Source organism: Sciurus vulgaris, assembly GCF_902686455.1.
Source record: "Sciurus vulgaris genome assembly, chromosome: 16".
NCBI lineage: Eukaryota > Metazoa > Chordata > Mammalia > Rodentia > Sciuridae > Sciurus > Sciurus vulgaris.
The window spans coordinates 9,597,983-9,740,106 of NC_136477.1; the positions used below are offsets into that span (position 1 = coordinate 9,597,983).

Sequence of the window (142,124 nt, forward strand, 5' to 3'; positions counted from 1 at the left end):
TGTGGCTCTGTAGTTAAGCACTCCTGGGTACAATCCCTGGTACCAGGGAAAAAAGAATTATAGTACAGAAAACCCTACCAAGCTTATTTGATTAGTTGGGATGCCCAAAAATGCAACAAAAGAAGAGATTCTGAGTGCCTTTTGGACCACTGATATGCCTGTAAATAGGGTTGCATCTGAAGGGGTATGACACAGGTTATAGCTATGGCTGTGTCTACATGGAACTTTCACTCTTGGAAGATGCCACTGGATGCATGGAGGCCAACCAGGGAAATCTAATGATCCATGACAAAGAGGTCACCCTCAAGTATGTACCAAGCCTAGATTTTTGGCACTGAAAACAATGTAAGGCAAGCACTGGTGAGCAGTGATCATGTGCATTCTGCCAGTGCACAAGGGAAGAGACCAAGCAAGAATTAATAATCTACCCTCAGCCTCAGAAAACATTCACATTAGCACCATTGGAAAAACAACCCAACCAGCTCCCAAGACCAGCTGATAAGGATCCTGAATTCAGGAAATGAGAAAAAGGGACAATAATTATGCTTGGGACATCAAAGGAGAGAAACAGAAAGGTATCTGCCTCTTTCTCAAAGGGAAGGGTCACTTTCCAAAGAGACTAAGAGAAGGTGCCATGGTCTAGGGAGACACAACAGAAGGAAGAGAGCAAAACAATCCCACTAAAAACAACTATCAACCCAGTCCACCTGGAGTGATCACAGGAGTGCCAGGGCCCTACCTCTCCCTTACTACTGCCAATGGCCATGTATCATCAAGAACGGAGCTGTCCCAATGACTCTTCATGGTGTTACAGACTTCAACTCCTCTGCAGAAGCTCTTTATGTAATGAATTTAAAACCAAGGGGAGTCCCAAAGCTACATCTGAAATCCAATCTTCTCAAAAGTTAATTACAAACTTTTCACGTCCATCCTGTTAACACGAATTACAAATCACCCTCACCTAGTTCCCTGATGACAAACCGGGTCTTCATTTTCCCTGGCAGTTAATAATGTGATTTACTATGAGAAAAAATGAAAATGAGGAAAATATAAATGATAATTTTTTTAAAACATGTACAGTTTCTTCAGCTATGAGGATACAAATTGAACCTACTAATAGGATTATTGTAAGAAATTAAATAATTAAGTGCTTGGACCAGTCATTTCCATTACTGATTTGCCATTATAATTGCCTGTGGATCTTGTTAAATCAGAATTTCCACATTTGTGTCTACTGGTGATTCTAATATATAGCCAGGGTTGAGAACCATTATCTTAGAATATTACCAGGCACTTTAAAATGTTCCATTAATGTTACTTATTATTAATGTCACTAATATATACTTGTCATATTAAAAATATGAATGTTCAGTACTACTTGCTCCAGAATTTGCATTTTTAGAGCTCTTAAATATAAACAATAAAATTTCCATTTTCTGGCTATCCCTTGGTGATCCCACTCCCCTACACACCTGCCCCCACAAGCAACCAACTATCATGAACTTGGTGGAAATATCTTCCTGCCAGTGTTTCCATGGGTTAATATTGATTTTGTTCTCAGCATTCCTGAGAACTCAGCTGAAGAGTATGGTCCTATACATTGTCTCTGAAGTGTTCTCATTAAAACGTTGTTTTAAATACATACAATTACTTATCAATTGGTAACTTTCCAAGAAACAGAAAAATTTTTAAGTCTTTCTGTAATGTACAAACATCTAGTTCAAATGGTTTGGGTGATGCATAGTATTACTAGAAGATATTTCATTTTATTTTTCTATTCTATTATGACTTTGCTATGCAAATTCTTTTACCTGTCCATATCAGACTAAGTGAGAATATCTATAAGAAAGAGAGAGGCCGGGTATAGTGGTACATGCCTGTAATCCCAGTAGTTTGGGAGGCTGAGGCAGGAGGATTGAGAGTTCAAAGTCAGCCTCAGCAACTTGGCAAGGCTCTAAGCAACTCAGCAAGACCCTGTCTTTGAATAAAATGCCAAAAAAAAAAAAAAAAAATGAGGGGCTGGGGATGTGGCTCAGTGGTTAAGTGAAGTGCCCCTGGGTTCAATCCTGGTACCAAAAAGAGGGGTGAGGGCCATAGGTATATATAAAGTATAATCGATTGCACAATAAAAGCTAATACACAAGAAATTGTATTACGAGTTGCCAACATTTTTTCCCAACAAAAATCAGACACAAAAATCAGAACTACCTGTTCTTACAGACGAAATATAAAATCAGGAACATCCATAAAATCTGTGTCTAGTGATGCCCATTTCATATCTCACTTATACATTGAGATAGTATGTGGAAATTTCAGATTTCCAAAGTAGGCTGGAAAAAATTACTATTCATAGGAAACTCTACAAAATACAATATTGATCCCAGAAAGATCCCTATGATTCACTTTGCCTTTCCCTTAATTCAAAGTCAACTCCATGAAGTCACAAGAGAAGAAATCAATTATTCTGCCTCCATTTACTCATTTAAAACAAAGCAGTAAGCTTTTAAAAAAATATTCATTACATTCTAGTGGAAGGAATAGATCCTTGGGGTAAGAGTCAAGAGTCAAGGTCCTAGTTCCACATCTCTCACATACTTAAAGAGAATGTATATGAAGATGACATTCCCTGCCTAGAATTGGGAAAAATAATGGCCCCAGAAGGTTGGCAATATGGCAACCAGTAGATATTCAGTCATGATATATAAATCAGAATTGAATTACGATTGCAGTACCAGGTTTAAGTCTCAGGAAATATTTGATGTGCTTTATTTAATTATATGGCAGAGAAGTCAAAGCCTTTTTTTTTTAAGTCACACAGAACTTGAGCATGGAATGACTAGAATTCCTGCATGTGAAATTCAAAAAGATGTCCCAGGCTGGGGCTGTAGCTCAGTTTCAGAGTGCTTGTGTAGCACATGTGAGGCACTGGGTTTGATACTTAGCACCACATAAAAAGAAATAAAATAAAGGCATTCTGTCCATCTACAACTACAAAAAAAAATTTTTTTAAAGATGTCTCAGTCCGTTTTAAAACTGTTCAGTTTTAAAATACAGTGTTTTTTTTTAACCCTCTCTTTCTTGGTCCTTTAAAAGTTTCATTATTTAAAAACTGTTCAGTTTTAAAATACAGTGTTTTTCTTTTTAACCCTCTCTTTCTTGGTCCTTTAAAAGTTTAATTATTTAAAAATCTCTGCAATTTATTTAAAACTGAATTGAGGCTAAATTAGAGCATTTAATGAGAAAACTAATGGTTCATAAAAATCCCAAGCCACAGAAAGAGCAGCCCTCCTCGTCTCTAGGACATCCCTGACAGCAGTGAGACAAAAAACATTGCTCATGCTATGATCCTGAGAATTAGGATGGGCCCATTCAGCACTTAACAGACTTTGGTTTTGTCTTTTCGTTGCCTACTCTGTGCCAAGCATGATGCAGGCTCTGGGAAATCAGAAATGAATAAAACCAAATCATTTATCTCCAAACATTCATTGCCTACTTGTATAAGGTGAAAAAAACATAAAATGTTTTGTCAGGAATCTAAGGAAACTCATAACTTCAGGTCATAGGATGGTCTCATAAAATGGTATGAAACTACCCTGTTAGTAATAATTCCTAAGATTTATTTTGCTCTTTCTATATGCATCCATCATATATTTAATGGCCAAAGTAGTTTCCATTTTCTGTTTAATCCTTTTAACAATACAGTAGCATTAATTAGAGATCAACTCAGGTATCCAGGTTTAGAGATACTAAAAACTTGCTGCAGATCACACAAGATAAAAAATAAGACACAAATTTAACATATATGACTACATGACCAATGTGATCCTATAATATGTACAATAAGAAAAATGAGAAATTACACTCCATTTATGTATGATCAAAATATATAAATGCATTCTACTGTCATGTACAACTAATTAGAACAAATTAAAAATTTAATAAAAATGAAACAAATTTTAAAATTAACTTAAAAGTGTTGGTCTAGAAGTCTATGAACTAAACTTTTTTACTATTTCCCTACACCTTAGAAAGTTTAATACAAAGACACAGAGATCTTAACCAAAGATACATCTGAAATACATATTTTAACTGATTTCAGTTTTCTGACTAGGAATGGAACCCAACACCCTGATTTAATGTCTCCTTTTAGGAGCAAGAACCAGACAAAGCTGACCTGAACTACCATGTTCTGACCCTCCTGTGACCCCCTATCTTGATCCCAGTCCCCCATCATATCATCAGTGTAGCAAGGGGCACCCACTGGTCTCTTCTGGGGTCAACTAGAAGTTCCTCCCAAAGGGAAGAGCACAGTGAGCAGGTGTCTCTGCCTTGACTGACCTGAGAAGGGAAGGCTGGCTGGGATGTCAGAAGAGATGGAGCCTCGATTCAAAACTGCATTCACCCACATTTCATCCTATGACCTAGTACAAATTACATTTAAATGCCATGCTCCTTTCTTCATCTTTTTTAAAAAAAATATTTTGGTTTAGTTGTAGGTGCACACATTACCTTTATTTTATTTTTTCGTTTATGTGGTGCTAAGGATCAAACCCAGGCCTTATGCATGCTAGGCGAGTGCTCTACCACTGAGCCACAATCCCAGTCCCTTTCTTCATCTTTAAAATGATAATAATGTGCATTCCTCTTTCATGAGGGCAGGTAGGCAGTTACTATGCAGATGAAATGAAGCAAGCTACACAGACCTTTTAGCTCCAGCCTGGCACTGAGGAAGTCTTCAGTGGATGTTCGTTCATATTATGGTTACTGTTCTCATCCTCCTCCTTATCCTGATCATCACCATCATGATCATGTTGGAGTGCTTAAGGATGTTTAAAGGGAATTACCTCCTGCTGTCATGAGAAGACACCTACAGAAGCTAGACCAGTGTGGAAGGGAAACAAAACTCATGAAAGAGAGTTCTATCAGAACCAAGAACATAAAATTCATAGACCTCCAAGTTCGAACTTGCATTTGAGAATCCCTTCTTCCAACTACTCCAACTACCCATTTGTCCTGAGTTTGAAGAACCACTGTCCAACAGTCCCTGCTGCATTCAGCCTCTCCCACAGCACTCACTTGACAGGGCTGCCTCTATGCTGGGGCATGACCAAGGATGCTGATCCACTGCTTCTCTTCTGTTCAAAAAGCAAGGGAAGCCAAGGCTTTGTGCTCAGGAAGGCAGGAAAGCAATCTCAGGCTGGAGCTTCCTGATGAAAATTTTGAATTTTGGAGGAGCCACAGATATAGAACTCATAGGACTGGGACCAGCAGTCAGAGAGCAGAGACAGGTTGATGATCTACAGTTGTGCAGCCTTGAGAGCACAACGCACAGAGATCACTATTAGCCAAATTGGTCCATGTGCTCCATTCCCTGAAGACATCACAGTCTTGTGGAAACCACAGGAGAAAAGTCAGTGTCCTTGGACTAGCACAATGACTTCTGGGACCTATTCTTCCCAGAGGGGAAGTTGACTTGGCCTCCAGTGGTCACATGTTCAAAAGACTCTTCCCATAAAGATTAGACTGTTTCCAGCTTAGAATTCAATTTGGTTTTAAGTCACTGAAATTGCATTTATGATGAAATAATATCAGGAATATTGGCCTCTGTATTAACATTTCTTATTCTAGAACCTGAAAATATTTCCGTATTTTAACATGTTTCTATCTTCAAGAAAAGCGGCAGATTTTTAACATAAACCCTTCTCATTTCTTGTGGAATTTATCCCTTGACAATATTTATTGCCAACTTGAATGACATCATTGTTTTCATTTAAGCTAATTAATTTATACTGACATAAAAAGTTAAAATGCATATTTATGTCACCTACCACTGTTGTTTATTCTGAGAGATGGAAAGACCTCCCATGTTCATGAATAGGCAGAATTAATATTGTTAAAATGGTCACATTACCAAAAGTGATCTATGCAATTAAATTCAATGCAATCCTTTCAAAATACCAATGACATTCTCCATTGAACTAGAAAAAAGTTCTAAAATTCATGCATAAAAATAAAAGGCCAGAATAGTCAAAGCAATCCTTAGCAAAAAGAACAATACTAGAAGCATCACAATATCTGATTTTAAATCATACTATAGAACTATTATAACAAAAACATGTACTGGCATAAGAAAAGACATGAAGACAAATGAAATGGAACAGAATCAAACCAATATGTATACAATCATCTTATCCTTAACAAATGCACCAAAACACACATTTAAAGACAGCCTCTGGGGGACCAAATGAGAATCAAATAGATTGGCAGGATCCAACCAAAGAGGATGAATATTTAGCTGTTCAAATGTGAACCAACAATGTACAGGTATACAAGTTTTTAAAGTAGGGAATTTATCAAGCTGCTATTCCCCAGATTAAACTTGTCTGTAATGAAGCACCCACCCCCAGATGACTTTACAACCTGCTCTTCCCCAACCAGACTTCTACCTTGGATCCCTCAATTGACCTGATTTGAAAAGGGAACTCCAAACTGTTTGCCCCTCACTGCCCACTTTCAGCTTCAAAGCAGCCAGAACGATTGGCGCCCCCTTTCCTCACAGCAGTAAGGAGTTCCTAAATCAAAGGGGAGGGAATGAAGCCAGAATTGGTGACAGGCAGTTACTGTAATAAATAGGGGATCAGGTCAAATCAAGGAAATGAAGGCCATGAAAGCCATCTGCCTCTGGAAATTGGACTAGCTTTTGTTAAGGACCATGTAAGCACAGTCCAACTGATGGTGCTAAGGCAACAATACGAGAGAATACTGGCCCCAGAGGATGAATATGCATGATGCCCGAATGAGCATGATTCCTCATTACCAACAACTGAAGGGGGGAATGTTGAGAACAAGGTGACATCTGTGCAGCCATGTTGTATGAACAAGCCATTTTGGGAACTGGCCCGTAAACCACCCCCGCCCCCCAGGAAAGGGCACGCAGGTGCTACCCTCAAGAGCCAATACAGGACAAATAGGACGTACTGGGCCCCTGGGGTTCATCAAGGCTGTTAAGAGATATCTGTCCGAGAAATGGGCAGCTGCCTGGGAACCTTATCTATCAAGGACAAGGGGGCCTAGCCCCAACTCATCTCCTGCAAAGTTCACCCCTTCCCTCCTCCCTTCTTCCTCCAGGACCGTTCAGTTCTGGTGGGACCCAATGAGAATCAAATGGACTGGCGGGACCCAACCAAAGAGGACAAATGTTTAGCTGTTCAAATGTTAACCAATAATATACAGGTCTTTGTGTGTGAATGCTTGAAAATCTCTTAAATAGAGTGCTTTCTAACCCCTCAGAGCTGCTCCCCACTCAGCCATTGTAGTGGTCTGAGAGGCTGGTTGCGGTCCAAGCTCAAGCTTGCAATAAAACCTCGTTGTGTATCTTGGAAAAAAAAAACAAATAAAGACAGCCTCTTGGGGGCTGGGGATATAGCACAGTGGGTAGAGTACTTGCCTTGCAAGCATCAAGGCCCTGGGTTCAATCCCCAGCACCACAAAAAAAAAAAAAAAAAAAAAAAAAACCAGCATCTTTAAACAGAAAATGGGAAACCTGTATATCAATATGTAGAAGATTAAAACAAGATTTCCATCTCTCACCTTGCACAAAAGTCAACTCAAAATGGATCAATTACCTAAGAATTAGACCAGAAACTTTGAACCTGCCAGAAAAAAACATAGAGTCTACACTCCAACATATAGGAACAGGCAATGACTTTCACAATAGGACCCCTAAAACTCAGGAAATAATACTGAGAATTAATAAACAGGATGATATCAAATTAAAAAAAAAAAAACTTCTGTACAGCAAAGAAAACAAGAGCATGAAGAGGTAACCTACAGAATGGGATAAGATCTTTTCATGCTACTCTTCAGAGGATTAATATCCAGAATATGCAAAGAATTAAAAAAAAACACCAAAATAAAAAAATCAACCCAGTCAATAAATGGGCAAATAAACAGAAATTTCTCAAAAGAAGAAAAACAAATGGCCAACAAATAAATGAAAAAAAAAAAAAATGTTCAACATCCCTAGCAATTAGAGAAATGCAAATCAAAACTACATCAAGATTTCATCTCACTCCAGTTAGAATATCAGTCATCAAGAATACAAACTGTAGGGCTGGGGAGACAGCTCAGTCGGTAGAGTGCTTGCCTTGCAAGCCCAAGGCCCTGGGTTCGATCCCCAGCACCAAAAAAAAAAAAAAAAAAAAAATACAAACTATAATAAATGCTGGTGAGAATTTGGGGCAAAAGTAACACACACTGTTGGTGGGATTGTAAATTAGTACGACTATGAAGCTCAGTATGGAAATTCCTCAAAAGACTAGGACTAGAACCACCATAACCTAGCTATACCACTATTTGGTATTTATCCAAACGAATTAATGTTGGCATACCATACAAATACATGTAAACATTTTATGAGTATGCATGCAATGCTATGTGCAATTCAGAATAGTCAAGTTGGAGAACCAGCATAGGTATCCATCAACAGATGAATGGATAAAGAAAATTTGGTATGTGTGTGTGTGTATATATATTTGAAAGAGAAGAGAGAAATCTCCACTTGTGAATTCCTAGCACATGACAAATATTTAACAAATATTCACTATCATAAATTACTATTTAGAACTGTATTTTGAGTCAGAAATTGGCATTGAAGAACATCAATGTTTGCTTCTATGAAACACGAAAGATACCATTTCCATTAATTACTCTTTTGAGTAATCTCTGCTAGTATTGACTGCCTCCTCCCCACTCCCTATGCAACACAACTGCAAGAACTCAGAAGTTCTGACCCTAACCTCATTTTCTGGAGGAGCCTGGAAGATAGTCCTGTCAAATCAGAGTATTGTATTCCCCAGGCAACAGTAATTGGATTATGGTGGGCCAAAAGAGCCAATCAGACTAGATCCTGAAAATTATACTAAAAATATTCAGAAAAAGACAATCACTCTCTTTTGTCAATTTAACTTGAGAAGAGAACAGCCTGGAACTTCTGATACATACTATGAAGAGAGCCTCACTGGAAGAAAAGTTAGTGGAGGTGGATGCAGAGTCAAATCACACAGACAGAACTTATTCACCTATTTTTTAGCAAGAGAATCCAGACTGAAGCTTAATTACACCCAAGGACTTTTTAGTAATCAAACCAATAAATTCACTTTATAGCAAAAACATTAAGGGTGAAGAGACTAGACAAAGACTGGAAAAAGTTATCTGATATGCATACATATGTATTTTTACATATGTATACGTGGTGTGTATATACATATGGGTATGTGTATATATCTATAAGGATATGTATGTATCAAGATACAAAGATACATATAACACATACATAGAATAAAGACAAATACCCAGAAGGAAAGCCTTCAATTTTAAAAAAAGAGAAGACAATAAATGTGTGAATGGTTTCAAAAGGAGCCTTCATAAAGATATCCAAATAACCAATATGCACACAGAAAAGTACTCAAAATCATCACATACCAGGAAAATGCATATTAAAACAAACAAACAACATCACCACACACTCTGCTAAAAGGGTAAAGTTACAAAGTGTGGGCCAGGTATGTGGAACTGCCAAGACTTACACGCATTGCTTGGGATTATTGGTGGAATCAACATTTTAATTTTTTTTCACAGTTGTAGATGGACAGCATGCCTTTATTTTATTTGCTTATTTTTGTATGCAGTGCTAAGGATTGAACACAGTGCCTCACATGTGCAAGGCAAGCACCCTGCCACTGAGCCACAGCCACAGCCCCTGGAACAAATATTTCTCTTAATTTTTTTTAGTTGTAGATGGACACAATACATACATTCATTCATTCATTCATGATGCTGAGGATCAAACCCAGTGCTTCACACATAATAGGCAAGCACTCTACCACTGAGCTACAACCCCAGCACCCAGAACCAACATTTTTGAAAAACTAAAGTACTTAGCAAAACTACACTGAAGTCTACCCTATCATTCAGTAATTGCATTCCCCCACAGAGCATATATCAAGAGAAATAAGTGTGTAAGTCTACCAAAAGATCAACTAAATGGCAAAACAGAAATTATGTTGAGTGAAAGAAGCCAAACACATAACTGTACAAATTGTAGTTCAACATTTATTTGAAAAGCAAGAACAAACAAACCAAATCAAGTGTAATAAGAGCAAATTGGGTTTCCTCTGTGGATTAATTATTGAGAAAGGGGATGAATGAACCTCCTGGAATCCTGGAAATGTGCTCACCAGGATGAAATTTCATCAAACTGTACACAGATTGGCACTTCATGCATGTTAGCATATATATATACCTTGATAAAACAGTAAAAAGTGATTAAGGGAAATGGTATAGCTATGCTTTAGGAGATAAAATATGATTTTTTTAAAAGGGGGAGGAGAGTAGCAAAATGTGCCTGAAACAGCTCACAGCATTCCTCTTCTCACATGAAGGCAGTAAAATCTTCCCTGCCTGAAGGTATCAAATATAAATCCTCCTCTACCAAAACGGGATGACACCTCTCTGAAGCTTGCCTCAATGACAGCCAGCATAACTTCATCATCCACACCTCTTCTCACCTTTTTTGAGACCACAGTAGGCTTGCACAGACACCGATCCCCTTGAGCAGAGTCCAGCATGGGACTGGACTGTGTGCATGACGACAGTCCTGTGAACTGGGTCAACTCTAACAAGGCAGCGAAGGTGGCAGAGGGAGTGCAAAAGTGCCAGAACGGCAGTGCCAGAGCTTCCCAGAGAAAGCCAGCAGCTGTGCTTGGCCACGATGCGGGAGCTCACGGAGGTGTTTGTGGAGCTGCAGCTCCTGAGGAGACTGAGGTCAAGCGCTTCATGTTCAGTCTTGAGCAAGTGTGGATCAGTGTGTTCAATGCTCAGAAAAATGAGCTGAAAACCGGGTCCCTACTCATTGGTCTACCTGTCTGGTGGTCCTAATAAGTGGACAACAGTGGCTTCTTCCCTAAAGCCTTCCAAACCTCATGAAGACTCTTATCATAGACAACTCTAACCTAGAATTGGAAAAAATAAATGATCTGGGAAATGTAGTCCCCAGCCATATCCAAATTAATATAACACACTTTTATAACTTAAAAAATTGGATCGAAATCCTACCCATGAGTAAGGAACAAAGAACAAAATTTAAAAATCATATATCAGACAAGACCATCATCTTGCAATTCTTTTCTACATTTCTGAAATTACATGATACATGAAAAGTTTTTAATAATAAAAACTGATATCAAAAAAATCAGTTCTTTTAGTTAAAAAAAAAATGGGGGGACACAGGGGTAGAAGGAAATTACTAGGTAAGCAACTTCCAGGATCTATCAGGATAGACCAAAAAAAATTAACAAAACTGAAACTGTACATAACATAATGACTACTTACAGAACAACAGGCACTTAAATTGTTTAAAGACCACTCTCCTAAAAGTATATGAATATGAGAAAACATACTTAAAATATCCCATGGGTCCAAAAGATTTTATTATGAAAATAATATTTATATCTGAGCCAAAATGATTCACCTCCTTCAAAAAGTAAAAGGTTACTTCATCACCTTAGATCTTCCTCTTAGAAAACAATGGAAATCAATGAGCAGGCAATCCCCTTTAAGGATGAGACACTGATCTGCTTTTCTAGTATGAATAAGTGAAGTGATATCTAGGAAGGCTTTAACACATGGCTTACATATACACATGGTTTCTCTCAGGTGTCCTCAAATCTCTGAAATCAGAAGCAATGATCTCCTACTTTGTCTCACTCATAGGGAGTCTCCAGAGAATGAGATTTACAAGTTACCTAAGGTTTGAAGGAAGCCCTACAGACAGACATTCCTGTACTCTTTACATTCATGTTTTCTCTAGTGTGAATTTTACACATCTTCAAAAGAAGATTGAGCAAATAAAGTTCTCCCACTTTCCTTACCTCATAAAGTTTCTCTCCAGTGTGGCTTCTCACATGTCTTCAAAAGATGGAAAATGGAGACTCCTACATTCCAGACATTCAAAGGATTTTACTCCAGTGTGAATTCTTGCATGTATAATAGGAAGAACATCAAAATACTTGCCCACATCCTTTATATTTTAGTGTTTTCCCTATGTGTGAGTTCTGTGTGCAGTAAGATAAGAGGAACTAACAAAGGTTTTCCCACATTCTTTTCAGTGATAAGGTCTCTTTCTGCTATAAGTTCTTTCATGTTGGGTGAGGGATAAGAAAAAATTAAAGGCCTTCCCACAATCCTTACACATATACTGAGTCTTGAGGACTCATAGGCTTTCCCACACTCTTTATATTTATAAGGCTTCTCTCCAGTGTGAGTTCTTACATGTGTTACAGGGTGAGAGGAACAGGTAAAGGTCTTCCCACAGTCCTTACATTCATAGGGCTTATTTTCACTGTGAATCCTTCTGTATTCTGTGAGGTATGAAGAACTACTGAAGGTCTTCCCACATTCCTTACATTCATAGTTTGCCTTTTCACTGTGAATCTTCATGTGTGCCCTGAACAAGGAGGAGCAACTAAAGGCTTTCATACATTCCTTACATTCATACGGTTTCTCTTCAGTGGGAGTTTTCATATGCTTCTTAAAACAAGCAAGAAAATGGAGGCTTTCCCACATTCCTTACACTGATAGGGTTTGTTTCCAGCATGAGATCTGGTGTGATTCTCAAGGGATGAATGGGACAGGAAGGCCTTGCCACACTCATGGCATTCAAAGGATCTGACTTCAGTAGTTCTCTTGAGCATAAGATTTGGAATTTGTCCACGTTGATTTTCTTCATTGTATTCACAGATGTTCTCCATCATATGACTTTCAAAAGTAAAAGACAGGTTATTAGTAATAAAATTTACTAATTTCAGTAAATGTGTATGATTTCTGCCTCATCAACTTATAAACTGAAAGTATTCAAGAAGGGTCTCCCACAGCCAATATTGTCACTGAGTTTTTGACATACATGATTTTTCTGATAAATGTTTACAACCAATGTGTGTCAAACATTCAATATCTCAGTCTCATTTGTAGCAAAAATTATCCAGACAAAATTCTTAGTGAAAGCATAATTTTAGACATAGGTTAATGGTCAAAACATGTTTCCTAAATCTCAAAACATTTTAGGAATCTCTTCTGAGGAACTCCCTGTTCTTATACAAGACATTCACCTCAAACATGTCTCATGGCTCTTATTCCAATCATCAGTACCATGAAATTCCAAGGTTTCATGTAAAACAGAGGACCAGGAAACATTTCTTTTGAATCTCACCATTTTCTTTTCATTGGATATTTTATTCTCCATTGTTATAATGCGGAGCAACTAATTCAATAGAATTAAGTAAAGACTCAAAATCTGAAACAAAAAAGTGATAAAAGTAAAGGTACCTACAAGCAAAGGACTTTTAGCAGTGTGTCTGTTTCAGGACTTCATTATTAATAGGCACAAGGATCAAAATGGAAAGCAAATTCACTAAAAAATAGTTCTGTGAAGACTAATACTGATGGTACAATAAGTGGAACTAGCAGGAGAGCAAAACAATAAGTAATCGGATAAAATGCACATACCAAATGCTAACTTAAAAGGAGCAAATATGGAGGTCTTCACCAAGAACAAAGAGAATGTGAGAGGACTGATAAAGGGTCAAAATAGGCATCTGAGTTGTCTGTGGACAATCAGCTTCCTCAGACAAAACAAACTACTGTTTCTATTTTTTTCCCCTCCCAAGCTGGTTTCTCCCAGGAATTGTTGCCCTCCTGGTGCTGCTCTGTACAGACACACTGGATGTGCCCCCTCTTCACTGTCTGTAGGTCTTCCTCTTATTCCAGTGTGGAGTCAGAGGGGATGTACATAATGGGTATCCTACACAGGCAGAAGGTATATCATGAGGGGAAATGATGAAGAATCACAAACATTTCCATAGGCAGGACCAACAACTTTGCTCTTCTGATATTCTGAAAATAAACAAATGTAGTTTTACTGCAAGAAAAATGCCAAGTCTACGGAGAAGGAAAAGCAGAGGCAGAGAAATAAAAGTAGCCTCTAATGTCCAGCACTGACCCGAGTTTCACACCTGAGCCTCAATATTATTATAAACTGGTCAACAGAGCCATTTTATTCTCCTCAGGAATTCATGGGAGAATGCCAATCTGGACAAAAACTCTGAGATCATGGTAAAGCATAAGAAAATAAGTCTACTTCCTAATTCTAAGGACAGAAGGGGTATTTTTTTTAATTTTTTTTAATTGCCGATGGACCTTTATTTTACTTATCTGTATGTGGTGCTGAGGATTGAACTCAGTGCCTCACACATGCAAGGCAAGTGCTCTACCACTGAGCTACAACCCCAGCCCCAGAAGGGGTATTTTTAAAAGGCACTATGCCACTCACAGAATATTCAATACTATAATTGCCTCTGCTTTCAGTTCCCATACAATGTAGAGTGACCACCTATATACCAAGCTGAAAAAGATGCCCCCAAAATCTTTCTCCAATTATATCAATGGAACCAAACAGGCCAGAAACAGATCCACATAAATACAGCTGGCCTTCTGGATACATGGATTCAACCAACTATGGACAGAAAATACTAGGGGAAAAAGTTACATTTGTACTGACCACGTATAGGTTTCTTTTTTTCCTTCTCATTATTCCCTAATCAATACAGTATACCAAGTATTTAAAAAGCACTTACATTGTATTAGGCATTAAAAGTCATCTAGAAATCATTTAAAGTATATAGGACAGTATTCATAGAGTGCATGCAAATACTATGACATTTTCAAAAAGATATTAGAACATTCACAGATTTCAGTGTCTGAGAAGGTCTTCAAAACAATCATCTATACACATCAAGGAAAAATTGTACAGTTAACAGATCTTTGACAAAGAAACAAAGGCAATTCAATGGAAAAAAGATGGTCTTTCCCACAGATTTTTAACAACTGGACATTCACATGCAAAACCAAATGAATCTTCTTTCAATGGATCACAGATACAAATGCAAAATATAAAAGTAGACAATCCTTAGAAGACAGCAAGAAAATCTAGTTGATCTTGGGTTTGGTGATGACTTTTTAGATAACAAGATGAAAACGTATGATCCATGAAACAAAGAACTGATACATTAGATTTATTAAAATTTAAATGTCCCACTCTGTGAAAGACAATGTCAAAAGAATAAAAAGATGGCCTGCAGCCAATGCCGCTTCAGGATCCCAGCCCACAAGCGCCCCACACAAACTCCACACCCATGGTCCAACCTGTTTCGAAGCTAGTGCAGCCATCTTGGATTATCCCTGAAGCAGAAGCTGCCATCTTTAGGTGGGACAACTCCCATCCTGAGATGCCTGCTGGAGACTGGAAGATCATCGTCAGGTACCTCTCATGCACCAGGTTACCAAAGATAGGAGGTTTGAATATTATATGACCGTTACATTATAGTTTTTTTTCCTCTATATTTTTTTTAATTTTTTTCGCTCTTTTCCTTTTGTTTGTTCCTCAGAGTCTCTTTCTCCCCTTTCTCATGCTAACAATCAACTTCTTTTGATTCCACTTTCACTCTTCCTATGATCTAGTACGTCTATATACTCTCTTATTTCATTAACCATTACATCCTACACGCCTCCCATCCTTGTTGTCCACCATTAGAAATTATAGACTTCATTGCAAACATGTTGGTTATATTGCAGATAATAATCTAACTCATCCTCTTTGTTTATTATGACAATACTGTTAATGTCTTCATAGGGGCTATTTGATTTATGGTTGCATATTGTTTGTATTGGGTGCTGCTAATATTTATCTTCCCCTTACAAATGAGGTACTAGAAACCTGCAGGGACACTATAAGCCTATGGGGGGAAACTGCAATGCCTCAGACCTGCACTTCTATAGGGGAAGATACAGGAACAACATGAAAAAACAGGTGAAGAAAGCATCCCAAACAAACCAACCTGCTATTTTAATAGAATCCAATGACAGTATGGTAGAACTAATGTCAGAAAAGGAGTTCAGAATGTACTTAATTAAAATGATCCACAAAGCAAAGGATGAGATAAGTGAGCAAATGCAGCAATAAATGATCACTTCAATAAACACTTAAAGCAGCAAATGCAGGAAGCAAAAGATCATTGCAATAAAGAGACAGAGATTCTGAAAAAAAAATCCTTAAAATGAAGAAAACAATAAACCAAATTAAAAACTCAATAGAACGCCTCACCAACAGACTATATCACTTGGAAGCCAGAACCTCAGACAACAAAGACAAAATATTTAATCTTGAAAATAAACTTGACCAAACAGAGAAGATGGTAAGAAATCATGAATGAAACTCCAAAAATTATGGTAGATCATGAAAAGACCAAATTTAAGAATTATTGGGATTGAGGAAGGCAGAGAAATACAAAACAGAAGGAATGAACAATATATTCAATGAAATATGAGAAAATTTCCCAAAACTGAAGAATGAAATGGAAAATCAAATACAAGAGGCTCACAGAATACCAGATGTACAAAATTACAATAGATCCACACCAAGGCACATTATAATGAAAATGCCTAACATACAAAATAAACACAGAATTTTAAAAGTTGCAAGAGAAAAGCATCAGATTACTTATAGGGGGAAACCAATATGGATATCAACAGATTTCTCAGCCCAGACCCTAAAAGTTAAAAGGGCCTAGAACAACATATTTCAAGCTCTGAAAGAGTATGGATGACAACCAAGAATCTTATACCCAGCAAAACTAACGTTCAGATTTGAGGACAAAAAAAAATCCTTCCATGATAAACAAATGTTAAAAGAATTTACTAATAGAAAGCCTGCACTACAGAACATTCTCAGCAAAATATTGAGGAGGAAATGAAAAACAACAATGTAAGTCAGCAAAGGGAAGAACTACCCTAAAGGAAAAATCAATCAAAGAAGAAACCAAGTCAAGTTAAAAACTGAAAACAAGCCAAAATGACCAGGAATACAAACCATATTTCAATAATAACCCTGAATATTAATGACCTAAACTCATCAATCAGAAGACACAAACTCGCAGATTGAATTAAAAAGAAAGACCCAACAATATGCTGCCTTCAGGAGACTCATCTCATAGGAAAAGACATCCACAGACTAAAGGTAAAAGGATGGGGGAAAAACTACCATGCACATGGGCTCAGTAAAAAAAGTAGGGGTTTCCATCCTCATCTCAGATAATGCGGACTTCAAGCCAAAATTAGTTAGAAGGGATAAATAAAGACATTTTATAATGCTTAAGGGAAGCATAAATCAGCAAGACATAACAATTGTAAATATTCATGCCTCAAACAATGGCACATCCATGTATGTCAAACAAATACTTCTCAATTCCAGGAACCAAATAGACCACAGCACAATAATACTGGGTGACTTTAACACACTGCTCTCACCACTGGATAGATCTTCCAAACCAAAACTGAATAAAGAAATCAGAGAACTCAATAACACAATCAATAACTTAGACTTCACAGACATATATAGAATATTGCATCCATCAACAAGCAAATACACTTTCTTCTCAGCAGCATATGGATCCTTCTCTAAAATATACCACATGTTATGCCACAAACAGTCCTTAGTAAATACAAAAAAAAAAAAAAATAGAGATAATACCATATATTCTATCAGATCATGATGGAATGAAATTAGAAATCAATGATAAAATAAAACACAGAAACTACTCCAACACCTGGAGACAAAATAATAGGCTACTGAATGATGCATGGATAATAGAAGACATCAGAGAAAAGATAAAAAAAAAATTCTTAGAGGTAAACGAGAACAACGATATAACATATCAAAATCTCTGGGACAAAATGAAAGCAGTACTAAGAGGAAAAGTCAATGCATGGAGCACATTCAAGAAAAGAATAAAAAGTCAACAATTAAATGACCTAACATTATATCTCAAAGCCCTAGAAAAAAAAAAACAGATCAACACCAAAAGCAGTAGAAGACAGGAAATAATTAAAATCAGAGCTGAAATCAATGAAATTGAAACAAAAGAAACAATTCAAAAAATTTACAAAACAAAAAGTCAGTTCTTTGAAAAAGCAAACCAAATTGATAAACCCTTAGCCACACTAACAAAGAGAAGGAGAGAGAAAAGTCAAATTACAAAAATTCATGATGAAAAAGGGAGATATCACAACAGGCACCACTGAAATACAAAACATAATTAGAAGCTATTTTGAAAATCCATACTCCAACAAAATAGAAAATCTCAAAGACGTTGACAAATTTCTAGAGACATGTAATCCTCCCAAATTGAATCAGGAAGACATACACAATTTAAACAGATCAATTTCAAGCAATGAAATAGAAGAAGCCATCAAAAGCCTACCAACCAAGAAAAGTCCAGGACCAGATAGATTCTCAGCCGAGTTCTACGAGACCTTCAAAGAAGAGCTCATTCCAATACTCCTCAAAGTATTCCATGAAATAGAAAAGGAGGGAACCCAAACTTATTCTATGAAGTTAGTATCACTCTGATACCAAAACCAGACAAAGATGCATCAAAGAAAGAAAACTTTAGACCAATATCCCTGATGAAAACAGTCATAAAAATCCTTAACAAAATTCTGGCAAATCGCATACAAAAACGTATTTAAAAGATAGTGCACCATGATCAAGTGGGATTCATCCCACAGATGCAAGGTTGGTTCAATATCTGGAAATCAATAAACATAATTCATCTCATCAATAGACTTAAAAGTTAAGAATCATATCAACAGATGCTGAGAAAGTGTTTGATACAATACAGCACCCCTTCATGCTTAAAACACTAGAAATAATAGGGAGATTATGAACATACCTGAACGTTGTAAAGGCTATCTATGCTAAGCCCACAGACAACATCATTCTAAATGCAGAAAACCTGAAAACATTTCCTCTAAAAACTGGAACAAGACAGAGATGCTCTCTTTCACCACTTCTATTCAACATCGTCTTTAAAACACTAGCCAGAGCAATTAAACAGAACAAAGAAATTAAAGGGATTTGAATAGGAAAAGAAGAACTCAAGCTGTCACTATTTGCTGACAACATGATTCTATATTTAGAGGATCCAAAAAACTCCACCAGAAAACTTCTAGAACTATTAAATTAATTCAGCACAGTAGCATGATATAAAATCAACATGCATAAATATAATCATTTCTATTCATAAGTGATGAATCCTCTGAAAAAGAAATTAGGAAAACTACTCCATTCACAAGAGTCTCAAAAAATATATAAAATACTTGGGAATCAATCTAACAAAAAAGGCAAAAGACCTCTACAATGAAAACTACAGGACACTAAGGAAAGAAATTAAAGAAAACCTTAGAAGATGGAAAGATCTTCCATGTTCTTGGAGAGACAGAATTAATATTGTCAAAATGGTCATACTATCAAAGGGGCTATACAGATTCAATGTGATTCCAATTAAAATCTCAATGACGTCCCTCATAGAAATAGAGAAAGCAATGATTGTTCCGTCCAGCGGAACCAGCATGGAGAAAGGAGACACCACCAATCTTTAGTTGACAAGATTTATTGTGTCCTCCCTGTTTTCCTGCCTCCTTTGTTCTCCCACTATCTTCCTTCTTCTTCCTTCTCCCTCTCTCCTCCCCCAGGCTCCTAGCTTATCAGCCAATTATAGCAAAGCTTTTTCTCATGCAGGAGAGCATGCGAAGGAATGCCAGCATAACACTATATAAATCAAGAGCTGTCCATGTGTGGCATGATATTAGATAGCCAATCCTTGAGCCTGGTGTTAACATGTCATAAGTCTACAAGGAACTAGTAAGCAAGCAGCCTTTTTGGGTACTTCCTTATTTTGGTAGCCAGTGCCCTTTGGCTCACTGCCAGGTGCCATCTTGTCCAAGATGGCCCTCAACAGGCTCCCCCGTTTTATTATAAAAAGAAAAGGACAGTGACTGTGTCTGTCTTAGGTGCCAGAGTCAGACTTTATCCTTACCCATCATTGGGAGTCAAAGAGCTGTTGGCATGCTTTGATCCCTGTCTTAGGTTGGTATAAAGTCCACCCTGTGCTTATCCGTCTTTGACTACCAGCCCTGTAATTGGGAGAGCCAAATCTGCAGATCAGAGCCTTGGTCCATGGCCATAAGGGCTTGCCATACCACTAAGGCTTGCCGTCTTTGATGACTCCTTAGAGACAACAGAATCTGAGCAGCAATAATAACAGCAAGAACAACAATTCCATCATAGCAAAACTTCCCATCTATTGTTTACCAAATTGTAAAGCTGACTGTAAGAAACTAATGACTTCTGGCATACTTGGGACCTTGACCTGAGTACTATTTACCACAAATATAGAACTTATTAATAGTGTAGTCAAATTAGTAAATGTCCCTTTAGTCCATGTCCCATTAAGCATGCTTCCAAGCTGTTTGGACAGATTTGCAGCAGCAGTAATATTAGAATAGGGTATAGGGGTAACACATAGTGCTTGGGCATGCACTAGACAGCCCGTCTGTGCAGTAACAGTCAACATGTCCACTTGTTCTTATAGTAAGTTCACTCTTTGTTTTAGAATCAGGATTCCCATGGTGAGATGTGCATTGATGTTTTCCTGGGCTGTCAATGCTTCGGCAGTGGCTCGTGACAGGTTGTTGAGCGCGTGAGCAGTAGGAATAGCAGTTCCTAGGGCAAGTCCAGCAGCAGTGGCAGCAGCCACAGCAGCCGCCGCAGAAACAGTGATGGCTATAATGGCTGAGATACCAAAATCTCTTTCTGCTCTCACAGGTAGGAAATTCCACTCACTAAGATTTAAGGTCACTGGGACTGGAATAAGCTTAGGAATCCTGGCAATCACAGCCAGAGGAAATAATGAAGCATCCCAACAACTAGACACATAACACTCTTGGTTAATGCAGTTAAGGACCTCAGTATCATTATCATTGTTATTAGTAATGTTAATATTAAACTTAGAACTGTTAGGCAGAATGAACACAAACGGAGACGTGACACATACAGGAGTAGGGGGGAAAGATTGATTAAAGGAAGTGAAATTGGCCTCGCACCCTGCATAACTATAAACAGGTGTATTACTTCCCTCTACATAGGCTTGCTTTTGACTGCACCTTTATTGAATGAGAGAGAGATTACCTCCCTGTATCATGGCGGTTTCTGAGGTGTCTAACCAGAGGAAGCAAAGACTACCTCTTAACTTGAAGTTTAGACTAGTAATAAGTGGCTTTACAGTGGAACCAGCTGGTAGGTAAGGGATATCTAGAAGTTCTGTACTAGGAAATAATTGAGGGAAAACTTATATGCCATGAGTGATATATCCCCAAAAGTTTTAGGAAGAGCTAACAACAGCAGGCTTACCACCACCACCATCATTTTGTGTTTCGGTGCCATTTTCTTTCTTATGGATAGTTCTTACCAAGCGCTCCAGGACCCAGATAGGTTGTTGTTGGTCCTGAGGAAAAACACAAACAGATCCTCTCCCCCAAATTAATACTGAGTCAGGTCCTTTCCAGGACCCAGTCAAGATGTCTTTCCACATTGCTTGTGGATGACCATCAGACTTTCCACTAAAATGTCTATTAGCTGCAGTATGGCCCATAGCATCTAAATTTAAAAAATTGAGGGTGAATAAAGCAAAGTTAAGTCTGTTCTTGGGAGGGGATAATGCCCCTATTCCCCCTTTTTGTTTGGTTAAGCAGACTTTTAATGTTTGATTAGCCCTTTCCACGATAGCGTATCCTTGTGGATTGTAGGGCAATCCTGTAGAATGATAGATGTTAAATTTTGAGTGAAACTGTTCAAATGAAGACGTATACGCAGGCCCATTATCTGTTTTAACTGATTTTGGCTTTCCCATAGAAGCAAAGGCTTGAAGGCAATGACTGATTACATCTTTTGTCTTTTCCCCTGTATGGGCGGTAGCAAATATATATCCTGAGTAGGTATCTAAGTTACATGTACAAATCTTAAAGTACCAAATTCAGGGATATGGGTAACATCCATCTGCCATAGATGATTTGGAAGGAGTCCTCTAGGATTGACTCCAAAATGAGGAACAGATAAATGAGGCACACAGGCAGGACACTGTTTTACTATATTTCTGACTTGTTCTTTTGTAATGTTACATTTTATTTTGAGAGTAGTAGCACTGACATGAAAATCTTTATGGAAATTAATTGCTTCTTTTACAATATTAAATATATGAGGATCTCGAGTAGCTGAGTCTGCAGTAGAATTTCCTTGAGCTAAAGGCCCAGGTAAGCCTGAATGTGCTCTGATATGGCCTATATATAAAGGTTTTTTGCGAGCCCACAGAAGAGTTTGTACTTGATAAAAGCATTGTTGTAAGGTAGCTTGAGGACTAATGGGTCCAGCTGTCTCAAGCCATGGCACAAGATGGGCAATATAGAGACTATCAGTATAAATACTTAAAGGTTCCTCAGGAAATGTTTGTAATGCAGTTATTATTGCTTCTAGTTCAGGTTTTTGAGCAGACTTATGAGAATAATAGTCTGTACTTTATCAGAAACTACTGTAGCTGTACCAGAGGAGGAGCCATCTGTAAAGATTGTGTTTGCTGCTGTGATAGGTTGAGCCTTAACAACCTGAGGGAAAATAACAGGATGTCTTTTGGAGAAGCTGACAATAGCAAGCAGCCTTTTGGGTACTTCCTTATTTTGGTAGCCAGTGCCCTTTGGCTCACTGCCAGGCGCCATCTTGTCCAAGACGGCCCTCAACAAATCATAAAATTCATCTGGAAGAATAAGAGACTCAGAATAGCCAAAGCAATCCTGAGCAGGAAGAGTGATGCAGGAGGTATCACAATACCAGAAATTAAACTATACTACAGAGCAATAGTAACAAAAATAGAATGGTATTGGCACCAAAACAGACAGGTAGACCAATGGTACAAAATAGAAAACACAGAGACAAACCCATATAAATACAGTTATCTTATACTAGACAGGGTGCCAAAAAATACAATGGAGAAAAGATACCTCTTCAACAAATGGTGCTGAGAAAACTGGAAATCTGTATATAACAAAATGAAATTAAACCCCTATCTCTCACCCTAAACAAAAAACTCAACTCAAAATGGATCAAGGACCTAGGAATTAACCACAGGCCCTGCACCAAAGAGAAGAAACAGTAGGCCCAAGTCTTCATCACATCAGCTTAGGACCAGACTTCCTTAACAAGACTCCCAAAGTTCAAGAAATTAAAGCAAGAATCAATAAATGGGATGAATTAAAACTAAGAAGCTTTTTCTCAGCAAAGAAAACAATAATGTGAAAAGAGAGCCTACAGAGTGGGAGAAAATCTTCTCCACGTGTACTTCAGATAGAGCACTAATCTCCAAAATTTATAAAGAACTTAAAAAATTTTACACCCAAAATATAAAGAACCCAGTCAATAAATGGGCTAAGGAACTGGACAGACACTTTACAGAAGAAGATATACAGGTGATCAACAAATGTATGAAAAACTGTTCAATATCTCTAGTAATTAGAGAACTGCAAATCAAAACTACCCTGGGGGGCTGGGGAGATAGCTCAGTTGGTAGAGTGCTTACCTCCTAAGCACAAGGCCCTGGGTTCAATCCCCAGCACTGCAAAAAAAACAAAAACAAAACTACCCTAGGATTTCATCTTGCTCCAGTCAGAATGGCTATTATCAAGAACACAAGCAATAATAGGTGTTGGTATGGATGTGGGGAAAAAGGCACACTCACACATTGCTAGTGGAGTTGCAAATTGGTGTAGTCAGTCTGGAAGGCAATATGGAGATTCTTCAGAAAACCTGGAATGGACCTGCCATTTACCCATTTATCCCACTCCTCAGTTTATATCCAAAGGACTTAAAATCAGCATACTACAGTAACACAGCCGCATCATGTTTATAGCAGCTCAATTCACAATAGACAGATTGTGGAACCAACTAGACACCCTTCAATAGATGAATGGATAAAGAAACTGTGGTATGTATACACAATGGGATGTTACTCAATCATAAAAATTTTAAAAACTATGGCATTTGCAGGTAAATGGATGGAATTAGAGAATATCATGCTAAATGAAATAAGTCAATCCCAAAATACCAAAGGCCAAATGTTTTCTCTGATAAGTGGATGATGATACATCATGGGGGGAATGCAGGGGAGGTTAGAGAAGAATGGAGGAACTTTAGATTACACAGAGGGAAATGGGGTGGGAGAGGATGAGGGAAGGAAAGACAGTGGACTGAGACAGACATTATTACTCTATGTATATGTATGATTACACGAATGATGTGACTCAACATTGTGTACAACCATAGAAACAAAAGGTTGTACCTCATTTGTGTAAAATGAATCAAAATGCAGTCTGTAAAAATAAAATTTTAAAAAATTTTCTTAAATTGTTTTAAAAAGAGGCACTCCACCAAAAAAAAAAAAAAAGAATAAAGAAAACACTTGCAATAGACTTATGGGTTAAGTGAAGCTGTTTTCCAGAACACAAAAAGAACTCTTAAGGCTCAACAATATAAAATCAACCTGATAAGAAAACTAGGCCAAAATTCTAAACAAATACCTCACCAAAAACGATGTACAAATGGTAAATAAGCATATTAAGAGATGGTCCAGCACACTGGCACACACCCATAATCCTAGTGGCTCAGGAGGTTGAGGCAGGAAGATGCAAGTTCAAAGCCAGCCTCAGCAATTTAGTGAGACCCTAAGCAACTTAGCAACACCATGTCTCAAAATAAAAATAAAAAGAGCCCAGGATATAGCCTAGTGGTTAAGCAATCTTGGGTTTAAATGACATGTTACCCAGGAAATGCAAATTAAAACAACACACCACTACACACCTATTAGAATGACCAAAATTTAGAACATTGACAATGTCAAACACTGGAGACCATGTGGAGCAACAGGAACTCTCATTTATTGTTAGTGGAAATGCAAAATGATACAGCAATTTTGGAAGACAATTTGGTGGTTTCTTATAAAATTAAATATATTCTTCCATTTGATCTAGCAACAAATTATTACTTTTGCTATCCAAGCAAGGATTTGAAAACTTAGTCCACATTAAAAGTTACATACACGTTTATGATACATATACATTTATTCATAATTGCCAAAACATGGAAATCCCCAAGATGTCCCTCAATAGGTGAGATGATAAATAAATGATAGCACACCAGACTATAGAATGTAATTTAGCACTAAAAAGAAATGACCAAACTTTGGATTATGTAGAGGAAATGAGAGGGGCAGAGGGTGGGGGTAGGAAAGATAGTGGAATGAGACAGACATTATGTACATGAATGATTAAACAAATGGTGTGAATCTACATCATGTACAACCATAGAAACACAAAGTGGTACCCCGTTTGTGTACAATGTATTAAAATGCAGCCTGTAAGAATAAAAAATATAGAAGTTGCAGGATGGTGGACTAGAGGGAGGCTGCGTTCCTTGTGGCTCCGTAATGCCGGATTCAAGCAGAGGATATCTGTTTCTCAGTGGGGCAGTTTTTGCTGCTTATCGATCCCCTGGTGTTTACCCCATTTGTCTGCTGTGATGACCTGCAATCTGCCAGCATATCGATACCTTTTTTAAGAGCAGATTGCTCACTGTCAGGCGTCTATCATCCGCCATTTGCCTGCCTCTTGCCTCTTCATCGCCTACCTTACCCCTATCTATCACCCAACGCTCGAGGTTCACCTCCCAATCGTCCGACAGCTGCCAGCAGACTGACCGCTAACCGCCAGTGGAGCACCAGCTGCCTGCTGTTGCCTGGAAGTTCATTGTCACAGTACCTGCAGGATCCCACAACTACACCAAACACACTGGACCCCCAGGACCCCTGCCAGACCAACTGCATCCCGTCTCCAGGACCTCCAACTGACCACGTCCACCCCTGAGCTGCAACTCCCCATTTGACAACACATTTCGAAGCCACAGCAGCCATCTTGGATAATCCTGGAAGCCAGAACTCCGATCTCCGTGTGGGGCAAATCCCATCCTGAGACGCCTGCTGGAGGCTTGAAGCTCATTGTCAGGTACCTCTCATGCATCAGGCTACTGAACACTGGGAGGTTTCATTAGTATATGACTGTTATACAGTAAATTTTCTTTTTTCTCCTTTTTAAAAAAAATTTAAGTTTTTATATCTTTACTTTCTTCCTTTCTTTTCCTTTTGTTTACCTGTTATCTCAGAGTCTCTTTCTCCCTTTTTTGCATGCTAACATCCAATTTCTTTTGATAACACTCTCACCCTTTCTATTTTTTAGACCTTCTGTATATTCTTTTCTTATCCCATTAACAGCCATATTCCACATCCCTCTGCACCTTCTTTGTCCTCCATTAGAAACTGAAGACCTTATTGCAAACCTGTTTGTTTTACCGAAGATAACATTTGAACACATTTTGTTTATTATGACAATTTTGTTATTGTCCCCATAGGGGCTATTTGGTCTAGGATTGCATAATGTCTGATTTGGGCACTGCTAATACTGACCTCCCCTTAAAGAAAGGTTTTGGAAACCTATAGGGCCACTATAAGCCTATGGGGGAAATCTGCAATACACCAGATCTGCAGCGCTAGAGGGGAAGATACATGAACAACATGAAAAAACAAGGGAAGAAAATGATCCAAACAAATCTAGATTCTATAGTAATAGAATCCAATGACAGTATGTTAGAAGAAATGTCAGAAAAGGACTTCAGATTATACATGATTAAGATGATTCGCGAAGCAAAGGATGAGATATGAGAGCAAATGCAGGCAATGAATGATAATACCACTAAGCTGAAAGAGCACCTGTAGGAAGCAAAAGATCATTTCAACAAAGAGACGGAGATTCTCAAAAAAAAAAACAAATGGAAATCCTTGCAATGAAGGAGACAATAAACCAAATAAAAAACTCAATGGAAAGCATCACCAACAGACTAGACCACTTGAAAGACAGAACCTCAGAAAATGAAGACAAAATACTTAATCTTGAATATAAAGTCGCCCAACAGAGAAGATGGTAAGAAATCATAAACAGAATTTCCAAGAACTTTGGGACATCATGAAAAGACCAAATTTAAGAATTATTGGGATTGAGGAAGGCACAGAGATACAAACCAAAGGAATGAACAATCTATTCAATGAAATAATATCAGAAAATTTCCCAAACCTGAAGAATGAAATGGAAAATCAAATACAAGAGGCTTACAGAACACCAAATGCACAGAATCGCAACAGATCCAACCAAGGCACATTATAATGAAAATGCCTGACATTCAAAATAAAGATAGGATTTTGAAGGCTACAAGAGAAAAGCATCAGATTACATATAGGGGGAGACCAATATGGATAGCAGCCGACTTCTCAACCCAGACTCTAAAAGCTAGAAGGGCCTGGAACAACATATTTCAAGCTCTGAAAGAACATGGTTGCCAAGAATCCTATACCCAGCAAAACTAACCTTCAGATTTGAAGATGAAATAAAATCCTTCCATGACAAACAAAAGTTAAAAGAATTTACAAATAGAAAGCCTGCACTACAGAATGTTCTCAACAAAATATTCCATGAGGAGGAAATGAAAAACAACAAAGGAGGTCAGCAAAGGGAGGAACTACCTTAGAGAAAAAACACTCAAAGGAGAAACCAAGCCGACTTAAAAACCAAAAATAAGCCAAATGACTGGGAATACAAATCATTTCTCAATAATAACCCTGAACATTAATGGCCTAAACTCCTCAATCAAAAGACATAGACTGGCAGAATGGATTAAAAAGAAAGACCCAATAATATGCTGCCTGCAAGAGACTCATCTCATAGAAAAAGACATCCACAGACTAAAGGTGAAAGGATGGGAAAAAATCTACCACAAACATGGACTCAGTAAAAAAGCGGGGTTTCCATCCTTATATCAGATGAAGTGAACTTCAAGCCAAAGTTAGTCAGAAGGGATAAAGAAGGACATTTCATACTGCTTAAGGGAACCATAAATCAGGAAGACATAACGATAGTAAATATTTATGCCCCTAACAATGGTGCATCCCTGTACATCAAACAAATCCTTCTCAATTTCAAGAATCACATAGACCACAACACAATAAATCTGGGCGACTTTAATGCACCGCTGTCACCACTAGATATCTTCCAAACAAAATCCAACCAAAGAAACCATAGAACTCAATAATACAATCAATAACCTAGACTTAATAGACATATATAGAACATTCCATCCGTCAACGAGCGGATACACTTTCTTCTCAGCAGCACATAGAACCTTCTCGAAAATAGACCATGTGTTATGCCACAAAGCAGCCCTTAGGAAACACAAAAAAATAGAGATACTGCCTTGTGTTCTATCAGATCATAATGGACTGAGAGTAGAAATCAATGACAAAATAAAAAAAGAAAATTACTCCAAGACTTGGAGACTAAATAATATGCTACTGAATTAAACATGGATAACAAAAAACATCAGGGAGGAGATTAAAAAATTCTTAGAGGTCAATGAGAACAATGATACAACATATCAAAATTTCTGGGACACTTAGTACCACTAAAGCGGTACTAAGAGGAAAATTCATTGCATGGAGCGCATTCCAGAAAAGAATGAAGAGTCAGCAATTAAATGACCTAACATTACAGCTAAAGCCCTAGAAAAAGAAGAACAGAATAACAGCAAAGTAGTAGAAGACAGGAAATCATTAAAATCAGAGCTGAAATCAATGAAATTGAAACAAAAGAAACTATTCAAAAAATTGACATAACAAAAAGTTGGTTCTTTGAGAAAGTAAACAAAATAGATAAACCCTTAGCCACACTAGCAAAGAGAAGGAAAGAGAAGACACAAATTACTAAAATACATGATGCAAAAGGAAATATCATGACAGACACCACTGAGATACAGAACATAATGAGAAGCTACTTTGAAAATCTGTATTCTAACAAAATAGAAAGTACCAAAGACATTGACAAATTTCTAGAGACATATGCTCCACCCAAACTGAACCAGGAGGACAAACACGATTTAAACAGATCAATATCAAGCAATGAAATAGAAGAAGCCATTAAAAATCTACCATCCAAAAAAAGCCCAGGACCACACGGATTCTCAGCCCAGTTCTACAAGACCTTCAACAAAGAACTCTTTCCAATACTTCTCAAAGTATTCCAGGAAATAGAAAAGGAGGGTACCCTACCAAACTCATTCTATGAAGCTAATATCACTCTCATACCCAAACCAGGAAAAGACACATCAAGGAAAGAAAATTTTAGACCAATATCCTTGATGAATATAGATGCAAAGATCCTTAACAAAATATTGGCAAACCATATCCAAAAACATATTAAGAAAATTGTGCACCACGATCAAGTGGGGTTCATCCCTGGAATGCAAGGATGGTTCAACATTCGTAAATCAATAAACGTAATCCATCATGTCAATAGACTTAAGGATAAGATACATATAGTTGGGGTGGGAGGGGTGGGGGGAAGGGAAAAAATAACAGAATGAATCAAACAACATTGCTCTATGTAAATTTATGATTACACAAATGGTATGCCTTTACGCCATGTACAGAGAAACAACATGTATCCCATTTGTTTACAATAAAAAAAATAAATAAATAAATAAAAAATAAATCAAAAAAAAAAAAAAAAAAAAAGATACATATAGTTATTTCAATTGGTGCAGAAAAAGCATTTGACAAAATACAACACCCCTTCATGCTCAAAACGCTAGGAAAAATAGGGATAGTAGGAACATACCTAAACATTGTAAAGGCTATTTATGCTAAGCCCATGGTCAACATCATTCTTAATGGAGAAAAACTGAAACCATTCCCTTTAAAAATGGGAACAAGACAGGGATGTCCTCTTTCACCACTTCTATTCAACATTGTCCTTGAAACTCTAGCCAGAGCAATTAGGCAGACTAAAGAAATTAAAGGGATACAAATAGGAAAAAAGGAACTTAAGCTGTCACTATTTGCGGATGACATGATTCTATATTTAGAGGATCCAAAAACCTCCTCCAGAAAACTTCTAGACCTCATCAATCAATTCAGCAAAATAGCAGGCTATAAACTCAACACACATAAATCTACAGCATTTTTATACGCAAGCGACGAAACAGCTGAAAGGGAAATGAGGAAAACAACTCCATTTGCGATAGCCTCAAAAAAAATAAAATACTTGGGTATCAATCTAACCAAAGAGGTAAAAGATCTCTACAATGAAAACTACAAAACACTGAAGAAAGAAATTAAGGAAGACCTTAGAAGATTGAAAGATCTCCCATGTTCTTGGATAGGCAGAATTAATATTGTCAAAATGGCCATACTACCTAAAGTGCTATACAAATTCAATGCAATTCCAATTTAAATCCCAATGATGTACCTCACAGAAATAGAGCAAGCAATCATGAAATTCATCTGGAAGAATAAGAAACCCAGAATAGCTCAAGCAATCCTTAGCAGGAAGAATGAAACAGGGGCTATCGCAATACCAGAACTTCAACTATACTACAAAGCAATAGTAACAAAAACGGCATGGTATTGGCACCAAAAGAGATAGGTAGATCAATGTTACAGAACAGAGGACGCAGACACAAACCCAAATAAATACAATTTTCTCATACTAGACAAAGGTGGCAAAAATACGCAATGGAGAAAAGATAGCCTCTTCAACAAATAGTGCTGGGAAAACTGGAAATCCATATGCAACAGAATGAAACTAAACCCCTATCTCTCACCCTGCACAAAAATCAACTCACAATGGATCAAGGACCTTGAAATCAGACCAGAGACCCTGCATCTTATAGAAGAAAAAGTAGGTCCACATCTTCACCTTGTTGTCTTAGGATCAGACTTCTTTAACAGGACTCCCATAGCACAAGAAATAAAAGCAAGAATCAATAACTGGGATAGATTCAAACTAAATAGCTTTCTCTCAGCAAAGGAAACTGTCAGCAATGCGAAGTAAGAGCCTACAGAGTGGGAGAATATCTTTGCCACTCATACTTCAGATAGAACACTAATTTCCAGAATCTATAAAGAACTCAAAAAACTCTACACCAAGAATACAAATAACCCAATCAATAAATGGGCTAAGGAAATGAACAGACACTTCACAGAAGAAGATGTACAAGCAATCAACAGATATATGAAAAAATGTTCAACATCTTTAGTAATAAGAGAAACGCAAATCAAAACTACACTAAGATTCCATCTCACCCCAATTAGAATGGTGATTATCAAGAATACAAGCAACAATAGGTGTTGGAGAGATGTGGGGAAGAAGGTACACTCATACATTGCTGGTGGGACTGCAAATTAGTGCAGCCCCTCTGGAAAGCAGTGTGGAGATTCCTTAGAAAACTTGGAATGGACCTACCATTTGACCCAGCTATCCCACTCCTCGGCCTATACCCAAAGGACTTAAAATCAGCATACTACAGAGATACAGCCACATCAATGTTCACAGCGGTTCAATGCACAATAGCCACACTATGGAACCAACCTAGATGCCCTTCAATTGATGAATGGATAAAGAAACTGTGGTGTATATATACAATGGAATATTACTCAGCTATAAAGAATAATAAAATTATGGCATTTGCAGGCAAATGGATGAAATTGGAGAATATCATGTTAAGTGAGATAAGCCAATCTCAAAAATCCAAAAGAGGAATGATCCCACTGATAAGCAGATGATGACACTTAATGGGGGGGTGGGAGGGGGACAAGAATGGAGGAAGGAGGGACTGTATAGAGGGAAAAGAGAGGTGGGAGGGGTGGAGGGGAAGGAAAAAAATAATGGAATGAATCAAACATCATTACTCTATGTAAATATGTGAATATGCAAATGGTATGCTGTTACTCCATGTACAAACTGAAACAACATGTATCCCATTTGTTTACAATAAAATAAATTTTTAAAAAAGAATAAAAAATATAAATAAATAAATAAAAGTAAAATAATCTTCACAAAGGAATGACCAGGTGCAATGGCACATGCCTAAAATCCCAGCAGTTCAGGAGGCTAAGGCATGAGGATCAAAAGTTCAAAGCCAGCGTCAACAACTTAGTGAGGCCCTAAGCAATTTAGCAAGACCCTGACTCAAAATAAAAACAAAAAAGGCTGGGAGGTGGCTCAGTGGTTAAGTGCCCATAGGTTCAATCCCTGGTACCAAAAAAAAAAATCTAAATACAAAGCATGAATTTTCAGTGATGATGACATATCAACATAGGTTCATCTATTATTTTAAAAATTATCATTCTGGTGAGGCTATCCATGTTTGGGGACAGGGGTTATAAGAAAAATTTCTCTACCTTCCACTCAATTTTGCTATGAACTGAAACTTCATCTATAAACAGATTGACTAGTTTTTCAAAAAAATATCCACCCAGAATCTCAGAATGTTGCCTTACAGGAAAACAAAGTCTTCATCAATATAGTCAAGTTAAGATGAGGTTATTCTGGATTAAGGTGGACCCTGAATCCAATGACCGATGTCCCTATACAGAGAGAGATCAGAAACAAGTACACAGGGATGGCAGAGGCAGAGACTGAGTGATGCATCTATAAACCAAGAAACACCAAGAACTGCCAGCAACCACCAGAAGCTAGGAAGAGACAGGGAGGGACTTTTTCCTCAGAGCCTTTAGAAAGAACATAGGTCTGCTGACACCTTGATTTCACACTCCCACACACCAGAAATAAGAAAGAATAAATTTCTATGCTTTTTACCCACCAGTCTGTGGCACTTGTTCACACAAGGCCTAAGGAACTAATACAATCGACCCCACAGACTCATCTCCAAATCATCCAACCAAAGCACAAATCCTCCAATAGATTCTTTCTAATGCCCTCTTACTAAGATGCCCCACACTCCCCATGGGGTACATTCTCCCATGACACACTGCAAAATAAACCCACTTGTTTAACTTATGGGTGTGATCCTGGTGACCTCTGAGTAAAGGGCATTCACAGCAGTACGATCCTAAGGGTCTCACACCACAAACTCTCCCTGTGCCCCAGAGTGACCCTTCAGTGCCCACACTTAACACTTAATAAGCCTCAAGGCTTTCAACCACAAAAAGAAAAAGGAAAAACAATGTTCCTTCTCATGACGAAGCCTCCAGACTGTGAGCACCCTGCAGTCTGTGACCACGTCTGTCTTATTTACCAACACATGCCCATTCCTCAGTCCAAATCCTGGAACAAGGTCAACCAGTGAGATAAATTGTTTTCTAAACCACTATGTGAACTAATGTTGCCCATCTTACCTAGTGAGGCCAGGTTCTGGAAGGTTTCCAGCATCACATCTCTGTAGAGGCTCCTCTGAGCAAGATCCAGCAAAGCCCACTCCTGCTGGGTGAAGTTCACAGCCACATCCTCAAAGGTCACCAAGTCCTAAAAGATGCCACAAATTCTGTTCAGACAGGTACAACTCCTCCAGTGTGTGCAAGAGGATAGGTGAGGCTGACAGCACTGGGGACCTGAGAATCAATTCAGAGAAGTTCAGAAGACTCTGTGGTCTCCCAAAATTTATATTAGTACTCAGATAACAGATCTCTCTCCCTTCTGCATACTTTCTGGTTGAACAAATTCTGTCTGATAGAACTGAGCAATTATAAAAGAGTAAATTTATCTCTTCACAGTGTGATAATGAGGTCATACACAATCACTCTTAATCACCTAGTATAGCACAGAATACTTTTCTTTTTTAATTTTTTTTTTTAATTTTTACAGACCGCATTTTGGTTCATTGTACACAAATGGGGTATATTTTTTGTTTCCATGTGCACGATGTAGATTCATACCATTCAAGTGATACCAGATGTCAGGGGGATCCACACACACAAGCAGTTTGACAGATACCAACTGAGTATCCTATAATTCTACAAAACTATTTTACTATCTAGCTGGAAATAGCATCATTCCACAGGTTGAGGGCTCAGTCGCACAACACTTCCCCAAGTCCAGAAGCCAGTCACATATACCTCTGACCAACCGGCTACATCTTCCTTGAGTTCAATTAATTTGCTGGGACCACTCAAAGAAAGCAAGGAGATACTTTCCTATGTTTACTAGTTTCTTATAAAGAATATTATGAAGTACATAGATGAAGACAGATGAAAAGATAGATAGGGCACAGTATGGTGGAAAGAGGTGCAGAGCTTCCATGCCCAAGGACCTCAACATGTTCCACTATCCTAAAGTTCCCCAAACCCACACTTTTTGGGCTCTCACGGAGGCTTTACTTGTAGCCACTGGTTATCAACTTAAATTTCAGTCCCCCTCCCTCCCCCAGAGCTTGGTGTGTGGAAGTGTGAAAGTTCCAATCCTTTAATTATGCCTCAGTATTTCTGGACCAGCACCAATCCTGAGGGTATCTAGAGCCTACCAGTCACCAGTCATCTTATTAGCAAATAAAGATATTCTTATCACTCCAGATATTCCACATGTCTTAGAAACTCTGTGCTAGGACACTAGACCAAATAGAGACCACACAACATCACATAAGGTGACCAAGTCCAGTTCCATATTACTCCAGAACATTACTCCAGAAACAAGAGAAATACTCTTAAGAAAGAAATAATTTCCATAATGACACCATTAATTCCTCGTTACAGAAACAATTTCACCCACTGCTACCCTATTTACATCATAGCACTCTGCACAACATGAAACACAAGATTAAATCTCACTGTGCTTTTGTTTGTTTGTTCCTTCCCCACCTCCCTGGGGACTGAATCCAGGAACCTCTATCACTAAGGTACATCCCCAACCCTTTTCATATTTTAATTTGAGACAGTCTCTCTAAATTGCCTAAGATGCCCTTAAACTCAGGAACCTCTTGCCTCACTCTTCCAAGTAGCTGGCATTACAGGTATGTGACGAGATTTTAATGAATAAAAACACACTGAGGGAATGGGAACTTTTCCTTTCTTCTCCTCACAAACTTGAGAGACCTAGGAGCCTACACAGGCACATCTGTATGGCAGGCCCAGAAGTGGCCATATTTTCTTTATTCTAGGCCTGGGTTTGGCAAAATGGGCATATGAGCTAAATCAGGCCTCTATTTGTGTACACAGTTTGACTGGAAGACAACAAGACATTTGTTTATGAACTCTCTATTGGTGCTTTTGTACTAAAATGAGTTTCCTTGCAATAGAAACTCTCTGGCCTTCAAAGTCTAGAATATTTACTACATGATCCAATAAAGAAACAGATGGCCAACCTATGTTCTAAACCAGCTAGAAAATACCCATCACAAGAACCAGAATTCATTGTTTCCTCACTGCCTAGAATATAAAAACACTTGAATATCTGATGAATGAAAAACGCTAATGGAAGAATGGATGTATTATGTGAAGCCAAGTATGTAAAACTGGAATCTCTTCTGTGAAACCTTTGTAATCACATTTCAATTGAAAGCCACATCTTCCTTTTAATAAATACATAAAATAGCTAGAAAGTCAGACACTTTGGTAGGCACGGAAATCCCAGTTACTTGGGAGGGGAGGCAGGAGAATTACAATTACAAAATTGCTAAACCAAGGTATGGCAAATCTACTTGTCTTCAAACTCTAAATGCCTAATGAATGCATTTCTGAACGCATGCCTTGTAATTTAGTTGTTATAGAGCCCTTTTCCCCTAACATTACCAGAATTTAACCTAGAACACTGTTGGGCACTGTAGAATTAGATGAGAGACTTATTCAAATGTGCAAACACTAAGCTCCTTTTCCCGACTAAGCCATAGGCCTTTGGCAAGGTGTTTTCCTTAATACCCTCACTTCCCACTCCTTAATTTCATACTTAGGTAATATTTATGCTCACCCTACCACATGCAGTCATGGGGAATAAAGCACTGAATAAAATATAAAAATCCCAAGTTCCAGGGCCAGTGCTTGCACACCTGTAACCCCAGCCACTTGGAAGGATGAAGCAGGGGAATCACAAATTCCAGGCAAGCCTGGACAACTCAGCGAGAACCCAGTCTCAAATTTTAAAAATAAATACGTTTAAAAAGGCTGGGGATGTTGTGTGAGACTCTTGGTTCAATCACAAAAACAAACAAGAAAACTGAATCCCTGATTAGTAAAATTCGCAGCATTAACAGAGAAAGATTATTTGGCTCGTCCCCTTAGCCACAAAATGACAAATCGATTTCAATATACGTGCCCGGGCCATTTAATTTAGGCCGCCTGGAAGGAAAGGACCAGCGCAGAGGCCGCGGGAGGCTCGGGTCCCGGGACCCGACGCCAGCGAGGCTCTGCGTTCTGCGGGGAGAGGCCGCCGCCGCGCGGCTCTCGGGCTCCAGCATGCAGGAGACGCGGCAGCCGCCGGCGCAGCCCCGAGTCCCCGCTGCGGTCACCGGGACCAGCCCGGCACCGGCGGAGCCCACCGGGGCTCTGGGGCCGCGTGGCTGAGGGAGGCCCGGGGGCGGCGGGACGAGGCGGGGATGCGCCCCAGGCCGGTCCTCGCCTCCCCGGGCCGAGAGCTCAGGACAGGAGAAGTGGGAAACCGACTGAGGAAACGCCACGGAAACCAGACACCAGGCCGCAAGACGCCGGGCAGGAGCCACGTACCCGGAAGCCCCGAGGTGCCTATGCAGAGGCACACTTCCGCTTCCGGTGTCTGCACCGCCCACAAGCAAGGGGCGGGGCCCCGGGGCCTGGGGTTTGGGGTAGTACATCTCTGCAGGGAAGAGGCCTGTTGCTGACAAGTGGTGGGTTTTGCCAGGGTTGCGAATAAAGAAAGAAAAATCGGGCCGTTTGCAGAGGCCGAGCATGATGGCGACTTTCTTCTGGAGACTGAGGCTCACACATACCAAGTTGAATGGCTATACCCGCTCCCAACAACCTTCAGAAAAGCCGAGGATACCAAGCCTGGTGTGCACCCTTGTAAACCCAGTTATTCGGTAGGCTGAGACAGGAAATTCAAAGCCAGCCTGGGCAACTTAGCAAGACCCTATCTCAAGATAAAAATTTCTATTCGGGCGTGGGAGCGCCTGCCTGTAATCCCAACTGCTTGGGAGGCTGAGGCAGGAGGATTGCAAATTCAAAGCCAGCCTCAGCAACAGTGAGCAGCCAAGCAACTCAATGAGAGCCTGTCTGTAAATAAAAAAGACAAAATAGGGCTGGGGATGTGGCTTAGTAGTTAAGGGCCCCTGAATTAAATCCCCGGTACAAAAAAATTAAAAAGTGAAAATTTCCAAAAAGAACTGAAGATTTAGCTCAGTAGTAGAGCATTGTCCCAGCCCGGGTTCATCCCCCAGTAGGAAAGCAGTGGGGAGTTAAGAAACCTAGTTGAGAGATCATAGTGCCTGCTGTTAGTAGAACAGAAAGGGAAGATGGTGGAGAAAATACAAAAAAGAGTTGCCAGCATCATTCCTCCTCCATCTCTAAGCAGCTTAGCATGGAAAGATACTATCCACCTAGGTGATGGAGAGAGAAATAAATTTAGGCCTTAGATTTGAAACCCAGTACCAAGCCCATGTGAAACCTGATGCCATGCTGGCGAGTGGCACATGCCTGTAAGCCGTGTAATCCCAGCAACCTGGAAGGCTGAGGCATTAGGCTAGAGAGTTCAAAACCAGCCTCAGCAACTCAGTGAGACCCTGTCTCTAAATAAATACCAAAAAAGGCTGGGGATGTGACTCAGTGGTTAAGCATCCCTGGATTTAATACCTGGTACCAAAACAAAAAAAACCTGCTGCCATGCACATTCCAGCAACCTCTATGGTCCAGCCAGTACCAGTTGAGTGAGTTTGCCAGGGCACAGAAATTCTCCATAACTCCTCCCCCCACAGTGGGCAGCTGAGTGAGAGGCAAGGCTACATCTGCAGGAGAGCAGGTCACCAAAGCTAGTACAGGTCTTTGTCTCAGAGCCCAGTGACGGCCTGCAACTATGAGACCAAGCAGAGTAGAGAACAAGGCCCCTGTGTAGGCCAGAGCTCACAGAGGGAGCCTCTAGACCTGCATCAAGCAGACACCTGCAGGGCACGTAGGACAGACTACATCATTTAGCCTACATTGCCAGCCTTGGTGTGGGCCTGGCACACACACCATACGCTCCCCAAACTGTACCCGTCCTCTGGATGTGAGACTCACATGCAACCCAGCTGTCAGTCTTGGGATCTCTCTCTACCACCAGTGCCCCAGTCTTAGGCAGCACAGCTATTGTGAGGCCAGAGCTTACAGATGAGACTCTAGAACCTCCTCAGCATCAGAGACCTGTGCCCCACTGGGATAAACTAATTTTTCCACCTACATCACCACCAGCCTCAACCTTAAAACTGTGAGAATCAGATATGACCCAGTTTAACACCAGCCTGGGTGGACAAGGGGCTGCCATTGTTACTGGAGACAGGATCTTCTGGCTTGGAAACAGGAATGAGACCCAGTCAAATATTGTGGGCACACACAGGCAAGTCTTTAAGTGGGGCATCACCAAAGGGAGACATCACTGATTGAGGAGGGACTAGGCTGTTTCCCCAAAGTAAGATGTGTAAACGTTTATTGATTTTCTGGGGTGAGCCAAAGTCCAATAATTTTCCACTGATCAGGGGCATGATTCCAAAGATGTTTCTTCTTGCAAGAAACTAGAATACTGGGCCAACAAGAGTTTAAGAAGAATAAAACAAAGTGGAAAATGCAAGAAAAAAAAAAAGTGGGAAGCCAGGCATAGTGCCACACACCTGTAATTCCAGCAACTTGGGAGGAAAAGGAGAATTATAAGTTCAAGACCAGCCTGAGCAACTTAGCATGACCCTGTCTCAAAAGAAAAAGGGCTAGGGATGTACTTCAGTGGTAGAGTTCCCCTGGGTTCAATCCCCAGTACCGAACACAAGAACAAAAACAAGCAGAAAAAAAAAAAATCATACACATATATTATGATAATGTAAAACAAACATCAATATAAATACATTTTTTAAAGGCAGCATGTTGAATCTAGCAAAATAAAAAGGCTAATAGACCAATACGTACAAATTTAATATATTCCATTAATACATGTTGTTTTACCATCTGAAAATCAAGGATTGTATAGTTCATCATGTTAACAGAATTAAGAATTTTTTAAAACCCTGATACATGCAGAAAAGGCACTGGATAAAATCCAATATCCATTTGTGATTTTAAAAACATTTGACAATCCAGGAACAAAACAGAATTCCCTTAATTTGACAAAGGTTATTTATGAAAATTTACAAGTAGCATTATATTTAATGGTGAGATATTAAATATTCTTTTATAATTTCAGGAACAAGGAAAAGATGTTCATTTTCATGACCTCTATTCATTAAACAAAGCAAGCAAAATAAATAAAAGGCTTAGAAACCAGGTAAGATTGCAAACTACTTGAGTAAGTTATGTCACTAGCTACAAAGTTGATGTAAGAAAAAGATATTGCAAATCTCTGTACTAATCAAAAAATTGAAAATATTTACAAAGCAAAATATGGCACATACCTAGAAATAAATTAAACAAAGCCATTCAAAACTTCTACAATTAAAACTATAAAACACCTCTCAGAAAAGTTAAAGACAACCTAGGTAAATGAACAGTCGAATCATGTTCATCAATTGCAAGATGCAGTACTGTAAAGATGTCAGTTTTCCTTAGGTTATTCTATAAAATAGTCCCTGAATATTTATTTATAAAAAATTAATAAATTCTTTATTACTAGATTTCCAAATAATACCATGAAGTAACACAAATTAAGATAGTATGGTACTGCTGCAAGAAAAGCAGATAAACCCAGGGGCACATCGGCTACCTTAGCAGAGGGAAAACATGATCTAGTTGATAAATCTGTACACATACACCTTCATCCTACCTCACACCCTATCAAATAAAAAAATATTTGAGATGAACCACAGACCTGAATATAAGAAGTTAAACAATGAAGGATCTAGAAGAAAACAGAATAAATTCATTATCTTGATCTGGGCAAACAATTCATTAGAACTCAGATCTCTACTTATTTTTATCCTCAGTAAAGACTGAGAAGCAATTTTTAGCAATCTAAAAAACATTAACATATGGCATCTGACATTCCTAAAAGAGTTTCTAGGAACTAACAAACCCTGGTTAAGCTCCCAGACTTCATAGTTCCTGGAGTTAGCACAAGGTACAAGCTCACAATATTGCCCAGATTTGAGCTCCCACCTGCCGCCAGCTGCCTCCCAACACTCTACATATGCATCATAACTGCCAGGGCTCTATGACTTAGGGGTGCCAATTCTAACCTCAGTTTCTCAATGAGCCTGAGAGTTGGTCCTAAATAAATCAGATTATTACATTCCCCTGACCACAGTGGGCAAAGTAAGTCAATCAGATTCCATTCAGATACTTATACTGGAACTGTTCAAAAAGACAATCACTCTTCTCCCTGAAGCATTGGGAAGAATTCCCAATTCCCATTCCCTTGGGAAGAAGGGAGCTTAGAACCTGTGAAGCCTACTGTGAAGAGACACCCCCAACTGGAAGAAAAGATAATGCAGGAGGATGCTCGGCAAGACATGGAGACAGACAGATTCACATCTTTTAGCTCCAGGATCCAGACTGAAGCTTAGTTATATCCAAAGACGTTTTAACAGCAAAGAGACACTTCAAAAGAAAGGAGGAAATAAAAATGGGTGAAATGCTTCCAAAGGTAGCCTCATAAAGATATCCAAATAACCAATAAATACACAAAAAATTACTCAAAATCATTACATATCAGGAAAATCCATTATTAAAACAAAACAAAACAAAACAAAAAACAAAAAACAAAAAAAAAAAAACCAGCATCACCACATGCTTTGCTAAAAGGCTAAAGTTACAAAGTGTGGGCCCAGTAATGTGGAACTGCCAAGACTTAACATGCACTGTTGGGGATTACTGGTAGACCAACATTTTTGAAAAAGTAATTAGCAAAACTACACATGAAGTCTACCCTATCATTCAGTAATTGCATTCCCCCACAGAGCATATATCAAAAGAAATAAGTGTGTAAGTCTACCAAAAGACCAACTAAATGACAAAACAGACATTATGTTGAGTGAAAGAAGCCAAACACATAACTGTACATATTATAGTTCAACATTTATTTGAAAAGCAAGAACAAGCAAACCAAATCAAGTGTAGTAAGAGCCAAATTGGGTTTCCTCTGTGGATTAATTATTGAGAAAGGGGATGAATGAACCTCCTGGAATCCTGGAAATGTGCTCACCAGGATGAAATTTCATCAAACTGTACACAGATTGGCACTTCATGCATGTTAGCATATATATACCTTGATAAAACAGTAAAAAGTGATTAAGGGAAATGGTGTAGCTATGCTTTAGGAGATAAAATATGATTTTTTTAAAAGGGGGAAGAGAGTAGCAAAATGTGCCTGAAACAGCTCACAGCATTCCTCTTCTCATATGAAGGCAGTAAAATCTTCCCTGCCTGAAGGTATCAAATATAAATCCTCCTCTACCAAAACGGGATGACACCTCTCTGAAGCTTGCCTCAATGACAGCCAGCATAACTTCATCATCCACACCTCTTCTCACCTTTTTTGAGACCACAGTAGGCTTGCACAGACACCGATCCCCTTGAGCAGAGTCCAGCATGGGACTGGACTGTGTGCATGATGACAGTCCTGTGAACTGGGTCAACTCTAACAAGGCAGCGAAGGTGGCAGAGGGAGTGCAATGAGAGTCAAAAGTGCCAGAACGGCAGTGCCAGAGCTTCCCAGAGAAAGCCAGCAGCTGTGCTTGGCCACGATGCGGGAGCTTACGGAGGTGTTTGTGGAGCTGCAGCTCCTGAGGAGACTGAGGTCAAGCGCTTCATGTTCAGTCTTGAGCAAGTGTGGATCAGTGTGTTCAATGCTCAGAAAAATGAGCTGAAAACCGGGTCCCTACTCATTGGTCTACCTGTCTGGTGGTCCTAATAAGTGGACAACAGTGGCTTCTTCCCTAAAGCCTTCCAAACCTCATGAAGACTCTTAAAAGACAACTCTAACCTAGAATTGGAAAAAATAAATGATCTGGGAAATGTAGTCCCTAGCCATATCCAAATTAATATAACACACTTTTGTAATTTAAAACATTAGATCAAAATTCCACCATGAGCAAACATGAAAATACTGCATATCAGATGATGTTGGGAGAAATCCTAGTTCTTGTTTCACAGCAGTTAATGTCTCAAGTGTGAAACTTGCAGAGAGGAGCATTCCATTCTGACCACCTAGGAAGGTGAACAACTGTCCCCAAATTGACCTAGTGTTACCAAGGGAACCTGTATAGGGGCCTGGTGGTCTGATCCCCCGTGGCACATTGTGATTGGGCAAAAAGTCTATAAAATGTATGGGTATTCCTGCAATAAATGAGTTTGCAGGCTGCTCACCACAAGCCTGCTTCTACCCAACTCCTGGAGTCTGGGTCTTGACTCTGTGGCCCTTACCTGTGCCTGAGCTAGCCTGGCACCCCTACAAGATGAGACCATCCTCTTTCAAGGCCTTTGTGCTAATTAATTTCTACTAAAATTCTGTATTACACATGAAAAGTTTTGATAGTAAACACTGATATTCTCAAAAGCAGGAGGTGCTGTTAGTTTAAGGATGAGGGGGACATTATTGGGTAGACAAGTTTCAGTATCCAGACCCAAAAAAAGGAAAGAAAGAAAGAAAAGAAAGTGCCCATACTATGCGTACAAATTTAGAGAGCAATGGAATTAAGTAGGTGGGGAAGAGAAAAGAACACTCTCCTGCCTGCAACACCAACAACAACAAAATGTACTTCAATCAGACACAATGGTACATGCCTGCACTCCCAGATACTGAAGAGTCTAAGGCAGGAGTCCAGGAGTTCCAGGCCTGGACAACATAGCCAGACCCTGTCTCAGAGGGGAAGTACACATGTACGCACACACACACACACACACACACACACACACACATGCACACACATGCATGCACAATCTTCCAAGAGTCCAAAAGACTGTAATGGAAATAACATTTACATCTCAGCCAAAGAAAGTCACCTCATACTCAAAAGTATGTGATATGAGCTAAAACGGGAAATGTATCACCTTAAATCTTCCTATTAGAAAACACTGGAAATCAATGACCCTGTAGTAAAAGTCCCCTTTAATGAGACACTGCTCTTCTTTTCTAGTTTGAATTTTAACTTTTCTTATACACAATAAGTGATGTTCAAAATCTAAAGGCTTTATCATATAGTTTACAAACACAGTTTCTCTCTCCTCAGGTCTTCAAAATGATGACTGATAATCTCCTAATTTCTCAGATCCATAGAGTGTCTCCCAGTATGAGACGTCACAATTTGATTGGGTTCAGAAAAAGCCTTGCAGAGATTCCCATACTCCTTATTTTTATATGTTGTCCCTAGTGTGAATTTTCACATGTCTTCGAAAGTAGGCTGGACAAATAAAGGCTTTCCCACAGTCCTTACATTCATATGGTTTCTCTCCAGTGTGGCTTCTCACATGTCTTCGAAAGGATGAGGGACAGCTGAAGGCTTTTCCACACTCCAGACATTCAAAGGGTTTTTCTCCAGTGTGCATTCTTGCATGTACAGTAAGGTATGAAGAATGTCGAAATGCCTTCCCACATTCCTTACATTCATAGGGTTTTTCCCCCGTGTGGGTTCTCATGTGAATACTAAGGGCTGAGAAATAAATAAAGGCTTTTCCACATTTCTTACATTCATAAGGTTTCTCTCCAGTGTGAGTTCTTCTATGTACTGTAAGATGGGAGGAACTGATGAAGGCTTTCCCACATTCCTTACACTCATAAGGCTTCTCTCCACTGTGAGTTCTTAGGTGTTCAGTGAGGGATGAGGAACGACTAAAGGCCTTCCCACACTCCTTACATTCATATTGCACTTTACCAGCATGATCCCTCACATGTGCTTTAAAGGATGAGGGACAACTGAAGGCCTTCCCACATTCCTGACATTCATAGGGTTTCTCTCTACTTTGATTTTTCACATGCGTGTTCAGGGAAGTGGGAAGGTAGAAGGCTTTTCCACATTCCAGACATTCATAGGGTTTCTCTCCAGTGTGTTTTCTCATGTGGATGCTTAGGGAGGAGGGACAATTGTAGGCTTTCCCACATTCCTTACATTTATAGGGTTTCTCTCCAGTGTGTGTCCTCACATGTACAGTGAGTTTTGAGGATTCACTGAAGGCTTTCCCACACTCTTTACATTCATAAGGCTTCTCTCCAGTGTGAATTCTTAGATGTATTATAAGATGAGAGGAGGAGCTAAAGGCCTTCCCACATTCCTTACATTCATAGGGCTTATCTCCACTGTGAATTCTTTTGTGTTTGGAGAGTGATGAGGAACAACTAAAGGCCTTCCCACAGTCCTTACATTCATAGGGCTTTTCTCCACTGTGAATTCTTCTGTGTTCTGTGAGGTATGAAGAACTACTGAAGGTCTTTCCACATTCCTTACATTCATAGTTTGCCTTTTCACTGTGAATCTTCATGTGTGCCCTGAACAAGGAGGAGCAACTAAAGGCTTTCATACATTCCTTACATTCATACGGTTTCTCTTCAGTGGGAGTTTTCATATGCTTCTTAAAACAAGCAAGAAAATGGAAGGCTTTCCCACATTCCTTACACTGATAGGGTTTGTTTCCAGCATGAGATCTGGTGTGATTCTCAAGGGATGAATGGGACAGGAAGGCCTTGCCACACTCATGGCATTCAAAGGATCTGACTTCAGTAGTTCTCTTGAGCATAAGATTTGGAATTTGTCCACGTTGATTTTCTTCATTGTATTCACAGATGTTCTCCACCATATGACTTTTAAAAGTAAAAGACAGGTTATTAGTAATAAAATTTACCAATTTCAGTAAATGTGTATGATTTCTGCCCCATCGACTTGTAAGCTAAAATTTCTCAAGAAGGGTCTCCCACAGCCAATATTGTCACTGCATTTTTTATTCATATGATTTTTATTTTTTTAATACTTTATTTATTTTTATGTAGTGCTGAGGATCAAATCCAGGGCCTCACACATGCTAGGCAAGCACTCCACCACTGAGCTACAGCCCCATCCCCAAATTACATGATTTTTCTGATAAATCTCTGTCAATCCAATCTATGTGTCAAACATTCAACATCTCAGTCTCACTTGTAGGGAAAACTATCTAGACAAAATTCTTTGTAAAAGCACTATTGGCATCAGATCTGCTATTTTGCTGCCGCCATTTTTCTGTCTCCCCCACATCACTTTACAACCCAGATTGTTAGCCCATGAACTTGCTCATCTGTCATTGGTCCGTTGTTATTAGCCAGTGAAATTCCACTACTTAAGAACAGCTCCCCCACCATTTTCTCTCTCCCTCCTCCTCACTTTCACGCTCTCTCCTCCTCACTCTTGTGCACGCTCGCACTCTCTCTCTCTCTCACACCCTGCAGGGAGACACTCTGCCTGTCCACTTAATAAAATCTCTTGCATGAGTTCCTGCATCTGGAGTGGTTTCTGGGTGCTTTCAAGCACTTTTTTTGTTGTTGTTTTGAATTTGCATCCTTTTATTTCTTTTTTTTAATTTAATTTTATTTTTTCATTTGTACTTGTTCTAATTCGTTATACATAACAGTAGAATGCATTTTGACACACCATACACAAATGGAGTATAAATTCTCATTTTTATGGTTGTACATGATGTAGAGTTACACCAGTCATGTAATCATATATGCACATGGGGTAATAATGTCCAATTCATTCTACTGTAATTCCAACTCCCATACCCCCTCCCCTCCCTCCACTCCCCTCTGTTTAATCCAAATACCTGTAGCCCCAACTCCCTTATTATGAATTAGCATTCATATATCAGAGAAAACATTTGGCCTTTGGTTCTTTGGGATTGGTTTATTTCACTGAGCATGATACTCACCAGTTCTATCCATTTTCCGGCAAATGCCATAATTTCATTCTTCTAAAAGCACAATTTTTTACCTAGGTTTATGGTCAAGATATGTTTTTTAAATCTCAAGATTCTTTCCTGAGGCACTATCTGCTCTCACATGAAGGACACTCACCTTAAACATCTCTCATGGCTTTTGTTCCAATCATCCACACCAGGGGAGTCCTGGTCTTCGTGTAAAATAGAGGAGCAAGATCCATTTCTTTTGAATCTCACCATATTCTGTTCATTGGATATTTTTTCTCCATTGCTATCTTGAGGAGCAACTAATTCATTAGTATTAAGTAGAGACTCAAAACCTGAAACAAAAAAGTAAAACAAAATAAAGGTACCTACAAGCAAAAGACTTTTAGAAGAGTGGCTGTTTCAGGACTTCACTATTAATAGGCACAAGGGTCAAAATGATAAATGGTTCACTAAAAAAATTTCCATGAAACCTGGCATGTTGATGCATGCTTGTAATCCCAGCAACTTGGGAGGCTGAGGTGGGAGGTTCCCAAGTTTAAGGACGGCCTCAGCAACTAAGACCCTGTCTCAAAATAAAAAATAAAAAGGGTAAGAGATACAGCTCAGTGGGAAAGCACTCCTGGGTTCCCCAGTGCCGGAAAAAAAAAAGTTCTAAGAAGAATTACAGTGATGGCAACACGAGTAGAAAATTATCAGGAGAGGAAAACAGAAAGGATAAAACGCACGTACCAGATACAGACTTAAAAAGAGCAAATATGAAGGCCTTCGCCAAGAACAAGGAAAGTGTGAGAGGACAGATAAAAAGTCAAAATAGTCATCTAAGCCATCTGTGGATAATGAGTCTCCTCAGACAAAACAAATTTTTGCTTTGTTTCTATCTGATTTTTTTTCTCCTCCCAGGGATTCTTGCCTTTCTGGTGCTGCTCCGTACTGATGCCCTGGATAAGTCCTGTCTTCATTGTCTGCAGTTCCTCCTCTTGTTCCCACTGGGAGATCAGATTGGGTGTGAGTAGTGGGTACCCTGCACAGGAAGAAAGGAATATCATAAGGGAAAGCAATGAAGAATCACAAGCATCTTTCCTTAAGATAGGGTCAAACTTTGTTCTGATACTCTAAAGACAGACAAGGATGAGTTTAACTGAAACAAAGTAGCAAATCCATTAAAAAAAAATGAGGCAAAGGAGGGAGGAGGAGGAAGAAAGAAAAAAAAAAGAAAAGAAAAGAAACAGAGAAAGTGAAAGAAAAGGCAGAGATGTGGGAATAACTGATCTGAGTCAGGCAAGGGGACACACACCTATAATCCCAGTGACGTGGGAGGCTGAGGCTGGAGGATCATGAAGTCAAGGGTAACCTCAGCAATTTAGCAAGATCCTACCTCAAAGTAAAGAAAAAAAAAGTTTTAAATGATTAGGGAGGTAGCCCCCTAGGTTCAATTCCCAGCACAAAAAGAAAAAAGAAAGAACCAATCCATATTCACAATGGAACCTCAGTATTACTAGCTGATCTAACACAGCCAGAACATTTTGTTTTCCTGGTAAACACAAATAATCTCACAGAATACTCTGATACCATGACACAATGCAACAAAATGACAGCACTAGATAAATCTGTCTAAATAAGAAAAAAAAAAAAATGTACATGGCACCCACAAAATATTCAACCCAAGAACTGCCTCTGCTTCATGTCTGCATCCCATCTAAAGTGACCACTTGTGCATCAGGTTGAACAGGGTTCCACCAAAAAAAGTCATGTCCAAATATATCAGTGGAACAGAGTAGAGAACCAGACACACATCCACATGAGTAGAGTTGGCCCTCTATATCTGTGAACTCAAGCAACCATGGATGAAAATACTAGAGGAAAAAATTACATCTGTATTAAGCAACCATGGATGAAAATACTAGAGGAAAAAATTACATCTGTATTGAACATGTACTTTTTTTGTCCTTTTCTACAAACCAATACGGTACAATAAGTAAATATGAATAAGATAGGATAAGTAGTAAAACAGGCAGACAGTTAAGAAAATGCATGCCCCCCTAAAAAAAGAGAAACTTTAAATGAAGAGACTACTCCACACAATTAACCTGTAGGAACATTTCAAACATTACAGCCAACTCCTTTGTCCCACGTGACAAGAAAAGGAAGATAGAGCAGATGTGAGCAAAGACCACAGACTCAAGAGCTCACTTATCAGAATGTTACAGGCTGAACCAATAGCCTTGGCACTTTTTCAAGGCATGATTAGCACAGATATTGACCAATACCCTTAGTTCTTTTCCAAGACCTGATTAGCACAGATATTAATGAATGCCCCAGTAGCTATATAAGTCCCTAGACTAGTTCACGTAAGTGGAAACCTATTAGGTCCTCTTCTCACCCCGAGAGTTCTGCTTCTTTTCTTTTTACTTAAATAAATACTACACCTTTTACTCTTACCTTCTGTTATCTGTGGATTTTAGTCTTCAAATCTGTGAGACAAGAACCTGGGAAAAAACTTGGCAGCCAACTGCTGGGATCTGCTGCAGTATTTGGGGGTACGGTCTGCCACTGAGAGGTTCAACACACTGCTCAGTAATAGTGAAGAAAAATAAGGTTCTGCCAGCTGTGTGTGACCTATGGAGCTGACCAGGCAGGCATTTCCCTGCTGTGATTAGCTGCAACACTAAAATGGGCTCTAAGCTGCAGAGGCCTGTAACTTAGCTTCCCATATGAGAGAAAACATTTGACCCTTGGCTTTCTTGTATGTGGCTTATTTCACTTAACGTGATGTTCTCGATTTCCATCTGTTTACCAGCAAATGCCATAATTTCATTCTTCTTTATGGCTGAATAAAAATCCATGTGTCTTCCATTTTCTTCATCCATTCATCTGTTGACAGGCACATGGGTTGGTTCCATAACTTGGTTATTGTGAATTGCACTGCTATAAACCTTGATGTGATTGTATCACTACTGTATGCTGTTTTTAGGGTTTTTTTGTTTTTTGTTTTTGGTTTTTTTTGTTTTTTTTGTTTTTGGATAAATACCAAGCAGTGAGAGAAAAACTGGGTCATATGATGGTTCCATTCCTCCAAAGTGGTTATACAATTTACAGTCCCATCAACAATGTATGATGTACCTTTTTCCCCACATCCCCATCAGTGTTTATTATTATTTCTATTCTTGATGATTGCCATTCTAACTGGAATGAGATGGAATTTCTATGTAGTTTTGATGTGCATTTTTCTGATTACTAGGGATGTTGAACATTTTTTTCATATATTGTTGACCATCTGCATTTCTTCTTTTGAGAAATCTATTTAGTCCTTTTGCCATTTATTGATTGGGTTATTTGGTTTTTGTTTGTTTTTGTTATTTTGGTTTTGAGTTTTTTTTAGTTCATTATATGTTCTGGATGTTAATCCCCTGTCAGAGGAATAGCTGGAAAAGATTTTTTCTCATTCCATAGGCTCTCTCTTCACACTCAGTCATTTCCTTTGCTGTGTTACACAAAGAATTCTTGAAGATTAATAGTAAGAGAACAAACAACTCCCTAAAACTCTGGGCCAAAGACCTAAACAAATACCTAACCAAAGACATACAGATGGCAAGTAAACATATTTTAATATGTTCTACAATATAAGTCATCCAGGAATAACAAATGAAAACAGTGACACACCTCTACACACCTATTTGAACAGCCAAAATCCAGAACATGGACAATGCCAAATGTCGGCAAAAATGTAGAGAAACTAGAACTCTCATTCATTATTGGTGATATAGCTACTTTGGAAAATAATCTGGTGATTTCTTATAAATTAAAAATACTCTTACTATGTGATCCAGCAACTAAATAGTGTTCCTTGGTATTCACCCAAGGAGTCAAAAATTGCACACAAAAAGCTACACATGTTTATGAGAAAATAATTCATACTTGCCAAAACCAGAAAGCATCCATGATATCCTTTAGTAAATGGGACGATAAATAAACTGTATGGCACATCCATACTATAGAATGTTATTCAGCACTAAAAGGAAAATCATAAAAAGACATGGAGGAATCTTAAATCAAGTGAAGTAAGCCAATCTGAACAAGTTACATACTATACAAATTCCAACTATATGACATTCTGCAAAATATAAAAGTATAGAGATGATATAAAGATCAGTGGTTGCTAAAGGGTTAAGGGAAAGTAAGGGATAAAATGGGAGCACATAGAAAACTTTTAGGACAGGAAACTACTCTGTATATTACTATAATGGTACATGTCATGGTATATCTGCCCAAAGCCATACAATGTACAACACCACAAATGAACCTTAATATAGGCTATGAACTCTAGTTGATGATGGTGAGTCAATGTAGCTTCATCAATTGTAAATTAAACATGGACCATTCTGGTGGAAGATGTTCACAGGGAAAGAGACTGGCTGTGTTGTAAGGGCAGTGGTTATTAGAAATCTCTCTACCTTCCAGTCAATTTTGCTTTGAAACTGAAATTGCTCTAAAAACTAAAGCCTATTAAGCTGGGGTGTGGTGGTGCACACCTATAACTCCAGCTATTCAGGAGGTTGAGAAAGGAAGATCCCAAGTTTGACACCGACGTGGGCAACTTAGCAAGACCTTTCCACAAAATAAAAAATAAAAAGAGCTGGGAATTTAGTCAGTGGTAGAGAGCCCCTGGGTTAAATTCTCAGTACCACATAAATATATACATAAATACATACATTTTTTAAAAACCTATTTTTAAAATGCTCACCCACACTCAGAATGTTGCCTTATAGGGAAACAAGGTCTTTGTCAATATAGTCAAGTTAAGATGAGGTTATTCTGGATTAAGGTGGACCCTGAATCCAATGACCGATGTCCCTATACAGAGAGAGATCAGAAACAGGTACGCAGGGATGGCAGAGGCAGAGACTGGGAGTGATGCATCTATAAACCAAGAAACACCAAGAACTGCCAGCAACCACCAGAAGCTAGGAAGAGACAGGGAGGGACTTTTTCCTCAGAGCCTTTAGAAAGAACATAGGTCTGCTGACACCTTGATTTCACACTCCCACACACCAGAAATAAGAAAGAATAAATTTCTATGCTTTTTACCCACCAGTCTGTGGCACTTGTTCACACAAGGCCTAAAGAACTAATACAATCGACCCCACAGACTCATCTCCAAATCATCCAACCAAAGCACAAATCCTCCAATAGATTCTTTCTAATGCCCTCTTACTAAGATGCCCACACTCCCCATGGGGTACATTCTCCCATGACACACTGCAAAATAAACCCACTTGTTTAACTTATGGGTGTGATCCTGGTGACCTCTGAGTAAAGGGCATTCACAGCAGTACGATCCTAAGGGTCTCACACCACAAACTCTCCCTGTGCCCCAGAGTGACCCTTCAGTGCCCACACTTAACACTTAATAAGCCTCAAGGCTTTCAACCACAAAAAGAAAAAGGAAAAACAATGTTCCTTCTCATGACGAAGCCTCCAGACTGTGAGCACCCTGCAGTCTGTGACCACGTCTGTCTTATTTACCAACACATGCCCATTCCTCAGTCCAAATCCTGGAACAAGGTCAACCAGTGAGATAAATTGTTTTCTAAACCACTATGTGAACTAATGTTGCCCATCTTACCTAGTGAGGCCAGGTTCTGGAAGGTTTCCAGCATCACATCTCTGTAGAGGCTCCTCTGAGCAAGATCCAGCAAAGCCCACTCCTGCTGGGTGAAGTTCACAGCCACATCCTCAAAGGTCACCAAGTCCTAAAAGATGCCACAAATTCTTTTCAGACAGGTACAACTCCTCCAGTGTGTGCAAGAGGATAGTGAGGCTGACAGTACTGGGGACCTGAGAATCAATTCAGAGAAGTTCAGAAGACTCTGTGGTCTCCCAGAATCTATGTTAGGACCCAGTCAGTGGATCTCTTTCCCTTTCCACTCACATAAACTTTGTAACTGAACAAATTTTGTCTAGAAGCCAAAATACTTCTAAAATACTAAATTAGTCTCTCCACAGTTGATGGTAATGTTACGAGAAAAACAAAATCCAAGTGATTTTCCTACAATCCTGCACAGAGCACTGGACACCAGGTGTGTGGGCAATTTTCCCACATACATCAAGCAATTTTCCACAGACACTAGCTGGGTTTCCTAATATTCAATAAAATTCTGACTCTATTTACATGGACCACTTCATCCCATGGGTTGAAGGCTCAGTCCCACAAAAATGCCCCACACTTCAAACAACAATCACAACTAGTAGGTGGTCACTGATACTTCTGACCAAATGGCTACATATCGGAGTACTCACTACACTCTCCTTGAGTTGAGTAATAGCTGGGATGGCTTACAGAACCTAAGGAAACACTTCCTCAAGCCTATGATTTGTGATAAATATAGAGAAATATCCATATAAAGAAATATATATGGCACGGCATGGTAGGAAACACTGCATGCCTACCGGAGTGCCTCGTTCCAGGAACCTCTACATATTCAGCAATCCAGAAGCTCCCTGAACTCACTCTTTCTGGGTTCTCACAGAGGCTTCACTAGAAAGCATGACTGACTAAATCACTGGCCACTGATGATCAACTTAACCTTCAGTACCTCTCCCGCAACCCTGAAATTGGGGGATAGGGCTAAGAGTCAATCATACCTTAGTTCTTTTGGACCAGCAGTGATTCTGAGGCTCTCTATCGTAGTCACTAGTCCTCTTACTAGCATACAAAGCTACTCTTCTCACTCCAGACATTCCAAAGGTTTTAGGAACTCTATGCCAGAATATGGGATCAAGGCCACATCTTGTACAATATCACATTATTCCTTATTCAGAAATTTTTTCTGATTCAGGAATAACTTCACCTGCTACTTTATTCCTATTACAGCATTCAGCACAACATCAAACACAGGTTTAAGTCTTGATGAGGTTTTAAAGAATGAAACACACTGAGGGAATGGGAACTTTTCCTTTTTCCCCCTCACAATCCTGAGAGACCCAGGAGCCTGCACATCTTTTAAGTCACGCCCACAGCTGGCTCTGTTTTGTAGTATTGTAGGCCAGGGCTCAACAAACTATAGCACATGTCCTAATTCCAGTCTGGCACCTACTTGAGTAAACAAAGTTTTATTGCAACACAATATGGTTTATGTACCCAACACAAAGGGTTTATGTACCCTGTATGAAAGCTTTTGTATTAAAATGATGGAGTTTCCTTGTAATAGAAAAGGCCTTGTAATGGCCTTCGAAACCTAAAATTCTTACCATATGATCCCAAAAAGAAGCAGTTTGCTAACCTCTGCTCTAAAATAGCAGCAGGATATCAAATGAAATGTAAATAGTCTTTTGGAGCATTATACCTTTTACTTACCTGTATCATACTTTTCTGTAACCCAGCAGTTCTTTCCTCCTCCATGTCACCTTCATGAAGAAAAGCAAAACACTGAGAAGTTACAGGAAGACAGAAGCTGACATGAGAATCCAGTCTTCCAGATACTGTAGTATATCAAATACCTGTAACAATCCTCAAAACACATACAAGATTCCCAAGTAAACACAAACTGAACTTGTTTTGTAAAGCTGGAGCAACCTTATCTCCCCTAGAGATACAAAACAACACTCTGGTCCTTGCCAATGATACAGAAGAGGTTAATAGTAACATTGTATTAGTAAATTAACTCAAGTCTTAAGAACATCTGGCTGTCAATCTGCCCATGATAACAAAAAGCATAAAATGTATCAAGCAGTACCTTCAACCCTAAAAACATATATTCCCTGACTCATATCCAAGAAAGCACTAATTTATTTATACACTAGGCTTCTGGGGGCTCCTTGCCCAACATTTCTTACTTGCATACCATTTCACAGGCTAACAGGCATTACTGCTAAGCCCTGAACACTGCTCTCACCCCCATCCAATGGGCTCCTCAAAACCTACTTTCTGAGAAAAAGCATCAAGCCATTTGTTTTGGTTTGAATCTGGAATGTCCTCCAAAGCCTAATGCGTTGAAGATTTGGTCTCTAATGCAGCATTGTTCAGAGGTGGGGCTTTGGGGAGTGACTAGATTTTACAGGCTATGACTTCATCTGTGGATTAATCCATTTGATGGATTAAGAATTTGAATGGACTACTGGGAGATGGCAGGAACTGCAGAAGGTGGAACCTAGAAGGGATGAGAAAGAGGAATTGAGGTAGTGGAGGTGGTGGTGGTGGTGGTGGTGATTGTAGTGAGGAAGAGGAAGAAGAAAATTTCATTGTATACAGTCATTAAAAGAAAAAGAATCCATACTTCAAACATGCACAAGGAAACAGAAGTTGTAAATTGTTTTAAAGGCAGGTTCACTAAATAAGTAGTGTGAAAGAGTAGAGACCACCTTATTAAAAGAAAAAGGTAGAGACCCTCTGATATAAAATAAATATATCTAGTTAAGATTGACCAAACCAAAATGGGTGCAAATAAAATCACCCATTTTGGTTTGGTCAATCTTAACTAGATATATTTATTTTTGTGCTGACTGCGGTAAATACAAGGACAGTACCCGAGATAAAATAGTGTGGCCATGAGTTAAGGACATTGTGACTATTTCTGTGAAGCAACCCATCCCTCTGGAGGCCCCAGAAGCTGCCGGTTTCAGATATGGGTAGTCTAGCTCCCCGGTTTAGCCCACCTTACTAACTTGCCAGGTGCTGCCTAAAATAGATAAACTAAAGCTTGCTGTTTGTATTCCATGAGTAAAAGAAAAAAAAGATCCCTATTGTGAGCCTGCTAAGTTTTTTTTTTGCCTATGATTTTTCACTTAAAAAAAACAGCTTGCTGAAGTCACCGCCACTGCAGCTCCTTCCTAGTTGGAGTGGCAGTCCTGACGCATCAGCCTGTTTTTTGTTTTCTTTCCCCAAAATTAAACTTTTTTCCTACTTTAGTTTCTGGTGGTCTCACTAGGCGTTGACAACCAGACCCCACAACAGTAGGAAATTCATATTTCCAATGTAGAAGGGGAAACTATTTTCCTGTGAATCTCCAAGATCAGAAGGGTACAACTAAAAAAATATGCCAGGCCACAAAGCACAAATAATATGAAAATATAGGTAACACTTGAGAAATGAACAATAAGAATAAATCACAAATGGATTTCATCCTAGGAATGAAGGCTGCTTAAAAACTGAATCACTGGGGCTCAGGGTACAGTGCCTGACTAGTAGCATGCATGAGGCGCTGGGTTCAATTCCAGCACCACAAAAACAAAATAAACAAATATTGAGTAACTGATTAATGAAATTCACAACATGTATAATAAGATTATTTGGAACATTCCTTTACAAAACAGTGGCTAATCTATTTCAATATACACTGGTAATAATAATTTAGGCCACTAGAAAGGAAAATATTTTATTATATTAAAAATGCAAACATCCTATTTAATAGTGAAATACTAGATTAATTTTCTCTGAAATCAGGAACAAGGCAAGAATGCAAATTATATTCTAGTCTCCATTCAACTGGGAGTCCTGGCAAGTGTACTAATTAGAACAAAAATCGGAAAATACAAAGATTTAAGAGAAAAAGTTCAAACTGGCACATTTTCTGTGCGAAATTTAAAGAATCTATAGATAGGTGACCAAAATGTATCTTTTTTCCCCCCCTGCATTTTTGCGGTACTGGGGATTGAACCCAGGGGAGCTCTACCACTAAAGTACATCCCCGGTCCTTTTTTCTGTTTGGAGACAGGGCCTGCCTAGATTGCGCAGGCTGGCCTTGAACTTGGGATCCTCCTACCTCAGCCCCGAAGAGCTGGGATTGCAGGCGCGCAATACGCGCCAGGCTAAAATGTATCACTTTATTCAGGATGAAATGCACTTGCTCAGGAGGCGGGTTGACAGGATTTTAAAACCAGCATGCTCGTGTATCTGAACGCAGTGTCCGGCATGCCCGCGGGCCCGCGGGTCGGTCGAGACCCCGCGCTCCGCAGAGCCGGAGAAGCGCAGGCGGCGCCGGGTCACTGCAGACCAGCGCGGAGACCGCGCGAGGCTCGGCCCGGGACCCGAGGCCGGCGAGGCCGCCGCGTTCTGCAGGGCGAGCACGCGTGCGGAGCGGGCCACGTCGCGGGGCTCTCCGGCTCCGGCCCGCAGGAGACGCGCCCCGCCGCCCGCGCAGCCCCCAGTCCGCGCTGCGGTCACCGGCACGAGCCCGGCGCGGGCGGAGCGGACCAGAGCTCTGGGGCCGCGCGGCTGAGGGAGGCCCGGGGGCAGCAGGACGAGCGGGAGCGGGCCCTCCGCCTCCCGCGGCCCATACCTGGATGGCGCGGGGCCGGGCGGCTAGGTTGCGGACTGAGGCAAAACTATATCTCAGACGCGGGCTGCAGCGTAAGGTGACATGGCGGCCGCGGGCACAAGGTGACAGGGCTGCGGCCTCGCGCGTGCGCAGACGCGCACTCGGCCCCCGATTCTGAAGCGCCCTGCGTGAGGGGCGGGGCTTCGGGAGCCTGCGCTCGGGGTTGGGGAGGCTCCGAGGGCCCGATCTGTCCGTCGGCCCCGGAGCTTGCGGGTTCTCACCGGGTAGGTAAAGAGAGAACCAGAGCGGTGGACGAGGCTGGGGAGGGACCAGGCTCGGCCTGCCGAGTGGACTCAGGCGAAAGCAGACCTGGGGGCGTGGCTTTTAATATTCCAGAGGCCAGGTAAGATGGGACCTGGTCGCAGGGCGAGTCCGTTGGGAATTCCTAGGGGCTGGGCTGAGGTTAGAGCCCGGCCTTCAGGTTCCCCTGGGCCGAGGAGTAGGATGCTCATCGCCTGCATCAGTGCTGACCCTTGCCCATGGTAGAGTCCTGTACACAGGACTTCATACTTAGAAATCTGAGCCTACCAATCCGTGCGATAAATACTTTTCCATTCATTCAGTCCTTTTAGGTCTTTAATTTCCCCTTTCATTGTGTTATTGATTATTGCTCTGTGAAGGAAAGCTATTGAAAAGTATTTAATTAGGTCCTTTTATCTGGAAACGCTGCTAAACTTTAACATCTGTAAGTTCATTATTTTGGACTTTAAATATAAATATATTTTCTGTGCATTTTTATTCTAATGATCATAACTCATTTATTTGTCTTCTTGTTTGTGCATGACCTCCTAAACTATAAGTTAGATAAGAAATTAAGTATTCTTCTCTGGGTTAATAATGATCAGCAAGGTTCCCATGTTAGCTGTTTGCTGTACTTTGTGGCCTTTATTAAAGTTAATGAAGTCCTGTTTTGAATCTGCTTTGTGAAGACATTTTATCGATTTTGATTAACGTTGTGCCATGTCTATGCAACTATTAAGCTGATAATAATTTACTCCAACTTGATTTATGATGTCACGTCTGTACGAAACAAGACCCCCCCCCCATTACAGTCAGCATTTTATTCCCTAGTACGCAAAGTCCATCCCCAGTTACTCATTGACCAAGTATAATGGGGTTCACAGACTTTCCAAAAGTCACCTAGGTTTTACTGTCTTCTATTGGATTATTACAAGAAATATACCTCAGGTTGTTCCCACTTCCCTTTTTTCTCTTATGGTGGGAAAGTCTTCTTGTGGCAAATGTATTCTGGCATGTATGAAACTCTTACTTCTTTACCTAAATTACTCCCCCCCCCCCCCTTTTGGTGCTGGGGATTGAACCCAGGGGGCACTAAGCCAGCCCTTGTTTTTGTTTGATTTTGAGACAGGGTCTTGCTAAATTGCTTGAGGACCTTGCTAAATTGCTGAGCCTGGCCTTGACCGGCTATTCTCCTGCTCAGCCTCCAGAGTTGCTGGGATTACAGGGAGTGGGTGTGTCTTGCTCTTTTATAGATCCCAGAATCCCCTTCATCTCTTTCTTCTCCAAGTACATATCTGAGGGCAGGAAGGAGCATAGGAAGTGATCTATAGCAACTCCTTGTGCTGGGAAGTACAATCTGGAGGTGAGCTGTTAGCAACCCATTGAGCTGGGAAGTACTATCTAGGGAGGTTAGCTGTTAGCGACTCATTATCTTTGATAACCAGCTCTCATCTTCTGAACCCCCATTATTCATTACCTATGTTGACTGCCAGGCCTTTGCCCCTGCCTCAGTGTGTTGAGGAATATGACATATCCTGTCCTCTCAGACTAGGCAGGGCCACTGATATCTGTCTTTGAAATCAGGAAAGGGTCCTGTTCCCTCAGTGTTGAAGATTAAACACCCAAGAAATGCTGAGGCAAGCGTAAAAAGCAAGTTTTATTTAAGAGAGGGACAAAGGTGCAGACTTCTCCTGAGAGAAGTGGGGCCCAGAGCTGGATGCCCGCGGGAGTGGGTGTGTCTTGTTCTTTTATAGGCCCCCAGAATCTCCCCACACTTTCTCTTTCTTCTCTTCCTAAGTGCCAAGGGCAGGAAGGAGCAACCCAGGGGTCAATCACTTGTGCATCCCCAGAGGTGTTAGCAGTGTTGGGGAGGGGATGCTCTGGAACTGTCAGCAACCCTTTGAGCTGGGAACTGTGATCCCAGAGGTTAGTTGTTAGCAACCCATTGATAACCAGCCCTCATCCTCTCTTAACTTCCTTCATTCATTACCTACACTGACTGCCCTGCCTCAGTTTGTTGAGGAATGTGATACTTCCTGTCCCCTAAGGCCAGGTGGGGCTGCAGGAAGATTGTTTTTTGGCAAAGAAAGCTCCTGGAGAGTCGGTACAGTGAGCTCATTTTATAGAATCATTCTCGTGTTCCCATCATCCTCATCTACTTGCCCCCTTACACCACCATTTAAATCTGTCTGTCCCCTTGATATAGGACAGATGAGCTTGGACACCCAAGGAATTGTTAGGAAGCAGGTTTATTTTAGCTGCTTGCAGCAGTCGAGAGAAGGCTAATGCCTAAAAATCTGTGGACCCTGAAGTCTAAGTTCTTTTAGATTTATACTCAGTGGGGTGGTTACATGTCAGTGGGCGGGTACATAATGGTTACTCTTTGTCGCACATTTTTAGGCTAGACAGAGGTTTCACAAGTTTTGTATGCAAACTTGGCATTTACAAGGACGTGGAAGCTACAAACCACAATGCTGTTTGCAGAAATTTTTGTGGATATCCTGTTGATGCTCTTTGTAAAAATCTTTCTGACAAGAAGAGAAGCTTAATTATGGCAAGGGTCTTTTGGGTGGGGGTACCTGGTCTGCTTCACCCTTATGAAGTGATAGAGTTTGTTTTGTTTTGTTTTTTTCAGTGCTGGGGATGGAACCCAGGTGCTGCTCATACTAGGCAAGTGTTCTACCACTAAGATATAACTCCAGTCCCAAGCCAGATTTTATTTAGGACAAATGCAGTAGGGGATAGAGACCATAATATAGAACTGGACTCAATTCTGAACACAGGATGGGCAAGTAGAAATTTATAAGCTAAGGAACATGGTGGTGGTTCTAGATAACAAGTAGACCTGAGCATTGGGAACATGGAGTTTAAAGGGTTAATTCTATACACTGAACCTACATGCCAATTCTCTGCAAGTCTTTCTTTGAAGCAACTCACACAAGGCCATTCAGCTGTGTTTTAAGAGATAATAGTATTTGGGCTGCGGTTGCTCAGTGGTAGAGCGCTTGCCTAGCATGTGTGAGGTACTGGTTCGATCCTCAGCACCACATAAAAATAAATCAATTAGTTGAATAAAGATAAAAAATTCAATATGCTTAAAAAAATAGATAACGCTATTTACAACCCTTGACTAACAAGCTTATTATTTTCAGGGTGTTCTGGTCCTTGCTCCTAATGCCATTTCAATAATGAGGAAACAATTTTGTGGAAAAAGAAAAAGAAGTTTTATTGATTTACTTGCAAAAGAGAAACACAGGGGACTCCTGTTCCAGAAGCTATGATTCTGCCTATGATTCAGGGGGAACAGAGGATTTTTAAAGAGGTGATTCAAAGGCCACAGTCCATATGTACCCTGGTGTATTTCACTTGTTAATTTGAAAGAGAGCCATTTCTTAAATCTTCTGGTGCCATCCCTGGAGTCTGAATTACTTCATTCCTGTGATTGATGTGTGCTCAAGGACAGATAACTGGGCCTAGGATGGGGAAAAGGGTAATCCTGATTGTTCAGAGGTTAGAGAGGGGGAAAGGGAGAAGACAAAAAAGTCCATTTTGAAATAAGCCTCAGCGGCAGAGCAGCAAGGGATATACTCAAAGCATGATATGGACCTCTGCTATATTCTTTTGTCTTAGAGCTGAAGAGTATAGGTCCAAAAACTCCTCTACTGACAAGAAAAAGGAAAGGAAAGAAAGAAGCACAAGTTATACTGATCGGGGATGGGTCTGGATGAAAGAGGACCTTTGGGACCTTTACACAAACCAAAATGACCCAGAGTTTCCTTTAAGGTGAAATATGCACAGTAGGGGTTAAAAATATAATACGATCCTACCAGCAGTCAAAAGAGGTGGTGCCTAGGTGGAATTCTCTAGAAACCTTCCCTCCTGTCCTAATAACAGCTAAGCTCACAAAGAAGCAAGTTGTGGTTCTCCTGAGAAAAAGCACTCTCTCCTATGAGGGTACTTTCTCCTCTAATAAACTGCTATTCTTTCACTACGTCTCATGGCTTGCTTGAAATCTCGTGCAAAGACACAAAAGCCAAGAATATAACATGATTTCTAGCATGATCTTACGGATATCATCATCTTATGTCCTTATGGGTTGGTTGTGGGGAGAGAGTCAGAAAGGAATATTGCTAAGAGAAACCATCACAGATGAGGAGGAATTTTAGGTAAACCAATCTAACAGACTTCTTGCTGAACACAGGCCAGAATGATCACACATCACCTCCAGGAAGGTAGAAGCTAAGAACCTGGTTAGATATTGTTAAATTAAGTTTGGCCTCAAACGGCCCCTGCAATGTGGACTGTAGCTTAAGCAATTTGTATCAGCCAATTACAGCAGTCAAGCTTCAGCCAACCTCAGGCTGCCAGCTGATCAGCCCATGCTCATTTAAAGCAAATGCTTCAGCCAAGCAGTTTATTTCTGCATTTCACTTTCTCTTCTTGAGCTAAATATAAATAAATAAATAAATACAACATGGGGAGGGGCACTCTGAATTGTAGCATAATACAACAGGGTCTTCTCTTGGTCAATGTGAAACCACTGAGCACAACCAAAAGGTAAAGAATAGAGAAAGGCAGGGTGGAGCACGTCTGTAAGCCTAGCCACTCTGAAGGCTGAAGCAGGAGGTGCAAGAGTTCAAATCCAGCCTCAGCAATTTAGCGAGGCTCTAAACAACTCAGCAAGACCCTGTCTCTAAATAAAATATTTAAAAGGCCTGGGGATGTGGCTCAGTGGTTAAGTGCCCCTGGGCTTAATCCCCAGTACCAAAATATAGAGAAAGATTTGTACCCTCCGTGAGGAATGAGAGCCCTGGAGTTATTTGCAAAGCTTTGCTCTCCCTGAGGAAAGGAAGTGTGGACATTTTATTTTGTGAGCCTATGCATATATATATACAGACAAACACATGTAGGGTTGGGCAATTTCTGAGTATACTCAACTGGAAGGGAGGATGGCAGACATTGACGTTTCTGGGCCTGCTCAGTTCAATATTATAGTGAACCAAGTTAACTGCTAGGTGCCTAACAGAATGACTGATTTGTTCACCTTGTCTGGTTCTAAGTAAGTTTCTCCAGAAAGTTTTATCTGAAACAAAAAGGACACTTTCAAGGTGCATTAATATAGGAGTTTGTTCGTAAAGGTGTGAGCTTCGCTTAGCATCTAACAACAAATTTCAATCTGGAACACCGCCTATGAGTTTTAGAACCTTTTTCTTGCTCAAATAAACTTCATTTTCAGATTTTTCTTTAACATCAAGGATGATCAGATAGAGGATGGGGAGGAGGGAGTTCTGGATAAACTGGGTTTCACAAGTAGTTGTGCAGATGAGCTTCAGAAAAGGTTCAAGAGCTTGAGTGAAGTTTGATCCTGCAAGGAATCATTGTCGTTAGGACAGGATCAAGGGATTTTCATGCTATCTGGGTGCTAACTTTTTGAGGACTCTCAAGCGAAAAATGCACGCCAATCTCTGGGTGTCAAATGACCCCAAATCATGTATTTGCAGGACCGTGGACTGGAAGGAGGGAAGCCGACCCTCCGCCAGCCCATCCTCTGGAGCCACGCCCCCATGGACTTGCGCGTCTGCGCGTGCGCGGGCTGGCAGCCATCTTGGCCGCAGGCTCCTTGCCTCTTCTAGGGTAGGTTTCTGTGCGGCAGCATCTGGCCCTGCCGGGAGCGGCCGCCTGGGAGTGGGAGGGTCTAAAAAGGAGGCGCTGCGTGCTCCGGCCTCGGGTGGGCGCTCCGGAGCCACAGTTCCCACTCCAAGCGCCCTGGCCGATCTAAGCGGCCGCTTGGTCCCCGGGCGCGGGCGGATCCGCGCGGCTTCAGAAGCCTCCTCAGCAGACTTTGTGACCTTTTTCCGAAAAGGAAAAACATCCCTGCCCTCCAGGTCACGGTGACCCCGGCTCCTGGCAGTTAGTGTCTCGGGAGCCTTTGGAAGTGTTCTGGCTGTGCGGTCAGTTCCTTACGTGCAGGTGAGGGATAACACCGGTTCAGGCAGTCAGGGGGTACGTGGATCCGAGGTCATCCAAAGTGTAAGTGGGATGCACATAAATGCAGAATTGCGAATTATTATCCGCATATCGAAAAACATTCGGCCTTTGGTTTTTTGGAATTGGCTTATTTCACTTAGCATGATATTCTCCAACTCCATCCATTTACATGCAAAAGCCATCATTTCATTATCTTTAAGGCTGAGTAATATTCCATTATGTATATATACCACATTTTTTTTTTATTCATTCATCTGTTGAAGGGCACCCAGGTTGGTTCCATAGTTTAGCAATTGTGAGTTGAGCTGCTATAAACATTGATGTGGCTGTGTCACTGTAGTATGTTGATTTTAAGTCCTTTGGGTAAGAACTGAGGAGTAGGATAACTGGGTCAAATGGTGGTTTCATTCCAAGTTTTCTGAGGAATCTCCATACTGCTTTCCAGAGTGGCTGCACCAGTTTGCAGTCCCACCAGCAGTGTGTGAGTATGCCTTTTTCCGCACATCCTCACCAACACTTATTGTTGCTTGTATTCTTGGAGTGAGATGGAATCTTAGTGCTTTTTGTTTTTGTTTTGTTGGTGGTAGGGAATTGAATGCAGGGGCACTTAACCACTGAACCACATCCCTAGCCACCTTTTTATATTTATTTAGAGACAGGTGTTGCAGAATTGCTTAGGGCCTCGCTAAATTACTGAGGCTGGCTTTGAACTCCTCATGCTCCTTCCTCAGCCTCAGCCATTTTTTCATATATTTGTTGATCAACTGTATTTGTTCTGTGAAATGTCTGTTCAGTTCCTTAGCCCATTTATTGATTGGGTTATTTGGGTTTTTTTGGCCATTAAGTTTTTTGAGTTCTTTATATATGCTCAAGATTAATGCTTTGTCTGAGGTGCATGTGTTAAAGATTTTCTCCCCATCTGTAGGCTGTTTCTTCACATGATTATTTCTTTTGTTGAGAAGTTCTTTAGTCTGAATCCATCCCATGTCTCCTCCCCCGCCCCACTGTTAAACATCCCTTAACTAACATTCCTTCACTTTAGGGGGAATCCTCATATCCAAACCACAACAATAATCATGTGAACTTATGTTACTACTGTTTCTGGCACACAAATCACAATTGTTATTAGTTATGTCTGTGAGGTATAATACTCTACAGTTTCTAATGGCATAAACATAAATAATTTCATCTCCTGCAGAAAGGTGACTAATGAGTAATGGTGACAAATGAGTAATGCCTGTTGCTTAAAGATTCATGGTATGAGACAAGACTCCATTATTACTTAACCAAAAGGAATCGAGATTAACCTGTTCACTCATTTCGGACACTGTCTTGAAGACTCACTGGATGCTAGCCATTGATCTTTCCCCATGTGGTAAGTCAATTCCCTGCTTTAACTAGCCTGTGAATGGCTTGTTATCAGAGTCCAGTGTCTATTCTGTACTGCTTCTGAGCAGCAGGGGGCTGAAGTAGATATAAATATCCTATTGTCTAAATCCTGGGATTTGGGAAGGAAGAATGCTTTTGTGGGAAAGGTTCTGCTGGACTTTCATTTCTTTTTCTATAAAATGATATTAATAAATTCTCCTTCCTGGTTATCAGAGCCTTAAACCCTTTTTCTGATTTCAGGTAAGACAGGCTGCTCAGCATTTTATGGCAACTTAGAATTTGTACGGAGTGGCTTCCAGGCTTGTGAGTATGGAAACTATGGGCATCCTGGGGTCTCAGGTTTTATTTTCTCTTCTCAAGATCCTCAAGACCTTTTTTTGTCTTCATGAGGCAAAATCAGAAGAAGAAAGTATGGTGAACGAGTGGTTGACAAATTATTCTCAGGTAAGTAGGAAACTGACTTTTCTGTGGAAAAATATGCTGCTTTCTATCAAGTAACTGTATTTCCTCTAAGTGGAAAAGAACTTTTTCAAACAAAGAGGACTTAGGAACTAAGTTTCCAGTGAGATTTCCTCAAGTTATAGCCTCTCATGTGGTTAACAAATTATATAAGGAAGTAATACCATTATTCCAGTACTTACTAATTCATTCTAAATTTCATTTATGCTCGATTGTACACTTTCATTTTTCTATGGTAGACTGCAAAGGAGAGAATGAACATACTTCTTAGAATTTATGTTCACTGAACCTTTTATTTGAGTGCTGTAATGTGCTCATGACTACAGTAAAACCTGTTAGTGGAGAAAAAGAAGGCCAGAAGGGATCACTGTCTAACGTGGTGAGATGCAGTTAGGTGAAAGAGATGCTCTTACAGCCATGTGACTAACTTAGATCACCACTGAATATGAACAGATAGAGCAGTGAGGACCATCAAGTGATAGAAGACCATGGAACCCACCAAAGTAGTGGGTCCCTCCAAAAGACATAGTAGAGAGGGTGACTTGTCTCATGCCAGCATGTTTGTTATGGTTTAGGACTCAGTGTCCTTCGAGGATGTGAACTTGACCCAGGAGGAATGGACTTTGCTGGACCAAACTCAGAGAAACTTATACAGAGATGTGATGCTGGAGAACTACAAGAATCTAATTGCATTTGATAAGGCTGGTACCATTTCTTCAATTTAGTTTTTCCTGAATAAATATGAAGTATTATATTTTAGGCTCTGCAAATTAATAGCAGTACAATCATAAACAAACCAAACATGCTCTTTTCATAGACCTTAGTGTCTAGTGACTTTTTCATGAGCATGGAAATCTATTTGTTGTACTGGTTTTCTTTTCTCCATGGATAAAAGACTTGGGGCTTCATACCTATGTGTACAGGCTTAAGCCTGTGTTACAGAGGAAAGATCCCTGATCTTTTTGTTACACAAGGAAAGAGAAAACCAGACTATTTGTATTTGCAGTTCACGTGAAAGCTTACTGGCTGATTATGCTGGACTTGTAGATCATGCTGTTTCTCAGTTATGCCTGAAGTGACTAGAATGCCAGAAAAGCAGAACCTTGGCCCGGGGTTTATGGAAACATCTGTCATCCCTTGCACCTTCTTCTTACGTCCTGTCTCTTTCCCTGAGAGCAGGGAACCAGCCATGTAGACCCGGTCTGACTTTTCATGTGGTACTAGAAGAGCTGAGGACAGTGAGGAAAGTTCTCCAAGGTGAAAGAAAAGGCAGATGTGATTCTTTGAGAAACAGCCATTATCTAGAAGAGGTACAGTCCATTTGCAAATGTTAAGTAGAAAACTTTTGAAGAGGCACTTTTTTCCTAAGAATATTGAGGCCACATGGTTTCTGAGGTTGCTTGGGTAACTTAAATTTCTTTGTTTTCCACTTTGCATCCATCTTCAAAGCTTTTGATCCGACAGTGAGAGTAAAGAAATTTATCATTTGCACTTAGCTCTTTGTCCATTTTCTTTCAACTTCCTCTCCCTGATTATGCCTGTAACTGTTTTATCATCAATTTTAGTGTTTCAGGGACTGGGGCATAGCACTTTCCTAGCATACATGAGGCCCTTGATTTAATACCCCACACCAAAAAATTTAAAAATTACCAATCTTAGTGTTTAGGGAATTATTTCTTCATACATCTACCAATTTGACCACAGACCTTATTATTTCCAAACTCTTAAAACAGCCAAATCTCTCCATTTTCAGGTTTGGTTTGGTTTTGTTTTTAACAGGAAAACTACATTCCAGGTCAGTGTTTGAAAGTATATACATACTGGTATCGCACTTTTAATACCTTCCTTCCATCATTTATATCTCCAGGAACTTAATCTTTTTCCCCTTAAAATCATATGCCTTCTTGATTAAGAGTCTCCATTTGTTTTCCCCAGGGCAGTGTCCTGAAATGTTCACGTTTGTGTTTCCTCCCCAGTTCCATGGGGTCAGGCTGGTCTACACAAGCACGTGGATCCACTGGTCACCGTGGTGTAGTTAGGGAGCAGGCTCTGTTCAGCACCTCCATTCTCAGATCTTTTTCTTCAACAGTGCTGAAACTTCTCTGCTGGCCTCCTATACTTCCCTAGGAGAATCCCTACCGCAAGGCATTCTCATCCATAGACGGTTGGGCTAAGAATGTCAAGAGAGATGCACAAAGGTAGGAGTTCTCAGGAGACAATGTATAATCAGGTATGGGCACTGCAGACAGAGCCTTGAAGGTGGGCTCCTGAGAGAAGGAGATCTGATTTCAAATCCTAATTCTGTTATGCGGTTTGGCAGCATTAATTTTTTTAAATTTTTTTATATATACTTTTAGTTGTTGATGGACCTTCATTTTATTCATTTTTTAATATGCAGTGCTGAAAATTGAACCCATTGCCTCACACATGCTAGGCAAGCACTGTACCATGTGCCATAACCCCAACCCAGCAGCATTAAACTTTGATGACTTCAGATATACAGCTAAGTGTGATAAACATTATCACACTTTAAGGAATATGATCCTTTTATTATTAAATGAAACTATGTTTACCTGTATGGAAAAACAGGCAAATGATAATTTCTAATTTCTACAAATCTCTATGGATTGCCAGTTATTGTTCTGAGTAATTTACATATGTTAACTAAGTCAGTCCAACCCTAAGAGGTATGTCCCATTTTAAAGATGATTCAACCAGGGGTGTGGTACAAAAATACTTTAGATCTAGCTACTTTGAAGATTTGTTTTTCTATACGGGACTCAGCTCTTTCCCTAGTGAGTCCTGATTTCTGTCATTAGTAAATGGCATTTAGAGACAATTAGACACTATAAAAGTATACTGCTCCTGAACTGTTACTGACTATAAGCCTTTGCAGTGGTTCAGGCCAGGAAAAACTTCAAAAAGAAAAAATTAGTAAGTACATACTATGTAAGAATTACATTATGTTCTTGCATAGGAAAACAAATCTTAACTCTTACATAAATATGAGGAAGCTTCCATGGCTGTAGGTGTTGAATGTGAACATCTTTCTTCTCTCTAGCTCTGTTTGCTTAGGACCATGTCCAGCTAGGACAGAAATACAAGAGAGAAAGAATGGCTGCAGGCTTGCTGCCAGCTTGGTCACAGGTATGTAGGAAATAATTCTGTTTTCAGTAAAACATTACTTGTGCTTTAAGCACATCTCTCACTCATGACTTGCAGCTTCACAGCCCAACTGTGGCTGGCCCAGTCTTCTTATAAATAGTGGGTTTTTAAAGAGAGAATGTCAAGAAAAGCTACAACATTAGTTGATTTTTTTTGGATTCTCATCCAAATCAAGTGTGAATTCTGTATTCCATACTCTGCTGGGTGCTGTGAAAAAAATTTTTTCACTAGGAAAAACTTACTAATTTCTCAAGTATTTCATCCTGCAGCCTGATCTATCTGTACTGGATCTAAGTAAGACAAAGAGTCACAACCTAATTGTGCAAAGATCAAATCAACCATGTCTTTAAAAACCTTATAGAACTATAAGCCTGGATGAAACAGCCCAGGGGATTAAGGTTTAATGAGAACTGAGCCTTGGGGCTGTAACCGAAGACCTCAGACACTTGTCTAAGCTTCCATGCCTTGGCTCCCTTCCCCAGTGCTGTCGGCTTCACCCATCTTCCTGGTATATTAAGACAAGTCATTGGCTGAGCCAGAACGTGTGTGTTGTTTTAGAATTCAGTGACCTTCCAGGAAGTGGCAGTGAACTTCTCCCAGGAAGAGTGGGCATTGCTGGACCCTGCTCAGAAAAATTTATACAGAGATGTGATGCTGGAGAACTTTAGGAACCTGGCCTCAGTGGGTAAGGCTGGCCTTAACTTCATTTATTTATTTGTTCACAAAGCAAGTAGTTTTTAAGCACCTATTGCATTCCATTCTATGAAAAGAATGGCAATATTTGGTAAACACAGAATGGATGGTCCCTGTCATTAAAAACTTTTGTATGATCTTGGGCCTGGATTTCAAAGGCCACTTCCCTATGGGGCACAGAGTGTCTCCTTCTTGGGCCTTGTGAAGGAGCTCTGCTCTGATTATTGCTGCTCCTAAAGCTGAACTTAACCATCTTCAGCATCCTTTGAGGCCAAAGTATTAGAATCAGTTTTGTGGAAAGTCTTCTTGTCTCCTGCACAGTCCTCCCACATCATATGTTTTCCTTGCATGTAGGGTATCAGCTCTGCAAACACAGTCTGATCTCCAAGGTGGAACAGGAAGAGCTGAGGACAGATGAGAAAGGAATTTTCCAAAGCACCTCTAAAAGTGAGTCTTGGGCAGAAAAGAGTTACTGCATGGAACAGTCTTGATCAGTGAGATTTGGGGATGAATCAGTGCAGGAAAAAAAGGGTGAAACCATGACTGATCTTCCTTTAATCAGTCCCTTCATTCATATTTTCATTAGGTCTTAGAGAAAGAACTGTTTTGATTTCTCTTTAAATTCAGTACCTCATGAATGCTTTGTTTTCAGGTGTTCCTATTTTGCTTTCCAGATAATACCACATCTTATTTTCTCAAACCGCCAGAATCCTTGCTGAGTAAAATTCCTCTCATTTCCATCGAATTTTCTATCCTTAGCATCTCTTTCCAGAGCCTTTTGTTTATTTGTTTTTTGTCTCTGGTTGCTTTTTCTCTTTAACATTTTCTTGTATTTGGAAACCAATCAACAGGGGTCTGCTTCTTTTTTTTTTTTTTTTTTCATATCAGCCTTTTCTCCCAATAATTATTAAAAATTTTTCCTTATACTTTTCAGACTGGGAAATTCAACTAAAAGATACAATTCCTGTGCAGAATGTTCCTGGAAATACAAAATTCAGTAGCATAAAAATGGTAAGAAATGATGCCAGGCATGGTATCACACTGAGGATCACAAATTTGATGCCAGCCTGGGCAACTTGGCAAGACTGTTTTGAAAGAAAGGGCTGAGGGTGCAGTACAGTGGCACAGTATTTGCTTACTGTGTATAAAGCCCTCGGTTCCGCCTCCAGTACTTAAAATTTACTAAGAATGATTCCTGGTTCTTCATGGAAGTCTGAGAATTACAAGTTAAACAACACACTTGAATCAGGGCATGAGTTGAGGAAGTGGCATTTACTCATCAGAAAACTGTCCTAGAAGGCAGTATTAGAAAAATCTATAAACCTAATTCATCACTTGCTGCCTTACAGATAATACCCACAAGTAAATATTTACTTAAATATGGTTCTAGCATTAGGTATTTAAGTATTTTCACTCCTTATTAGAGAAACTGTATTGAACAGAACATTGAGCTTATTCACCTTGAAAAATTAAGAGTAAAAGTCATACCTATGGTCCCAGCACTCAGAAGCCTGAGGCAGGAAGATCACTTGAGTCTCAAGATTAGCCTTGGCAGTATAGGGATGCCTTGTCTCCTTAAAAACAAATTATGAGTTATAACCAACATCAGTCATAATCATCTACTTCTTGTAGCAAAATCCACATACAAGAGAATTCCTATGGGTGAGATTAAAGTGAGAAAGCCTTTAGTCATGACTTATCCTATTCAATAGGTACCAACCCAACCTGGCGAGAAACCTACAGAATGTAGTCATCGTAAAAGATTCTTCAGAAAGAACCCTTACGTTATTTTTACCAGGCATCACACGGAAGAGAAATGCTATAAATATACAGAATATGGCAAAGCTTTCAAGCATTCCTCAACTGCTAGAAGTCATGTGAATATTCACACTGCAGAGAAAATTTTAAAATTTAATGACTGTGGAAAAGCTTTCAGTCAGGGAGTCATGCCTTAGGAAACACTTAAGAACTCTCACAGGAGAGAAGGCTTACAAGTGTAATCAGTGTGGTATATCCTTCAGCCTGCAGTCTTCCTTCTCGGGATGTGAGCAAATACATACTGGAGAGACTGGAGAGAAATTCTGGGAAACTCACTGACTACAGAACAAAGTCTTCTCTTAGTGTTCATAAAAAAATACAAACTGTGGAGGAAAGCTTGGAATGTAACAAATACAGGAGAGCTTTCTCTGACCCCTTGTCCCTTCAGAATGTGTCAGAACTCACACTAGAGAGAAACTCTATGAGTGCAATGACTGTGGAAAAGCCTTCATTTTTCAGTCCTCCCTTAAGAAACACATGAGATCCCACACCGGAGAGAAACCTTATGAGTGTGATCATTGTGGGAAATCCTTCAGCCAGAGCTCTCATCTCAATGTACACAAAAGAACTCACACTGGAGAGAAACCCTATGATTGTAAGGAGTGTGGGAAGGCCTTCACTGTTCCTTCATCCCTTCAGAAACATGTGAGAACCCACACTGGAGAGAAACCCTATGAATGCAATGACTGTGGAAAAGCCTTCATTGATCAGTCATCCCTTAAGAAACACACACGATCTCACACTGGAGAAAAGCCATATGAGTGTAATCAGTGTGGAAAATCCTTCAGCACAGGCTCTTACCTTATTGTGCACAGAAGAACTCACACAGGAGAGAAAACCTATGAGTGTAAAGAATGTGGAAAGGCCTTTAGGAATTCCTCTTGCCTGAGGGTACACGTGAGAACACACACTGGAGAGAAGCCCTATAAATGCATGCAGTGTGGAAAAGCCTTCAGCACAAGCACTAACCTTATAATGCACAAGCGAATACATACAGGGCAGAAAAGTCTATGAATGAAATGACTTTGAAAGTTATGTTGTCTCATTCTTCATTCTAGAACTCACACTGGAGGGAAACTGTATTGTAAACAATGTGGAAAAAGCACTGAGGCACAACTCCTAATGATCTTACCAGTAGTGACTGTTTCATCCTCAAAGTGCCATAACTCATTAATTTGTAAGCATTAAAGACAATGTATCAGTAAACTCCGCTTGACTCATGCCATAGAAGTTTTGATAATGTAATATTATAAGTTAGTACTAAATAATGTCTGATTCCCATCAAGATGTTTTAGCCCCACAAATAATTTACAAGTGAGTTTATTAATAGGCAGATCCTATACATAATTTTAGTTAATTTATTTTAACTCATTTTGGACAGAAAACAGTCTTCATGGTATAGACCCATGTACAAAGTTGGTAGACACTTGCTCTGTGGCATACTGCATACTGTAGCTGATAGAACTGGTTATTGTCCCACTATTCGCCCCCCCCCCCACCTGTTCCTTAAAGTAAACTCTTAGACAATTTTGTTCAATTTGGCAATATGGAAATGGTGTTTAAGCACTCATTTCCCAGCTTGCCTTGCAGCAATATGATTGGCCAGATGTGTCCACAGTCCTTACCAATGAGAAGACAGATATCACTGAATGTGGCTTCTAAGGAAATTCATGGAAATAGGAATATCTCATCTAGCATTTTCTCTTACCATTTGCCCTTTCTCTTATGCTTTCTTTTTCCTAAGAAATACATCATCAAGAGAATAACAGTTACAAGATACTAATGACACAACAGATGATACATAATATCTACCTGCACCAATCCTGGACTGCTTATCCCTAAATTTCATGTACATGAGAAAATAAACTCCTAACTGGTTTCAACTATTCTTTTTACTGGGGATTCTACTCGGGCACTCGACCACTGAACCACATCCACAGCCCTGTTTTTGTCTTTTTTATTTAGAGGACAGGCTCTCACTGAGTTGCTTAGCACCTTACTTCTGCTGAGGCTGGCCTTGAACTGGCAATCCTGCCTCAACCTTCCAGGCTGCTGGGATTACAGGTGTGCACCACTGCGCCTGGCCAAACTACTCTTGTGAGAAGTTTGCCTGTAACTGATTTCAGTCCCAGCTGTGATATCTGATGTGCAGTCAAGTTTTATGAATTCTTCATATATGGTTGAAACTAGTGTTTAGTAATTGTTGGATATAACAGGCTATCTATCCATGTATCCATTGGGTAAATATTCCTGTTTTAAATTTGTATGATTACAAGCTATCTCCTGATCTGCCAATTATTGAGAAGTATGCTACAAAGTCACACCATAACTAAGCTGTCAAATGTTTTGTTTTTAAAGAATTTCTCTTACTTTCAGGCACCATAATTGAATGCATATAAGTTTACTCATTTTTACATGTTTCTGCTAAACTGTCCCTTTATTCTTACGTAGTGCACTTCCTTTTTCCCTGATAATTAAGTACTCATTAATTCACTTGATACAGCTGTGACCTACTGACCTAACTAATGCCATTTTCTCCACACCAACTTGTAAAGATGAGAGCAACTTATCTTTTCTCAGTACTCAGTTAATGCTGTTCCTACAGTAACATCTCAGTATTCATCTGCAGCTGTCCTCTATATTGATGGTTATATGCGATTGGCCCTGAGGAAAAGGAAGTATCAAGTACTTTATATGCCTTAGTAAAGTACATATGAATGATAGGACAAGAAGTAGACCAAACCTAGTAAAGGAATTCAACTGTCTGCAGCATGCAGAGATGTTCTTGCCAAGGTGAAAGGAACTTGTAACACCTAATTCAAAGAAATAGCACAGTGCTTGACATGCTTTTTTGAGTTCTGGAAGCATTATATAATACACTTGAATATTCTACATTGAACTATCTACAGATGACTATACTACTGAATTCTGCCCTATAAAAGAAACAAGCACTATGGAAACAATTTGAGAATCAATTTGAGGAACACATTCTGGCAATATATGAATGCAACATAACCAGGAGAGCAAACCAAGACAAAGACTGTATAGAACACAAAAACCTTCAAAAGTCATTTACAAAAGTAGGTAGTTTTCAAAAGAGAATCTGTCATGTTCAGTTTAACTTTATCCAGAAAAAGAAAGTTGGTTTTATACTAGAAGAATCAATAAATATCATTCATTTTTTAAACAGGACTCTTCCTCATTTAACCATCCTAATAATTATTTGGCACATAAAATGAATAAGGCAATGTTGTATATATTTACTGCATTATTAAACAAATATTATCATCCTAGAAGAATAGGAAACATTTTGGTAAATTTGAGATATTTCTGAGTTTGACACAGTGGCATAGGCCTGTGATCCCTGCTTACAAGGCTGAGGCAAGGGGAATCACAAATTTGAGGCCAGCCTGGGCAACTCACCAAGACTCTAAGTAAGTAGACTGGAAATAAAAAGGGGGAGGTATTATAACTCAGTAATAAGAGTACCCCACAGTTCATTCCCCAGTATTTTGGAGGGAGAAGATTTATGTGAAAACTTCTCAAAATATGATCACACTATGTACCAAAAAGGAAAAGAAAGAGGTTTTTTGTTTGTTTTTGTTTTTTTGTTTTTGTTTTTGTTTTTTTTGGTTTTTTTGGTTTTTTTTTTTTTTGGTGGTGCTGGGGATTGAACCCCAGGCAAGCATTCTACCAACTGAGCTATATCCCCAGCCCAAAAAAACAAGTCTTAAGTTTAAAAAGAAAATTAGGTCAGTAAGAAACCAGATGTGGTGGCATTATCTGTGGTTCCAGTACTGGGAGACTGAAGCAGAAGGATCTCTTGGGTCCAGGAGTTCTAGACCAGCCTAGGGTGAAATAGTAAGTTTGGTTAAAAAAAAAAAAAAAGATGACATGTGTGCCCACTATTACAAACAATACTTAATATATACTTCAATCCTAAATGTGAGACTAGGGAAAGATATAGAATCCCTAAGGACTAGAAAGGTAGAAGTATGTCTCATTATTACAATGATACAATTACCTAAGTGAAAAGCTGTAGAGAAATCTATAGAAAATTATTAGAGTTAATGAAAATGTTAGGGCCAAGAATGTAATTCAGTTGTAGAGCACTTGACTGCCATGTGCAAGGCCCTGGGTTTGAACCTTAACACCATAAAAAAAAAAAAAAAAAAGAAGAGGAAAATTGTTCAGTAAATTGCCGGAAACAATATCTTAATAAAGACCAACTTTTAATTTATCAGAAATATAAAAACAATTTTAAAGTCAGTACCATTTATAAGAGCAACAACACTAACATGCAAGAATAATTTAAAATCACTAAACCAAGCTGGGCATAGACCCAGCTACTAGGGAGATTGAGGCAGAAGGATTACTTAAGCCCAGGAATTTGATAACAACCTGGGCAACATAAGGAGACCCTGTCTCAGAGAAAAATACAACTTACCAAAGCCATTTTGAAAGCCAGTCTAATATTTAAGATGACCTTAAAAAAATACATTGGGGCTGGGGTTGTGGCTCAGTGGTAGCATGTGTGAGGCCCTGAGTTCGATCCTCAGCACCACATTAAAATAAAATAAAGGTATTGTGTCCACCTAAAACCAAAAAATAGATTTTAAAAACCCCACCTTTAAAAAAATCAATACATTCATTGGAAGATTCCATTTTGAAATGATTCAGTTCTCCTAAACTGTTCGATGCAAGATTTTAAAAGTTCCAAAATTGTACAGCTCTACTTCCAGATTGGATGGGGAAGGTTTACAGGAACCCATTGTAGCAACTGAAAAAACAAACAATTGTGATTTAGCATCTTTTAAAGACATTGTAAATCTGTAAACAGAAAGAAGGTACATGAATTACATGGCAGAGAAGGATGAGACCTTCTTGTCTTTTCCTGGATGAAAACAGGCTGGTGGAAGATCAGGCCTGCCACAGGCAGAGGAACTACAATGGAGTGTGAAAGACCAGTGAGGCACTTGTGGCCACACCGGGTTACTGTGACAGTGTAATAAGGACAATACTCAGTGTTGAGGGCCGTCTTGGACAAGATGGCGCCTGACAGCCAAAGGGCACTGGCTACCAAAATAAGGAAGTACCCAAAAAGGCTGCTTGCTGTTACTAGTTCCTTGGAGACTTATGATGTGTTAACCCAGGCTCAAGGATTGGCTATCTAATATCATGCCGCGCATGGACAGCTAGTGATTTATATAGTGTTATGCTGGCATTCCTCTGCATGCTCTCCTGCGTGAGAGAAAGCTTTGCTATAATTGGCTAATAAGCTAGGAGCCTGGGGGAGGAGAGAGGGAGAGAGAAGAGAAGGAAGATAGAGGAGAACAAAGGAGACAGAGAAACAGGGAGGGACACAATAAATCTCGGCAAACTAAAGATTAGTGGTGTCTCCTTTCTCCGCGCAGGTTCCGCTGGACAGAACAACTCAGAACTGTTCCTCCTGACAGTACTCTATCCCTCTGATGCTTTTGCCGAGTATACGGCAGCATGAGAGACTGGGCACTAACCTAGAAAAAAATGAGTATTTCCTGTTTAAGGTGGTTCCCTTCCAGGAGAAAAATCTCTTTTTTTTCAATTTTTGAGATTCTTTTATATGTAATACCCACACACAATTTTAAAAAATTAAATGACATAGGAAGCAGTAGGACAATATTACCAATAATCAGAAGAAAAAAGAGCCAATATAAATTGATCCATAGATAATAGGAATTAGCAGACAAGGACTTTTAGAAGAATTATCACAAGTATAGTAAATAAAACCAAAAAAAATTTAAATGGGTGAATATATGTAGAACTACAATATAGAAGAGTAGAATATCTAAAGTAGAAACATATCTTAGAAGTGAAAATTATCACTGAAATAAATTCTGTAAATGGGCTTAACATAGGAAGTGGGGGTAATCAATAAATTCGAAGACATGTTACTAAAAATACTCCAAGCCTAAGAACATAAAATGATGAGTGTTTTCTAAAACTGAACCAGAGATTCAAGAAGTTCAACACATTCAAGCAGGATAAATGCAAAGAAAACCATACCTAGATAAATCATAATCTGTTAGAAATCAAAGAAAATCTTAAAAGCATAGAGAGGGAGAAAAAGGACATTCTGAAGAATCATAGCTGACTTCTCAGCAGACATGAAAGAAAGCAGGAGAAAATGAAATTTATCTTTAAAACAGTAAAAGAAAACTCAGAACTAGAACCATATACTCTGCAAATCCTTCAAATGTAAAAACTCAGGGCTGCAGGGCAGAGCATAGAAGAACACTTGTCTAGCATGTGCAAGTCCAGGGGTTCCATCCCCAGCCCTACAAAAATAATAAACACCAAATGTATTTTCAGACAAATAAAAGCTGATGAGATCAACTCCTGTCGTTGGTGCTACAAGAAATAACTGCAGGAAGTGTTTTTCACTAAAGGAAAATAATCTCAGATAGAGGCACAGATTTATGGGAGGAAATTGAAGAACATGGAAAGGCAAAGAGGTGGATCAATATAAATACTATTTTTGAAAAATTTAAAAACTACTGATTGTTTAAATGTGGTATAATTTATAGCATAAGGAAAGGTAAAATATGACAATGGCATTAGGGATAAGGAAGAAAATAGAATTATATCTCATTTGTTGAGGTGATAAAATACTAAATGTAGATTTAATAAGGATAGTTTTAATTAATAAAGTAGATTTTCTCAACCAGAGTTATGCAAGGAAACCCCTCAGAAAACTATGCAAGTGACTATTTTTTTGAATTCTAGAATTCTCTACATTCCTGATGCATAATAGAGAAGTTAATTCATAACATGCAATGAATGACTTAGGGCAGTAGGGTTTAATTCTGTCTCTCAGACCCTGCTTTAGAGGAACCACTGATCTGTCCCCAAGTTTTCAATTCAGCAAATATTCAATGAATTGTCACAGCTGCATTCAAATAGGTTGGAAACCATAATTTAGAGCTTGTATGTATTACTATATTAGTTAATATTATAATTACATTCATCATTATTATATAATTATGTCACATAATTACTGCTGGTCTTAAATTTGCAATCCTCCTGCCTTGGCCTCCCAAATTGTTGGGATTACAGCTATGTTCCAACATGTCTACTAATAGATTGGTTTTTTGAAACCACTACTATAAGTTTTTTATGAGAACACTTTAAACATTAGGTCACTTTTTGTTTTTATGTAGAAGGAAATACCATATATGCATTATAACTTAAGAAAAATGGTCCTAGCGGTTGGTGGCCCATGCATGTAATCCTAGCAACTCCAGAGGCTAAAGAAGGGGGATCACAAGTTCAAGGCCAGTCTTGGCAACTTCATGAGACCCTGTCTCAAAAAATAAAATGGGTGCTCACTTCGCAGCACATATACTAAAATTGAAACAATAAAGAGAAGAATAGCATGGCCCCTGAGCAAGTATGACACGCAAATTCGTGAAGCGTTCCATATTTTTGGCAACAGAATAAAATTTAACCCCTGTCTCTCACTGTGCACAAAACTAAACTCAAAATGGATTAAGGACCTCGGAATCAGACCAGAGACCCTGCAGATTATAGAAGAAAAAGTAGGTCCACATCTGCAAAATGATGGCTTAGGACAGACTTCCTCAACAGGATCCCCATAGCACAAGAATAAAAGCAAGAATCAATAACTGGGATAGATTCCAACTAAAAAGCTTTCTCTCAGCAAAGGAAACTATCAGCAATGCAAAGAAAGAGTCTACAGAGTGGGAGAATATCTTTGCCACTCATAACTTCAGATAGAGCACTAATCTCCAGAATCTATAAAGAACTCAAAAAACCTACACCAAGAATGCAAATAACCCAATTGACAAATGGGCTTAAGGAAATGAAACACACTTCACAGAAGAAGATCTTACAAGGAATCAACAACATATGAAAAAATGTTCAACATCTCTAGTAATAAGAGAAATGCAAATCAAAACCACCCTAAGATTCCATCTCATCCCAATTAGAATGGTGATTATCAAGAATACAAGCAACAACAGGTATGGCGAGGATGTGGGGAGAAAGGTACACTCATACATTGCTGGTGGGGCTGCAAGTTAGTGCAGCCACTCTGGAGAGCAGTGTGGAGATTCCTTAGAAAACTTGGAATGGACCCACCATTTGACCCAGCTATCCCACTCCTTGGCCTATACCCAAAGGACTTAAAATCAGCATACTACAGAGATATAGCCACATCAATGTTCATAGCTGCTCAGTTGTGGAACCAATGTAGATGCCCTTCAATTGATGAATGGATAAAGAAACTGTGGTATATATACACAATGGAATATTACTCAGTCATAAAGAATGATAAAATTATGGCATTTGCAGGCAAATGGATGAAATTGGAGAATATCATGCTAAGTGAGATAAGCCAATCTCAAAAAACCAAAGGATGAATGATCTCACTGATAAGTGGATGATGACACATAATGGGGGGTGGAGGGGTTAGGGTTAGAGTCAGGGTTAGGGAGGGGGGCAAGAATGGAGGAAGGAAGGACTGTATAGAGGGAAAAAAGGGTGGGAGGGGTGGGAGGAAGGGAAAAATAACAGAATGAATCAAACAACAGTACCCTATGTAAATTTATGATTACACAAATGGTATGCCTTTAGCTCCTGTACAGAGAAACAACATATATCCCATTTGTTTACAATTAAAAAATAAATAAATAAATAAATAAAAAGGGCTGGGGATATAGTTCAGTGGTACAGCACTCCTTAGTTCAATCCCCAGTACTGTAAGAAAAAAAAAAAAAAAAAAAGCAAGCAACCCAGGATAGCTATATTAATACCAGACAAATATAGTCTAAGACACAGAAGAGCAGTTAATGATAAAGGAAATAATGATATGATAGCTGCTGCAGCCATCTTGCAACTAGATACATGCTGAGGTAAGATGAAAGACCAACAAGAATCTGGGTTCTTGATGACTTCAACAAGTCATTAAATAAGCCAATCCTGGAATTTCCCTTCTTGTTCAGCTGGGTTTCTTGTCTGTTTTAGAGGACTCAATTTTGTCAACCAATATTGTTTTCCTCCACACTCTCCTTGAACCAATTCTGAGAGAAATCGAGGAAAAAGATGTTCCTCAATAGAAATAATTTAAAGACCCTTTGCCAGTTAATACATCTGAAGCTTTTCACCTTGAATTTAGAGGAATCCCCGCCCCCATGTCAGGAACTTGGGCTCGGGTACTACTTTAAAAGCTATACTCATATTTTCTGTATTGCAATTCATAACACACATCTGAACTTAAATCTGTAGGACACTCACACCCATGAAAACTCTCATTGCTGATTAAAATTTGAAATATTGAAGCTTCCTAAGTGAGAAAATGAAATTACCATCTACTTCTGGTCCTGGACTAAGTTCCTGAATACTGCAACACAACTGCCAACCTTCAGCAGTCACATTCTTCTAAGTACATGCATTTGCTTGAGATGGACTTGATTGCTGCCGTTCACATTAGCCAAACTTCTTCCAATTGCTGATGTTAAAGATTCAAGGATAGGGGGCTGGGGAGATAGCTCAGTTGGTAGAGTGCTTGCCTTGCAAGCTCAAGGCCCTGGGTTCGATCCCCCCAGTACCACAAAAAAAAAAAAAAAAAAAAAAAAAAAAAAAGATTCAAGGATGTTTCCCTCCCCCTAGGGAAGGAATGACAGCATAAAGCAAGACATCTGTGTGAATAATAATCACTCCCCTACACTTCATAGCATTATTTGTAATTAAAGGGGAAAATAGGAATTTGACACAGCATCGGGACAAAGGGCTTTTCTGAAGCATTGTACCAGAATCTTCTGTAGTTTTGCATTTTCAAGTAAAAATATCAGAGGTTAAACTGTGCAGGCAACATTAAATTTAATATGATGTTAAAGTCTGAGCCAGCAGGATCTATGGTTTAACTACAATTTTTTCTTTATTTACATAGTAGCATCAACTGCTCAGCCAGCCTATTCTCATAGATCTAGCACTTTCAGAGGTTACTAATTTTACAATCCTGCGGAAATAATTTTGATATGCACATCCCTATCAGGCTTATAATCTGTGAGACTCATGCAAGAAATATCAGCAAAGTGGAAGAACGGGAAATGGAAAGTACTGTGGACTGAATTAAAGCAAATTTATTCCCAATGTTTGGATAATTATGTCCAAAATTAACCCTAATATATCTATACTAATAAGAAACTAATAAAAAATGTTTACAGACTCATCCAATTTAAAATACTATTATCATATTAGCCATGAAATAGTCCATTTAACTTTCCATTACTATAACAAAATACCCAGGATAATCACTCATAAAGTTTAAAAAAAATCTGGGCTGGGAGATACCTCAGTTGGTAGAGCACTTGCCTGCAAGTGTGAGGCCCTGGGTTCGATCCCCAGCACCGCCAGAAAAAAAAAAAAAATGAATGGGACTGGCGATATAGCTCAGTTGTTAGAGTGCTCGCCTTGTGAGCACAAGGCCCGGGGTTCAATTCCCAGCACCACAAAAAAAAAAAAAAAAAGCTGATTTCAGCTCACAGTTTTGGAGGTTTCGGTCCATAATTGATTGGCCCCAGTGCTTCTGGGCTGATGGCAAGGCAGCACATAGGAAGCACATGGTAGACCAAAGCTGTTCACCTCATGGCCAGGGAAAAAATGAGAAGTGGCTGGGGTCCCACTTTCCCCTTCAGGGGCACACCCTGAGTGACCTAATACCTCCTAGTAGGTCCCACATCTTACAGTTTCCACTGCCCCCCCATAAGACCAACCTGTAGACTAACACCTTAATATGTGAGCCTTTTAGGGACATTCCAGATCTAAAGTGTAACATTCGGCTCCTAGCCTCATGTGCATCCTACATGGAAAATGCATTTAGTCCATCTTCAAGCATCTCCAAAGTCTTACCAGAACTGCATTGCTCAAAAGTCCAAGTCCAGGACTAGGGGGAGAGCTCATTCAGTAGAGTGCTTGCCTTACAAGCATGAGGTCCTGGGTTCGATCCCCAGTACCAAAAAAAAAAAAAAAGTCCAAGTCCAAGTCCAAAATCTCTTGAAAGACTCAAGGCAAACTCACTGTGAGATCCTATAAAAATCAAAATGAAAATTACATACCTACAGAACCAACGTCACGTGGACGACACCAAGTACTACCACCAGTCTGAGCTGCATCTGGATCTACCTGAACCATAGCTGCAGCAGTTTCTGAGTGCCTTGCCAACAAGTTCCCTAAATGATCCTAGGTGTTATGGTTTGGATCTGGACTGTTCCCCTAAAAGCTCATGTGTTGAAAATATGGTTTATATATGTGGTGTCCCCTAAAAGCTCCAGTATTAATGCAGAAATGTTTGGAGGTGAAATTACTGAATTTTGAGGACTGTAACCTAATCATCCCAGGATGTGGATGTGGCTCAGTGATTAAGTGGCCCTGTGTTCAATCCCTAGTACCAAAAAAAAAAAAAAAAAAAAAAAAGGCTGGAGAAACTAGGGATAAAAGGAAATTACCTCACCATTGTAAAGGCTACATTTGACAAAACCAAATTAACATCATACTGAATAGAGAAGAACTGAAAGCATTTCCTCTAAAATCAGGAACAAGGATGTTAACTCTCATCAATCCTATTCAATGTAATTCTTGAAACTCTAGCCAGAGCAATCAAGCAAGAGAAGGAAATTAAAAGGCTACAAATAGGAAATGAAAAAGTCAAATAATCTGTTTGCTGATGACCTGATACTATATCTATTATACCCAACAACTCCACCAGAAGACTTCTTGAGCTGATTGATTCCACAAATTAGCAAGATACAAGATCAACATGCATAAATCAATGGCTTTGTATACATCGACAGTGATTATATTGAGAAAGAAATCAGAAAAACTATTCCATTCATAATAACCTCAAAAAAACTTGGGTATTAAATCTAATAAGGAGGTAAATGATCTCTACAATGGAAATTATAGGGTATTGAAAAAAGAAAATGAAGAAGACCTTAAATATGGAAAGACAACCCATGTTCTTGGATAGGCAGAATATTGTCAAAATAGTCATATTATCAAAAGCACTCTACAACTTTAATGCAGTCCCTATCAAAATACCAATGCCATTTTTCACAGAACTGGAAAAAAATAGTCCTTAAATTCATTTGGAAGAATAAAAGAACCAGAATAGCCAAAGCAATCAAAGAAGAATAATGCAGAGGCATCCCAATACCTGATCTCAAATTATACTACACAGCTACAATAACAAAAACAGCATGGTAATTGGCATCAAAATAGACATGAAGACCAATGGAACAGAATAAAAGATACAGAGACAAACCCACATATGTATAATCATTTGATGTTTGACAAAGTTGCCAAAAATAAAATGTTGAGAGAAAAGATAGCTGTTCTAAATTATGCTGGGAAAACTGGATATCCATATGTAGAAGATGAAGCTAGATCCCTATCTCTCACTCTACAGAAAAGTCAACTCAAAATGGATCAAACACTTAGGAATTAGACCAGAAACTTTGCAACTACTAGAAGAAAACAGGGTAAACATTCCAGTATATTGGCTTAAGCACCAACTTCCTTAACAAGACTTTTAAAGCTCAAGAAATAAAACTAAGAATCAATAAATGGAATGCCATCAAATTAAAAAGACGTGCACAGCAAAGGAAATGATTAAAAATGTGAAGAGAGCCTAAGGAATGGAAGAAAATCTTTCCCAGCTGCTCCTCTGACAGGAAATTAATATCCAGATTATTTAAAGAACCCCAAAAGCTTAACATAAAAAAAAAAATAAATGGGCAAAAGAAAGTCTTTTATTTCTTAAAAGAAGTAACATGAATGATCAACAAATATATGAAAATGAAACAAATATTATGAAGTCAAATCCCATCTCTAGCTATCAGGGAAATGCAAATCAAAAATTACACTAAGATTTCACCTCACTGCAGTCAGAATAGCAATTATCAAGAATACAAGTAATAATAAAGGCTGGCAAGGATATGGGGGGAAAGTTTCTTCATACATTATTGGTGGGACTGCAAATTAATACAACCACTCTGGAGAACAGTATGGAGATTCCTTAAAAATCTAGGAATGAAACTAACATATGACCCAGCTATCCCGTTCCTTGATATTTATCCAAAAGAACTAAAATCAGCATACTATAGTGAAACTGTTTATAGCAGCAGAATTCATAATCATCATTATGGAAACAGCCCAGATGCCCTTCAATTGGTGAATGACTTAAGAAATATATACATATATACACACAATGAAGTTTTACCAGAACACAAAGAAGAATAAAATTATGGCACTTTCTGGTAAATGGATGTAAATAAAGAACATCATGTTAAGTGAAATAATCCACATTCAGGAAGTCAAGGGTAAATGTTTTCTCTCATATGAAGAAACTAGAGCAAAATAAGGCAAAAAGGAGTGGGGGAGGGAGTCAGATCTCATAAAGATATAGGGAAGATCAGTGGAATAGAAAAGAGATTAAGAAAAGCAGGAAGAAAGAAGAGGAGGAGGGAAGGAGAATAAGTGCAGAACAAATTTAACAAAATACACTATATGCATGTATAAATATACCTCAGTGAATTCTATTATCTATAAAGCACCAATCAAAACTAAACAAGTTAAAAAAAAAAAAAACCAAACAAGAGAAATAAAGATCATTAGAGGAAGGAGAATAGAAGAAGAAGGGAGAGGTAGGAAAGGGGAGTCCAGAGAAGGAAATGCAGATCGGGCCAGATCACAGGTTGCCTTAAGTGCTATGAAGCACTGCCCCTGTCCCTAAAGGAAAAGGTACTTTTATTATGCAATTTTATAGGTGGGAAAACAGGCCACATTACTTGGACAAATTCATGAGATGATTAAAATAAAAAGTCTCTTATAAAAGACTCTTAAATTGTATCATATGTCACTTGTTGCTATACCCCATCCTCTGGAGAATATGATGAATATCAATCTGGAAGCAAAGAAGAAAATTGGAATTGAATGTCCTTTGTTGCTATAGTTACTAATACTGTATTTCAACAATGAAAGAAAATTTTATAAAAACCCCCTTTGGACATTTTCTAAATATCCCTATGAATAAAACACCTGCCAAGTGAATGGAGAAAATATTATGTCATAAGTTTGTTCTATTATAGTTGCTGCCTTGGCCTCCATTCTCAGGCCAGATGTGAACTTCTTCCCCTCATGTGTTGTTGTTTGCAATATAGTACACGTGTTCCTCATCTCAAAATGCCACATGCCCACAGATGCTGACCAAGATGAAAGCTAATAGCCAGCAGCAGTCATGTAATTAAGCCCCCCTTTCCATGTTTTTTATTTAACCTGGCCAATCCACAACTCCTGAGGGATGATTTCCATGACCCTGAATGAAGACATAGTGTCACAGGTTTTCTCTGCCTTCTTCCATATCTCCCCTTCCCTCTCCCCCTTCCTCCTCATCTCCCCACTGGCTGGTTGAGCTCCTGCTTGCCTCCAGAATTTTCCCGGGACTCCTCTCCACACTCCTAACACTTCTGGGACCTGTGAATGACAAATTCGTTTCCTAAACTGGGGTTTCATTCCCTTGTTGTGTCTCACCTGGAAGCTCTTCTAGAGAGGGGCTAACTTAGCACCAGCCTCAAAAGGGGGACATCAAGACCAAAGGAGAAACAGCTCTAACACTGAAGAGTTAAAAGACAGGAATGATCCAGCAATTTCACTTTGGGGTAAATAACCAAAAGAATTGAAAGCAGGGATAGAAAGAGCCATCTGTACACCTACATTCATACCAGCAGTACACAATATCCAAAAGGTGCAAGCAACTCAAAATGATGGTAAATCCACACAACAGAATATCATTCAGCCTTAAAAAGAAAGGAAATTCTGGCACATGCTACAATATGGGTGAACCTTGAAGATACTATGTTTAACAAATATATGAACCACACAAAGTCAAATATTGTAACTTTTTTTCATGCTGGGAATTGAACACAAGTAGGTAAGTGCTCTACCCAGTTACATCTCCACCCACTGTGACTTCATTTTTAATGAGGTACCTACATTAGTGAAATTGACAACGCAGAAGAGTGCACCAGTGCTGAAGGAAGAGGATAATCTAGACTTATCTCAGTGTCTTGATAGATACTGAGTTTCCATTCTGGAGAGGGATAACAAAAGTTGCAAAAAATAATGAGTGTAATCAATGCCTATAAAGTGGACACATAAAATTATTAAAAAGGTAATTTTATGTAATGTATATTTTTCCATGATTTTTTAGAAGAGAAAGGGGAGTCAAGGTGGTATATGCCTGTTAATCACAACTACTTGGGATGCTGAGGCAGGAGGATTTAAAGTTTGAAGCCAGTCTGGGCAATTCAAAATAAAAGGACTGGGATGTTACTTGGTGGTAGAACACCACTGGGTTCACTCCCCGCAACCAAATTTTTTTTAAATTGATGTATAGAAATGAAGTTTAAGGCATTTGCAATCAGCTGGTAAATTTTACCCAATCAAAACTAAGAATGCCCCATTGCTAGGCAGATACTACTAGATAGGCCGAACAGGGAGTCTTGAACACAGATTTCTGTGCACCAGTGGCTTCCCAGGAAGGGTGTGCTTTTGCCTATGTCAGCCAGTGAGACTCTTACCACAGATGAAGGCTGTGCTATAGGACTGGGGAGATCAGAACCTCCAGGAGCCACCTGTGTAAAGACACCACCAGTTTCCATGTCCTACAGTGATCAATCACATGACCCTCCAGCTCCACCCTGAAGCCCAGTCCTCTGAGAGTCACTGTGGGTTGAAGACAGCTCCACACTGGTTAAGGATGTGGGCTCTCTGAACATGTTTACTAAGCCCAAACTGGGTTTTGCTCTAGCAGCCAAGACATGGCCTGCTGAGACAGAGGTAAAGTCCCTACCGCTACCCTGCACTTTGTATGACCTTTGCACCAGACATTTGGATTCATGTACTATATGATAGCCCTTAAAGGCACTTGCGTCAGACAAACCCACATATATAGTTATCTCATAATAGACAAAGGCACCATAAACATAAATTAGAAAAAGATAGCCTCTTCAACAAATGGTGCTAAGAAAACTGGAAATCCATATGTAATAGAATGAAATTTAACTCCTGTCTCTTACCCTACACAAAATTCAAAGTGGATCAAGGACCTGGGCATCAAACCAAAGACCCTGTGCCTACTAGAAGAAAATGTAGAACCAACTCTCCATCATATTGCCTTAGGAAACTATTTCCTCAACAAGACCTGTAAAGTGCAAGAAATAAAATCAAGAATCAATAATTGGGATGGTATCAAGCTAAAAAGCTTCTTCACTGCAAAGGAAACAAGAACATGAAGGGAGAGCCTATAGAATGGGAGAAAATCCTTGCCACCTGCATCTTACAGCATTAATCTTCAGGATATACAAAGAACTCAAAAAACTTAACACCAAAATTAATAATAATAACCCAATAATAAATTGGCAAAGGAACTGAACTTCTGCTTCCCAGAAGAAATGTGGTCAATAAATGCATGAATAAATGTTCAACATCTCTAGCAATTAAAGAAATGAAAATTAAAACTACACAGAAATTCCATCTCACTCGAGTGGCAATTATCAAGAATTCAATTAACAATAAATGTTGGCAAGGATGTGGGGGGAAAAGTACACTCATACATTGCTGGTGAGACTGCAAATTGGTGCAACCACTGTGGAAAGCAGTATGGAGGTTTCTCAGAAAACTTGGAATGGAACCACCATTTGACCCAGCTATCCCACTCCTCGGTTTATACCCAGAGGACTTATAATCAGCTTACTAATGACCCATCCACATCAATGTTTATAGCAGCTCAATTCACAATAGAAAAGCTATTCAACCAACCTAGGTGCCCTTCATCCAGATGAATGGATAAAGAAAATTTGGTATATATACAATGGAATATTACTTAAAGAAGAATGAAATTATGGCATTTGCTGGTAAATGGAAGGAACTGGAGAATATCATGCTAAGTGAAATAAGCCACTCCCAAGAAACCAATGGTTGAATGTTTCCTCTGATATGTGGATGGTAACCCACAACAAGGGAAGGGAATAGAAGTTCTTTGGATTAGACAAAGGGGAATGAAGGGAAGGGAGGGGGGATGGAAATAGGAAAGACAGTGGAATGAATTGGATGTAAATTTCTATGTACATATCTGAATACACAACCAGTGAACTCCACATCATATACAAACACAAAATGTGATCCTAATTAGAATGTTATACTCCATGTATGCATATGTCAAAATACATGCTACTGTCATGTATATCTGAAAAGAACAAATTTTTAAAATTTGTAAAGGCACTGGTGTCCAGAGGAAATGCCCCAGTGACATGATTAGTGATGAAAGGGACTGAAATACAGCCTAGAACAAAGAATGGTGAACTTGATTCCTTCTTTAACTGTGAAGGGAGTGGAGGAAAGGAGGCCAATTCCTCTGGGTCAGAAGTTACATAGTTCAGAAGCTTTTCAGAACAGAACAGTCTCTTCACGTCTTGTACGCAGTGCAAGTTGCCCCCTCCCTACTCACATCTCACAAGAAACATCTGACCTTACTGCAAGACTCCTCTGCTCAAGGGCTGCCTTTCAGCTGTTACATCTGTGGAAGGACACAGCTCTCTGGTCCTTCCTAATGACCCCATTAAAGAACAGAGTCCACACTTTGTGAGAAATACAAGAGAGAGCTGGGATGGAATGCTGCTGGCAAGCTGAGTAAGAAAAAAAAAAAAAAAATGGACAGAGGGGCCAGGTGTGTAGCTCAGTGGTAGAGTGCTTATCTAGCATGCTGAAGACCCTGCACTCACACCAGCACCAGGTGGAAAAGAGAATGGACTGAGGCCATTGGCCAATGGGAAATTCAGTGGCTAGCACTGCTGAGGGGTGATGCAGCCAGCCAGGACTAACAACATCCCAAGATGTTAATGTCAAAGCCTCATGCCCCATGCCAATCTCCTAAGCAATCAGACCTGTTCCAATCACCCATGGTGATTTTTCACAAAAAACTAAAGATACCATACAATCCAGCAATTGCTATCCTTGGCATTTACCCATAGTTGACAACTTATGCATGCACCAAAATGTCTATAGCATTGTAGTTTACACCAGCTTAATTTATAACTGCAGAAACTAAAATGTCCTTCAGAAGGTGAATGGATGAACTGTGGCACATTCAAATAATGGAATATTGCCCAGTGATGAAAAGAAATGAGCTATCAACCCACTAACAAACTGGAGGAAACTTAATAGCTTATTGCCTATACAAAGAATAGACTTCATACTGCATAAGTCTAATCATGTGACATTCTGGAAATGACAAAATTACCAAAACAGTAAAATGGCCGGTGGTTACCTAAGACAGCAGGGTGAAAAGACAGAGAGCACTGACAAATGCTGTATATTATAATGGTGGATATCAATCACCATACATTTGTCCAAACTCTCAGAATATGTAACATCAGGAATGAACCCCAATGTAAATTATGAACTTATGAATTATGAACTTATGAAGTGTCAGTTCTAATAAAAGTACCACTCTGGTAGAGTACACAGATATGGCAGGAGCTACATATATGGTAGCAGTGGGTATACAGGAAGTCTTTCCACCTTCTATAAAATGTTGCCATGAGCATAAAACTGCTCTAAGTCTATTAAAAAAAAAAAAACTAGCAACTATCAGAATGGCTAAATATATTCTAGGTCGTTTTTAAAAAATTATAGTTCTAGCCAGATGTGGCACACCTGTAATTCCAGTGATTTTGGAAGCTAAGGTAGGAGGATCAAAAGTTTGAGGCCCCTGGGTTTAATCCCTAGTACCAAAAACAAAAAAAAGTTTAAATTTACATGTGTGTATAATTTGCTCCATTCTGCAAGTGAACATTATTATCTTCCAAGATTATCTTAAAATAATAAGTTTTCTCCACTGCAAAGTCTTATTAGCTCCTGAGACAGCAACAAAGGACTTTCTACATTTTGTAGATTGTGTGGTCTGTGACTTATTATATGCTGGATTATTAGGAGATTCTGACAGCCTTTCCCATACTCATTTTATTTGTACAGCTCTGAACTGTGGTATCTTAAAATGCTAAGATGTGAGGAGCAAGTGAAGAATCTTCTGAATATTTTTGAAGGGCTCTCCACCAGGGTGAATTCTCACAGATATGAAGCCTTATGCAATAAGCCTTACATGGATTTTTCCCAGTGAAATGTTTATTATGCCACGTGAAATATTTAAAGGATGTACTACATACCCAGGTTATTTACAGTAATTTTAGATGTGCAAAGTAAGGTTTGTAGGCTTAGTAATCCTCACACATATCTTAGAAGCAGAGGTCTCTCTATAGTTTAAGCTCTTACACCTTATGTAAGGTCTAAAAATCTAATGACAAGCAAAGTTGTGGATTTAATCCTCAACAGGAAAAAAAAATTTTATTTCAATTTAAAAAATTGCAATCAAGCTTTTACATTTCCAAAAAAGGAATCTGTCTACTCTAAGTGACTAGATGTTTATAAGGTGACATTTCTTACTTTCATAGTAAGAAACCTCTTTATTTCCAACCATTCTTTTCATAGTCTTTTGGAATTAGAAGTGCATATTAAGATCTGATAAAAGAGTAAAGGCTTTTTTACATATCTTAACATTCTCTCCTGTGTGATTTCTTAAATTTTTTTTGAAGGGTTGAAAACTGAATGAAGACTTTCCTACATTCCCTGTGTCCCAAGGTTTCTCTGCACATTGGGTTTGTATATGAATACTACCATTTGTGGAATATCTAAGGCCTTTCCACATTTTTTTACTGTATTAGTTTTCTATGGTTGTCATAACAAAATACCATAGACAGAATGACTTAAACAAGACAAATTTATTGGCATTTATTTCTGGAGACTGAAAGTTCAATATCAAGGTGTGGGCAGGTTGGTTTCCTCTGGATCCCATAACAGGAGGACATGTTCCAGATCTCTGTCCTGGGTTTGCAGAAAGCCAATCATCTTTCTAGTGACTTCTCATGGTCTTGTGGGGGTAAAGGTGTCCTTTCTTTTCTTATGGGGATACCAGTGATGTTGTATAGGGCACTAAGAGCCTCATTTATTTTCTCCAACCTCATTTAAATTACTCACCTGTTTAATGTCCATTACATTGTGAGGAACTAGGAGTTAGGACTTCAAAATATGAATCTGGAAGAGAGGTAACCATAACATTAAACACAAACATTCTCACCACTGAGTTTCCATCAGCATATTAAGGTTTGTGAAATTAAGGAAGGACTAACCAGACTGTCTACATTCATAATGTTTCCCTCCAATGAGATTACTGATGTGTACAGTAAATCTTTAGAGTTTAGCAAAATCTCTTCCACAATCCTAACTATATATGGTCTGGCCTCACTGTGAACCCTTACATGTTTGTTAAGACCTGAGTGAAGATGTTTCCAAATCCCTTACATTCACAGTTTTTTCAAGTCTTTGAAGTGAACAGGGACACCTTGAGGTTTTCCCACATTCCGTACATTGACGGTTTCCTTTCTACATGCCTTCGTTCATGATTCCGAAAGGAACTGGGAGAACTGAAGACTTTCCCACACTCCTTACATTCATAGGGTTTCTCTCCAGTATGAGTTCTTTCATGTAATTGAAATGAATTAGAATACCTGAAGGTTTTCCCACACTGCTTACATTCATAAGGTTTTTCTCCAGTGTGGATTCTCATGTGAAGGGTAACACATGTGGGAAACTTAAAGGTTTTCCCACACTGTAGACACATGTATGGTTTTTTGGCACTGTGGGTCCGCATGTGATTGTTAAGACTGGAGGAATGCGTAAATGCTTTCCCACATTCCTTGCACTCAAAGGGCTTCTCTCCAGTGTGAATCCTCAAATGTCCACTAAGATTAGAGGAAATAGCAAATGCTTTCCCACATTTGACACATATAAAAGGCTTCTCTCCAGTGTGAGTTCTTATGTGTTCGCTGAGACGGGAGGATCTAGCAAAAGCTTTCCCACAATCCTTGCAGTCATATGGCTTCTCTCCAGTGTGAGTTGGTAAATGTTTCCTAAGGCCAGAACGCTCTGTGAAGGCTTTGCCACAGTCTTTACATTTGAAGGGTTTTGTTCCAGTGTGAATTTGAAGGTGATCATGAAGGCATGAGGAATTTCTGAAGGATTTTCCACACACCTTACATTCAGAGGGCTTCTCTGCAGTGTGGTTTTTCACATGTTCAGTGAATTGTGAAGACTCTTTGAAAACAGTCCCACATTTCTTTCGTTCACAGGGTTTCTTTTCCATGTGAATTTTAGCATGTTGACTTAAGCAAGAAGAAACAGTGAAAGCTTTCCCACATTCTGTACATTTATAAGGTTTTTCTCCAGTGTGTTTTTCTATGCTGAGTAAGCTGACAAGACCTGGTGAAGGCTTTCCCACATTCCTTACATTCATAGGTGTTATCTCCACTATGGGTTCCCATGTGAATATTTAGGTACGCAGGATATCTAAAGCCTTTTCCACATTCCTTACACTTGTAGGGTTTTTCTGCACTGGGTGTCTGTATAGCACAGCAAGGCTGGTGGAGTGAATGAAATTCATCCCATATTCCCTCAGTTCATGGAGTTTGCCTCCACTGTGAGTTCTTCTATGGGCCTGAAGGTGCAGTGGATCGACAAAAGCTCTCCCACAGTCACTGTGTTCAAAGGGTTTGTCTTCAGTGCACATTTTCTGGTAAGTAGCTTTGGGAGGCAAGCTGAAGGTTTGGCTACACTGATTCAACACAAAAAGTTTTTCTTCAGTAGAGGTTCTCTTGTGCAAAGAAAGGAAGTCTATTCCATGTTGATCACAATCAGCAGTGGTCCCTATATTTTGCATTCTCACACATGACTTAAGGCAAGTATGCCCACTGATGAATTCGCCACATGGCTTACAGTCACAGAGTTCCCCTCCACTGTGGCTTCTTGCCTGTTGATAAAGGGATGAATAATGAGTAAAGTATTTTTCAGACTCATTAATAGATTACATGCATCTGAAGACTGAAAATTATGATGGTCTCCATTCTGCCATTGTCATTATATGCATACAGCTTCTGCTCTTCTGATTTCTTTTTCTATCTTTCTTTCTTTCTTTCTTTCTTTTTTTTTTTTTTTTTTTTTTTTTTTTTTTTTGTTGTTGTTGTTGTTTGTTTAGAAACAGATTCTATGTTGTCCAGGCTGGCTTTGAGAACTGTGGGGTTCAAGTGATCCTCTGCCTCAGTTTCCTGAGTAGCTGGAACTATAAGCAAGTATCATTTCTGGCTTACTGATTTATTTGTTCTTTTTCTTTTTCCTTCCCACCTCCCCATGGTATTGGAAATCAAACCCAGACATGCGCTACCACTGAGCTACATCCCCAACCCTTCTTACTGAGACAATCTTACTAAACTGCCCAGGTTGATCTCAAATTTGTGATCCTCCCACCTTGTTCTCTTGCTGGAATTACAGGTATACACCACCCTGAATGGCTTATTGATTTCTTTAAAGTGAAATGATGGAATATTTTTGCCCGTATACTCTGTCATCTATTCTAAACTTGAAAAGATTTCTATAGTTTAATGACAGTCTTTTAAAAACTATCTAGTTACATATCTGGTAATATACTGATGGGAACTCAGGAGCAACAAGTTTCTCAAGTTAGGTTTGGGACACCCCCAAATTCATCATATTCCAATTTTCCCTCCAGAGCCACTGCTCCTTTTTAGGTTAATGCTACTTCTCTCAAATCTCCCTCACTCTGATTTTCTATAATGGAATTCCCAGTCTTCTTTGAATTTAGAAAATTAGAAATATCCCTTGTTAGTCTTACCATTAGTATCTCACTAAAGGTCTGTTCCCTCAAAAAATCCTGCTGATGTGCTGCCCCTTTGATTTTAAGTCCCAGTTTCCATTCTAAGTAAAAGAGGAAAAGATATATAAAGGTCTGGAGACAGAAATGATAGAAAGGTGAAAATGATAGGGATCATTTACACTTGTTTTCAAATTAAACACAGTAAAGCAAAAAAAAAAAAAAAGATTTCACAATTTTTACTATGTCAAAAATCTGGCAAAGATATGGACATGGGATCAAAATTTTAGATGCTTTATTATCGATAGATCCTATGAAAGTTAAAATTGGTGATGAATACTAAGAACATTTATCTTGGAAGGAAACAAAAGACAAGAATACATCAAAACAATGAAACTAAAGAAGAAATGCAACAGGTTATATTGTGAGATTATATAGGAAAGTCTGAGTTGGCACACTAAAAGAGTAAAGAAGGCTGAAGATTTCCTAACTTCTCATAAAAATGACCTGATGCTTCTGAGATCAAGTGCATCTTTAAAAGTTTCCTCTTTATATTTAGAGTGAATTTACTGACCAGGGGTATTCTCAATGAACACTCACTTTGAAGAACTCCTTCCACTATCCTTGCCTCTTCCTGCTGCAACCAAGAGATTAGGCTGGGTTTAAGGAGTTGACATCCTGTACCTAGGGAAAGACATATTCATGGAAGAGGCTAATAATGGAAGAGAAAATAAACCTTCTCATGATTCAAGAACTATAGTTCTAATGAAAGCCAGTGAATTTCAAAAGGTTAAAAAAAACAAATATCTCCTTTGCCTATGTCCCATAAAGATTAGTTGTCTCTGACCCCTAAAACCCAAATTCAGGCTTATGTTCACATTTACAAGCACTTAGACCCTTTTTTCCCCCCCTTTAATCCAAATAGGAAATAGAGTAAACCAGTTATCTTCATTCATGGAGAATGAAAATCACACCTGATTGTTTTTTGTTTGTTTGGTTGGTTTTTTGTTTTTGTTTTTTTTTGTTTTGTTTTGTTTTGTTTTTTTTGCAGTGCTAGGGATAGAACCCAGGGCCTTGTTCATGCTAGGCAAGCACTCTACCACTGAACTACACTCCCAGCTAGTACACCTGTGATCTTTAAGTGTGTAAGATTCATCTGGAGAACTTGCTCAACACATATGACAGGGCCCTGACTGCAGAGTTTCTAAGTATGTGAAAGGTGGAGACTGAGAAAATACAATTTCAAACAGTGATGGTGATGTTGCTGCAGATTAAAAGCTATTATGATAAAGGCTGTGTCTCTATTATTTCCCACTATATTCAGAGTTGACTTCACTGATACTGCAACCACAGTAAATACACACAAAATATATTTCCTAAGAGGCTACCCAGAATGATGCTAGTCTACCTACTGTGGCCAGGTTCTCATAGTTCTCCAGCATCACATCTCTGTACAGGTTTCTCTGAGTTGGGTCCAGTAAAATCCACTCCTCCTGGGTGAAGTTCACAGCCACATCATCAAAGGTCACCAAGTCCTAAACCATCATACACATGCTGGTTTGAGCCAAGTAACACATCCACCAATGTTCACTAGAGGATGAGGAAGTGAGACCAAAGCCTGTACAGAGTTCAGAGGTCTCTCATTGTCTACCCCAGGGTTCAGTGGTGCTAGGAACTCTTCTCTATGCACACTCACTCACTGTCCATCTCCTCTAGTTATATGGCTCCGATGGCACTTCTTACATGTGATCTTCTCTCAACACAACCAGATTAGGTACTCATCTCATTTCCCTCTACTGTAGCACACTCTTGAGTACCATGTAAATACTTAATAAACAGTAACAAACGAACATATTCTTAAAAAAAAAAAAAAACTTTCATTTCACCATCTGTCAGAGCACTCAGCAAAATAAGAAAGTCAGCACCATGAGGGAACATTAATTAGTAAACATGAAATACTAGGAAGACTTTCAGGGAGATTCTATGCCAATGAGTGGCTCCACTCCCTGGGGAAATTCAATTAGGGACTTAAGTCACTGAGTGGTGCCTTATCTGCTTTAAGGAGTTCTATAAGTCAGGTATGGTGGTATATGCCTGTGGTCCCAGTTACTCAGGAGGCTGAAATGGAAGAACTGCTTGAGATTAGCTTAGACAACATGTCTCAAAAAAATCCCAGGTGGGGGGAGAAACACCTCTCAGAACCCACCTCAAAAAATAAGAAGCTTGAAGATGACTATGAGTAGAAAGAAAACGAGTCCCCTTACTAGAGGCATGTTCAGGATTTTGTACATGGATACGTGTTCTGCATACCCGATCACAGTTTGGCAGACAGTCAGTCATCTTCCTTTCTGCTTCTATCTTGTCTTCATGAAAGCAAACTGGGTCCCTCTACAAAAGACCTCAAGGAAAAGAAATAAGGTATGTGTTGTGGTGTGGATATGAGGTGTCACCTGAGAAGCTCATGTGTGAGGCACTGTTCAGAGGCTGTAACCTCATCCGTGGATAAATCCATTTGACAGATGAATAACTTAAATGAATCAGTAAGTGTAACCGTAAGCAGGTGGAGCACAGCAGGAAGAAGTAGGTTTCTGAGGGGCATGCCCTTGGGGATTGCATCTTGTCCCCGGCTTTTTGCTCTCTCTCTGCTTCCTGGTTGCCATAAGTTAAGCAACTTTCTTTCATCACACCCTTTCACCATGAAAGTCTGCCCTGCCTCAGGCCCACAGCAATGGAATCAGCCAACCATGGACTAACTGAAACTGTGAGCCCAAAATGAACTTTTCCTCCTCTAAATTGTTCCTGTCATGTACTTCGATCACATGAAAAGCTGACTAACACAGCATGAGATCTCAGAGCTGCCCATAACTTCCACAATTCACATGCCTGGAAGTCATTCCATCCTAGTTTGAAATTCCATGTAACCCTGCACACTCAACATGAAGTACACAATACTCCTGTATGACATCACAGCAGTCTGCCTCACCGACAGCCAGAAAAGGAGACTGTGTGCCATGCTGCCCACACAGGAAAAGGATGGCAATCCCATTAAACATGAGGAAAGCTCTAGCCTTTTGAGAGGTGACTATTTACCCACAGCAATAAAACTCATGAAAGAGTGGGAGGAGGGGAGCAAGGGGGAAATGCCAGGGAGTGATACTGGCCAGATTATATTGTCATATTGTGTGCATGCACTAATATGTAACAAAAATTCCACCATTATGTACAACTATAGCGCACTGATTAAAAAAAAAAAATCATGAAGAAGTTCTACAGCACTTCTCCCAAGGGGATTGACTGAAAACAAAATTCCCTGGCCAACTTCATTTCCTGAGAGTGCACTGGACTTCACAGGGAGAACCTTAGAGAATCTCTGAAAAAGATCATCAGTAGGACTTACCACAGGACAAATCAATGGCTGCCATCCTATGACACTGTGGCATCTGAACAATTCTTTCCTGAGTCAGAAAGCACTTCAGGACAGCTTATGAAGCTACACCAAACAGTGCCATCTTCATTCCTTCATCCCTCTTTATTCAGGATTAACTTAGTCCTGTTCACATCACCATCAATCAACAGGTATTAATTATTAATAATTAAACATCATACATTAGCATTCCTTGTAGATGTCATTTGTGAAGACTGAAAACAATCTACTACATAGTCTCAGTAACATCAATTGCTATTTACGAAAGACCAGAGACTAGAGTTATGATAGCAGCTTTATGTATATAAGGTCACTTATAATTACTAACCCTTTACAGTAGATATTATTACCCTCCCCATTTTGGGTACTGAGGATTGAACCCAAGAGCACTTCTACCACTAAGCCACACCCCAGTCCTTCGATCTCTGAGACAGGATCTTGCTAAGTTGCCCAGGCTGTCCTTGGACTTGAAATCTTCCTGCCTTATCCTCCTAAATTGCTGGAATGACAGGTGTGCGTCACTGTATCTGGCTTTACCTATTCCTACTGAGTACTGAAAAACTCAGATTTAGAGAATGCTGGTAATGGGTTCAGTCTATTATCCAGTTAGGAAGTGGTGAATGAGGACTTGGATGCCATCACGGTGCCTCTAACACCAGATCTACTACAACTGTTTGTTACAGGTTGAGTATTCCTTATCCAAAATATTTGGCACCAGAAAATGTTTCAGATTTCAGAATTGTGGGGGGCTTTGGAATATTAGTACATCATTTACAAGTGTCACCACACTTGATTTAATACAGGACCCAGTCTCTCACAGAACTGAGACAGTGTTGTCAGGAGATAAGAATTTGGAAGTGATCAGTCAAGCCTTTGGGCCTGACCATAGAGCTGGGTAGATTTCTTTCCTTTTTTTTTTTTTTTTTTTGATACTAGGGATTTAACCCTGGGGTTCTTTGTGCTTTACCACTGAGCTATATACCCTGTCATTGTTTAGTTCTAATTCTGAGGAAGGGTCTCACTAAGTGGCTTTGGGCCTCGCTAAGTTTCTGAAGTTGGCCTTGAACTTGCAATCCTCCTGCCTCAACCTCCCAAGTCACTGAGATTAAAGATGTGCATCACCACACCTGGTTAGAGATGGAATTTTTTTCTATTTTTAGTTGTAGATGGACACAATACCTTCATTTTATTTATTTATTTTTATGTGGTGCTGAGGATTGAACCCAGTGCCTCACACGTGTGAGGCAAGGGCTCTACCACTGAGCTGCAACCCCAGCCCTAGAGCTGGGTTTCTTCAAACAAAAAGCATTCGGTAGGATCATATCAACCATGCTACTTTCTGTGTTCGATTGTGATAAAGCACTTGCCTTAGAAATCCAAATAGCCAGGCGCCGGCCACACCTCTGTCACACCTCTGCCATGATGTTCTGCCTCACCTCAAGCCCCAAGGAATGAAACCAGCCTTCTGTGGATTAAGACCTCTGAAACTGACCCGCCAACATGGGCCACGTTAGCACCAAAACTGTGAAGAAGGCTGCCCGGGTTATCATGGAGAAGTACTACACACGCCTGGGCAACGACTTCCATACCAACAAGCGCGTGTGCTAGGAGATCGCCATTATTCCCAGCAAGAAACTCCGCAACAAGATCGCAGTCGACACACATCTGATGAAGGGGATTCAAAGAGGCTCTGTGAGAGGCATCTCCATTAAGCTGCAGGAAGAGGAGAGAGAAAGGAGAGATAATTATGTTCCTGAGGTCTCTGCCTTGGATCAGGTAGATCTTTGAAGTAATCCTGACACTAAGGAAATGCTGAAGCTTTTGGACTTAGGCAGTCTCTCCAACTTGGCAGGTCACTCAGCCTACTGTGGGGATTAATTTCAAAATGCCACGTGGAGCTGTCTGAATCTTTCTGCTATGCTGTAAATATTTTCAATAAACCTGGGACAAAAGAAAAAAAAAAAAAAGACATTACCGCCACTAGCCACTAGAGGAATGCTAAAGACTGTACCCAGAGATACTGAGAAAAGATGGCTGGAGGGCATCTCAGGAGCTGGCAAGACCACACCCATCTCAAGCCCCAGGGCGGGAAAGGTGAAAATTCTCTTGAGAAGAGACAGTGGGGCACCCTTCTTGCACGAGGGGGCCTAGGAAGTTTTTTCATGTGCTCAGCCACCCAGACCTCTGAGGCTGCAGCAGCAAGGGTTCCTGGAGGGCTGGCTACTTACTATTCAAGATGGCAGCAGACCTTGGTTTGCACCCACGTGGGGCTGGGTTCTGCAGGAATGCAGGATACTGGAGTTAAGGGGATCATGGAGGTTTCCACCAAGATTTCCAATGAAGGCCTGGGAGGCCAGGCAAAGTGTGGCAGCAGGGTCGGAGTCCCTGCGGGCACCCCTGAAAAGTCAAAGTGTGGAGAATTGAGGAAGAAGTCGAAGCTGCCGCGGAAACCCCACAAATTAAGAAATGCCAAGTAACGTGGGACATCGTCCTAGGAAAGCTGCAGGAAAAGGAGCAGAGGCAAGTCAAAAGGCAGGCCACTTGGGCTGCGAGGAACAAGGCCACAGGGGCGGACCTACGGCATGCCATTTGGAGAGAGTAAGTACAAAAGGACGGCAAGCAGACCTCACACAGATTCAGAGAAGGCCTTTCTTCCTTCACGGACTTGGGCACCCTTGGGGCCAATTTTCCAGATGGGAAAATAGCCCTCAGAGGGGATTTTTGGTTTTTACGGGTGCAATGATATAATCGTTGGAAGCTGTGTACCTGCAGTTTTGACCGCAGGGGCTAGTTGTACAGGTTTAAATTTTAATTTTAGGAGGGTTTCATTTAGGAGGGTAAGTTGTAAAAGGCCGAAACTCACTGGGGAGATAAGAGTCTGGATCCTGAGCGGATAAGTACTCAAATCTTGCCCATTGTCATTTAGGACTAATTTTCACCATGGGGGAAGGTCCAAGGTTTAAGACCCAGCATGGGTGTCGCCCCCTTTCCACCCAGGGTCATTATTATCAGGAAGAATGCTCTGGGAGAGGTTTGCAGTTTGGCCAATTTCTCCTCCCTCCTTCCAAGCCACCATCCCTCCCTTTTCTTGGGGAGCTGACTTACAGAACATTATTTTCCATAACCCTTCGGAGAGAGAAAATCAAGATGCCATGTGCTGCAGGTACGGGACATGGAGTTACACGTCTTGTTTGCCCAGCTGGATTTTGGTCTTTACTTTGGTCCCATCCCTTCTTTCTATGCCCCTATTTTAGTAAATGGAAATGTTTACTCCGGTACCTTTATATGTTGGGTATTTGTAACTGCTTTCAATTTTTGTAGAAGCTCACAATGTGACACTGCCTTGAGCCTCAAAGACTTTGGACTTGAACTTTGATCAATCTCAGAACTGTTGAGACTATGGGAACTCATGGACTAAATGAATTTGCATTGTCAGATGGTTGTGAGCTTTTGAGAGACAGGGGCAAAATGTTATGGTTTGGATGTGAGGTGTGCCCCAAAAGCTCACATGAGAGACAATGCAGGAAGGTTCAGAGCAGAAATGACTAGGTGGTAAGAGTCTTAACCCAATCAGTGAATGAATCCCTGGTGGGATTAATTGAAATGGTAGGGTGTGGCTGGAGGAGATTGGAATCTGGGCATGACTTTGGGTATATATTTGTATCTGTTGAGTGGAGACACTCTGCTTCCTGAGGGTGTGAGCTGCTTCCCTCTGCCACACCTCTGCCATGATGTTCTGCCTCACCTCTAGCCCCAAGGAATGGAGCCAGCCTTCTGTGGACTAAGACCTCGGAAACCGTAAGCCCTCAAATAAACTTTTTCTCCTTAGGGGAAAAAAAACAACAACAAAAAAACAAAAAACAAAAAACAAAGGCATTATCCTATACGCACTTTCAGCACCTTGTTTTCTACTAAAATATGTAATAAAGACTTATGTAACATAAAAAAAAAAAAAAAAAAAAAAAAAACAAATAGCCAGGCGCCATGGACCACACCTGTAATCCCAGCAACTCAGGAGGCTGAGGCAGGAGGATCAAAAGTTTAAAGCCAGTCTCAACAACTTAGTGAGGCCCTCAGCAACTTAGTGAGACCCTGTATCAAAATAAAAGATTAAAAAGGGCTGGGGATGTGGCTCAGTGGTTAAGCGCTCATGGGTTCAATCTCTGGTACCAAAAAGAAAAAAAAAAGCTCGGGGGGCTGAGACAGAAGGATCGAAAGATTTGAGGCCACTCTTACCAACTTAGTGAGGCCCTAAGCAACTTAATGAGACCCTGTCTCAAAATAAAATAAAAAAGCTGGAGATACATCTCAGTGGTAAAGCACCTCTGGGTTTAATCCCCAGAATCAAAAGGGGAAAAAAAAAAAAAAAAAAGAAGTGGTTCAAGTAAATGCTACCCTTAACCATTACAACCATTACAGAACTAACTACATAATTACAATTACAAGGACTTTGTGGTAAGAGATGGATTCCTCTGAGAGGACTTGTGACTTGTAGTTCAATTCAAGGTCTGACAACCAAACAGCCCCTTAGGATTAACTGAACAATAATGAGTGTGTAGACTACAAAAATGGCACTGCTGACCATCATTCATGAAGACGCTTAGCAGAGAGTTGCTACTCTTCATCCATTAGCCAGGATGGTCTAGTAAAGGATGGGACCCAGGAAACAAAGAAGCTTTAGGCAGTCAACAGGTCCCATATCTGAGTTACTGTCAGCTACGGGACCACCATCTGAAAATTCTTCCTTTCAAATTGTTCACTGAGGTGAAATTCAACCTAGTGGAGGAAAAAAGAGAGAGAAAATTTATTTGGTGATACAGGGTTGCAATCAGGGCAATACCAAATTCAAGCTTGAAAATTTACTCGTAGGTTTGAGATGTGGTGGCTGTTTTTAATAGCTTAAACTGCAAGGATGTTTAATTTAGAGCTCATCTGTCAAGAATTGTGATTGGTGCAGCAAGAACCAAACTGTCTTGGAAGAAAGGAGTTGGACACTCTCAAGAAGCAAAGGGGGATCCAAGATGGTGGACTAGAGGGAGGCTGCGTTCCTCCTCCCTCCGTAACTCCGGTTTCAAGCAGGGGATATCTGTTTCTTTGTGAGGTAGTTTTTGCTGCTTATGGATTCCTTGGTGTTTACCCCATTTGTCTGCTGAGACAACCTGCAGTCTGCCAGCATATCAATGCCTTTTTTGAGTGCAGATTGCTCACTGTCAGGCGCCTATCACCCGCCATCTGATGCATCTTGCCTTCCATCGCCTGCCTTACACCATATCATCACCCAACGCCAAAGAAGGTTCACCTCCCGATCGTCCAAACAACAGTCAGCCGACTGCCAGTGGAGCCCAGCTGCCTGCTGTTGCCTGGAAGTTCTCTGTCACAGTACCTGCAGGTTTGCATTACACGTGGCTGCCGCCATTTTGAGACAACAGCCAGGCCCCGTAGGACCCCTGGCCAGACTGACTGAGCCCATTCTCCAGGATGCCTCAGCCCGACTGATCACTCCCTGCCTCTGGGGCCCTCACATCCACTGACTGATCCCTGCCGCCAGGACCACCAGAGAACAACTGATTGCGCCCTATCACTGGGACCCCAGACTGACTGCCAACCGTCCTCCAGATTCCCACAACCACACCGGACCTCCAGGACTGCCTGCCTAACTGCATCCCGCCTCCAGAACCTCCAGCTGACCACGTCCACACCCTGAACTGCGCTCCCATTGCCAACACGTTTGGAAGCCAGAGCAGCCATTTTGGATAATCCTGGAAGCCAGAGGCTCCAATATTTAGGGTGGCACAAATCCCATCCTGAGACGCCTGCTGGAGGCTTGAAGCTCATTGTCAGGTACCTCTCATGCATCAGGCTCCTAAACACTGAGAGGTTTCATTACTATATGACTGTTATACTGTAGCTTTTCTTTTTTCTCCTTATTGAAAAAGTTTAAGTTTTATTCTTTACTTTTTCTTTCTCTCTTTTCCTTTTGTTTACCTGTTCCCTCAGAGTCTCTTTCTCCCTTTTTTGCATGCTAACATTCATTTTTTTTTATTACACTCTCACACCCTTTCTATTATCTAGAACTTCTGTATATTCTTTTCTTATCCATTAACAGCCACATTCTACACCCCTCTGCATCCTCTTTGTCCTCCATTTGAAACTGCAGACCTTATTGAAAATCTTTTTGTTTTAACTGAAGATAATATTTGAACTCATTCTGTTTATTATGACAATTTTGTTATTGTCCTCATAGGGGCTATTTTGGTCTAGGATTGCATAGTGTCACCTATAAGGCCACTATAAGCCTATAGGGGGAAAATCTGCAATACAGCCAGATCTGCATTGCTAGAGGGGGAAGATACATGAACGACATGAAAAAACAAGGGAAGAAAAGGATCCAAACAAATTCTAGATTCTATATTAATAGATCCAATGACAGTACGTCAGAAGAAAAGTCAGAAAAGGACTTCAGATTATACATGATTAAGACGATTTGTGAAGCAAAGGATGAGAGAAGAGAGCAAATGCAGGCAATGAATGATAATACCAATAGCTGAAACAGCACCTGCAGGAAGCAAAAGCTCATTTCAACAAAGAGACAGAGATTCTCAAAAAAAAACAAAAAATGGAAATCCTTGAAATGAAGAAACAATAAACCAAGTAAAAAAACTCAATGGAAAGCAGTCGCTAAAAGACCAGACCACTTGGAACACAGAACCTCAGACAATGAACCACAAAATATGTTAATCTGAAAATAAAGTTGCCCAACAGAGGAAGATGGTAAGAAATCATCACAGAATCATCCAAGAAGCTATGGAACATCATGAAAAGACACAAGTGGTAAGAATTATTGGCATTGAGGAAGGCACAAAGATACACAACCAAGGAATGAACAACCTATTCAATGAGAATAATATCAGAAAATTTCCCAAACCTGAGAATGAAATGGAAAATCAAATACAAGAGGCTTACAGAACACCAATGCACAAAATCACAACAGGTCCCACACAAGGCACATTATAATGAAAATGCCTAAGACATTCAAAATAAAAGATAGGATTTTGAAGGCCACGAGAGAAAAAAGCATCAGATTACATATGGGGGAGACCACATATGGATAACAGCTGACTTCTCAACCCAGACTCTAAAAGCTAGAAGGACCTGGACCAACATATTTCAAGCTCTGAAAGAACATGGTTGCCAACCAAGAATCCTATACCCAGCAAACTTAACCTTCAGATTTGAAGATGAAATAAAATCCTTCCATGACAAACAAAAGTTAAAAGAATTTACAAATAGCCGGCGACTACATAATGTTTTCAACAAAATATTCCATGAGGAGGAAATGAAAAACAACAATGGAGGTCAGCAAAGGGAGGAAGTACCTTAGAGAAAAAACACTCAAAGGAGAAACCAAGCCAACTTAAAAACCAAAAATAAGCCAATGACTGGGAATACAATCATATCTCAATAATAACCCTAACGTTAATGGCCTAAACTCATCAATCAAAAGACACAGACTGGCAGAAAGGATTAAAAGAAAGACCCCAACAATATGTTGCCTGCAGAGACTCATCTCACAGAAAAAGACATCCACAGACTAAAGGTGAAAGGATGGGAAAAAACCTACCACGCACATGAACCCAGTAAAAAGCGGGGGTTTCCATCCTTATATCAGAGAAAGTGGACTTCAAGCCAAAGTCAGAAGGGAATAAAGAAGGACATTTCATACTGCCTAAAGGGAACCATAAATCAGGAAGCCATAACGATAGTAATATTTATGCCCCTAACAATGGTGCATCCCTGTTCATCAAACAAATCCTTCTCAATTTTCAGGAATCACATAGACCACAACACAATAAATCTGGGTGACTAACACCACTGTCACCACTAGATAGATCTTCCAAACAAAAACCAAACAAAGAAACCATAGAACTCCATAACACAATCAATAATAACCTAGACTTAATAGACATACATAGAATATTCCATCCATCAATGAGCGGATTCACTTTCTTCTCAGCAGCACATGGAACCTTCTCAAAAACAGACCATATGTTATGCCACAAAGCAGCCCTTAGGAAATGCAAAAAAAATAGAGATACTGCCTTTTGTTCTATCAGATCATAATGGACTAAGAGTAGAAATCAATGACAGAATAGAAAACAGAAATTACTCCAACACCAGGAGACTAAATAATGTGCTATTGAATGAAACATGGATAACAGTAAACATCAGGGAGGAGATAAAAAAAATTCTTAGAGGTCAATGAGAATGACAAATACAACATATCAAAATCTCTGGGACACTATGAAAGGGATACTAATTGCATGGATAGCATTCCAGAAAGAAGGAAAAGTCAACAACTAAAAGACCTAACATTACAGCTCAAAGAACTAGAAAAAGAAGAACAGAATAACAGCAAAAGTAGAAGAAGACAGGAAATAATTAAAATCAGAGCTGAAATCAATGAAATTGAAACAAAAGAAACAATTCAAAAAATTGACAAAACACAAAGTTGGTTCTTTGAGAAAGTAAACCAAATAGACAAACCCTTAGCCACACTAAAAAAGGAGAGAGAAAACTCAAATTACTAAAATTTGTGATGAAAAAGGAAATATCACGACAGACACCACTGAGATACAGAACATAATGAGAAGCTACTTTGAAAATCTGTATTCCAACAAAATAGAATCTACCGAAGACATTGACAAATTTCTAGAAACATATGCTCCTCCCAAACTGAACCAGGAGGACATACACAATGTAAACAAATCAATATCAAGCAATGAAATAGAAGAAGCCATTAAAAATCTACCATCCAAGAAAAGCCCAGGACCACACGGATTCTCAGCCAAGTTCTACAAGACCTTCAAAGAAGAACTCATTCCAATACTTCTCAAAGTATTCCAGGAAATAGAAAAGGAGGGTACCCTACCAAACTCATTGTATGAAACTAGTATCGCCCTCATACCCAAACCAGGAAAAGACACATCAAGGCAAGAAAATTTTAAACCAATATCCTTGATGAATATAGATGCAAAGATCCTTAACAAATATTGCAAACTGTATCCAAAAGCATATTAAGAAAATCGTGCACCACGATCAAGGGGGGTTTAAGATCTGTAAATCAATAATGTAATCCATCATGTCAACAGACTTAACAATAAGAATCATGTGGTTATTTCAATTGCACGCAGAAAAAGCGTTCGACAAAATACAACACCCCTTCATGCTCAGAACACTAGAAAAAATAGGGATAGTAGGAACATACCTAACATTGTAAAGGCTATTTACTTAAGCCCATGGCCAACATCATTCTTAATGGAGGAAAAAACTGAAACCATTCCCTTTAAAAAATGGGAACAAGACAGGGACTTCCTCTTTTCACCACTTCTATTCAACATTGTCCTTGAAACTCTAGCCAGAGCAATTAGGCAGACTAAAGAAATTAAAGGGATACAAATAGAAAAAGAGGAACTTAAGCTGTCACTATTTGCTGATGACATGATTCTATATTTAGAGGATCCAAAAACCTCCTCCAGAAAACTTCTAGACCTCATCAATCAATTCAGCAAAATAGCAGGCTATAAAATCAACACGCATAAATCTAAAGCATTTTTATATGCAAGCGACGAAACAGCTGAAAGGGAAATGAGGAAAACAATTCCATTTGTAATAGCCTCAAAAAAAAATAAAATACTTGGGAATCAATCTAACCAAAGAGGTAAAAGATCTCTATAATGAAAACTATAAAACATTGAAGAAAGAAATTGAGGAAGACCTTAGAAGATGGAAATATCTCCCATGTTCTTGGATAGGCAGAATTAATATTGTCAAAATGGCCATTCTACCAAAAGTGCTATACAGATTCAATGCAATTCTAATTAAAATCCCAATGATGTACCTTACAGAAATAGAGCAAGCAATCATGAAATTCATCTGGAAGAATAAGAAACCCAGAATAGCTAAAGCAATCCTTAGCAGGAAGAATGAAACAGGGGCTATCGCAATACCAGAACTTCAACTATACTACAAAGCAATAGTAACAAAAACGGCATGGTATTGGCACCCAAATAGTCAGGTAGATCAATGGTACAGAATAGAGGACACGGACACAAACCCAATAAATACAATTTTCTCATACTAGACAAAGGTGCCAAAAATATGCAATGGAGAAATGATAGCTTCTTCAACAAATGGTGCTGGGAAAACTGGAAATCCATATGCAACAGAATAAAACTTAACCCCTATCTCTCACCCTGCACAAAACTCAACTCACAATGGATCAAAGACCTTGAAATCAGACCAGCGACCCTGCATCTTACAGAAGAAAAAGTAGGTCCAAATCTTCACTTTGTTGGCTTAGGATCAGACTTCCTTAACAGGACTCCCATAGCACAAGAAATAAAAGCAAGAATCAACAACTGGGTCAGATTCAAACTAAACAGCTTTCTCTCAGCAAAGGAAACTATCAGCAATGCAAAGAGAGAGCCTACAGAGTGGGAGAATATCTTTGCCAATCATACTTCAGATAGAGCATTAATTTCCAGAATACATAAAGAACTCAAAAAATTCAACACGAAGATACAAATAACCCAATCAACAAATGGGCTAAGGATATGAACAGACGCTTCACAGAAGATCTACAAGCAATCCACAAACATGAAAAAATGTTCACTATCTTTAGTAATAAGAGAAATGCAAATCAAAACTACACTAAGATTCCATCTCACCCCAATTAGAATGTCGATTATCAAGAATACAAGCAACAACAGGTGTTGGAGAGGATGTGGGGAAAAAGGTACACTCACACATTGCTGGTGGGGCTGCAAGTTAGTGCAGCCACTCTGGAAAGCAGTGTGGAGATTCCTTAGAAACTTGGAATGGAACCACCATTTGACCCCAGCTATCCCACTCCTTGGCCTATACCCAAAGGACTTAAAATCAGCATACTACAGAGATACAGCCACATCAATGTTCATAGCTGCTCAATTCACAATAGCCAGACTGTGGAACCAACCTAGATGTCCTTCAATTGATGAATGGATAAAGAAACTGTGGTATATATGTATATATATATATATATATATATATACACACACACACACACAATGGAATATTACTCAGCTATAAAGAATGATAAAATTATGGCATTTGCCTGCAAATGGATGAAATTGGAGAATATCATGCTAAGTGAGATAAGCCAATCTCAAAAATCCAAAAGGCAAATGATCTCACTGATATGTGTATGATGACACATAATGGGGGTTGGAGTGGGGCAAGAATGGAGGAAGGAGGGACTGTATAGAAGGAAAAGAGGGGAGGGAGGGGAGGGGGGTGAACGAAACAATAACAGAATGAATCAAACATCATTACCCTATGTAAATGTATGATTACACAAATGGTATGCTGCTACTCCATGTACAAACAGAAACAACATGTATCCCATTTGTTTACAATAAAAATAAATTAAAAATAAAAATAAAAAAGAAGCAAAGGGGATGTTTCACACACTGTTAGGAAGGCCTTCCAACGTTGTAGTGCAGCCCCCATTCACAACGTCCAGCATGTATTCAGATAGGTATGCGCAGGCAGCTCAGTTCCACAGTGAGCTGTGGATGTGCCTAATCCTGGTTGGACATGGCCTCTGAACTCCACTTTAAGTGCCCTAACCAATATTGCTGCATTGTGATTTTTCTGACAAGGTTCAATAAAAAATAAAATAAAAATAAAAAATCCTCTGGGAATCTCCTACAGATACCCAAATATAAAACAAAACGGAACTTCTTCACGTATATCAGAACCATAACAAAACACATCTTATTCCGTTAATAGTTACCATTCGTTTTAAGTCAAAAATCTTGTATCCAAAATGCTTCGGACCTTAAGTGTTTAAAATTTCAGTATTTTCAGACTTGGGAACATTTATTTGATTGAGTGATTTACGTATTATTCATAAATGTGTATTCGTGTTTGTGTATTTATTTGTATTTATTTATACATACATACACGCATACTGGGAACTGAACTCAGGGGCACTCAACCACTGAGCAACATCCCAGCCCCTTATTTTTTATTGTGAGGACAGGGTTATGCTAAATTGCAGAGCCAGGCACCGTGGCACACCACCTGTAATCCCAGGGATCTGGGATGCTGAGGCAGGAGGATCCAAATCCCAGGTCAGACTAGCAATTTAACGAGACCCTGTCTCAAAATTTAAAAAATTAAAAGGAATGGAGATGTAGCGGAGTCACAGAGTGCACCTGGGCTCAATCCCCTGTGCCACATAAAAATAAAATACACCTAATGGCCAACACAGAGTCATATAAATAAGTTCTTCCCATTGGAGTATTTTCTTCCAACTGACCTACCAAGACCCGCTCAGAGATCCTGAGGGCTAACGCCCACGAAGCCTGGTAAAGGTGCAGACCTGCTGCCGCCAGTCTACACTCACAAACAGAAATACGCATACCCTGCACACCTACAAAAGCAGCTTTATCTTTCCACCTCACTGCCAAAAACAAGCGGTGTGCAAAGAGAAAACCGAGTGCTCGGATGAAACCTCTGCAGCAAAAGCAGGAAGAAGCCCTCGGCGCCAACTTCGCCCGGGGGCTCACCGGACGCGGCGGACGCGCCAGGCCGGGCGGCGGGAGGACGCGGGCCCGCGCCCACCTGACGCCACCGCGGCACATCCTCTCCTCCGGGGGAGGCCACAGGGACTGCGGGGCGGCGTCGGAAGAGGGCAGCGCCTCGCCGCACGGTCGCCGCCAACGCCGAGCGGGCCTCTCGGCCCGGCGAGCGCCGCCTCCTCGGAGGTCCGCGCGGCCCTCGCACTTCCACTAGCCCTGCCAGCGCCCCTCCGTCCCCGCCCTCCCCCAAGCAGGGAGCTCAACCACAGCTAAGAGAAAAAACCGAACTTGGCCGGCAGAGCTTGCGCCGGAAGAGGCCCGGCGGTCACGTCACTTCCGCTCCACCCTTCCGCCCGCGAGGGCCGCAGGGCGGGGCTCGGGCCTAGGGCACGCGGGGCACCTTAGGGCGGAGCTGGCAGATTCCCAGAGTGAGGGTGCAGATGGCCCCGCTGGAGCCTGAGCCCCCGGAGGCCAAGGACGAGGGGCTAGGCCGCCAACCCCAAAAAAAGGAAAGTTCCCGTAAAACACAAATCACCCACTTAAAACTATACCATTTAATCCTTTTAAGGCATGTAAGTGTTGTGAAACCATAATTTTAGATTTGCATCACCCCAAAAGAACCCTTCAGATGTCAAGACCCTTCGCTTACCTCCCCCCTCAATCTCAAGGCAAGCATAAGACTACTGTCTGTCTACTGATTTACCTTTTGTGGACATTTCATATGAATAAAAACAAGTTTTTGTGAACAGCTTTTTTCACTTAGCATGTTTTCCAAGGTTCATCTGCGTTGCAGTAGCTATTTCTTTTTATTGCCAAATAATATTGTTTATGGATATATACCATGTTTTATTATCTATTCATTAGTTGATATCTGAGTTGTTTTTACTTTGACTCTATTGAGACTAATGCTGTCATGAAAATTCATATATCTCTTGGTGCATACGTGGTTTTCTCTTGAGTATATACCCAGGAGTGGAATTGCTGATTCACAGAGTATGCTTAAAGATTTTTAAAACCTATCAAACTATTTCCAAAGACACTGCAACATTTGGCATTCCCACCAGGGTTCTAATTTCTCCACACCCTTTTCAAAATTTGCTAATCTTTCTCATATTAAACATCCTAATGGTATGAAGTGATATTTTTATTAGCATTTTCCTCAAACTAGTAATGTTGAGCATCTTCTCACTTGCCTTTTAGCCATTTGTATGTCTTTGGATGGAGAAACGTTAATTCAAATCCTTTAAATTGGTTGGTTTTTTTTTTTTTTTTTTTTTAAGTTGTAGATGGACATACCTTTAATGTGGTGCTGAAGAATGAACCAGTGCCTCACACATTCTAGGAAAGCACTATACCACTAGCTACAACCCCAACCCCTTTGGTTTCTTGAGACATGCTCTCCAAATGTTGCCCAGTCTCTCCTTGAATTTGGGGGGCTCAAGTGATTCTCCTGCTTCAGCCTCCCAAGTAGCTGGAACTACAGGAGCACACCACAGTGCTCTGCTCGTTGTACCTTTTAAATTCTTTTCATTATCGAGGTGAAGAAGTTCTAATACACACGTGTGTATGCATACTCACCTACTGGATATTGAAGAACCACCAAAGGGCACTTAACTGCATCCCCAACTTTTTTTTTTTTTTTAGATACGGTCTCACCAAGTTGCCTAGGCTGGCCTCAAACTTGTGATCCCGACTCAGACTTGTGAGTCACTGAGATTATATGGCATGCGTCACCATGCCCGGCTTAATGTCACGTTTGGATCGATAATGTACTGATAGTACAATATATGTGTGAAAAGGACAATTGATTTTTTACTTATTCATCTTGTTACCTGTAACCCTGCTGAATTTACTAGTTCTAATAGTGTTTTAATGGATTTTACAAGAACTACTATATAAAAGATAATGTGCTCTACTAATGTAGATGGAAACTCATTCTTTCCAATGTGGTTGAAATTATTTGTTTGGGTTCACAACTCTAGAGGTTCCAAAGACTGGGTAGCCCTGTAGCACTGGGCACTTGGCAAGGATGGTACATCAAGGTGGAAGCACACAGTGGAGCAAACCACTTACATTATGAGCCAGGAACAGGGACTCAAAGGCAAAGTTCCCTTGATCCTCACCAGGAAGATGCCCCAAATGACCTAAAAAACTCCCACCAGGCCCCACCTCTTTAAAAAGGCACTACCTTGGGGATCAGGCCTTTAAGACATGGACCTTTGGGACAGAGTCATCCAAACCACAGAAAACTGTTAAAGGATACTACAAAAAAAAGATGGCAAGCAGATCCAGACCAGCACACTATTCCCACAAACACATACTAGAAGCCATTCCACATTAATGAGTCATTGTGCATGGATGCATACACACACACACACACACTGCTCCCATGAATTCACGTATCACCACCTGGGGCTTGAGCACCTGCATGCAGTTAATGAGACAATGACTAAGAAAAAACTGGCAGAAGTCCTGAGTGTTATTACCTTATCTAGTCCAAGAAAGTTTAAGACTACCATTCAAGACAGGGCATGCCTATAATCCCAGCAACTGGGGAGGGATGAGGTCTAAGCATCCCAAGGAGATCCCGTCTCAAAATAAAGCATAAAAAAAGGGGTGGGGATGTGGGGGTTGCGGGGAGGGGAAGGGGAGAGAGGGGGAGGAGGAGGGAAGAGGAGGAGGAGGAGGACTAGAAGTAATTGTTGAAGTTCAGGCTATCCCTTTCCTCTCAGTCCTTAATTTAGGGTTAGGGTGTAGCTCAGTGGTAGAGCACTTGCCTAGCATGTGCAAGACCCTGGATTTATCCCCAGCATTGAAAACCAAACAAAACCTTAAACTCCTAGGAGACAACATAACTCAGTAGTAGAGTCCTTGCCTGGTATGTGCCAGATCCCAGGTCCAGTCCCCAGCCCTGCAGGTCATGCACTAGGCTGAACAGGTGAGCACAGATTCAATTCAGTTAAAATACCAAATGGCTTTTCAAATTATAATTTTAAAAAATTACAAGATCAACCAAGAAACGAAGGAAGAAAACAGACTTCATCTCAATGGAAAGAGCTGCAAAAACTGGGAACAATTCTTCAGAGATCACAATATATCCGAGTCCATTCAATGTCCAGGTCTAGGGATTGTCCCTGGTTATCATGCACGTCCATTTATTGGCTTGTGTACTATGCCCACTCCTCTCAGGGATTAGCACTGCTTAACTTTGTGCCATTCTAGAGCAGCCTATAAGTCAACTAGCTAGTAGTGTGTTTTGCACAGAAAAGACTGTTCAAAATTGTTAATACTATATGAGAGAGGAAAGATATTAAAACTTAAAGTAGAAAGGTCTTAAGGTAATAGAGCACATAAATTTCAGATTTTAAAAATTAAAATAGGCACAGAATGAGTTTGCTCACTTGGTATGACCAGGGCTCACAAAGTCCAGCTGGTCTTCAAGCACAGAAGGCCTACTGGCTGTGGTTGGTATTTCCCTAACTAGCTTAACCTGGGGGAAAAAATTAGATTTACTGTCTACTTTTACATGATTTTAATGAATATATTCATTTGCATTGAAAAAGCTGCACGAGTCAAAGAATCATAATAGGCCAGATTTTCCTTAATTCGTGCCAGAGAACGCACAGCACGCACTCTGTTTTCCTTTTCTCTCCTTTCCTACTAGCTTCCCCAAAGGGGAGCACATCCTGGTGGGTCCAAAGTGCAGGCCAGGCTGAAGGATAGCTCCCTGCTGGTCTGCAGGACACAGGGAAGGCCCCATTGCCTTGGAGTCAATGGAACTCTTGGGAGCTTGCTGAGAGCATGCCCAACCAGTGGGACTCAGCAAAGTTAGAGCCCTTCACTCATTCAGCATCCCACAAAACACCTGTGGGGGGCCTGCCAGTTGTCATGCCTGGTAGACACTGGAGTTGCAAATGCAGAAAGGAGGCGCTCCCTCAGCTCAGAGCTCCAGACTGGCTAGAAACCAGGCAGGAGAGCTGCCTTCCTCCTGGCAGTCCTTACAGGCTGTGTTTCTATAGTGTTATCTCAATGAATTAACAAGTACAGAACCCTCGCTCCTAGGGGAAACACAAAATCGGGTCCCGAGAGCCTGTAGTGATGGCCATGTTTTTTTGTCACAAATATGTAACTTTTTTATGTGTATTTCTGTTTAAAGACACCTTATTTAATATATATATTGTTGATCCATTGACCTTAAACTTTTGACAATAGCACTATTCTTACACTTGAAAAAAAAACTAAAATAATTTAATGAGGAAAAAATCCATTAAAAAAGAAAAAAAGGGGGAGGGAAGGGAAGTGCTGGGGAGGGATACTGGCCAAATTATACTATTATATTGTGTGCACATACAACTATGTAACAACAAATTCCACAATTATGTACAACTAAAATGCACAATAAAAATGTGGGAAGAAAATAGTGTGTGGAAGAAAGTAGGGGTTCCAATTACTTTTAAAAAGAGAGAGAAAAATGAAAATCATTTAGAGGACTGAATTAAATCCAAACTCTTCAGCAACCATTAAACAAGCGTAGTTACTGTGGATCTTGTGGCTCAAGATCAAGGCAATGTAAAATTGAGTTGAATTCTGATCCTAATGAAGGATGAGTGACAAAATGTGAAATAAGATATGGAGCATGTCCGTTGTGCACTTGAACAGAATGTATTTTGTTACTTTTGGATGAAATGTTATGCCAAGTTCAGTTGTCCACTTAATATAAAGACAAGTTCAGGTCCAATGCTTCCTGATTGACTTTCAGTTCAGATAATCTATCCATTTTTGAATAGTGGGGTATTTAAGACTCTAGGATTGCATTTACTACCTATTTTTCACCTTGTTACTTGCTTTCTATACTTTTTTTTTGCCTGGGGGTGGGGGGGTGGTGGTACCAGGGATTGAACTCAGGGGCACTCAACCACTGAGCCACATCCCCAGCCCTTTTTTATATTTTATTTAGAGACAAGTTCTCACTGAGTTGCGTAGGGCCTTGCTATGTTGCTGAGGTTGGCTTTGAACTGACAATACTCCTGCCTCAGTCTCCTAAGCCTCTGGGATTACAGGTGTGCACTACCACACCTGGCTCTATACTTTCTTCTGCTGTTAAGTACATATATATACTTACAATTTCTTATAGTTTGGATCTGAAATGTCCCCTAAAGTCTCATGTTGAACACCACCCCAGCTGGTGGTGTTATTGGGAGGTGGTTATTGAGCAGGTGGCCCCCAGCTGGAAGAAATAGGTCACAGAGGTGTGTCCTTCAAGGTTCAATATCTTGTCCCTGGCCCTTCCTTTCTCGATCTCACTACTTTCCAGGCACCGTGAGATGAGCAACTCTGCTCTCCACACGGCTCCCTAGTATGATGTTCTGCCTCATCACAGACCCGGAGCAACAGGGCCAAGTGGACATGGATTTCATATCTGAAATCACAGGCCAAAATAAAACTTTCCTCCTTTAAGTTGGTTTCTCAGGTATTTTATCACAGTGACCAAAAGCTGACATACAACTGTTATACCCTCTTAATGAAGTAGCCATTTCACCATCCTATAACCTCCTTTCTCCCATTACATTTTTTGACATAGTCTATATTCTCTGATGCAAGTACAGACACCCCTATTCTCTTTTGGTTTCCATTTGTGAGGAATATCTTTTCCCGTCCCTATACTTTCCATATACTTATAGCCCTAAAGGTAAAGGGAGTCTCCTGTAGGCACCATAGAGTATGTCCTGGATTTTGATGCAATCAGTCCCTATGTCCTACTCCCTATGTCCTTTGATGAGCAAATTCAGTCCATTTATATTGGGGGGAGGATACTAGGGATTGAACCCAGGGACACTTTACCACTGAGCTACATCGCCTGTCCTTTTTATTTTGAAACAGAGTCTCACTAAGTTGCTGAGGATGGCCTTGAATTTGAGATCCTCCTATTTCAGCCTCCTGAGTCACTGGAATTAGAGGCATGCACCACCATGCCCAGCAGTCCACTCACATTTGAAACAGTTATTAAAAGGATCATATACCATGGCCAACAGGGATTTAATGTAAGGGTAAGTCAATGTATGTAAAAATCAATAAATGTCACATTTCACATAACAAAAAGGGGAAAACTCATCACTGAAAAAAGCATTTAACAAAATTCAACATCTTTCATGTTACCAGTTCTCAATGAATGAGCATAGGATGAATGTACCTTATCATAATGACTATATATGACAAGCAAGGGCTATCATCATAACTAAATGACGAAAAGTTCAAAGCTTTCCTTTAAGATTAAGAACAAGCCAAGCGTGGGGGTGCACGCCTGTAATCCAAGCAGCTCAGGAGGCTGAGACAGGAGGATCGTTTCAAAGCAGACTCAGCAAAAGTGAGATGCTAAGTAAATCAGTGAGACTGTCTCTAAATAAAACATAAAATGGGGCTGGGATGTGGCTCAGTGGTCTCTGAACTCAGGTCTGAGTGTTCCAGAGTTCAATCCCTGGTACCAAAAAGAAAGATCAAGAATAACAGCATCCATGCTTACAACTTCTATTTGTCATACCAGAAGTTCTAGTTATAGCAACTAAGCAAGAAGAAACAAAAAGAATCCAAATAGGAAAGAAGGAAAATTGCAAATGACATAATCTTGAATACAGAAAATCCTAATAACCATTAAAAATTTGTTAGAAATATAAATTCAGAAAAGTGGCATGATACAAAGTCAACGCAGATAAGTCAGGATGAACAATCTAAAAAATTAAGAAAACAATCTCAATGACAACATCAAAAGCAGTAAATACTAATACACTTTAACCAGGGAGATGAAAGGGTGACAAACCGAAACCAACATAACATTGATGAATGACATTAAAGATACAAATAAACGGAAAGATGTTCATGGACTGGACTTAGTAATGTTGTGAAAATACCCATCACTACCTAAAGTGATCTAGACACTTAATGCCATCCTCTTCAAGATTCCAATGGCATTTGTCACAAAACTATTTTAAAATTCCTAAAATTCATTCCTAACCACAAGATACTCCAAAAGGCAAAAAAAAAAAAAAAAAAAAAAAAAAAAAACCCTAAACAAGAACTGGAAGCGTCACACTTCCTGATTTCAAATTATATCACAAATTTACAGTAATCAAAACAGTATGAGGCAGTTGTGGTGGTACACAACTATATAATACCAGCAAGGGAGACTGGGGCAGGAGGATTGCAAGTGTGAGCCAGTCCTCAGAAACTTAATCAGACCTGTCTCAAAATTAATAAAAGCTGAGAATACAGCCCAATGATAGAGCATCACTGGGTTCAATTCCTATTACTGGAGGGGAAAAAATCCAAACAGCATGATATTGGCATAAAAGAAACCCAGGAACATATGGACAGTGTTCACAAATATCCCAAGAACATAAGATGCAGAAAAAGATACTCTGTTCAATAAATGGTAATGTGAAAACTAAATATCCACATGCAAAGAATCAACACACAAAAATGGATTAGACAGAACCTGAGGACATGAAAAATCATAAAACTTCTAGAAGAAAATGGGGAAAAGTACTATGACACTGGTCTTGGCAACTTTTGGAGTTCAAACCAAAAGCAGAGTCAACAAATGCAAAATAAATAAGAAGGGCTACATCAAACTAAAAGCTTTCTTCGCAGCAAAAAAACAACAATTAAAAAGGCAACCCTAAAATGGAAGAAAATATTGTAAACCACATATGCAATTACAGGCTAACATCTTACATAAGGAAATAAATGTACACTAAATGTAATAGCAAAAGAAAACTCCAATTTTAAAATGGGCAAAGGACCTGACCATACAATTTTCCCAGAGATACAGAATTGACAGGAAACATGAAGATGCTCGAAATCATTGGATATCAAGGAAATGAAAATCAGAACCACAATGAAATATCACTTCATGGCTCTTATAAGAAAACCAATATAATATTAGAAGAAAACAACACCACTTTTTTTTTTTTTTTTTTTTTTTTTCCCAGTACCAGGGATTAAACCCAGGGGTGCTTAACCACTGAGCCACATCCCCGCCCTTTTTCATTTTTTACTCTGAGACAGGGTCTAAGTTGCTTAGGGCCTCGTATGATGTTGTTGAGGCTGGCTTTGAACTTGCAATCCTCCTGCCTCAGCTAACTCCAATCACTGCAATTACACACAGCACTCTTGTACACAGCTTAATGGAATAAAAACTGGTAGAGCCATCTGGAGAATTAGTATGGAGGTTCCTCTTAAAATTAAAAATAAAACAGCCAAATGATTTCACTATCCATTATGGATATACATCCAGGAAATAAATGAGTATCTGAAAGAGATGTACAGATTCATGTTCAATGCAACAATACTGATATTGCCACCTTTATGTATGAAGGAATAAAGAAATTGTGCGTGTGTGTGTGTGTGTGTGTGTGTGTGAGAGAGAGAGAGAGAGAGAGAGAGAGAGAGAGAGAGAGAGAGAGAGAGAGAGAGAGAGAGAGAGAGGGGGGGGGAGGGAGGGAGGGAGAAATGGAATACTTACCCTTAAACAGAGAAGATTCTGCCATTCAGGACAACAAGGGTGAACCTGGAGCACATTATGTATGCTATGTGAAATAAGCCAAATTTTAAAAACATAAATACTATGTGATCATACTTAAATACAGAATCTAAAAGTCAATACAACCACAAGAATGGAATTTCTAATTAGAATAAATTACATTCCATGTATGTATAATATGTCAAAATACACTCTACTGTCATGTATATATAGAAAAGAACAAATAAAACAAAAGAAACAAACAAAAAAGAATCTAAAACCCACAGAAAGAAAAATACAATTGTGGTAACCAGAAGGTAGGAAAAGGGGGAAATGATAAGATTTCCATAAAAGGGTAAAACTCTCAGTTATGAGTAAGTTCTTGAGACCTTATATGCAGCATGGTGAATATAGTTAATAAAAATGTACAGTAAAATTGAATTTGCTGGACTGGGGTTATAGCTCAGTGGTAGAGTGCTTGCCTAGCATATGTGAGGCCTTGGGTTTGATCCTCAGCACCACATAAAAATAAGTGAATAAAATAAAGGCATTGTATCCATCTACAACTAAAAATATATTTTTAAAAATTAATTTGCTAAGATAGTACAAAGTGTTTCACAACACCAAAAATAAAAGGTCACTCACTATATCACATAAGGAACATTTTAATTAGCTTGATTGTAGTAATCATTTCACAATGTATACATATATTATAAATCAGATTGGTATACCCTAAATATATACAATTTTAGTAATCAGTCATATCTCAGTAATGTTGGCAGAAAAAGCAAAAAAGTAGTAATCAGACATTTGAAACTGAAAAGTTATAAGAATACACAAATATTCAAAATATTTGAAATACTGAAACCATAAATGTTCAAAAGCAATCTATACCATCACCAAGAAAACCACATCTCTGTCGGCTTTTCAGGATCCAGGGAAGCAATTCTCATATCCCATAGATGAACAATTTCTCTTAAGTGTGAATATCACGTTTATTAGAAGTTGAAGAATAATGTAAAAAATGACTTGCCAACACTTTACTTTCATGACTTCTTTCTCCATTTGGGCTATCAGAGGTGACTGACCATCAGAGCACTTAGCAGAACTACACCTTTTCCACATCTTATATTGATGTTTCTCTCCACTGAAAATCTTATACATTCGGTGAGATCCCAAGAAATAGTTGACAGCTTTCTATGTTTCTGACATGGTACAGCTCAAGGCGAGTTCTTGCATGTTGGATTGTGAGCAGCTTCTGATGACTTCCCATGCTTAAGTTCATGGGGCATCTTGGAATGTGGGAGGTCTTTGAAGTGACAGATGAATACTTTACACATGGCTTACATCGATAAGGTTTCTTGCCACTGGGAATCTGAATGTATTACTAAGGCAAGAGGGCTTCCTAAAGCATTTTCCTCATTCCTTACATCCAAAGAGTTTCTTGCCAGTGTTTCCATATGCTCAGTAAGATGAGAAGAACTATTGAAAGCCATCCCATAATCCTTACATTTATAGGATTTTGTTCCACTGTGAATTCTTATGTGCTTACTTAGGTGTGAGTAAACAGTAAAGGCTTTCCCACATTCCTTACATTCATAGGGTTTCTCTCCAGTGTGAGTTCGCATGTGAATGTGAAGGTAGGAAGAACACGTAAATGCTTTCCCACACATGTTACATTCAAAGGGCTTCTCTCCAGTGTGAATTCTTAAATGTGCAATAAGATAGGAGGAGGAAGCAAAGGCTTTCCCCACACTGGTCACATTCATAGGGTTCTCTCCTGTGTGACTTCTTATATGTTCGATGAGGCCCGAGGACGTAGTGAAGGCTTTCCCACATTCTTTACAATCATAGGGCTTCCCCCAGTGTGAGTTCGTACATGTTTAGTGAGACCTGAGCGCACAGTGAAGGCTTTCCCACATTCCTCACATTTATGAGGTTTCTCTCCTGTGTGAATTTCTTACATGTTTACTTAGGTGTGAGAAACAGTGAAGGCTTTCCCACATTCTTTACATACATAAGGTTTCTCTCCCGTGTGAGTTCGCACGTGATTGTGAAGATAGGAGGACATGCAAACGCTTTCCACACATGTCACCACTCAAATGGGTCTTCTCCAGTGTGTGTTCGTAAATGTTTAGTGAGGCTTGTGCGCTCGGTGAAGGCCTCTGCCACATTCCTTACATACATAGGGTTTTTCTCCAGTGTGAGTTCGCATATGAATGCGAAGGTAAGAAGAACACGTAAATGCTTCCCACATACCTTACACTCAAAGGGCTTCTCTCCAGTGTGTGTTCTCAAATGTGTAATAAGGGATGAGGAAGAAGCAAAAAGCTTTCCCACAATGGTCCACCTTCAAAGGGTCTCTCTCCTGTGTGACTTTTCATGTGTTTGATAAGGCCTGAGGATGAAGTGAAGGCTTTCTCGCATTCCTTACACTCATATGGTTTCTCTCCAGTGTGAGTTGGCAAGTGTTTACTAAGGCCAGAGAACCGCCCTGTGAAGGCTTTGCCACAGTCCTTACCCTTATAGGGTTTATTCCAGTGTGCACTCGGAAAGTGATCATTAAGGCATGAAGAATTTCTAAAGCATTTCCCACAACTTTACATTCAAAGGGCTTTTCTTCAGTGTGAGTTTTTAAATGTTGAGTTAGTGGATAACACCTAGAAAAGGCTTTGCCACATTCCTTACACTGATAAGGTTTCTCTCCTGTATGGGTTCGCATATGAATATTAAGATTGGCAGAATATTTAAAACTTTTTCCGCACTCCTTACATTCATAGGCTTTTTTCCCAGTGTATGTTTGAACATGTGTAGCTTGGCTCATGGAGCGATTAAAGGCATCACCACACTGCTCCCACTGGAAGAGCTTGTCTTCACTGTGAATTCTCCCATGTGCCGGAAGGTGAGACTGACTAACAAAAGCTTCCCTGAAGTCACTGCATTCAAATGATTTGGCCTGCATACAAGTTGCCTGGTAAGCAACACTAGGAGTCACACCGAAATCTTTTCCATATCGACTGAACACAGCAAGTTTCTCTGCAGAAGTGTCCTTGTGCAGAGTAGGAAAGTCATTTCCAAATTTATCATAATCCCAAGTGTTCCCTCTAATTTGAGTACCCAGGTGTGTCAGAAAGTGTGAGTGTTCTTTGAAGATTTCTCCATGTGGCTTAAAGTCATAGAGCTCCTCTCCATTGTGGCTACTTGCCTATTGATCAAAAAAATTAAAAATGAATGATAAAGAAGAAGTTTTTCAAACTTATTAGTAGATTCCACCCATGTCAAGGCAGAAGCATTATGATGATTATGAGTTTTGTTATTTTCATAATATACATATATAGCTATTGCCCTCTAAGTTTCATTGACTATGAATGAAGAAATCCTACTGCAAGAAACCCATGCCATCTGCTCTGTGAAAGAATTTCTGTAGATTTTCATGAGATTATTTTAAACAATGTCAAGTCATGTGGGTGTAATATATCCATAGGGAAACTGAAGTTTCACACAAGCTTTTGGTATCTCTCTAGAAACCTTCTCCCTATGGGTAAAGGTTATTTCTCTCAAATATCTCTAGCTTGCACTGATTTCCATCATGAAATGCCCATTCCTCTCTAAATGTGGAAAATAAGAAATATCCAGGGCTGGGCTAGTAGCTCAGTAGTAGAGCAGTTCCCTAGCATGTGTGAGGCACTGGGTTCCATTCTCAGGACCACATAAAAATAAATAAATATTATAAAGGTATTATGTCCATCTACAACTAAGAAAAAAAAAAAATACATTGTGAATCTTACCGGTTGTATCCCACTTGCCATTTTTAACCAAAAAACATCCTGCTGGAAGTGCTTGCCCATTCTAAAGTAAAAAAGAAAAACATATATAAAAGTGTTCCCACAATGAAACAGTTAGAAAAGTTAAAAAATGATACATCTAATTTGTACCTGTTTTCATATTAAACATGATAAATATAAAGCCAGGATAGAATAAAGCAGTTTGGCTAGGTCTAAAATTCGAGGAGCAAGGGATGCAGCTTGGTTACCACATATGAGGCCCTGGGTTCAATTCCCAGTAACAAAATAATGACAATAATAACTAAAATAAAATTAAATTTGAGAATCATAAGGACATGATCAAATTTAGAAATTATTAACTTACTCTGAAAATTAAATGTCCTGGTGAACAGAAACAGTATTATCAGGAAAGGAAAATAAGAAAGATTTGGACAAAAAAAATACATGAAATCATAAACTCAAAGAAGAAAAGAGCAAGTCACTGGTTGAGACTGTAAAAATGTCTGGAAGTAATGGAGTACTGGGATGTGAAGATATCTCAAAGCTCCCAAGTTCAAATGGCCTCGGTCTCAAAGGGTATTTTTTAGTTTCCTCTGGCAGGCACAGTGGTACATGGCTATAATTCCAGCAACTCAGAAAGTTGAGTCAGGAGAATTGAAGTTTGAGGCAGGCTGGGTGACTTAGCAAAGACCCTGTCTCACAATAAAGAATAAAAAGGGTTGGAGATAGAGCATCAGTGATAGAGCACCTCTGGGTTCTATCCCAGTACCACAAAAAATAAAGTCTCCTCACTGGTAGAGTTCTTACTTAGTATGTTCAAGACCCTATGTTCCACCACTGGCATCAGGGAAAAAAAAAAAAAAAAAATATATATATATATAGGATATATATATATATCCCTATTATACTGCAAACATAATGAACTTCTCATTGACCAGGGATGTTTTTCACAAATACTTTCTACCTTGGATGACACCTCTCTCCACTGTCCTCAACTCTTCTTCTGCTTCCAAACAAGAGATCAGGCTGGGTTTGATGAGCTGACATCCTGTACACGAGGAAAGATGCATTAATGGAAGTGATTCATTCAAGAGATCATAAACTTTCTCATGATTTAGGATCTTTGGTTCTAAAGACAGAAGTGAAATGATTATTAAAAAGACTTCATTATGCAAATATCCCCTCTTAATATCTGACCCCTGAAACCCAAACTGATGATTATGTAGACATTTACAAAGCACTAAATGTTAATCAAACAGGAAATAAAGTGAAACAGAGATTTTGTTATCATGGAGGGAAAATCTACACAAGTGAGTCTTAAAACATTATAGTATATCAGATTCATATGGAGAAACTGTTAAAACACAGATGACAGGGTTCCAACTGAAGAATTTCTGATTCAGTGTATCGAAGGTGGAGGCTGAAAATGCACTTTTATGAAACAGTAATGGTGAAACTATTGATCCTAGGACTACATCTTAAAAACCACCATAGTAGATAACAACGTATCCGGACAGGGATTATGCCAGTTATTTTCCACTGTCACAAGGTTCACATCACTGATACTGCAACACAGTAAATACATAATATATTTCTGTTTCATGGGTTACAGGAATGATGGCAGTCTTACCTACAGCAGCCAGGTTCTGATAGTTCTCCAGCATCACCTGTCTGTAGAGGCTTCTCTGAGTTTGGTCCAGTAAAGCCCATTCTTCCTGGGAGAAGTCCACAACCACGTCCTCAAAGGACACAGACTCCTGTAACAACACACAAATCCTGGTTTAGGCCAAGAAACACCTCCATAAAGTTCACTGGAGAATGAGAAGGGATGACAACGCCTAAACAGAGTTGGAAGTTCTCCCATTATCTACCTCAGGGTTTCATGGTTCAGAGACTCTTCTTTGTATCCACACTCACCCACTATTTATCTTCTCCACTCATATGGCTTTAATGGCACACTGAAAACATAAATGTATCTCACCATAGTCAGAACAGGAGCTCTTTCTCATCTTACTTTCCTCTATTAAAATATACTCCTGGCCAGGCACCATGGCACACACCTGTAATCCCAGTGGCTTGGAGAGCTGAGGCAAGAGGATCACCAATTCAAAGCCAGCCTCAGCAACTTAGCAAGGCACTAAGTAATTCAGTGAGCCCCTGTCTCTAAATAAAATACAAAAAACAACTGAGAATGTGGTTTGATGGTTGAGTGTCCCTGGGTTCAATCCCCAGTACCCCAAACACACACACACACACACACACACACACACACAGACACTCCTAGCACATTTCATACATTTGATAAATGATAAGTGAATAAAGTCTTTCATAAAAAGAAACATTCACCTTCCTATCATCTATCACAACATTCAGCAAAATGCAAGACATGCAGTTGGTGCAAAGAAATCCCAGGATTATTTTTAGAATAATAATTTCCTAGTATAATAGGCTGCATTCTCTGGAGAAATTCAACTGGGACTCAGTCCTTGAGTGAGGGTTTATATGCTTTAAGAATCTCTGCAGACAAGAACACCTAGATGGAAATGTCTACCTGGAGCGAGCAAGTATGCCATTCGGAGGATATACGTTCTTCCTACCTGATAACAATTTGTCAGGCAGTCAACCGCTATTCTTTCTGCCTCTGTCCTTTCTTCATGAAGGCAGACTGGGGCCCTAGAAAATAAGTCTAGTAGGAAAAGGGAAGAAAGAAAGGCATAAAAACCCAGAGGTGACCATGATTCCCACATTCACATGACTAAGTCATTCCACTCTAGTTCAAATTTCCCACACAAGTCGATGCACTTAGGAAAACACTCAAGCCCCCGCCACAGTGCCTAGAGTTGAACATGTGGACCAAGGAGGATGTCCACTGCTCCCTGACCATGCCACATAGACTTTGGTCCCTTTTCTCACTGCCTGCCTGCTTGGTGGCACAGGGGCCTAGGCAGTCACTGTAGCCCCCAGGGCTTGCCTTGCACACATTTAAGCAGGACAGGCGGGTCCAGGATGTGTGTGGCTCATCCAGCCCCTCTGGGTCCACAGCACCTTGTGTTGATGAGTGCTGACCACAGCCTTCCTGTGCCGAGGTTGGGCAGTGCTTGTCACACAATTAACTGCTTTGACTTTCCCTAGATGGTTTCCAGCCCTACTAGTTCAGTGCATGGTGTCTGATGATAAAGGAGGTCTCTTCAGTACCTGGTCACCTGTTCCTACAGATATGGCAGTGGAAAAAAATAGAAAGCACTGACTTATTTAGCAAATATTGCAGAGGAATCAGAAACTTTTCACTTTCTTGTAGATGTATTACCAAAGATGATTTTAGCTAGTAAGTACATGAAAACACTTAGAGAAGAAGGAAGAGGATGAGGACAATGATGATGGAAGTGAAATCTAAAAATGTCCTGGCAAGGACCCTTCTGGGTGAGCCCTATTGCTCTGAAGCGAGCATATCACCGTATGGCTTTGGTCTCTTTTTCCAGAAACTTCCAGTACAGCATATTCCTTCATGGCTAAGACTGAACATCTCCTGCATCTACATCATAAAGAGCCAAAGGGAAAATTGTGCAACTGCAGTATAACAGCCAGCCTGCAGCTGAAACCACTCTACTTCCCTTTGAACTCACAGATAGATTCTGAAGAGCTTCTGGATAAGCTGTGGTCTTATATGTGATTTGTATTCTGAAATTAGTTCTTATAAAGAACTGGATTTAGGGCTGGGGAGATAGCTCAGTTGGTAGAGTGCTTGCCTCGCAAGCACAAGGCCCTGAGTTTGATCCCCAGTACCGCCAAAAAAAAAAAAAAAAGAACTGGATTTAGTTTTAACTAAATATGTAGTTTATAGGTCATATGTTGCCTTTCAGTTTATGTATTTTTAAAATTTTTGACTATGTTCAAAAATTTTTTTTTTTATTATAAAGACATATACTTTTTCTTTTCTATTAAAGATCTATACATGGGCTGGGGGTGTAGCTCATTGGTAGAGTGCTTGCCTAGCATGCATGAGACACTGCGTTTGATCCTCAGCACCACATAAAAATAAATAAATAAAGGTACTGTGTCCATCAACAACTAAAACAAAAAAATTTTTAAAAAAGGTCTATACATATTTTTATAGTAACATGCTTTGTGGAACTAGTTTCAGGACCCTTTTTTCTAATCCTTTGCTTACTACTTGAGAGTTTAGTGAAATTTAAAAGCAAGCATTTTTTTCTTGGGCTATAGTTCAGCAGTGGGTGTATACTTAGCACACACCAGGCCCCAGCATAGAAAACAAAAGCCCACTTTTATTCCCAGAGGAAAGCTCCCAGATTATCAAATGAAATGCAGAAATACTGCCTCTTAAAGTTATATCCTACATCTAGTAAAATCACCCTTTTTAGTTTCAAGTCTATGAATTTTGACAAATGTATCATTTGGGGGATTTTTGTTTTGATGTGCTTTTTTTAAGACACTGTCTTCATGTTGCCCAGGCTAGCCTCAAACTCAGCCTCCCTAGTAGCTGGAATGGTCACCCACCACTGCACCAGCCACAAATGCAGAGTTATAGCTAACTGATACACAGAATAGTTCCATCACCCAAAGGATCACCCTGTGCTGTCTATAGTTGGTCTATCCCCTATCCTCTGGCAACTACTGACATTTTCTATTTCTCTTGTTTTTTAAAAATTATTTTTAAAGTACTTAAAAATTCATTTTTTGTTGAGTTTTGATTTTAACTTATGAAGTCATGTAACTATCATCGTTAAGACACAACACTTTTGCCACCCTCTGGACAAAGCCCTCCTGGTCAACTCTATCACTTTACCCTGGAAACCTCTGAGCTATCTTAGTTGCAGCAGAATGAGCCAACAAACTTTCTGAAAAGGGCCATATATAAATATTTTAAGCTTTCTGGTCTATATAATCTCTGTAGCAACTACTTAGCTCTGCCATTATAGTAGGAAAACAGCCAAAGATAATATGTAAAATAGAAAAGAATGAGCATGGATGTATTTCAATAACTATTTCTAGACCCTGAAATTTGAAATTTTCATGTGTCATGAAATAGTCTGATTTTCTTTAACCAGTAAAAAATGTAAATACTTAGCTTATATACTATATAAAAATGGGACTGGATCTGGTCTACAAACCAGTGTGTTGACTCATCTGCTCCAGAATGCTGCATAATTGGAATCGTAAGGTAGGTAGCATGAGTTTGGCATTTTTGTGTGAAGTAGTATTTGGATTCATCCATGTGGTTACAGGCGTTAGTTATTCATTCCTTTTTATTGCTGAGTAAGATTCCATTGTATGGAATACCAATTTATCCATCCTCCATGTACATGGATAATGCTACATTTAGATTATTTCCAGTTTTGATGGTCATAAATAAATCCTGATAGGAGGACTGGGGATATAGCTCAGTTGATAAAGTGTTTGCCTTGCATGCACAAGGCCTTGGGTTCTAATCCCCAGCACCACAAAAATATAAAAAAATTTAAAAAAAATAAAAATTCTGATAGGCATTTGGGTTAAAAAGAGAAAAAGAAAAGAAAACAAAGCAAAATACAAAAGCAATAAGAAGAAAACACAAAAGTCAGGCACCGTGGAGCATGCCTATTAATCCTGGCAGCTTGAAAGGCTGAAGTAGGAAGACCCCAAGCAAAGCCATTCTCAGCAGCTTAAAGAGGCCCTGAGCAATCAGCAAGGCCCTGAGCAACTTAGCGAGACCCTGTCTCAAATTAAAATAAAAAATAGGGTGGGGGTGTTTCTCAGTGGTTATCCACCCTGGGTTTAATCCCTGGTACAAAAAAAAAAGAAAGAAGGAAAGAATAGAGAAAACTCACACAGAAAAATACAATACAATGCCAGATCACAACTAGAGCCAGAAAAAGAGATGGTGAGTCATGCCACCCATCAGAAAAAGTTTAGTAGTCTCATTTTACAAATAAAGAACTGTAAGCCCTGAGAAATATGCCTCTTTAATTGCCTGTGGTGAAAATAGAGCTTGTGAAGGAAATCATGTAGCACCTATAACCAGAGAATAAATACCAGGAAGCTGACTTGCAAAACTACCCTCTCAGCTGACTTTAGTATCCCTGAAATGAATAAGCAGCAGCATCAAGCCCAGAGCACTAGAAAGTATACTATACAGGGGGCACCTAGAGCAGAGTCTCTGAAAAATAACATCAGCAGAACTTACCATGGGACAAATTAATGGCTTCCATCCCGTAAGGCTGATGGTGAAATATGCCTGTGATTCCACACACACACGTCAGGGCAGCTTATGCATTTAAGTGGATAGTGGCAATCTCTGTTTCACTGTATATAAGGTTAAATGCATTCCTGTAGATATCAACCATTCATCAATAAGCATTACTTATTAACCATCAAACATCAGTCAAGGACAATACAAAACTAAAAAATCACAGAACAATATGCACAATGAACATAAATGCAAATATCCTCAACAAAATGCAGTTAGCTCTCTCTTTCCACAGCTTCCACATCAGTAGATTCAGACAAGGTCAGGCACATTCAGGTGGTATGGCCATAGACTATATCAGTGGATTCAACAAACTGCAGATCAAAAATATTTTTAATTCCAGAGACTGCCAAAAACAGTGGCACATGCCTATAATTCCAACAGCTCTGGAGCCTGAGGCACAAGGATCATGAGTTCAAAGCCAGCCTCAGCAACTAAGCAAGGTCCTAAGCAACTTATTGAGACCCTGTCTCTAAAAAAAATATAAAGAGATGGGGATGTGGCTCAGGGGTTAAACACCCCTGGGTTCAATCTCGGTACCAAAAAAAACCAAAAACACAGTTGGGAGCTAGGGATGTGGCTCAGTGGCAGAGTGCTTGCCTAGAATGCACAAAACCATGGGTTTGATGTCATCTCAAAATAAAAAATTAGTTGGGTTTCTACACACTAACAAAATACTATCTTAAAAAAATCAAAAATAATTCCATTTACAGTAACTACAAAAGAAAAATACTGAAGAAAAAAATATAAACATGGAGATTAAAATCTGTACACCGAAAATTTAAAAATATTGATGAAAGTATTGAAAATAACACCCAAAAATGGAAAAAGAAGACCAAATGGTGATGTAGCTCTGGGATAGAGTGCTTGACTAGCATGCACGAGGCACTAAGTTCAATGCCCAGTACCACCAAAACAAAACCAAAACCAACAACTGTATTCATAGATCAGAAGAACTATCGTTAAAATATCCCTGTTGGGCTGGGGTGTACCTTAGTGGTAAAAAGGTTTTCCTATCATACCTAAGGCCCTAGATTTGTGAGAAATAGAAAATCCTGGTGGTCCTTTTTCAAAATACATTACTTAGCCTTAAATGTAAAATTACTTGGGATGTAAGACAGGTGGCTGGAGGGGAGAACAGAATGGAAAGTTACAAGGCAGTTAATACCTACCACAGCCCCTTGACAAACAGTAGGTGAGAAGGAAGGCCCCACCACCACCTGACCAACAGAGATAAACTGTGTGCTGAATCCAAGGGGACTTTCCTACCACAAGAGGACAAAGGAAGGTGGAAACTAAAGGTATATTTCTTTAAAAAATCCAACAGGAGACAGTAAAACCTAGGTGACATCTGGGAAGATTGTACTCTCTATAGTACTCAACCAATGAGGAACCAGTGAAGGGATCTTGCACTTTAGGGGATAAAACACTGGTTATACCCAATCTGGGGGTCCCTGACCATCAGGCACCCAATCTTGCAAGACTTCCATTAAAGTAAAGCCTCGCTTTTGGCTATTCCTTATGTCTCTTAGTCCATTCTCCGGGCTTGAAGAGGTAAAAAAAAAAAATTACCCAAAATGATCTACAGATTTAATGCCAACCTTTCCAAAATTCCAATGTATTACCCCAGAAATATTTTTTAAGTCCTAAAATCCACATAAAACCAGAAAAGACTCACCATAGCCAAAGGACTCTGACCAAGAACACAGCTAGAAACCTCACCTATCAATTTGAAAATCCACTACAAATGTACAGTAAGCAAAACTGCATGCACTGGCAGAAAAGTTGACACAAGAGACCAACGGAACACAAAAGTGAACTCAGAAATAAATCCTTACATTTATGGTCAGCTGATTTGCAAACTATACACCTGATAAGGGGTGATTTCTTAGTATTGGGCAACTAGTGGCCATTATAAGTACTCCAGAGAACTCCAAGAGAAATTAAATGAGGTTGTGGAAACCTCTAGAGTAAAGGGGTTTCTCAGGGCATTAACAAAAATGCCTGCTGATTTTCATTTTTATATAAAGTTTGTAAATGAGGAATATCCTCCCCGTAGAACCCAAAAAGGACAAAGAGATGTTGAACTTATGTGTCAAATATCCATGGAGAACATTATTAATGTAATGTCATACCTGTAGTCCTAGAGAAAGATGTATATAGTAAGATGATGTCTGCAAAGATGATATGAGATGATAATGTTGCTGAGGTACCCCAGAGGTCATCTGGAAAACAGGAAGTGTGTCCTTTCAGAGGTGGATGCCCACTGAGGCTGCAAGGCTGCTGAAACAGGTGATGAACAAAACATGTAATTCATAACAAGAGAAAAAATGTTACTAGTTGTTGATTGAATACAATGTTAATAATAACACTACCCAAGTACTGATTATGGGCCTTCCTAGATGGAACCCTGATATTGCAGTCATCTATTAAGAAGCACCATTTATTTATTTTCAGATTTAACAATGGGCAATAATGGCCTGCCATATGTAGAAATAGTGGAGATAATCACCCCTTATTTAGTATGTTTATATAACCAGGTTTAATCCTGTAGGGATTTAATTTGAGGCAGTATTAACTACTTTAATATTAGGGCCCACAAATGAAACCAATCTGTAAATGACAAAAACTGACTTTAGTTTCAACTTATTATTTATTCTATCAGAGGATACATGTGGAGTATTTTAAGGCAATGGATATTGTGACTCTACAATTAAAAGTCTACAGTTAAAAGAGAAGCATACCAATTTTCTCACACAGTAACTTTTTAAGAATGGAAGAACAATGCTCAAATTTAGTGGGATCCTCCAGTATAACTATAATTTGAGTTCCCATTATTAATGCATTCATGAAATTTTGTCAATTGGTCATGTTAGCACACTTTAAAGTTAAGGTAAAACCTACATTGTATAGGCCCAAATCCCAAGTAGTACCCTATATATAGGGTACTACTATACCCTTTGAGGCATGGTCTTGCTCTGTTGTCCAGATTGGCCTTGAATTCCTAGGCTTAAGAGATCTTCCTGCCTTTACCTCCCAAATAGAATTTTTTTCTTGTTGTTGTTGTTTTTATCTTTTGTTACATAAAAGTTTAGCATGTAAAATTTTTAATTTTCAACAAGATCAAATTATGGAACTTCTTTTATTTTTCATATATAATTTGTCATATAATTATTTCATGTTATTTATAATAAAATATTTTCATATTATACACAATCTATTCAATTATCTTATTTTTTCTCCCCTGGTACCTAGTGGTTTGATATGAAGATTACTAACTAGGGCTAGAGACATGGTTCAGAGGAAGAGTGCTTACCTAGCATGCTTGAAGCCCTGGGTTCAATCCCCAGCTCCACAAAAAAGAAAAAAGTAAATAAAAATTAAAAATTAAATTACAGCCACTATTATCTTTGTTCAACTGGCATTTGTATTGTATTTAAAAGTTTCTGGCATTTGTACTGCATTTAAAATTTTTTTATTCCCATTCAGTTGGGAGTTATCTGATAAGGTAGTCTCTTCCCTCCCCTTTCTCATTTTGTTCTAGGCTTTTAGCTATCTGATCCTAGATATTTAGTTTCAGCATCTGGCTGGAAAAAGGAAAAGAGGGCAGGGTTAGGGGCCAGGGCCTCTGGGCAACCTCTCCCTACATCCTGCTCCTTTTCTTATTCTCACGCATAAAATCTTTCAAAATAGATTGGCACAGAGATGCAGATGGACAGGAAGAATAACTTCTAATGTTCTATGGCACAGTCAGGGTTGACAACAATTAAATGAACAGTTCAAAGTAATTAACAGGATTCTGAATGTTCCCAACACAAAGAAATGATATGTATGTCTGAGTTGTAAAAGATATGCCAATTATCCTGATCTGACCATTCCACATTGTATACATGCTGACATATCACCCTCTACCCTACACATCACTTTGTTTTTGTTTTGTTTTGTGGTACTGGGGGGATGGAACCCAGGGCCCTGCACATAGTAGGCACAACCCCAGCCCTAAATGTACCCAATAAACATACACATTTTATGTGTCAGTAAAAATACTAATAAGACAAGTGTGGTGGTGCACACCTGTACTTGCAGCAAGGAGGCTGAGGCAGGAGGATTGCAAAAACCAGCCTCAGCAACTTAGCAAGACCCTAAGCAACTTATTGAGATCCTGTCTCAAAATTAAATACAAAAAAAGGGCTGGGCGGGCTGGGGAGATAGCTCAGTTGGCAGAGTGCTCACACAAGGTCCTGGGCACCCCTGGGTTCAATCATTAGTACCAAAAAATTGAAATTAAATAAAAATACTAATAAATATAATCAGTTAATGCATTTTTAAAATAAATAAAAAATTAAAACTAGGGGCTAGGGGTTTAGCTTAGTGGTAGAGCACAGACCTAGCATGCATGAGGCCTTAGATTCGTTCCCAGCATCACAAAGAGAGTTAAAAATAAATAAAATGGCTTGTACCTCTAGGTAGATAAACACTATATATAATAAACACTTTAACATAAGTGTTTACTGGTTATAAACAATCTAACATAAGAAATAATTAAATTAAGACTTTGGCACAAACTGGCTTCATAAAATGAGACCCATGGATCCGTAACTAAAATAGGTTATTAACAATGGCCCACTGTAAATGACCTCAAGGATTTAAACTTACATAAAACCCAGTTCATGAAGAGGAAATTATCTCTACTGCTTATCCATTTGTCAGCTCAATTTTGCCTGTTTTTAAATCTGAAAATAAAATAAAGGATACTTCATGATGCATTACTACAACCCTAAGATGGGTGGTCCCATGGGTGGTCCCTTCCATCAAGGACCCCTCAGCAATATTACTGAAATTTCTGATTTTCTCCATTCAACATCCAATAAATATAGACCTCTTAAAAATCTGGTTAACAGAGGAGATCCAAGATGGCGGTCTAGAGGGAGGCTGCGTTCCTTGTCGCTCCGCAACGCCGGATTCAAGCAGAGGATATCTGTTTCTCGGTGAGGCAGTTTTTGCTGCTTATCGATCCCCTGCTCTTTACCCCATTTGTCTGCTGTGATCACCTGCAATCTGCCAGCATATCGACGCCTTTTTTGAGAGCAGATTGCTCACTGTCAGGCGTCTATCATCCGCCATTTGCCTGCCTCTCGCCTGTCCATCGCCTGCCTTACCCCTATCCATCACCCAACGCTCGAGGTTCACCTCCCGATCGTCTGACAGCTGCCAGCAGATTGACTGCAGACCGCCAGTGGAGCACCAGCTGCCTGCTGCTGCCTGGAAGTTCACTGTTACAGTACCTGCAGGTTTGATTACACGTGGCTGCCGCCATTTTGAGACAACAGCCAGGCCCTGTAGGACCCCTGGCTGGACTGACTGAGTCCTGTCTCCAGGATCCCTCAGCCCGACCGATCACTCTCTGCCTCTGGGGCCCTCACATCAACTGACTGCTCCCTGCCGCCAGGACTCCCAGACCAACTGACTGTGCCCTATCACCGGGAACCCAGACCAACTGATTGCACCCGGCCGCCTGGATCCCACAACCACACCAAACACACCCGACCTCCAGGACCACTGCCGGACCAACTGCATCCTGTCTCCAGGACCTCCAGCTGACCACGTCCACCCCTGAGCTGCAGCTCCCCATTTGACAACACATTTGGAAGCCAGAGCAGCCATCTTGGATAATCCTGGAAGCCGTAGCTCCTATCTTCGGGTGGGACAAATCCCATCCTGAGACGCCTGCTGGAGGCTTGAAGCTCATTGTCAGGTACCTCTTATACATCAGGTTACTGAACACTGGGAGGTGTCATTAGTATATGACTATTATACAGTAGATTTTCTTTTTTCTCCTTTTTTAAAAAAAAATCTGGTTAACATGATTTCAACAGCCTCTGGGCTGTAGTTTGCCCCAACCTCCAAAGACACACAATACACCTTTTTCTCATCCAACAGACTGTCATCATGCACAATCTTTGAAAACAAGATCCTAATGACACACACCTGCAGGAATACAGATATGATAATAACATCCTTCCCCAAGGATATTCTGTTGGCACATTCATGAAGGATAAAGAACTGCAATATCTTCTAGTACTCTTTCAGTTCTGGTAGCAAAATATTCCACATTCACAAATTTTATATTGAAACTAAAATCAACAGGCAGTCATATTAGCACCTTCAAATTAAAAAAAAAAAAAAGAAAGTAAACAAAAACTCTGCCTTGCGATAGAGGTTCTGAGAATCTTTTTTAATGCCCTGAGAGTCTCTGGACCATTTGTGGTGGCCACTGGTTACCCCATGGCATTTAATGCAAGAAACTGTCCCGCTTGGCCTCCTGATATTCACATTATAAGGTATGACTGGCCATCTACCAGTGTCTCCTGGAAATAAAGGATCTCACAAACCCTGAGCCTGTGACCTCCCATACCCAGATGCCCATTATGCTTTGGGTCATGGAAACACCACCCCACAAGCTTTGCATGAGTACTGAGGCCTCCTTAAGACGGCATGGAGCAAAACATGGGACCTTGGGTATACTAATCTGCAAGAGACACAGTGGTTTCCCCTGTTCTCAGCCTTGTACCAAAGTGTCCTCCAAGACTACCTAAAAAGTCCCTTGAAATTAACAGATAAATAACTAGAGTCCTTAGACCTGGGGACTGTTGTTCATCAGTGGTGAAGTTTAGTGGAGAGTTGATGCTTCCCGTCCATTAGGATGTCATTAGTAAACAAAAGGACCCAAGAAACAACCCAAGTAGTCAAACATGGAATATTCATCTTAGCATTGGAAGCCCTGATCAACAAATGGCCCCATCTCTACATTTATTATAAACTGTGGGCCATTACCTAAAATTGTCCCATTCAAGGAGAAACAAAAATCCCTCTGGGAATTTTTCTTTCTTTCTTTCTTTTGTGGTGCTGGGTATTGAACACAGGGCCTTGTGCATGCCAGGCAAGCACTCTACCAACTGAGCTATATCCCCAGCCCTCCTCTGGGAATTTCTTAACTGACAGATACCCAAATGTAAATCAAAATAACACATCTCCACATATACTTAAGCCATAAAATAAGGCCTTGCCAGGACACCCCTTAGTCCCTTCAGAGTTAGAGATATTATTAACAGGATCTAAACTTCCAATATAAAACAAAAATAACACAAACAAAAAAATTCTCTCAGGCTGGGGAGATGGCTCAGTTGGTAAAGTGCTTGGTGTTATCACCACTGGCTTGGGGGTTTTACTGGTTTACAACCCAGAGGGCCACATTAACTCCACTGGGTACCCACTTAAAAAGGATATCCAAACCACACCTCAGATGACTCAACCTTGGCCCTATGTATCATTGCTAAATATGACATCACCTCGGACAACATAGCCCCAACTCAGGAACTTGCTGTTGGAGATGGCTTCTTCTACTACACTTAAACCTCCACAAAACAATACCCACAGACTGCTTCACCTGAGGCAAAAAATGGACACAATAATTTTGCTTTTCCTCCTGAACTCACTGTCTGCTTGTGCCATGCTCCTGGTATACCAGTTCAAAATTTATTTTTTCTCTGCTCAAATGTATACCTCCACACATCTACACATAAAGGAAAATCTGTTACTAAAATTAATGGAGATTACTGTTTTCCTTCTCTCATATCACCAAACTCTGTAGCCCAGGGAAGGACCACCTATTCACAAGTTGCCTTTTCCTATTACCCTCCTCCCACTTTCTCCCACCATCCCATGGTCTGCCTCCTCAACCACAATCTCTCCTTCCCCTTAGTTATACATAACACCTAACCTTTACAAGCATTTTACTAAATGATCACTTTATAACCTCCAAAATGAAAGTGCAGGTTATGACAGGAAGGTTCTGACACTCCTCTAGTTAGCTTAATGAAGTGGGAAAGTGGCAAGAGCTACAGATAGCTTCTAAGAACTAAGGACAGACACCAGCAGACAGCAAGCAACAAAGTCTACAACTGCAAGGAAATGAGTGGAACCCACTATCTGAGTAAGTCTACAAACAGATTTTTTCCTATGTAAGCTTCCCAAGCTAAGCTACATGAGACTGTAACCCTAACAATGACTTGACTGCAATCAATTGACTAAAAGAAACTGAGATAATAAGAGTGTGTTGACAGGGCACAGTGGCACATGCTCACATCCCAAACTACTCCGGAGGCTGAGGCAAAAGCATCACTTGAGCCTAGGAACTGAAGACCAGTAAGGACAGGACAGCAAGACCCCATCTCAAAAAGAGGGAAAAAAAAAAGCCTAGTGTGGCGGCACATGCCTGTGAGCCCCAAAATTGGAGGCTGAGGCATGGGAATCACAAGTCAATGTGGACATCTTAGCAAGATACTGTCTCAAGATAAAAATATTTTAAAAGGATTGGGTGTGGCTCAGTTGTAGAGCATTTACCTAGCACATGTGAAGCCCTGGATTCAATCAATTCCCAGTACAGCAAAAAAAAAAAAAAAAAAAAGGCCAGATTCGTAACTTAGTTTCCCTGTCATTTATATATTAAAGAGTAAATTATTTCCTTAGCTTTATTTTCCACAGAAAATAACTATAGTATCAAACCTGGAAGTAATCTCTGATGCAAGTTCCTCTTTCTCCCCACAAATGTAATCCAACAATTCATAGAAAGCTTTCAAATCTCCTACTCCATTCTGTTTCACCTACACCCCCCCCCATGAAGATGAGAAACTAGCATTGTCTCTACCTTTGTCAATTTGTAAAAATCCATTTATTTCCTTAGTTATATGTTAGCCTCCTCCGCTAATTTACAAGCTCCCTAAGAACAGCTCTACTTTGAATTTTGTCACTATCCCGTACCCAGCCATTCAGGCACTCTTCAATCTGCAGGGACAACAAGAAATGAAAAACATTTAAACATACTAAGAGAATACAATCAGAATGTATGACTTTCTGTAAAAATAAGTGATTTCTAAAAGAAAACAGAAAAACAACAGCCACTGCTCCAGGTTCAAAGAAAATTAAAAAGCAATTACAACATATGAACCTCAAATTAAGATAAGAACCAAAAACAACCAAAACCATGCTTTTACTTTTTTACCCAGCCTATGTGTTAATAACTTTTATTACGTTTTTAATGTATATTTTTCGCTGTAGGTGGACACAATACCTTCACCTTATCTTTATGCGGTGCCGAGGATCTAATCCAGGGCCCACGCGTGCTAGGCGAGCGCGCTACCGCCGAGCCACAACCCCTGCCCTTTTTTGAAATTTTATTTTCTAAGAGACGCCTTACCAGGCACTTAGAGCTCAATATGTCTGCAATTTTCAAATACTGCCTTTCAAGTAGTTCACCAAAAAAAGGCTCACCTTTCTGGAGAGAAAATGATAAGCTGAAATATTAAGTGCAATCAAGTCTCCATCGTGTCTTCCACAGGCCACCGTGGCGAAGCTCTGCGGGCGGCGCAGCCACGCACTTAGGTTGAGAAGAACGAGTATCTGGTTTTTAGGGGAAGGACTCGCGTTCTGCCCACGTTCACGGCTACAGACGGAAAGCAGCACGCCCGAGACACCCAACGGCAGCGTGTCTGAGACGCAGGCGGGGCGCGCAAGCCCAAGCGGTCCGCCGCACAGAGCGAGCCCTCGGTCGCGCGCGGGGTCGCGGGGCGCAGCCACCGGGACCCGAGCGGCCGGAACGTCTCTCCTCCCGGGAATAATCCACAAAGCCTGCCTCGGAGGCTCCTGAAGAGGCAATCGTCGCGTCTGTAAAAACCCCGAGGAAGCGCGTTTACCCGCAGTCGCGACGTGGCTCCTGACAGGACAGCCCGAGAGACCGAGCAGCACCGGCAACCCTGGGAGGAGGCGCAGCCCGGCGGACGCGAGCGGGACCGGTGAGGCCTCACCCGAGAGGCTCCTCGGCGGCCCGGGCCACACGCTTATTTTCACCGCCCCCTTCCAGCGCCGGTCGGTCCCTGCACCCGGCCCCACCGAAGCCGTAAGAAGCCCCAGGACCACGAAGGTGAAAAGGAACTCGGCTGCCAGGAGTCAGCAGCGGAAAAGACGGAGGCGAGCCGTGACGTCACTTCCGCCTGCGACCTACGGCCGGAGGGGCCAGTCTCCGGGGCTGGAGCGTCAAGCCGCCGACCGCTGTCTGGCAGGGAAATGTAGCTCCCTCCCGGGAGGGCGCGGTTGAGCCCCGGGACCCACTCAGAGCTGCGGCCGGAGGGAGAACCTAGCGCAGAGGCCGAGGGCGAGGTGAGAGCCAGGCCGGGGGAGCGGGGTCTTCGGGGGCCCTTCTTTTTTTTTTTTTTTTTCCAATTAGTTGTACATGACAGTAGAATGCATTTATACATTTTGATGGATCATACATAAATGAAGTGTGATCTCATTTTTCTGATCATACAAAGTGATTCTTCATATTGATGAGCCTGCCGATGCAAGGTAGTACCAGAACAAACGTGTTGTACCAGCATAAAATTAGACACGCAGAACAATGAGAGCGAATAGAAAGCGCAGAAATAAACCCGTGTATGTACAGTCAAGTAATTTTCAACAAAAGTACCAAAAATACACAAAAGGGAGAGTCTCATATAAATGATACTGTGAAAACTGTGCACATGGGAGAGAATGCAGTTGTACCGCTGTCTTACACCATACACAGAAATCCTTCCTAAATGAACTAAAGACTTCAACCTAAGGCCATGAAATCAGAAAACTCCTAGGAGAGAACAAAAGAAAAGCTTCCTGACACTTACCTTGGCAATGATTTTTTGGAGTTCACACCCAAACCACAAGCAACAAAATAAACGTCAGGTTATCTCAAATTCAAAGATTTTGAAAAACCCAGGGAACTATCAAACAAATAAAGAATGGGAGAAACCATAAATCTGATAATGGGTTAATTGCAAAAAAATAAATAAATAAATAAGGAACTCATATAGGGAAAAAATCCAAATAACCCAATTTAAAAATAGGCAAAGGCAGGGGCTGGGGACGTGGCCCAGTGTTCGAGTACTTTCCTAGCATGTGCAAGGACCTGGGATTGATCTCCAACACTAGAAAAAAAAGGCAAAGGAGAGGGTGGGAATAGCTCAGTGGCAAAGCATTTGCCTAGCATGCATAGACCCTGGATTCGATTCCCCAGCACCTGTAAGTAAGTAAATGAATGAAAAATAATAAAGGCAAAGAACCAGAATAGCTATTCTTCCATAGAATTCACAAAAATAGCTAGTGAGTATATGTGAAATGATGCTCTACATCAGGAATCATCAGGGATATGCAAATGAAACCCACAGTGAGATATACTCCCACGCATGATAGGATCACTATTATAAAAAAATCAGATAACAAGTGTTAAGACGGTAGGGGAAACAGAACCCTTGTACAATGCTAGTAGGAATACAAATTGGTAGTCATGGGCTGAGGCTGTAGCTCAGTGGCAGAGTGCTTGCCTAGCATGTGTGAGACACTGGGTTCAATCCTCAGCACCACATAAAAATAAAATAAGGCATTCTGTCCATATTACAACTACAAAATTTTTTTTTTTAAATTGGTAGTCATCTTTTCTCTTGCTTTTCTCTCCTACTCACTTGCTTTCTTTCTCCTCCTCGCTTTCCACTCTCTCTAGCGTGCGCCCTTTCTCTTTCCCTTTCTTTTCCTCTCATTTTCTCTTACCCTGCAGGGAGACACTCTGTTTGCTTAATAAACTCCCTTATGCAATTTCCCGTGTCCAGCGTGGTTTTCATGGGATTTCTTACATTGGTGCTATGACTCGGATGGGCTCTTCCACTGTCTTTTAAGCAATGGAAACCCATCTGATGCCCCAGTGCCCCCCAGACACAGCCTCACCTTACATTTTGCCTGGATGTTCTGCTCTGCATCCATCACTGGACTTCAGATTGAAGCACCCCAGATGCCTTTACAACCTGCTCTTCCCTAACCAGACTTCTACCATGGACCCCTGGATTAACTCGATTTCTAAAAAGGGAACTCCAAACTGCTTGCCCCAGGCTGCCCCCTTCCAACTCGAAGAAGCCAGAACGGTCCGCCCCTTTCCCTACAGCAGTAAAGGAGTTAAGCCAGAATTGGGTACAGGCAGTTAGTGTAGAAATCAAGGATCAGTCAAATAGAGGAAATGAAGTCCATGACCATCTGCCTCTGGAAGACTGGAAGTTGAAGACTGCCCCTGGGAGAATGGACTTTTTACATCTCACCTGCAAAACTAGCCCTAGTCAAAGAACTGGAGAACAAAAGATTTTCTTATAAAAACAGAAACAGGGGAATGTAATACAAAGCTGCTCCCCCCTCCTTTCCTTAGCATCACAACCTAGCTTGTCTGAAAGCTGCTCTCCCCACCCTTTCAGGTGCAGCCATTTTCCCCGCCTCCCAACTACTTGTCAGTCTGTAAACATACTAGCTAGCTATTGGTTCATCAGTCAGCTTGCAAGTATCCTTCTCCGGTATTGGTTCCCTGTTAGCCCAGCCGAATTCAACTGCTTAAGGCTAGCTTCCCTGCCTTTTCTCTTGCTTTTCTCTCCTACTCACTTGCTTTCTTTCTCCTCCTCACTTTCCACTCTAGTGCGTGCCCTTTCTCTTTCCCTTTTTTTTCCTCTCATTTTCTGTCTTACCCTGCAGGGAGACACCCCGTTTGCTTAATAAACTCCCTTATGTGAAAAAAAAAAAAAAAAAATTGGTAGTATATGGAAAAAAGAATGTTTAAGTACCTTATAATATTAAGAGTATATTGCCTCATATGCAAGATGCTCTGGATTTGATCCCCAGCACCACAAACAAAAAACAATAGTATAACTGTAGTATTATCCAGGAAACCCAAACTTTTGGGTATGCAATCAAGAAAATAAAATCACTACCTGAGACATCTCCATGACAGTTCATGGCAACACTTCTGTGTGTGTGTGTGTTGCCTAAACTGGCCTCCTCCTCCTCCTCCTCCTCTGTAGCTGGGACTACAGGGACATATCTGGGAAGCAGAAGATATCCCAAAATTTACAGTCTAATGACCTCTACCTTCAGATTCAAGGTGATCCTTAAAGTTTCCTCATTATACTTCAAAACATACTCAATGATAAATATTTTCCACAAACATCTTGGAAAATGCCTTCTTCTATTGCTATCAGTTCAATCTCTTCATCCAACCAAGAGATCAGGCTGTGTTTGAACAGATAATATTTTATACTCAAAGATACATTAATGGAAGAGGCTCATGTAAGAGATAACAAAGCTTCCCACGATTAAAAAAAAAAAAAAAAAAAAAAAAACCTACATTTCTGCTCAGGTGTGCTGCATAATATATTTCTGTTCCCTGTGTAGCTACAATAAATCTAGTCTTAAGAACTTGAAACCAGGTTGTTATAGTTCTCCAACATCACATCTCTGCATAGGTTTCTGAGTTGGGTCCATTAAAGACCACCCCTCCTGGGTGAAGTCCATAGCTACATCCTCAAAGGTAATCAAGTCTTAGACCATCACACACATGCTAATTGAGCCAAGTGATATGTCCACCAATGATCACTATTAAGTAAAGAAGTGACACCAGTGCCTATAAAGGATTCTAAGGTCTCCAATATTCTATCCATAGTCAGTGGTCCTAGGACATCTCTGACCACAATTATTCACTGTGGATCTCCTCCATCATAGGGCTTTTGGCATCTTTTATAGTTGAACTTATCTTACCATAACTAGGCAGCTCTTTTTGTCCTATTTCTCTATTACAACACACTCCTGAGCATGTTACAAAGACTTGGTAAATGGCAATATATTAATAAATTATTTGAGAAAGGATACTTTCATTTTCTTTACAATCTGTCAGAGCACCCAGAGAAATAAATATCCAATCAGCACCCAGAAAGTTAAGATTAACATGATTATTAAAATACTGAAATAATTTTCAGGTAACCCCTCACCAATCTATGAAGCATGGCTTTCTAGGAAATTCAGTAGGGACTAAGTCTTGGCAAAGATATTTTTTTGCTCTAAGGAGCTCTGGAGACAGGCCTACTTACAAAGAAATGTGTCTCCCTGGCCAGTCTAAATTGTGCCATTTTATGGAATCCATGGCACCAAAAAGACAAATAATACTTTACATGTATTTTTTTGTTTGCATGTTTGTTTTTTGGTACTGGGGATTGAACCCATGGGCACTAACCACTGAGCTACATCCCCACCCTTTTTTTTTTTTTTTTTTTTTTTTGAGACACAGTCTAAGTTGCTTAGGGCCTCACTAAATTGCTGAGCTGGCTTTGATCCTCTTGCCTCAACTCCAAATTCACTAGGATTATAGGTGTGCACCACCACACCCCACCCATGTTTTTTACATAATATGGATTCAGGGTTGCATGCTTACATTCCAGATTGTGAGCACATTCCAATGACTCTCCTATGTTCCTTAGATTGATAAAGCATCTTCAGAATGAGTTATTTCATGTCCTTGAAGTGAAAGGGAACACCTAACACTTTTACACATTGCTTATACTTACCATATCTCTCATCACTATAGTTTTGAATGTATTACTAGGCAAGAGTAATACTCTACTAAGAGTTTTGTCATTCTTTACATCCAAAGGGATTCTCTCATGTCTTTTGGTATTTTCAGTAAGATGAAATGAACAAGTAATGGCTTTCTCACATTCCTTATATCCAATGTGCCTGTGAAGGTAGGAGGAACACATAAATGCTCTTCTTCAACTGGACATTCAAAGGGCTTCTACTGTGACTTCTCACATGTAAAGTAACATGAGGAA

General features: G+C 39.9%; 4 protein-coding genes, 1 long non-coding RNA gene and 1 pseudogene across 20 annotated transcripts; 2 read left to right on the forward strand and 4 right to left on the reverse strand.

Annotated features, from left to right (window-relative positions):
- Positions 1-9,915: 9,915 nt before the first annotated feature.
- On the reverse strand, positions 9,916-36,617 carry LOC306646195. The gene is made up of 3 exons (XR_013759822.1): positions 35,848-36,617; positions 33,288-33,414; positions 9,916-12,816 (listed from the first exon to the last, which is right to left on the reverse strand). It is a non-coding gene; the product is annotated as an uncharacterized lncRNA (long non-coding RNA).
- Positions 36,618-40,780: 4,163 nt separating this feature from the next.
- LOC306647180 (uncharacterized protein) lies at positions 40,781-56,293 on the reverse strand. Of its 4 annotated transcripts, none has more exons than XM_079116207.1 (5): positions 56,186-56,293; positions 53,266-53,315; positions 51,535-51,661; positions 46,060-46,932; positions 40,781-44,817 (listed from the first exon to the last, which is right to left on the reverse strand). In XM_079116207.1, exons 4-5 carry the CDS (start codon positions 46,161-46,163, stop codon positions 43,377-43,379), a joined length of 1,545 nt encoding a protein of 514 aa, XP_078972333.1. In that variant the 5' UTR covers positions 46,164-46,932; positions 51,535-51,661; positions 53,266-53,315; positions 56,186-56,293; the 3' UTR covers positions 40,781-43,376. The 4 variants fall into 3 exon arrangements, 3 of the variants coding, with proteins under 3 accessions (XP_078972333.1, XP_078972335.1, XP_078972334.1); XM_079116209.1 differs by lacking the exon at positions 46,060-46,932; XM_079116208.1 differs by lacking the exon at positions 56,186-56,293 and having other exon boundaries at positions 53,266-54,355.
- Positions 56,294-56,375: 82 nt separating this feature from the next.
- LOC306646519 (zinc finger protein 177) lies at positions 56,376-73,546 on the forward strand. Of its 5 annotated transcripts, XM_079115119.1 has the most exons (11): positions 56,376-56,521; positions 59,617-59,786; positions 63,651-63,781; positions 64,057-64,285; positions 64,876-65,001; positions 65,475-66,498; positions 67,362-67,447; positions 68,024-68,150; positions 68,513-68,605; positions 69,093-69,169; positions 69,871-73,546. In XM_079115119.1, the coding sequence occupies exons 7-11, from the start codon at positions 67,415-67,417 to the stop codon at positions 70,111-70,113; spliced, it is 573 nt and encodes a 190-aa protein (XP_078971245.1). In that variant the 5' UTR covers positions 56,376-56,521; positions 59,617-59,786; positions 63,651-63,781; positions 64,057-64,285; positions 64,876-65,001; positions 65,475-66,498; positions 67,362-67,414; the 3' UTR covers positions 70,114-73,546. The 5 variants fall into 5 exon arrangements, with proteins under 5 accessions (XP_078971245.1, XP_078971241.1, XP_078971243.1 ...); XM_079115115.1 differs by lacking the exon at positions 59,617-59,786 and having other exon boundaries at positions 64,057-66,498; XM_079115117.1 differs by lacking the exons at positions 56,376-56,521; positions 59,617-59,786 and adding an exon at positions 62,080-62,098 and having other exon boundaries at positions 64,057-66,498.
- An 11,555-nt stretch (positions 73,547-85,101) lies between these two features.
- LOC306646105 (zinc finger protein 426-like) lies at positions 85,102-108,974 on the reverse strand. Of its 4 annotated transcripts, XM_079114575.1 has the most exons (6): positions 108,849-108,974; positions 95,124-95,201; positions 94,222-94,348; positions 93,388-93,497; positions 92,835-92,917; positions 89,857-91,955 (listed from the first exon to the last, which is right to left on the reverse strand). In XM_079114575.1, the coding sequence occupies exons 1-5, from the start codon at positions 108,921-108,923 to the stop codon at positions 92,864-92,866; spliced, it is 444 nt and encodes a 147-aa protein (XP_078970701.1). In that variant the 5' UTR covers positions 108,924-108,974; the 3' UTR covers positions 89,857-91,955; positions 92,835-92,863. The 4 variants fall into 4 exon arrangements, 1 of the variants encoding a protein (XP_078970701.1); XR_013759817.1 differs by lacking the exons at positions 93,388-93,497; positions 94,222-94,348; positions 95,124-95,201; positions 108,849-108,974 and adding exons at positions 85,102-85,124; positions 86,113-86,237 and having other exon boundaries at positions 90,128-91,955; XR_013759818.1 differs by lacking the exons at positions 93,388-93,497; positions 94,222-94,348; positions 95,124-95,201; positions 108,849-108,974 and adding an exon at positions 85,975-86,237 and having other exon boundaries at positions 90,128-91,955.
- On the forward strand, positions 97,733-98,143 carry LOC306646510 (small ribosomal subunit protein eS17-like; annotated as a pseudogene). Its single transcript has one exon. The product of its transcript is annotated as a small ribosomal subunit protein eS17-like (transcript).
- A 9,050-nt stretch (positions 108,975-118,024) lies between the features above and the next one.
- Positions 118,025-137,461, reverse strand: LOC306646183 (zinc finger protein 426-like). 5 transcript variants are annotated; one of them, XR_013759820.1, is made up of 7 exons: positions 136,735-137,461; positions 129,540-129,687; positions 127,342-127,484; positions 123,032-123,846; positions 122,791-122,917; positions 121,164-122,208; positions 118,025-120,580 (listed from the first exon to the last, which is right to left on the reverse strand). XR_013759820.1 is itself a non-coding variant. In XM_079114635.1 (7 exons), exons 3-6 carry the CDS (start codon positions 127,364-127,366, stop codon positions 122,108-122,110), a joined length of 342 nt encoding a protein of 113 aa, XP_078970761.1. In that variant the 5' UTR covers positions 127,367-127,460; positions 129,540-129,687; positions 136,735-137,444; the 3' UTR covers positions 118,025-120,580; positions 121,164-122,107. The 5 variants fall into 5 exon arrangements, 3 of the variants coding, with proteins under 3 accessions (XP_078970761.1, XP_078970760.1, XP_078970762.1); XR_013759821.1 differs by lacking the exon at positions 136,735-137,461 and adding an exon at positions 130,721-131,564 and having other exon boundaries at positions 123,758-123,846; positions 129,540-129,684; XM_079114635.1 differs by having other exon boundaries at positions 123,758-123,846; positions 127,342-127,460; positions 136,735-137,444.
- Positions 137,462-142,124: the final 4,663 nt, after the last annotated feature.

Excerpts from the sequence above, each read along its gene's own strand:
- LOC306647180 (XM_079116207.1), bottom strand. The coding sequence starts at position 46,163 with ATGGTGAGATTCAAAAGAAATGGATCTTGCTCCTCTATTTTACACGAA. Across the intron at positions 44,818-46,059 it reads AGCCATGAGAGATGTTTAAG|TCATATGGTGGAGAACATCT; the intron begins GTGAGTGTCCTT and ends TACTTTTAAAAG.
- LOC306646519 (XM_079115119.1), top strand. The coding sequence starts at position 67,415 with ATGGCTGCAGGCTTGCTGCCAGCTTGGTCACAG. Across the intron at positions 68,606-69,092 it reads TTTCCAAAGCACCTCTAAAA|ACTGGGAAATTCAACTAAAA; the intron begins GTGAGTCTTGGG and ends TATACTTTTCAG. Across the intron at positions 69,170-69,870 it reads AATTCAGTAGCATAAAAATG|GTACCAACCCAACCTGGCGA; the intron begins GTAAGAAATGAT and ends CCTATTCAATAG.
- LOC306646105 (XM_079114575.1), bottom strand. The coding sequence starts at position 108,923 with ATGTGCCGCGGTGGCGTCAGGTGGGCGCGGGCCCGCGTCCTCCCGCCG. Across the intron at positions 95,202-108,848 it reads TGGCGCGTCCGCCGCGTCCG|AGGGACCCAGTTTGCTTTCA; the intron begins GTGAGCCCCCGG and ends GGTCTTTTGTAG. Across the intron at positions 93,498-94,221 it reads TGAGAACCTGGCCACAGTAG|GTACAGGATGTCAACTCCTT; the intron begins GTAGACTAGCAT and ends GTCTTTCCCTAG.
- LOC306646183 (XM_079114635.1), bottom strand. The coding sequence starts at position 127,366 with ATGGAAGCCATTAATTTGTCCCATG. Across the intron at positions 122,918-123,757 it reads GCCTGACAAATTGTTATCAG|GAGTCTGTGTCCTTTGAGGA; the intron begins GTAGGAAGAACG and ends GTGTTGTTACAG. Across the intron at positions 122,209-122,790 it reads TCAGAACCTGGCTGCTGTAG|GATGTCAGCTCATCAAACCC; the intron begins GTAAGACTGCCA and ends CCTCGTGTACAG.